The sequence below is a fragment of the Micromys minutus genome, assembly GCF_963924665.1.
Source record: "Micromys minutus genome assembly, chromosome: 5".
NCBI classification, from domain to species: Eukaryota; Metazoa; Chordata; class Mammalia; order Rodentia; family Muridae; genus Micromys; species Micromys minutus.
In genome coordinates, this window is record NC_137974.1 from 59,966,003 (window position 1) to 60,110,181 (window position 144,179).

At 43.2% G+C, this 144,179-nt stretch overlaps 1 protein-coding gene across 1 annotated transcript; it reads right to left on the minus strand.

Annotated features, from left to right (window-relative positions):
• Positions 1-23,625: 23,625 nt before the first annotated feature.
• Positions 23,626-117,949, minus strand: CLIC5 (chloride intracellular channel 5). Its single transcript, XM_080916641.1, has 6 exons — positions 117,583-117,949; positions 69,443-69,552; positions 66,442-66,567; positions 59,436-59,542; positions 35,651-35,832; positions 23,626-28,698 (listed from the first exon to the last, which is right to left on the minus strand). The coding sequence occupies exons 1-6, from the start codon at positions 117,643-117,645 to the stop codon at positions 28,531-28,533; spliced, it is 756 nt and encodes a 251-aa protein (XP_080772767.1). The 5' UTR covers positions 117,646-117,949; the 3' UTR covers positions 23,626-28,530.
• Positions 117,950-144,179: the final 26,230 nt, after the last annotated feature.

The window sequence follows — 144,179 nt, forward strand, 5'->3', positions numbered from 1 at the left end:
AAACAACCATGTGTTCCTGTTTAGGTGTGACTTGCTCCATTGTGCAAGTGTCACAGCTGGCATTGTTCCTCCTCTGCCTCTGGAATTCTAAGCACAATGTCTCTGACTCCTTTGCTCTGAACTTTATCAGGCAAGTTGAGAAAGGATAAGGGAGACGTGAATCATTAGTGAAGCCTTCTTGCTGATCTGGTGAGCTTTTCAAGTTCTCACAGCTGACTAGTGGCAGAGATAGGCCCAGATCTCAGCACAGCTGCATACCAGAGTGGAGCCAAGAAGTACCAGGGCCTTCTTATGCTTTCTCTAGAAAATATCAGTAGAGTGGTGGGGCTGACAAAAAATCACCTGGAACTGGTGATCTTTCAATCACCTATTATCTATCAATCAATCTATTTATCAATTATCTATCTATCAGGTACTATCTATCATCTATCATGTATCTCTCTATTTATCTTTACCTATCATTTATCAACTCTGTACCAAGTATCAACTATTTGTCTGTTATCTATCATCTATCTATCTAACATCACCCAATCTGTTATCTATCATGTAGTCTTTCCACCTATCTATCTATCCACCTATCTATCCACCTATCTATCCACCTATCTATCTATCTATCTATCTATCTATCTATCTATCTATCTATCTTTCTTTCTTTCTATCTATCTATCTATCTATCTATCTATCTATCTATCTATCTATCTACCATCTTCCCATCAATGCACCCACTCATGTATCTACTTATTCATCCAGTTATCATCTATTATCTATCTACGAAAATATATCCGTATGTATAAACATATATAAAATTGTATATTACATTCATAATAAATACTATGTCATCCATCCTTTGGACAGTTCCATGTGTTAAGGTATATTATATATAATACTCATGATATTCATGTTTCATATATGTTAGTTCCCTATTTATTCATCTACATATTGTATCCGTCCATTTATTTAATCCATAATAATTTCTACTAAGTCAGAGAAATCCTGAAGGTAGTTTCCAAGGATGGGTCAAAGGTTACTAACCCTCTAGGAATCTATCAATATATTTGATAGGTAACTATCCATATAGTCTGGTACAAAGTGGTTCTTTCTGGAATGTCTATGTTCATATATGTGATATAACAGATTTGTTCTTTTGTCTAGAGACATACTAAGTACCAGCATTGATTTAGTTCTCAGTGTGTTTAAAAGCATGTTGTGTTTGTACTGTGTCCCACAGTCCTCTCTCCAGTCCACAAACATGTGCCACTGTTATCTTATTACACTCCTATGAATGTCCCCATACATGTGTGTATATGTCTATGTAACTGTATGTATGTGTGCATTTTATATGTATATACATACAAGACATGTGCATAGCATGTATGGCATGTGTTCATAGTTACAGAGCCAACAGAGAACAAAATTAGCCAGTCCGTTTCAAACTGCTCAAGGATACCTTGATATTGTCATGAATCCCACAAATGCCTGGGCTTTTCATGAGCACACCCCCTCTGCTCTGTCCTTTGGTGAGGGGAGGTGGGCGTGTGCTAGAGGTGATGAGAATGGCAGGTGACCGTTTTGCTAGGTTGCTTGTCAAAGACCTGGAGGATCCTGGATCTTCTATGATGGTTCCTCTCCATGGCCAACTTAGCCAAATTTAGAATCACCAAGGAGACACATCTTTGGGCAGATGGGTAAGGGTGTTTCCAGAAAGGTTTGACTGAAGAGGGAATCCCCGTCCTGCCCCGACTGTGGATGGTACCTTTCCACAAACAGGGAAAGCGAGTGGAGCACCAATATTCAGCTCTCCCTGCTTTCTGACTGTTTTATTACACAGTATAATGCCATGGTATATGTAATCCAGTGTTATACTGCTTTGGTGGCTATGGCGGGGCCCTGAGGAATCACACGAAGTGACAAGTCTAGTATAAAGAAAGTTTGTTGGGGAAAGGAGGGGAGTAGGTACCTGGAAAAGGGGTAGAGACGGAGAAGGGGGAGGACAGAAAGAACGAGAGAAAGACATGAACACATGGGAAGAGATAGAGCGAAATGAGAAGAGAGAAGAGGAGAGGAGGGGAGGAGGAGGAAAGGGAGGGAAGGGAAGGGGAGGAGAGGAGGTGGGGTAGCAAGCTGTCTTTTGAAAGCTGTTGCTAAGTAGCTGTTGAGCGGGGCTTAGCAGAATTGTCCTTAAACCAACAATGACCAGCTGCACCTTCCTCCTATGGTGCATTGCATCTTCGAAATGTGGGGCCAAAGAGATGTTCCTTTAGTCAAATATTTCACAGCAGCAAAGAGAAATGCAAAATGCAGTGCATTGCAGGTGTCGCGGGCACCAGATCTTCAGCCTTGCTCCTGTCCCCACACCTCACTTTCAGTGTTTGTTTCATGTGGACACAGTTTGGCCTGAGTGTGAGTCCAGTGATTTGAAGGCTGATGGAAAGCCGCCTTCGCTGCAGCCTTTTCCCGGAGTCTCTGCCCAAAGCTATGTGGTGCGGCTGTTCCTTTTGACTCCCTTTGAATAGAAGCCTTCATTATGGAGGTAGGGCACGTCACACAGATCTTGACAACTTCAGATTTTCCAGCCTGGATGTCTATGGAGATGAGACCATTTGGCCCTGAGGGGTTGGGGAAGAGCGACTGTAAGGGCAACCTAGCCTGGTGGAGGCCAAAGGTGTCTGTGTTGCCTTTAACACCCGGGGATAGGTACTAGGCAGAGCAGAGGAACTGCTGTGTGGTGTCCCGTGCAGGGACAGCAGGGAGGATGCCCTCCCGTGGGTGGTTCACGAGTCTGGGCTCTGGTATTTCCATTCTTTCCTGATGAGGCGGAGGGAGCCTGGTCTTCCCAGGGCAACTCCAACACAGCTCATTTGTGCGTGTTTTACAATGGTGTTGATAAAATCCCTATGGAGCCCCAGAGCATGTGTGAGGAGTTCCCACCAGAAATCTAAACAACGCCCTGGCCTTGCTGACAGCTTAATAATGTGACAAAGTTCAGCCCCTTCAATGACAGGGACAGGAATGCAGCTGGGCTGGTCTGACCTAGAGCTTGGAAAATACCTCCTCCAACTCCAACCAGGCATTTGACAAATAACCTTTTCTTAGCCTTTTTGAAGGCACCAGACAGAATCAAGTGCCATGCATGGGCCACATGCCACCGCTAAAATGTTAAATGGAGTGGCAGAGGCCACCAGAGTCACTCGGGGCTGACATTTATCTTTATTATTATTATTAATAATAATGCATATATTGCTTTTTTGGTGCATTCCACGTTTTTCTCCTTTTTTGCCCTACTAAATCATGTGGCTGAACATCGGCAGACCCAATAAATCACCCTGTGAGCCCAAATTCAATGCAGCTGTCAGGCCAGATCTGAGGAGCAGGGCTCACTTAATTGAGCTGCAGCAGAGAACCAATGGGCGTTGCCCAGAAAAATCAGAATAATAGCAACGGAGCGGGTGACACTCAAGAGCAGGACTCAAGCTGCCAGCTTCAGCTTTAATGTTACAAGAGGAAAATGGATGTGGGGGGGGGGGCAGGGATAGGCGCAAAAAGAAATCCAGACTTCAACAAAATCTTAAACTCTTGGTTTCTTTCCTCTTTTCTTTCCTTTTTTCCTGCCCCTAAGCCCATACAGACAATGAGTTCCACATTTAAGAAGCCCAGCAGAAGAGTCTTGTTTTTATCTCCTCGTTGCCTTCCCTTTCCTTTGCTTCCCCTTGCTCCTTTCTTGGTGCCATGCACCCTCTTTTTCAACTAAAATAAAAGCTGTAAGTAAAAAAGCAACAGGATTTGAGTTGGAGCCAATTTAGTGGGCCAAGAGGTTACATATGGAGCCAACAAATCAAAGAACCATGAAGGATATTATTGATTTAAAGTTATGTATGTTAAAGCCCAAATCTTAACAGCATTCATAAAGCTAAAGGCAACTAATGGAGAAGTTTAACGGACAGAAATGGGCTCTCCCTCTGGCTGCCCAGCTAGCTCCCTTTGCAAAATCACAGAGCATTTGGGCTGAAGAGAGCCTTCCCACCACAGAAAGGAAGGCGCAGACCTGCTCACCAGGCAGAGATGAGCAGAGCTGGATTCCACACGTAGAAGATCAGCAGGTCTCTTTGACTCATGTCTGTCTGCACACATGGCATGTGTATGTATTTGTGCACACCAGTGCATATGGATGAATGTACACAAATGCATATGTACATGTATATGCACACAAATGCACATATGTAGGTGTGTGCACACAGGTGAGTGTGTGATTGTGCATGTGAATATGTATATGTGTGTATGAATATATGTGTGCACATGTAGCCATGAATATATGTAAATGTGTCTGCAACTACATATATAGGTGTGTGCATGTGTACACTTAAGTGTGTGCATGCACATGTGTTTGTGCACATGTGCATGTGAATATACAAGTGTATATTTATGTTTATGTTTGTGTTCATGTTTTTATTTGTGCACACATGTACATTTGTATGTGTGTATGTATGTGTGGTACATATTTAAGTGTACGTCTGTATTTATAGACATATACATATGTATGCATCTGTGTTTGCACAGTATAAGTATATATGTGTAAAACATTATCATGTATACATGTGGTTACTCATGCATGCATGTACATGTTTATTTGTGAGCACATATGCACACATGTTGTGTATTTATATATACATATACAAATATGTGTATATGTGTATGTGAAAGCACACACATCTCTATGTGTGTGAAAATGTGTGCATGAGTATAGGTATGTGTGACAGCTTTTATGCACATGTGTAAGTGTGCATGTAGTTGCATATTATATATATGTGTGTGTACAACATAATGTGTAGGTGTGTGCATATGCATATGTGTAGGTGCATGTGTACACATATGTATATGTATATTTACAAGTGTATGCACATATAGTAATGTAGATATATGTATGAATATCCATGCAAACATGCACAGGTGCATACTCAACATACATGTATACACACATATACATGTATATAATATGTACAGGTATTATATGCATGCACATAAACACTTGTCCACACAAAAACATGTGATTACACATACATATATGCATATATTTCCTTAAGTATGTACATGTGGGCAAACATAAACACACATTTATACCTGTATATATATATATATATATTCACATGTACATGTACACATGTACACACATGTGTACATATATACATACACATGAATACATATAAGCATCCACATGTATGTACACAATAATACATATACAGTGCAATACACATATACATGTAAAAATGTGCAGACATAAATATTCATGCATATATGTGCATACACAGTTACACATGCATGTATGTGCACTCATATACAAATGTGCATTCATAATTGTGTACAAACACACATATGAACATATGTATATATTTGTACATTCATATATTAATACACATGTGTACATGTGAGCATATGCATATACATATGCATACAAATATACAAACATATATACATATACATACATATATGTACACATATACTAAACATGTGCATATGTGCACTCGCATACATATGTACATTAATTCTTGTGTACAAAATACATATGCACATGTAAATGTACACTTGTGCACTTACACATATATGTACATACATATATACATACACATATCTGTGTGTGTACACACATCCACATGTGAACACATTATACAAATACACATGTATATCCACATGCTGATGGGTGTGTTGTTTATTTGATGTATGACATTACCAGAAAAAACTATTTCCATTCACCCCACAATTTGTATAACTGTATATAATTTCAAGGAAATTTGATCCATGTGTTTTGGATTCATTTGCACTTAATTGCAAAAATCTCTCTGGAAAGAGCTATTTTCTGACACAGAAAATGTTGCTGTCCTTTCTAACAAGCCTATTAAGAGCTCTGCTATTCCAAACCACTGTGCCTGGTGCAGATAATTGACTTGGCCAACAAAGTAAGGTGAAAGCCACCACCAGGGCAGGACACATTAGAAATGCTGGTCCTATAGACTTGAAATATATTCTAGACACAGGGGCTTATAAGAAAAAGAAAACTCTCCTTTAAAAGTAAATAAATGTGGGCTGGGGTGTCCTAGTGGGTAAAAACACTTGTGCAAGCATGAGGAACTGAATTCGGATCCCCAGAACATATAAAGGACTAATGTGATAAGCGTGCTCCTGTAATCCCAATACTCCTAAAACAGATAAGAAGTTTGCAGGCTAACCAGCTTTGCAGCATTGTCCAAGAAACCTTGTGTCAAACCAGGTAGAAGGTGAAGACCTTGATCCCAGCTTGTTCTCTGAACTCTATGTGTGGGCATGCATAGACATACACATACACACACACACACACACACACACACACACACACACACGCACACACACACACACACACACACACACACACACGCACACAATTAATTAAATAAATAAATACAATAAAATTGTGAATATGGCATGTTAATGATGGAATAGAGTATTTCCTGCACATCAAAGGAGTGTGAGCCCACAAGAAGTACTTTCTGGCCACCGCAGCAAAGGTTATTTAACCTCTGGTTCATAGGACCACTGTGTGCTCTTGCCTTCTCTCTGAGCTTCTTGGAGAAAATACCTTTTATCAAAAGACTCCAAATTACCCAAAGCCATCTTGGATGACTCCCAAAGGCCATGACATGGCAACAAGGCTATGTCCAGGACATAGATCTTCCCGTTCTCCATGGACAGCAACCCAACCACAGTAGGAAAGCCACAATGGTATTCCTTCAACCCAAAACAAACATGCCACTACCAATCTCAGATTAATTGATACCATTTGTGTGCCCTGCTTGGTAGGTTTAAGATGGAGGCTTCCCAACAGTAATGGCCGCCACCCTTGAAAACCTCAAGGCACTTACAAGTTTGGCCCTTGGCAGAAATTCCTCAGCTATTCTTTTGTAACCCTGTGGCTCCAAGTCTTTCTCCTTCCCCCTTCCTCTCCACTGTTCATAATTTTGAAGTGAGTTCCCAGTGGAAGGAGATTTTCTGGACCACCGAGTTTTGTTGTGAGTTCAGGACTTTGCTGTCTTTAATTAATTAAGATACACATTTGCCCTTTAAATTACAGTGTTTCTATAATTAATGAGAGGAAAGCATTGTAATGATGTCATGGAAAGCCTTGCACATTTTAGTGGTTCAAAAAAATAATGGGGTGTCCATTTGAGTCACCGGAAAGATATGATTACTTTTCAAAGCAACGTGATCACCTTTATTTTCTGCATTTATAAATTTTTCTATTTCTTCTTCATTCAACCACATAACCGGCTCTACACAGAGTGAGGGAAAGACTAGAACAGCGTTAAAATAGCTCCTTCCTTTTAGAAAGTTATAATTTAGTTCTAGACATAAGTGCATACATGACCCACCATGCAAAGTGCTAAATTAGTGGTGTGGGCAGAAAGTGGTGGAGAAGATCAAGATGGAGCCAGAGGGTGGATAGAGAAAGTCTGAGCCAGGGGTAGGCAGCCTGGCTACAGGCTTGTCTCTGTGATCCAAGGAGTCTATTCTGTTGAATGAGAAACTCATATGACAGCTGAGTATGTCTCAAAGAACCAAGTTCCAAACATACTTTGATAGAAGTGTTTATGGTATGGATGGTAAAGAACATACCCTACATACATTAGCATAAGATGAGCCCTATGGCTTCTATAGACAAGATTGTGTTAGCTTGTATTACTGAAACAAAATCCAGTAGCAATTCAATTAGGAAAAAAAATAACTGTCTTAGGTAAGTTTAGTTGTCAATTTGACAGAGCTAAGAGTCATCTGAGATGTGAGCAGCAACTGTGGAATTGTCTACGTCAGACTGGCCCGTAGACATGTCTGTTGGAACTGTCATGATTATTAATCTATGTAGGAAAGAGTCTTAGTTACAGTTACTATTGTTGTGATAAAACACTATGAGCAAAAGGAACTTGAGAAGGAAAGAGTTGATTTGGCTTAAACTTCCATATCAATATTTATCATTAAAAGAAATCAAGCCAGGAGCTGATGTAGAGGCCATGAAGGAATATTGCTTAATGGCTTAGTCCCCATGGAGCTCAGCTAGCTTTCCTTCAGCATCCACAATCACCAAGAGCAGTGGTCCCATTCACAATGAGCTGGCTGACCCACCAATAACTATCATTAATTTTAAAAATGCCCTAGATACTTGCCTATAGCTTTGTCTTATGGAGCCATTTTATCACCTGAGGTTTCTATATCTCAAGTGAGCCTAGCTGTGGCAAGTTGACAAAAAACTAGCCAGCACAGAGGGCTCAGCCCACTGTGGGTGGCGCCATTCTCTACAGAGGTGGTCCTGGACTATATAAGAAAGTAGTTAAACATTGGTCTGTAAATGAGCCAGCAAGCAGTATTTCCTGTAGTTTCTGCTTCAGGCTCCTACTTAAGTTCCTTTCCCAACTTCCCTCAGTGATGGTCTGTAATCTGTAAACTAAAATGAACTTATTCCTCCCCAAATGCCTTTTGGTCATGACATTTGTCACAGCAACAGAATAAAACTAGAACAAAGCCTTTTTTCCTCCTGTTTTTAAAAAGCTTCAGTTCATGGTCATCTGGTCCTATTTTTGAGCCTATATTGGCAAAATAAATTATGGTTATTCATATTTTGCTATATGTGTATGGTCCCATATATATGGTTATAATATTTATCAATATTATTCTGATTTCTCCTTCACGAGTATCTCCTTAAAGACTCAATTTCCTCTCAATAAGCCTTACCTTCTAGAGGGTCCCCTATCTCCCAATAGCACCCCAGGCTGAGACCATGCCATTAACCCATAGACTTTGGGAGGACATTTACCCAAAGACATTTAAATTTTTATTTAACTCGGTGATTCTCAAATGCATTTCTTTCCAGAATCCCTCATTTTACAGAGAGCTCATCACCATGATGAACCTGAAAACAATGTTACATTCTTTTCTGATTGTAACAGAGGGGACTTAGTGGAAGTGTAGAACTACAGCTCCCAGGATAAATTAGCTAAAGACTAGTGCAAGTTTATGTGCCATGCTTACAAGAAATGGGCTTCTAGCATGGTGGAGGGTGACATCACTGAGAGAAAGACTGTATTGATTGCTCAGTAAAGAAGTGCAAAGTGCCCACTGTGTCTCTTGGACTTATATGTGGAAATCTGATTTCCAGTGTCACCTAAAAGTGGAGAATATGAAAACATCCACCCAGCAAGATGTGCATCCAGCCTATGAAAGAGATATAAACAAATGCTCAGAGAAGACAAAGCCTGCCTAATAGGAAGATATGATATCTCCATGCATATATGCCATCAAAACTGTGTGGTATGTATGAATATACACCTGACTAGGACAAAAATGAATAACAGAACTCAAGGCAATGAGAGAGACTTAAGACAAATAGGCATTAGAATATAAGCAGCATATGGAGACTTGGGAACAACAGACGCTGTAATAAGGAGGAAACTGAGGCAGGCTTGCTGAGAGTAGACCATGAGCAATCTAGGTCAGCAAGTAACAACAGCAAGAACAGAGTCAATTATTTAGAGTCAGCATAGTTTGGAAGTGTCTAATAGAAGTCACTGAGACTGCTTTAGAATCTGAGTGATGTCTTCAGTGCTCTGGGATCCCTCCATCCCTCTGCTCGGCTGCTCCGTAACATTCTGAGCTTCTGTGATCTTGCTTTTGGCTTCATGTTGAAAGGTGGCTGCCATGGAACTGAGCGTATTTCTTTCTTTTATTTTATGTATGTGAGTACACTGTAGCTGTCTTCAGACACACAATAACAGGAGATCAGATCTTATTATAGATGACTGAGAGCCACCATGTAGGTGCTGGGAATTGAACTCAGGGTCTCTGGAAGAGCAGTCAGTGCTCTTAATCACTGAGCCATCTCTCCAACTAGGAGCATATTTCTTATTGATAATTTGTTATATTGTTATCCTAGCCACTTAGAGATATCCTATAGGTATAAAAAGCTGTGCCTAGTACCATATTCATATACACACACACACATATGTGTGTACAAGTGTATATGTGTGCATATATGTATATATAAGATACATAACATATATACATAATATATATACAACTTAACACATATATATGTATACATATATACATAAATCAGCTTATGTTTTAAAAGTAGCACATCCAGTGAAAGGTTTATTCAGCTTGACACTTGAGGCTCAGATCCCAGAAGCCTAAGTAGGCCTATTGGGCCTGTCTGAATGTTGGAAGGCCAACACCATAGGAGTTGCATAGCCAGGAGGCTGGGTGCCTCAACAGTCTCAATCTGATGTTGGAAGTCCAGAAGTTTCTACTGTGGATGCTTCCTCATTGTGGATGTAAATTTGACAGAAGAGAGATGGAGTTGTGGTCAACAAGAAAGTCTGGTTGAAGAGCTGACATCCTGGTAACTCAGAGAGAAAACAACTTTTCTATTGCAGAGAACCTGAAGCCTGTGGAAGTACCGGTCTTTTCTGGTATATCCAGTAGGTTCAGGAAGATATATATTCAAGCTGTTCACAGGAAAGTTCATTACAACCTCACAGTGGCAATCTTTGACTGTAAATATGGTCCAAAGGGGATAGTGAATGTTCCCAACTTTGAAAACATTGTAAAGACATGAGCTCTGAGAAGAAAGATCTCCCCTAAGCAACTGTTCTCATACCAAAAATGACTTGGGGAGGATAGGGTTTATTTCAGCTTACAGGTTATACAGACCACCATGCAGAAAAGTTCAGGCAGGAACTCAAGGCAGGAACCTGGCTATAGAAACTGAAGCAAGGACCCCAGAGAAACAGAACGTGCTGGCTTTCTACCCCTGGCTTGCTCAGCTAGATTCCTTCTATAGTCCAGGCCCAAGTGCCAGGAGATGGCACTGCCTAAAGTAGGCAGAGCCCTCCTCAATCAATTAGCAACTACAATATGACCTACAGGCATGTCCAGAGGGCAACCTGACCAAGACAATTCTTCAACTGAGGTCTCCTCTTCCAGGATGACTCTAGGATGTGTTGACAGTAAAACATATTAAGTATATAAATATGTATGACACTAGAGCTTCTGAAAATAATTTCCATGGGAGAGAGTAGGAAAACATACAAAATGATGGATATTAAAGAGTGCAAACAATTGGCTAGAAGAACATCTGATATTTTTAATGCTAAGGGAATGAAGCCTTTAAACACACAAAAGCTACTTTGCAAGGTGTCTACCAGAGAAGCCTACTTGGACATGGGTTTAGGCCAATAGAAAGTTCTTATTAACAGGCAAGAAAGTACACTGGAACCCGCCTTGGGTTTCTGCCCAAACTTTCCTGCATGATGTTCTGTAACCTGTAAACTGAAATAAACCCTTTCCTCCCCAAGTCATTTTTAGTATGGTGTTTATTATAGCAATAGAAACAAAATTAGAACAGTTCCTTAGGGGAGATCTTTCTCCTCAAGAAAGTACAGTCTTGAGCCTTCTCAGAATGAGCCTTTAAGTCCCCAAACCACATCCTGGGTTGACATACTTCAGTTAGCAACAACAGGTAGCCAGAAGTAGGACTACAGCTGGCAAAAAGCAAGAGGAGTCCATTTAGAGACTTTCACATAAGTCTTTATTCTTGTTTTGGCAAGTGTTTCTGCCTACATGCAGGGTACTTCCACTATGGTGTCAGTTGTGTTAAAGTCTGAAGCCTGATACATCAGCAGTGGGAGTGGTCTATTTGAGGCTCTGATAAGTGAAAAAGAGAAGCAGGAATCCTCAATACACACTACCGCTAACCACCTCCAGGACCATAACCACCATCACCACCATCACCACCATCACTACTACCATCACCTCTATCACCATGACTACCACTATTACCACAATGACCAACACCCCTAGTCCTGACATTAATTCCAGCTCTGACTCAACACACAGAGTACCAACCCAAAGTGAAGCACAGGACATCATTTATGTAGCTTCCATTATGGGGCATGTGTACTCTGGAAAGTTCCACTAAGAATGGATGCATCCTGCCCATAGCCACCTACATCACTTCTACATAGATCACTTTCATGAGCCCTGCTTCAAGGGACAATTTAAATCTTCCAAGGCCACCCACTGAAAAGTCACTCTACAGATTTTCTTTTATCAACAGCTCATGAGAAGTAGCTGGATACTGTAATTATGGGGCAGGAGAATAAAGTATTTTGCTTTATTTTCTTTGAGGATTAGCCAAGAACCCCACATCCAGTCTATAATTCCCCAAAAGGCAACATAACACGTTAAGTCCTACAGGTAGTTCAGGGAAAAAAGACAAAAAAGCTTAGGCTTTTTCTCTTTCCAGTTGCTGCAAAGCTTGAAGAATTGGGGTGGACAAAGCTGGAGGGTTGGATCCCCATGTGATGAGGTTAAGGGAAGCAAAAGAAGAAGACGTGTTTCTGAAAGGTGTGTAGGCAGGGCAACATGTGGGAAGCCTTCTGCATGTTAGGAATTATTTACAAATAAATGGAGTTGCATTTCCTCTCTCAGGAGCGTTCTCAGATTAGTCTCCATGCCTTCTTCAGTAGAGTGCATCAATGAATAGGACAGTCCCTTAGTCTCAGGTGTCAGGGCACTAGGTTAAAATTGCACCCTCATTAGAGCAAACATACTCCCTGAAGTTGCTTGAGCATGGTCTGCTCGGGCTGAGAATACATGAAACTAAGTGAGGAAAGGGGCATATGAAGGGGGTCTTAGAAATGAGTAGACACATGACTAGACAGGGTGTATTGGCTTCCAATAGCTGTCATAACACTGTGCCACTGTCCAGGCAGCCCAAGCACAAGGTTTGTCATTCACAGGTTTAGATGCTAGCAGTCCAGTACCAAGATATACAGCTATGATGTGTTCTTCTGTAGTTCTAAAGGGAGAATATCAGTCTCTTACAGGTTCTGTAGATCCAAACATTCCTTTCTAGTAGCATATCATCAGTCTCTTTGTCTTCACGTGGCCACCTGTGTCAACCTCAACTTTCTGTTGTTGGAGAACAGAAATCAACCAGTGATTTCAATCTGATTATATCTGCAAAGCTTTCTTTCTTCTGTCTATTCTCTTTTTTGTCCTCTTTCACCCCCCTGGTATTCCCTGTCTTTGTCTCTCCCTCCTCCTCCCTCCCTCCCTCCCTCCCTCCCTCCCTTTCTCCCTCCCTCCCTCCCTCCCTTTCTCCCTCCCTCCCTCCCTTTCTCCCTCCCTCCCTCCCTCCCTTTCTCCCTCCCTCCCTCCCTTTCTCCCTCTCTCTCTCCCTCTCTCTCTCCTCTCTCTCTCTCTCTCTCTCTCTCTCTCTCTCTCTCTCTCTCTCTCTCTCACTCCTCACCCCACAACAAGGCCTAGACTGCTTTGTAAGTTCTATCCTCCTCACTCAGCCCCACCAGGGCAATGAGTAAAGGTGTGTAGTAGCACATCTAGCTATAAATCCATTCAAAATAAAGCCAGATACAAAGGTATTAACGGTATTAGGCATAAAGATTCAAACAGTAATTGCAGGAAAGAATAATGAACCTATAATAGAGATATGTTGAAAAGCGAAGATAATTTTCTGATTTATCAAATGAATAGCTTGAATGCAGGAGAAGTTTGAGTACATTTTCATTCAAGCTTGGGGTTCATCCTCTGAAAGATGGTGGCATTCTGTTTATTTATTTTTTAACTTAAGACTCTGGTATGTCCTATATAACCTCTGTATAACCTGTCATAGTTAGTGTTGACTGACAGTTTCATAGCCTCTGGAATCATCTAGGAGATATACCTTCAGGCACATCTATAGTAGATTACTTAGATTCCTTTAGTCTCTGGGAGTGCCTGTGAGGGATGATCTTGCACAGAAGATAGCATTCTCTGGCATCAATGGGAGGAGAGGCCTTTAGTCCATCGAAGGCTCATTTTCCCAATGTAGGGGAACACCAAGATGCTGAGGTGAGAGAGGGTGGTTAGGAGAGGGAGCACCTTCATGGAGGCGATGGGAGGGAGAGGGGGAATAAGATTGGAGGAAAGGGGATAACATCTGATTTATAAATACAGAGAATATCCAATAAAAAAAGAAGAAAATTGGGGTCGGAGGCACACCTTAAAGTAGGTGGTACCATTTTGAGGGGCTTAGATCCTAAACTGCATGGAAGGGAGAAAGCTTTCTGACCATTAGCTAGCAATAGTTGCATTCTTTTTCTCAACTGCACAATGCAATATGACCAGCTGCCTCAAATGCCTACTTCTTTGTCTTCCCCAACATGATGGATTCTACCACTAAACTATGAAACAAAATAAACCTTTGCCTTATGTTGCTTTTATCCAAGCATCAAGAACAGTAACTAACACAAAAATGAATTCACAATTACAAAATTTTAGTATGGTTTTTCCAGTAATGGGAATTATGACATACAAATTCACCAGGAAGAAGTATGCAGATATAGCAATGGGGTGGTCTCCGTGTGCTTACGTGGAAGGAGATATATCTGAATATGTGGGCTATTATAATAAACTGACACAAGTTGGCTTATAAATGACAGAAAATTATTTCTCCAAGTCCTAGAGGCTGGGAAGTCTAAGATGAAGTTGAAAAGTCTTTTCTGTTAGCCTTTGTATTTTTGTGTTCGCCATAAGGAGGTTTGAGGATTTTTTTTCTTATGACTATTCTTCTTTTCTAAGCTTACATGTATAACTATTTCATCTGCATGCATAGCTGTAACTACATTCATGCTAGGTGTTCACAGAAGCTAGAAGAGGGCATTAGATTTCCTGGAACTGGAGTGATTGATGTCCATGGCTGTGAGATACCTTGTGGGTGCTAGGACTCAAACTCAGTTTCTTGGGAAGAGCATCCAGTACCCCTTACAATAGATCCATTCTTCCAGCATCCACTGGCTATTCTTATTATGATGCTGATACAATCTACAGATCACATTCTTCTACCAATGGTCAGATTTCTGTCACCAACATATATATTTGGGAACAACACATGACAAGTTCTCTCTTTCTCTCTCTCTCTCTCCACACATACACACACACACACACACACACACACACACACACACACACACACACACACACACAAACAATGTAAACAGCATGCACTTTTGTGCATGAAGGAGGTTCAGAGTATATATACACATTCTCATATCTGCATAAAAAAGAATCTGGAAGGATTCAGAAGACACAAAGAAAGTTATTGAACAAAATGGGAATTTGAACCTTCCCAATATTTACTTCATTACAGTAGTTTAATATTTGAACCATTCAAGTATATTTCTTATTTGAAATTGAAACAATAGTTGTTAACTAATGTACATCTTTGGGAACTTTCTAATCACCCTATAGGAACTTGTACTACGTATATTTTTTCACATGTATTCAGAGGTATTTAGAGGAGCATTGCTACAGCCCCTTCATGTTGCTACATGTACATTCCAACTAGATGTTACTCCAGTTCCAGGAAATCTAATGCCCTCTTATGGCCTCCATGAACCCCTAGCATGAGTATGCTTTCAGATATACATACAGATGAAGTACTTCAATAGTCAATCACCAGAAGCCACTTAAGTGTGTTTTAAGGGTAGACAGGTTCAGTGAAGTTTTATCCACAAATTTAAATATTAGAATATGTTACATAGAATATGAAATATGCATTAATATATAAAGTTCTCCTGTGTGTGCATGCGCACGCGTGCTGCAGGATATTTAATCACACTGTGAACTCTGAGATTGTGTTACTTACTGAAAGAGTTGTTTCTGGTTGTGATGTGGCTCAGCCTTAACACACACCTTTATTTCCCCTGGCTGGAATGAAGACTTGACCTAAATATTCATGATTAATTCTAAACAACAAAGGTAAAGCTAATTTGTAGAAAGAAGCACCTATGTTTTAGAAGAGACTTCCTATTGAGTGGCTGACAAAGGGACAAATCAGAGAAAGACTTGGCAGAATAGGATACAACCAATTCTCACAAGAAGAGAGGAAAGAAAAGCTATTTAAGGGGGGCAGTGCAGAGAGAGAAGGAAGAAGGCAGTTTTACTGGGGCAGTAGTCTAGGTTGTAGAGAAAGAACAAGCTAGACATAGGTGAAGACAGAAGAGAATGAGAAGCCAGAAGATTAGAACAGATTGACAGAGATAGTTTGAGGTCAAGAAGAACAATTCAGGAGAAGTCCAGAGAAGCTTTTTGAATCAGTTAGCATGGAAAGGAGTTTGAGCCAGAACAGCTGAGTTGAACCACCTGATCATAACTCAGAAAGAACTAGAAAGAGTGAGCGTACTTCACTGTAAGTCCCAAAGGCTGAAAACATTCTAATCCTAGATTAGATTGTATGGAAGCTAGAAGCTTCCAGAGCTTGGTCTGGGTTAGCAGACTGAGTCAGTAAGTCCCAGAGACAACAATTACACCAGAAGAATAAAAGTAATGTTTACATATATGTCAGATCAAAACATTATACTCTCATTTTTATGAGAAAGAAATATAATTTTTGTGTGCATGCTCAACCCTGTACCTTACTGTTCTTAAAAGATCCTGTAGCATATGTATGTGTTTTACAATTTTCTGTTATTTAAAATGTTTCATCTAGGAAGGAGGCTCATTAAGACACAAAGGAAACTCAGAAGTCTGGGAGAATTCCTGAAATTGACCAGATTCCCAATGTTCCTGCCTTACTGAGGCTATGTAAGCAGTAAAGATAGCTAAGGAGAAGAGACTTTCTAACCATTGAGCTGCCTATAAGTTGTGCAGAGACCTCTAGGGTTCCAGGTTTCATGAGTCATCATGCATGATGGAGCAATCTTTAGGTAATGTAGCTGTTTGGGGGGGGGGGGGAGTCAGTCATACATGTTCCTGAATATAACCCCTCTTTTATATCATTAGTTTACCAAGTGGGACATCCGTTGTTTTGTTAGCTTGGTCTGTTCACGTCTTCTAGGAATAGTGCTGACATTTAAAATCCTGAAAGTAAATAACCATGCACGGAATCATGAATACGCATGACCTTTGGAATGCAATGAGAGCATTTGGGGTAGGAAAGATGCCTGCTGTTCATTGTAATACTCTGGTCGAATGGATTTTCTGTTGCTTTGCTCATGTTTTCCTTTTTTGAATTAAAAATACATAAAGATCTGCTTGATACAAATTGCACATGGCAGCAAATGGAGCTGAGGAAGCTCCTTTGTACTTAGAACAGACTTTAAAGTATGTTGTAAAGTAATTTGTGCTGGAAACATTGTTTTTTGGTGCTGTGATAAAGTACTGAAAGCAACTCAAGGGAGATGCTATTTAGTTCCAGAGGGATATGACCCATCGTTAACAGTGAAGACATGGAAGCAGAGCAAGGACCAGCAAACCGACTGGTCACCTTGCACTCCTTCTGGAAAGCTCTACCTCCTAAAGGTTCTACAACCTTCCCAAACAGCCATCTGTGGACCGAAGACTCAAACACAAGAGTCTGTGGGGGGCATTTCACATTCAGAACACAAACGTTCACTTTCATCATGTTACCCGATTCCAATTCCTATTCTAGCTGATGGATTTAAATGCATCACATCTCCTTTTCTGCCTAGAGAGGGTTACTCTCCATTTCAGTTTCATGTTTGAGATTGTCTGGTCTTCAGTTTCACATTTAAGATTGCTATGCTGGTCTTCAGGTTGGAACCCTGGCTTTTTGCTGGCTTATAAACACTGTTAACTTGTGCAATTACTGTAAGCCTCAGATCCCATCTGTAAACAAAACAGAGAAAACACTACAAAAATATTTTAAGAATCTAGGGGAATATAAATATTATGGTTTTGCATCAGAGAGAGAATCCAAGGGAATGCATTCAACGGGGTGGATGGCATCTTTGTTAACCGTTCATGTCATCTGGCAGGCAGGATTTCAAATAGGAGTCATCTCATCTTGATTTTCCACCAGGTGAGGCCTGACTTGTGTATCACAGCCAAGCCAAAACTTTCCTGGGTTTCTTGGCCACAGTAGTGATAGGTAAGAGAGTCAAAGTGCCAACTAATAGGGAGAGCTCTGAACTCACTATTCTCTGGGTACAAACCGGTGTTCATCCCTGCCTGCATGGGGATTTCACTGTCCTTATTGAGAACACTTTCTTTGAAACCACGTGCTTTTGTTCTGTGTCACCCTCAGAAGTCTTGGAGCACATATGTTCTTTATAAAAGGAAGTGAAGTCATAGCTGTGTTGTCTTTCCTTGCCTTCACGGAGCTAAGATCTATGGTGACTATCCTTCATGTTCTTCCATCCCACCCCCTCCTCCAGTGTAACTCTGGGTCAAGTGGTCTCACTGTCTGGTTGGCTTTCTGCCTTGATGCATTTACAGGGTCTTTTATTATTGACTTCAGAGTTCCTTGTAAGGTGCTAAAAAAAAAGAACATTTTAAAATAGTCTCCGGTGGGCAGTTTAGGATTTAACTGCTCTTTTCATTATCCTCCTCAACACTCTTGTACAGTTCCTTTTTCTAGAATTAAATAACCACATGGTCGCTTTGGGGGTCTGTGTCTCTTTTGGATGTTAAACTTGGCCTGGTTTCAGTCTTTATTATGTAGTGGTTCAGTGAAATTCTTGTGATCCCTCACAGTTGTGACTTGGTTCTTAGTCTTTGTTTGTGGGCTTTTGTAGCATCTTGTTAAATTTAGGACCAAAATGTCATAGCATCTTGGCTTGTTTGAGAATCTGTAAAGATCACATGCTGTTGGCACAAGATACTCTTCATGGAATTCCAGGACTCATGATAACCTAATGGAGGATAGGGAGAGGCCATTTTCGGAAGTCCACCCATTTCAGTTATGTCTCCTTCCAGCACTGATTAAGGATTTCCTCAAATATTTGCTGTCTCTTGGCTCTTATTTAAGGGGCTACAATACCTTGGAGGTCCTAATCCAAGATACAGATTGCTTAGAGTTCAGGTCCACACTTTTATATGTCCTGAAGTAGAGCCAACCAACTTGCCAACTTTCTCTTAGCTGCTTCACGCTTAGCATCAGCCCCAAGAATGGACTTGATTCAACTCTATACTCCAAGAGACAAACAAAGACTAGGGGTTTCTGATATAATTTTTCCTAGGGTGATAAAATTTCTGCAAATCTAGTGTTTTCCCATGTACTGTATTCAACTGGGAAAGTCAGAAAACACACCCCCCCACACCTCCCCTAAACCTCACATACTGGTGGGGGAACACATAGACTTGATTTAGGGTGGCTTGGGTGTGGTCTAAAGTAAGTTTTGGAGATTTTTGTTGTTTGTTTGTTTTGTATATTTTCTCTTGTTTCAATAACAGAAGAAAATCTACACGGTGGTGTGTTTTAAAATGTCCTAGGAAGTATGAAGAAGAACAGTAGATGTCAAGAAAAGTAGTCCAGGCTTGCTTGTTGCAGAATGTGGCAGCTTCAAGATCTCTGACAGCTGGACTGTGAAGGAACAATGTGCACCCTTGCTTTAAGGGTGGGAAACCTAACAGTAAATACAAAGGAATCAATGTCTTTTGGAAAGCTTCTCAACCTATAGACGAACAAAGGTGTACCCATGAAAGTGTACTTCACAGGCCAACCAGAATAGAAGTGAGAAACAATGAGAACGCTTCCTGGCAACAATGTGAGCAAAAAGACACTCTCATGTTTCTGTTGAGAAGGAATCATGGCAGAATGTTTTGGAGGCAATTTTAGCAGCATATGCCTTACAGTACACATGTTTATTTACTTAGTTATGGCGCCCCTGATGTGAATCCCATGGAGAGACTTGGAGGTGGTAAACAATTTAGCTTGTGGATGTGTTTCTATAACACTGATTTTTAAGAGTAAAAAGTTAGAGAGACCACTCTTTGCTTTCAAGATGTGGTTGAAATTGTGGAAAGAGTGTCAAGGATTGACTAACATATGGAGACTCCATTCCAGGTAGATGACAAATGGTGGGAAATCAAGTTTTGCTCCCGAGGTGGAATGCTATTTGGTTTTACTCTGTTTCTACATTATCTCAACAATCTTAGGTGGTCAAGATCTGAAGCATATGTATGTTGGAAGCTAAGAAAGTTTGTAACATTGAGATAGTTAAGTTAAATGAGGACAAATAGAGGTAAATAGAGTAGTTTTTTTTTTTTCAACTACATTTACTTTGTTTCCATTTATATATGCAGGGGTGGGGGCAATATAATATGAGTGAAGGTGTTAGAATAGTCAGGAGGATGATCTCAGATCACTGCAAATGGAATATAGGGAGCTGTGAGCTGCCCAACTTATGCACTAGAAACTAGATGTAGACCCTCTGTGAGAGCAGTACCCATTCTTAGGCACTAAGCCATCTCTTAGGCCCCTTCATTCGTAGTCTTTATCTTCAAAGTTTTCAAACTTTGAATCTTATCTCCTTTAAGTGATAGCAACCTGAGGAGCTAGACAGTAGAGCCCTGGGGGTCATGTTTATTGCCTGGTGATGCAGATTTCATTGTGTGTAGGTGGAGCATAGAAGACACACGTATCATGTGAACTCTCTGAGCTAGACACCTGATGTTTACTTCAAGAACTCACTTAGACAAATACCAGTTATCCATTTGTTGACTGATCATCAGGTTCAGTCCACTAATGGAGTTCACAGAAAGCCTTCTTATGGACTGAATGTTTCAGTCTGTTGCAATATCATTTTGTTTAAAATAAGTTCTAGTTACCAATAAGTATTCTTCATCAGAGACTATACAATTTCCAGACATGGGAATCTGTAACTTCTTCAGAAAAAGAAGGTCCACAAAACAGTCCCTGCTCTAGATCACAGAATAATTTTATAACTTCCTCTTGGGTAGATTCAGCCTTAACTGCCTTCCCACAGTCTCTGTCTATTCAATATAGTACTTGAAGTCCTAGCTAGAGAAATTTGACAACAAAAGGAGGTAAAAGGGACAAAATTGGAAAGCAAAAAGTCAAAAAAAAATCTCTATTTGGAGATGACATGATAGTATACTTAAGTGACCCCAAAAATTCCACCAGAGACTTCCTACAGCTAATAAAAAACTTCAGCAAAGTGACTGGATATAAAATTAACTCAAACAAATCAGTAGCCTTCTTCTACTCAAAGGATAAACAGGATGAGAAAGAAATTAGAGAACCAACACCCTTCAAAATGGTCATAAATAATATAATACACCCTAGTGTGACTCTAACCAAGCAAGTGAAAGATCTGCAATACAAAATCTTCAAGTCTCTGAAGAAAGAAATTGAAGAAGATCTCAGAAGATGGAATGATCTCTCATGCTCATGGATTGGCAGGATTAATATTTTTAAAATGGACATCTTGCCAAAAGCAATCTACAGATTCAATGCAATCCCCATCAAAATTCCAACTCATTTCTTTATGGAGTTAGAAAGGGAAATTTACAAATTTATTTGGAATAAAAAAGACTCAGCATAACAAAAACTATTCTCAACAATCAAAAAACTTCTGGGGGAATCAAACCATTTGAACCAATCTCCAACAAATTGGAGCACTTTGCCACACAAGCATGAGGACCTGAGTTCAGATCCCAGCATCCACATAAAATCAGGTGTGGATATTTACATGCTGGTAACTCCAGAAGTGTATAGGGTGGAGACAGGAGGATCTCTGGGAATTTCTGGCCTTTAGCATAGCTTCAGGCTCAGTGAGAGACCCCCATTTCAAAATCAAACAAACAAAAAAAGTAGATAGTGATGGGGTAGGATACCTAATGTCCTCTTCCACACACATGAAAATATACCACATTCAAACACACACACTAATCAAAAGCAAAAGTAAAAGAGACATAGAACTCAGCATTTTTTGAGTATGATCTGCTTTCATTTCCGAGATCACTTCTTGGAGACTCTGTGCAATGGGACTCAGACCTCTTCAATACTGTGCACAGCCATTTTGAATTGTAGCAGTTCGTTAACTTACTGCTGGGACCAAATACCTGGCAAGAAGCAAATGAAGAGAGGAAGGATTTGTTTTGGCTTACAATTTAAGAAGAGACTTAGTCCATCATTGTGGGGAAGGCAAGGCATCTGTGACCCTAAGACAGTTGGTCACATTTCATCTGCTATCAGGAAGCAGAAGATGTGAACCTGGTCTATGAGCCTCAATACCGGACCACAGTATACTGCTTCTCCTACTGAGGCTCCATCTTCTAAAAGTTCCACAACCACCCAAACCCTATGAGCCAATTGCATGTATTTCAAATTCAAATCACAACAAACTCCTCTGCTTCCTAGCTTCTGCATGATTTAGTTAAGGAGAGATGCCCCTTGATCCAGTATGCTCTCTCCAGTTTACAGTGCTGCATTTGAGCAATGAAATATGGGATATCAGTCATCTAGTAACTATTAAGGGGGCCACTATAGGATACTTTGGGTCATGGGAGTGGGAGGATAAACAATCAAAACAAATCTGTAATAATCTGGGATGAGTTACAGTATAGAAAGTCTAGAGTTCGGGGTTCAAGGTCTTCTGACCTTTTCATGTTTCCTTCTGAGTGTTTTACATTGATTTGTGTTGCCTTGGCACTGGGGTTAGTTGCTTAGTTGCCTCATAACCCCTTTACGGAAAACACACACACACCAGGGGGTGGGGGGAAGAGCAAGCACACCCTGGAACAGTGATTTAAATAATTATCTTTCTTAAAGGAAAAGGACGTTTTCTCCTGAACTTCTTGGGCAGAGCTCCTGTCCCACTTTCCCTCACCATGAAGCCAACTGGCAGGTCATTGTTGATTTCCTGGCCACTGAGAATGAGATTATTTTCAATAGACTCACATGCTGGAAGGAAGGACAAGGAGGGGAGACTATTGCCTGACCCAATTGGAGCTCTGCCAAAACACAATGGGAGTGGTCACATCACCATTATAGCAGCACCCAATGCCTCTGCCCTGAGCCCCAGACACCTTCCTCAGCAGTTATTCAGGAACTTCTGAGACTCTCTCAGGCTGTTCTTACTGCGCTACAACTCTATAAGATGACCAGAACTAGAGTTCACAGGTGGCCTTATTGGAGGTTGTGTTGGCTTCAGAAACCCTGGTAACCGTGATGGGATGCTAAGGCTGGGATGGGGCTCATGAGAGACAGGAGAGGATTTGGGACACCAGTAGGTTGGTAGATTGGTAGATGGACAGACTCATGGTCTACCTCTGAGTATGACAATGCAAAGAGAAAATGGAAAGTATGGCTTGCAGGGCACAATGGTTTACTTTACCCATAGACCCTCATAGAGCTTATACTGCTCCTAATCAAACAAACAAACAAACAAACAAACAAACAAACAAACAAACTGGAATTGGGACAGTTACATCACAAGCCTTTTGACTTCCTGCTTCTCTCTTCCCAGTTCTTTCCCCTTATTTCCCTTTCCCTTCCCCCTTTCTCTTATCCTTTCTTTGTTGAATCCCTTTTCTTCCCTTCCTCCCTCCCTCTTCTCTCCCTCTCTCCCTCCATCCTTCCCTCTCTCCCTCCCTCCCTTCCTCCCTCTCTCCCTCCCTCCTTCTTCTTTCTTCTTTCTTCCTTTCTTTCTTTCTATTCATTTTCTCTTTCTTCCTGTTCTGAGAATCAAGTCTATGACACTTTGCCCAGCTCTCCCACAGAACCACACTCCAGTCCTACCTTTATATTTGTTTTTTATTTTAATTTTTTTAAATGGCCCTATTTCATGTGACATTAAATAACCTTTATTTGAAAAAGAGAAAGATTTTTGTATTGTCATCTAAAACAGTGTAACTCTTCTCCCAAAGAATCCCAGTGATCTCTTTTGTAATATTTGAAAATAAACCAACTTTATTTGAATCAGTCAATACCAACCAAGACCAGGAAATGCATTTACAGATGGCTAAAGGATATGAAAAAACAACAACAACAACAACTCAGTATGTATTCAAAGGCATGGTGTATTTAGTAAGGCTTGAAAGCAAGTTCTGTTCTCAACACAGTTAAAGGTCTCAAGAAATGTGAGTTAGCATCATTTGGAGTATCTCTACATACAGTGAATTAAAATTGCTAATCAATTAACTCCTCAGCTTATAAAATGGAAAAGCTAGGTGAATGGATGGAGGGAGCAGAAATTCAAATATCAGCTGACTATTTTACTTGTTTTTATTTGTCTTGAGGCAGGGTCTCATGTAGCTCAGACTGGCTTCCAGTGTGCTATGCAGCTCATCTTGATCTTCTTGCTTTCAGCTTCCTTGTGCCGAGATCTCCAGTGTTCGCTGCCATGCCTGGTTTAGGCAGTGCTGGAGGCCTGACCCAGACCTTCATGCATGCTAAGCAAACACTCTACAACCAAGGTAGATCCTAGCCTATAGGAGATGCTATAAATATATTCATAGTCGACGCTGGGACATCTCTAGATATATACAAAAACACTATGTCTTCAAAACTTTTTTTTTTTTTTTTTTTTTTTTTTTTTTTTTTTTTTTTTTTTTGCCAAATACCAGATCAATTTTTATAGAAAGTACGGTTTAAGTCAAACCTTTTTAAGGACTCTTTTGCTTATCTTTGCTGGTGCATATGGTGATAGTAGAGAACAGATCTATTTTTCTGAAATATTAAGTAAGATTGTGCAGTTTGATTTATACTCATTCATAAGAATGAGATGAAAATATCTTGAAACTAGGCTGGCAGAGAAAGGTTAGTAAAGGAAAAAGAATGTGTTTTTAACTCGAGCATAAGCTATTAGTTTGAATGATAAAAAGCCATGGATACAAAGTCACTGGCCTGTCTGTAGAAGGGCCCCAAGGCCAATGACAAGATCACAGATGTCCCAACAGCAGAGTCTGGTGCCTCAGAGGCACACTTCTCTCCTACATGCTTTCTAAAAGTTCTGTGTGATGTCATCTATAGATATAAAGTATATGAATATGGATGATATAACCATGAAGATCTCAAACCTTAATCATTGAGAATCACTGAACTTAATTTCAACCACGAGTTAGTGTTTCATATTTCCAAGCAAGGCTACATTAGTATTCTGCTTTGTCTTGCAGGTGAGCAGACTCCTGGACCATGGAGGAATGGAGGGAAGTTCCAGAAGTACTTCCCGACCAGACACTGCCTCTAGAAGGATTTAATTGTAGATGCAAATTCTTCTAGTGATGGTGAACTCTTAATAGATGGACACACAGCTTCTGCCTTAGCTTCTCTCATAGAACAATTTACCTGGGCCTGGCAGGTCCCCGGGACTTTGAGATGGTCAACATCTGTCTGTACCAGGCTTGCTTCATTCCATGACAGTCCTAAAAGGCCTGGGACTGTCTGTCTGCAGAATGTCCACCCGTCTAGACACAGGCAATGTCTTCCCTGTTGTTGCCTCACCTCGCAAGAACCAGAAGGTACCAGATGATTCTGCCCTAGACCTCACTTTAGGAGCAGCTTGCTTTTGAAGAAGAAAGCAAGATCCTGTCTGTTCCAACCAATACCAGAGGGGACCAGTGCCACCTACCAGGAAGGTGGAACTAGTTCAGGATCGACTGGCTAAATAAACTGACTGACAATTTTCTAGTTTGCAAAGGGTTCATTTGGTTCCAGGAGGCTACCTAGACTCCTTGTTTAAAAAGTGAGATAAACACATGACTGATCCTAAACATACCAGGAATTTTTTCTTTTTTTTTTTCAGGAGAATATGAAATTATATTCTGAAACAAGCTAAACATTCATTTCTTTTATCTTATTGTGAATAGTTACTAACATCCTAAGGAATGTCTTCTTTCTGGATCAACCTAAGAAGTGGGCCGTTTTAAATATGTAGGTACACTCAGCTCAGTAATTCTGAGTAGGACCCTGTCTGTCTTGCTTTGCACTTACGTTTCTCTATACAAGATCATCATGTGACAATCCAAGGTGAGAGAGGAATACAAAACAGCTCCCTTTTCTCTGCCACCCAAATGCTTCCTGGGGACTGGCATTTGCTGGAAGAGCTCTTATCCAGAATTTCTGCAGGTAGAGTCCACACTGCAAACCCTTCCAAACCATGTGAGATGGGACTTGTAACCTCACTGCAGGGTGGTTGTAGATGGTAGACCACATGCAGGACAAGGTTAAGACCAAGGTCCAGAGAAGATGGAGAATCCAGAGAAAAATCTCCTCGAAGAGGGTGGGGTGGGTAATCATTGACTTTATTGGTGTTTTTATATACCATGATAATTATGTCCTAAGACAATGGTCAGTCTAATTATGATTATCTGATAACATTAATGTTACTTCTGCATTAAACTACTGCCTCCATTCTACAATATTACCTCTCCTTAGAGGGGTTCTGATTGATCATACAGCATCCAACATTGCCTAAATATTGTGATTTACGTGAAACCAACTCAACCATAAGAGGACCATCTAGAAACAATATTTACTTGGCTTGTGGAGTTTGTTTTTAAAGACTTGCCAATTGCTGGGCTCAGAGCTTCACTTGAGGAGGGTTCTTCCCCTCCTCTGGAGCCCCTCTGTCCGTATGCTAGCTCTCATATCTTTACTGCCAGCCCACCTGTGGAGAATAGGGGTGTGAGCTGCCTGGGTTCACCCTGCCTGCTTATAAATTCTAGGAATGATCCCTGAGTCCAGTGTGGTTTTCTTTTAATTAAACAGCCTTCCAGATGGTTCCGGAAGTCCTCGTTCCCAGGGAGGCCCATTGAGAGCTCTTCCCTGAAGAAAAGGGGGGCTGTTCCCTCAGCAGTACTACACTTTTAAACATCCCCAGGGGCAGTTTACGGATAGCCTGTGGAAAGGTTCCTGTAGTGATGAAAATGAATCATTTTGCCTCTTCAAAGCCCATTCAGGTTCAGAAAATGCCCTAGCAGGCAGAGTCCTCTTCCCCAGTGGGCTAGGGAGACCTCCTGCTCTCTCTCTCCTTGGATCAATGGTCACTCTTTGCTTCGGAGATCCCTAGAGGCGGGCGGGTTCAGTGACTGCGTGGGTGAGACTATGTTGATATTTCTATAGAAAAGACCAGTGCTGCTCTACCCTCCAGAGCAGTGAGTCAGTCCAGGGCCTTGCAGCCCTAAGGAGCATTGTCTCCACTGTCAGGGACACAGAAGCAGAATTGTTGGAGTTGAGGCCCTGGGGATGAATTTCTTCTGGGCACTCACTAGTTCACTGGTAGATGAAGAGCTAACAATTGACTAGTTTGTCATAGTTTCTAATCAGCCTAGGGTGCCATGGTCAGGCCCTGTGAACTTTGTAGGTAAAAACTCACCGAGAATGACTCAGGGGAGAAATATTAGCTTATAAAAACTTCTTTAAAAAAGACGTCTCTTTCTTTAAAAATCTGATAGGTGATTCTGATGGTGGAAAAATGAACCCAGGTCAGTACAGATTTCTAGATTCAAGTTGTGGCTTCCCTGTCAGAAAGACCCAAGGCCTTTCTTCCTAAGGTAGCCTATGATCACACCATCTCGAAATAGACTTTCCCATCCCTCAGAGTTTGGGCTGAAGGACTTGGGAGCTTGAGCATAGCCAGGTGGCAACCCACATCTGCAAGTGACAAGGAAGGGCTGGAAGACATTTTTGGCTGATGTTACTCTGTTCTACAGTTAGTAGGTGTGCTATAACACCAGTCCAAGACAGAAGAGAAGATGCTCTAAACGTTTTCTAGCCTACATCAAACTCATATAGAACTATATGTCCTTCCATCCCAATCCATCCCCTTCCATCTCTTGCTCCAACCTGAAGCCACCCATTGAAGAACACACACACACACACACACACACACACACACACACACACACACACTTGAGTGATCTCCAGTGGATAACTACTCTCCAGTCAGTAAGCCCTGTGGCTGTAGACCCTGGTGGGCCTTTTGGCATCAACATTGTTTCCCAGAAGTCCCTCCTTCTCTGGGTCACCTCGGTTCAGAGTTATAGGTCAACTGCCTTTGTTGTAAAATGGAGACAGGAGGACAACTTGGGTCAGTGCTGGCCAGGACATAATCATATTGCACCAGTCCCAGAATTGCAGGAAATTGGGGTGTATTATGTGTATGGGGGTGGGGAGGGTGTTTCAATCTGGCTCACTGTCCAAAATAGTGAAGAGCTGGAACTGTTTTTCTAGATATCCAGGGCCACACTCAGATATCCAGAGCTACACCCAGCTCAGCCCCCCAACCACTGTCTCTCCAATCAAGGCCTAGATCTCTTTCTAACGATCACGTAATGACATTTGTCCATCACTTTGCAGTTGCTGAGGAAGGAGGGGCGAGAGAAGCTGGCATTTCAAGTTGTTAGAGCATCTGAGAAAGCATTATGACATTGGCAGAAGGGAACAGTGATAATCCCATGGGAGTTCTGCAAACTGACCCCAGACTCACTGACCCTAGACCAGACCAGCAGGGGGAAAATCTGTTACTGTGTCCTAACTGCTTGCCAGGCTCCTGCAGGGCAGAACAGAAAGATGGCACTGATCTTAGAAGGTAGAAGGCTGGAGTTGAGTTCAGGGGTGCCAGTATGATGTGGCCTAACTTTGTTGATGTTTTCCCCAAGGCAATGAGGAAGAAGAGTCCAGAGAGATGAAGACCGTTGGGAGAAATAGAATTCTTCTGCAGTAGAAATTGGGCCAGACAGCCAGGTTCAGGACCGGCTGAGGCGCCTTGCGACATCTGCGTAGGCCAGCTCGATCTCGCTGTCAGCTGCACAGGTATTGGTGAACTCGTCCCGTGCATAGGCATTCTTGAGGTACCGCCACAGGCCTGTCATCTCAGCTGGAATGTCATAGTTTCGGTACTTCTTAGCCACAATCTAAGCAAAGATGACAAAAGAGAGGTGCTATGAAGGCGGGAAAGAAATCATAGGAGATGTTCGAGCCATGGTTTCATGGGTGGCTAGGCATACCTAGTATATTTGCACATCTGGGAGAAGCTGGCTAGAAAGACAAGCCATATCAGCAAACTCTGGGTTTGATTGAGAAAGCCTGACTTAATGCATAAGGTGGAAGAGCAATTGAACCTCAGGCAATATCAACCTCAGGCCTCCACATGCATGCATATGTGCGTGTATATGATTGCAGGTTTGCAAACGCAAACATGCATATGAACACACTGCATAGACATACATTTTCATGTGCAGAATACATGAAAATGCAAAAGGTATGCTGTGAAGAAAACCACCATTCATAAGGGGAACTACTGAGATAGACATGATTGGTGCACAGTATAACATACTTCGAGAAATATTTATGACAACCACAAACATAGTCTCTGTATAGTATCTATGTTCGCAGAGCCCAAGTCAACCTCAAACTTTCTATGTAGCTGAGGGTGACCTTGAATTTCTAATCCTCCCATTTCCATTTCCCAAGTACAGTGATTGCAGGTACAGGATTCCTTGCTTGGCTCAATTTTTCTTCTTTGTTGGTCCCTATTCTGTTTTGCTTTTAGTAAGCATCTTTATTTGTGTATGTGGAGAGAGGCACAGAAAATTGAGTTAGGTATTAGATAGAATATATATCTAGAATCTGGATCTGGTATGGGAGCAGGCCGATAGTTATGTCTAATCTTTTCCTGGGTTTCTATCCTCATGGGCTATAGACCAGGACCTTTGCAGAAGTGGAGTTTGTGTCCATAGAAACAGCAGCATCATTGGTTAGAGCTCAGGCTTGGGGGGTCTCAGATAACTGGACTTGTCATCCTAACTCCATCTAATGGCTTTGACCAAGGACATGTTCTTGAGTCCTCTCTGATCACCTGAAGGTGATCATAGGCATTGCCTTGCAGAATGGGTTAGTGTCTCCTGAGAAAATGCTTAGGGGAGAGGAGAGCCGGGCGCATAGTAAACATTCAATGACCATAGTCTAATATGGTTCACATATTTTTCATGTATTTTCATAATTTCAAAATTCACATGATTTTCATGTATTTTCTTCTTTACTACATGGAGGCTGGTGGGATTTTTTTTAATGAAGTCTGTGTAGTCAGGACAACTTTCTGGACACATGACCTATGAGTTCTCCCAGGGTCTTGCACACAAAAGAAGCTTGCTCTTGTGTGTCAATATCAGTAAATTCTTCATATATTTTTAACAAAGGACCTTATTCACTGTTCACTGGGACCTGCCCATTAGTTAGTCTTGTCTGTAGCCCTCAGGGTCATGCAGGGGTAGCAGAGAGCAATATCCCTTCCAGGGTTATGCTTCTAACTTTCTCTTCTCTTGGGGGTGGCAGGAGCCACCAAACCCCAGAATCTAATATTCTCCTGCTCAGAAACTCCCAGCTCAGCCATGCAAGAATCTCTCCTTCCTTCCAGTACAGATGATGTGGAGTGCACAGTAAATTATGCCAAGAAGACAACAATGGGCTGCTGCACGGAAGCCTCATTAGAGTACACCTTCCCTGCAATCTCCCATCCACGTTCGGAGCTTCTGCTAAAACAGCAGCATACACTCTGTCCTGAGTCACAGGTATGATGGCCACATCCTTTTCTCCTTTCCAGCTCGTGAGCAACACTAGGGAAGGGAGGGACCATGGTCTTTGCATTTCCAGACCCTTCCCTCATCTTAACCACCACGTAGATGGTGGCAGTTGACAGCACTGGCACATGAACCCGGGTGCTGTGTTAAACTGCTGAGAACTGGCGGCAAAGCTACCTACATCTCTAAAGAATCCAACTATGCTCCTATTGGACAGAGAGAAAGCCGAGACATTCGATAATCATGTTTTGGTAAACAATTGAATTTAAGGTTTGGTATCTTCAGTTATTCCAATATCAGAAAAGGTGCATCTAGTTATATATAATGAAATCTCCCACCAAGGCATCATGCATGCTAGAGAAACCATCTCATTAAGTCATAGCCCCTGTCTTCCAAATCTTTTTGTTTTAAAGGTGGAAGCTCTTTAGCAGTGAGCAAACTCCAACAAATAAGGCTGTAAGACCTTGTAGAAGCTGAACGACTCTTTCACAGGGGTTACCTAAGGCCATTGGAAAACATAGATATTTGCATTATGATTCACAACAGTAGCAACATTACAGTTATTAAGTAGCCACAAAAACAATTATGAGGAACTGCATTAAAGGGTTATAGCATTAGGAAGGTTAGGAACCACTGAGGATAGGAACTACCATGAAATGCCTACCCATTGTACAGTTAGGAATATTAGTTATAGCTCCTCCTCTCCCCTCACTCTTCTTCCCACCCAGCCCTGTGCAAATGATGAAAAGTCACTGCAACTCAGATCCTGGGCCCCAACTGCCAGCTATTTACCTGTGACTTCTTACTGTCTACACTCATAGAATGACAACCTGGTGCTCCAACATCTGGAGAGATCCAAGAAACTGCCTTGGCTTCAAAATTCCTCTGACTTTGTCCTGATTCTCTGTGACAATTAGATAGAGGAGAATTGCCTCCTCTAGTACTTGAGAATGTCATTGTCTGTGTTGGAAAGGGAAACTGGATCCTATGCATACCTGCCCAGGGTTTGCTTAGGTGCTCGATCTTATGCAAACTCAAAATGATAGCATCTTAGAGGGGTTTTCTGTCCTTATGCCCATTCTCCCTCTAATATTCATCAAAGTAGCCTCAAAATTGTTGCATTATCTTCTGCCTCTTCCCTTTGAGAAAGGGCAGCACAGCTCATCTAGTCTAGTCTCTGGTCTCAGGTTTTATGCATGGCCCTATGTTCCTGTGTAGAAAATAATTTGTGGGCCCCGCCCTCTTTTCCATAGACTCTCTTTGCTAGTTAATGACTCAAAACCTGTGCTCATGTCTGCATCTGTCTCCAATTATCTGCTTGTTTGTTTGTTTGTTTTGTAATGTTGGAGTTGTGAACACTCTACTTGTGCCTCACCAGAAATGTCTGTCTGGCTCTGAAAACAAAATTACCCTGCAGTAAGGCTGGAATCCAGGGCAGGAGACATACACCCCTTCCAGTTAGTCTACAATTTATCTCTATAGCAGCCATTAAATCATGTGTCATTACACCTACACACATACACAACAGGGATTCAGCTGCAAAGATTGGCTCCCAACACAGCCAACTGTCCATCTCACCTTAGAAGCCCAGATTTTATCACTACTAGACCCACACCTGCAGGGCCCCCTGTCAACGGACAAATCTCCATAATTCTAGAAAGTTTTCTTGGGAAAGTAGGTGCATTAGCACTTGGGAACTTCCAGGAACATCTGCTCTTCCCAGTGTTCAAGATTCAGAACTTCTTGATATGAGATTATTCTCTTCTGATGATGAAAGCCAAAGAAGCCACCCAGAATGTTCTGTCCTGCATGAGTGTGACTGGCTTGGGTCAACTCAAACCACTAGTTGTCTTAAGAAGCTCCCTCTGGTCACTGCAATAGGAGGGACTTCTGGTTTGATCAGGGAATTTTGAGAAGAGATTGTCTTGGCTTGGAACAAATCTAGGCAGCTATGATGATCTGACCAAAGGAACTAGCTGAAACTAGCCAGGTAGGATAAAAATGGTGTACAGTAAAGCAAGTGAATTTACTAAGAGATGGTGTGCAAAGCTCAACCTGACAGCATGAACTTGTAATCCAAATCCTATGAGGCAGGAAGACCTCAAATTTGAAAACAATATTTAGACCTTGTATCAACCTATGAAGCAGGAGGACCTCAAATTTGAAATCAATATTTAGACCTTGTGTCAACTGATCTCAAAGAAACAGAGAAGGGGCTGATATTTTACACTCATATTATAAGCTCATATTTTGTTAATGCTAACATTTTAATGTGGGGGATCCTTTTCTTGTTCATTCATCTGGATTGGTATTGGGTTTCCAGCTTAGTGCTAAGTAAGAACCGTTCTGGTTAGTTTTTGTCAACTTTACTAACTAGAGCCATCTGGGAGAAGAAACTGTGTCAGGTTGCCCTGTGGATATGTCTATGAGGTCATTCTCTTGATTGTTAATTGATGTAAGAGAGCCCAGCCTACTGTGGGCGGTACCATCCATAGGCAACTGGGTCTGGACTGTATAATAAAGGCAATGAACACGTCAAGGGGAGCAAGCCAGTAAGAAGCGTTCCTCCCTGGTCTCTGATTCAATTCCTGCCTCTAGGTTCCTGCCTTGAGTTCCCTCCATGATGGGCTGTGATGTGAAAGCTCCAGGCCACTTCTGGCCACTGTTTTTATCAAAGCAACAAAAACGCAAACTAGAATATGTGTTCTGGGTTATCCTTATCAGCTTGAAAACAGTAGATATGGGATTAAAGAATCTATATTTGCAATTATATATGGATCTTCCTTCCAAGTTCCCTCACAGAAAAAATGCTCACTGTAGTGAGCCGGGAAAAGCCCATCCATAGACCAGGCTCTCAGTGTGTATGAACCATAGCCATTCAACATCCTAGAATGAGGATAGGCATGAAGGAAGGAAGGCAGGATAGAGGGTGCACAGAGCTCTGACATTCAGAGGAACTTCCATGTTCCTGCTCTGAATTTTCTGTTTCACATGAAAGCAGTTATCTCCCATGGCCCCAATTACAGTTTGGCATCGGAGGCCAAACTGCCTTGGCTCCCCTTCATGTTCTTTCTGCACTGCAAAGGTTTGCCAGGTCGCCAGATCTGATAAGCTGGATCAGCAGAAATCCAAGGAGACAGGAGTCCAGGCCCAGCCTTTGTTCCTTCTTAGGCTACCCTCTGTCTGATCCCCAGCATCCCAGAGCTAGAACCTGCTGAACTGTCTCCAAGAATGGGGGATAACTTAGTCATTTAGGGCTAGAAGGAGCTGAGACAGTCAGAGAATGAAATAGAACCTTGAGTGCCATGTGTTTGCCTACCTTGACAAAGGATGCCTAAGTGAATTGCCCATGCATGTTGGAGTAAAAAGGAGAGAAAGAAAGGGAAGAAAGCAGGAGGAGAGGAGGGCTGATCCACACCTCTTCTTTTAGGCAGAAGAAAAATGAAATCCTAAAAGATCAAATAGCTTGTTCTAGTCCGCCCAGCTAGTTGGTGGCAAATGATGAATTAGAACTTTGGTCTTCTGATCTTTCTGTTCCATCACTATGACACTGTGTGACTTAGCGGGCATCACACATCCCTAATGGTTCTGCCTACTCCTCAGGGAAAGGAGAAGAAAGCACAACTTGGTGGGTGGGGCCTGCAATAATTAACTTCAAAGTGACATACTTGGCTGGACCTACAAATGATCTTTAGCTTGGCTCTGAGCCCAAAATGTCTTCATGGTAAAGTATTATATTGGCCTGCCCTAGAAGCACATGATTCTCTCCCCAGTTTTAGCTCCAACCCAGGACAGTTGGACACTTATGCATAGACTAAGTGACATCACCACAAAGTGGTGTGTGCTCTGATTGGAGGAAAGTCTATGTCTCTATCTCAGTACTAAAGCTGAAAGTAATAGATCTACCCTGTTGCTGAGCAATGGGCTAGCCCTCTCCTCAGTGATAGGTAGAAAAAAAGATGAGAATCCTAAAAGACACATAGTAGCTGATCAGATTTCCCATAAATGAATGTTTATTAAAGGGTCGGTGTGCTTGGCAAAGACTATTGTTCTCACAGAGACATTGTCAAAATGAGATGGTAAGACATAGGCATGGTAAAAAAAAGCAGGTTGTAAGATCCTACTGCATGTTGTTCTAGATAGTGGGTGTCAAAAAAGAAGAGAGCCATGGAGAACTGAAGAGATGACTGAGCAAAATACTTCTGTTGCAAGCATGAGAACCTGAGTGCAGATCTCTAGTGTAATCCATACACAAAAACAACTGTGGTGATGTGCACTTCGAATCACTGTGCTGAGAGACAGAAACAGGAGGGTCCCTCGAGTTCACTGGCCAGCTAGTCTAACCAAATCAGTGAGCTCTGAGTTCAGAGAGACACTCTATCTTAGAAGAATAAGGTGGCGAAAGATTGAGGAAAACATACACTGTTAATGTCTATCCCCTCTCCACACACACGCAAGAGCACACATGTATATGGTGTATGTGCACACATGCTCCCCCCACACACATGGGGTAGGGAGATCTGTTTAGAGAACTCAGCGATCCAATTGCTGTCTACTGATACATAAAAGGGAACAGAGATGTTGTTGTGATAGGGAGTATCCTTGAGTTTCATATAAGGAACAATGCTATAATAATCAGAGCTATGTGAGACAGTAAGATAGAGGGCTTCCCATCACTAAGCAATGTGCTATCACACTGCACAAAAGGTGGTCACAGACATAAGAGGAGGCAGGCCAGGGTGAGTTTGGGAATTGTTTGAAATAACCCTATAATGTCTTCTTAAGAAGATTCATACTGTGCTGTTCGTGTACAGGGAAGAACTGTAGTCCATGATGCAGATGGTCAGTAGGTTCACTGAGAGCACTGGGGTGCTTCCCGCTTCACTCCTTAGCAACCTCCATTGCCCCGGCCAATAGAGAGGAATATTGATGGGCAGGTACCATATGGAGCTTCTACAAGGTCTGTGCATGGGGATGTATGAAGACCCATGAGAACCCATCTAACACAGGTATGAAAGCAAGGTGAAATAAATCCAAGAGGCTGTACACACAGTGACATTGTACTTACCATATATTTCTATTTCTATTAAAAATTGAGAAAATTCAATCATTCAATCTCAAGAAAGCCTTTCACCAAGCAAGAAGTGAAGGATGACATTGGGTCCCTGATAGAGCTGATTTCAGAGCCCAGATAATTTTTGGCTCCTGGGTTTTACTTACTCCCCTTGATTCATCCACCCGATTGGCTGGGCCTGAGATGAAGCCAGCATCCATGAACCTCTCTTACCTTGACCACATGCAGCTTGGGCAGTAGATTGCAGTCGGCCAGGGTCAGCTCATCTCCATCCAGGAACTTGCGCTGGGACCCCTTCTCATCCCCATGGGTGTTGGTATCAATTTCCTCTGGCAGAGGGGTGTTCAGGTAGTCATCCAGCTTCCTCAGTGCCTTTGTCAAGCCTCTCTCAAGGGCTGGCATAAAAGGGCAAAAGAAGGGTTAGCTCTCTTCTCAACAAATAGAGTCACAGGAACTTTGGAGTAGGCTATGTATGCTGAGTCACCCCTCACCCCTGCTCTTCCATTTCAACACATACAATTGAGTTCCTAGTGGCTGTTAGCATGATTTGATATAAAGGTACAAACCCAGGACCTAAAGGATGGCTTGGGGACGTCACTGCTATACCAACAACTGGAATCTGTTTCCCAAAACGCTTGTCAGGCAACTCACGGCCACCAGTAACTCCATCTCTAGAGAAGCTAACATCTTCTTTTGGCCTTTGTAGCCACACACACACACACACACACACACACACACACACACACACACACTAATTTTGTAGAAAGGGCTAGTTACCCAATTAAAATGGCACAGAAGTAGTCTTAAGATAGAGACCAGATTTTGGGGCATCATTAACTGACTAATTCAGCTGGAGAAGAGGAGGGGACCAGGCTTTCAGGAGACAGGACATAAGAATGAGAGAAGTCCTGTTCTAGGGGGATGTACAGAGATACAGTAAGTATCTGAGAGGCGCACTGGAGGTTCATCTAGAGCAGACAGCTCAAAGCTGTCCCAAATGATCAACTCAATTCCCCCAAAAGGAATGGTCACTAGCAATGTGCCACCGAGTCTGCTTGCATAGAGACCTGCCACAGATGCAACTCAAAGAAATAACACCTAAAGGAAGATGAGGTAGCAGAAGACCATAAAGTCTTGTGCTGATTAATTAACAGAACGTTCATTTAAACCCACAGGAGCATAGAACCTCTTAGTCACAGAGGGGTGACATAGAAACTTTACACCTGAATGTATAGGTTGCAAAATAGATGTCTGGTTGATCATTAATCAATGTGCCTGTGACCTTAGTCCTGCTCCTCAAATTTCCCAAAACTCTGTCTTACAATATGCTCCTGAGATCACGGGAGTCCCAGTTACTTCACATGGCAGCAGATACAAGAGGGACATTGGCATCCAGAGAAGCTTTGAGGCCTGTCAACCTTCATGTGGTTTCCCAGATGTGTCTTTCATTAATTAGCCACTCCCTTATAACCCACTTTTGTCTTTGCATAGCAGACCTTTTGTCTGAGACAATGGAGGGACCCCAGTCTGAGACAATGCCACTGAACACTTCCTGGAATGTTTGGAAACTGGCTAGAGGTTTTCTCAATACTTTCTTCTCCCTGGTGTGGCATTTGAACTCTTCTTCATCATCTGCTTTGTGTTTCCAGTTTTGGAGAACAGAGTGAGAAAGGCTGGAAAAAAATGCTTGAATTCCCTTCACTGATTGTCTAGACTGTGATGGGATTACCAGACTATTCAAGGGCTAAAGCAGAGGGTGGGTCCTAGACAATACTTATTATGCTTTTCTCCCCAGAGCAATTGCATTTTATGCTGGGTTTGTTTGCTTACTCAAATCCCTCTAGCCTTTTCAGCGATAGAGGGAGCAAAAACCTAATCACAGTGGGAAAAGAAAAAAATAACCCAGTATTTTAGGTTGATTTCTGTTGTCCTGTTAAGAAATCTCTATGGAAGACAATAGAGGGGTGAAGTTGTGATTATCTTTTTAGGGAGGTCACAGAAGCAAGAGCCCGAGACAACTGGTCATAGCATATCCACAGTCAAGAGTAGAGAGAAACAAATATACCCTATGCCTAGGGAATGGTGCCACCCACAGTAGACTAGATCTTTTCATATGAAAAAATCAGTATAATTTCTGGCCAACCTGATCTAAGTAAATCCTCAGTTGAAACTCACTTTCTAAGCAAATCTAAGTTGTGGCAATTTGGCATTTAAAAAAATGACCATTACACAGGATATACTTGTTAAAATTTGATCAGTTTGTATCATCCAAGGGATATAAAGGAGTATGCAAAGGGAAAGAAGACATTTCAAATCCTGAATTCAAATGCCTCTTTTAAGGCATTGAAAAACAAAGAAATTGGACAAAGATGCTTGAGGTAATAATGGAGACCTTAGAAGTGTAGGTCTGGATTCCTTTCAACTGTCTTTCAAATGAGCTCTAGAAATGGAAGGGCTAGAATTTAGTAACAAATCTAACTGTGTTCTCACATCATTACTTTAACACGGATCACAGCATGTACATTCTGAGCATGCTCACTGCTTGTCGATTACTTAATCTGCAGCTCTATATTCCTGGTCAGGAGCGTTGAGGTTGAAGTTGATGTTAATCATGGGAGAGGCATGAGATGTAAAGCAGGAAAGGAGCCATACGAACTCTCATTAGGATTTCCAGTGGAAAAGACCGACTGTTAAAGTTATAGCTTCAATATCTTTTAGCCGAAGGTCTCTCCAAGGGCTTGGGCATGATTATTTTCACTAACTTTTTTATGCTATTGTGTTAGTTTCCGGCACCATAAAAACCTCTATGCCTCTTGTCCTGGTACCTCTGCAGCTAGAGATTAGCGCCTCAACTTTATCGAATGACATTTCCCTCAAGTCAGTAATGGCAATGAGGAGCTCTAGATCACAGGTGGTCCCTTGTAGGCTCCCACAAGTCAGGCAGTGGAAGGGGAGTTGCCAACACAAGGGCCTGGGCTGTACCGGATGGTGATCGCTGTTATTTTGTGACCCTGTTCAACCCATACTCTCAAATCAGCGTATTCTTTAAACTTCCATGATACCACAGAGAATGGGAGATCTTGAGTAGCCTTAGTTCTGAAAGCAAATCTCTAAAGTCAGACTTTCTTTTCTTCCCTCCCTCATTTATATTTTTAAGCTGTTTGGGGGACTTTATACAATTCGTATAACTGGCCCAGCCTCAATAACTGGTCAAAGTTGGCCTTTGAATCCTCTTGATTTCATCCCCTTAGTGCTAAGGTTGCAGGCATGTTCCGCCATGTACTCCTCCTTGTATGTTTAATGCACCGTCATAACTAAGTCCTTTATGTTCCCTGGCTTCCTCCCCAGTGACAAGTCATGTAGAAAAGGATGGTCTGAGGGAAACAGACATGCCACACCCATATGCTGAAACGCACCCAGACAGACAAGGCAGCAGAGGCAGTCCCTGGACTTTCCTTTCCAGCTTTCTCCCTCCCTGCTAGCTCAGTCCTGAGGCCACAGAATTGAATGACCTCTTTTGGCTGATGGCATTCAGGTCATGAAACCACTCATGGTGATCTTTCTACTCTGGTAAGAGGGATAGGGAAAAGCCCAGAATGATGGGGCGAGGAAATATGAACTCCTTCATTGTGCGTGTTTGAAATCTTGCCTCCGAAAGACTTCCTTAGAGACCTTGGCTAGGGTAACTAACCTCAGACATACTATAGCACCCACTGACCCATGATGGCTAACGTCCCATGAACTTGATGGGTACCCATACTTTTAATTACTCTGGTCCCCTCTCTGCCTCTGCTCCCCATAAAGATTTATTTTGTAAGACACACAAATGCACTGGGTAAAATATGCAATGAGGAAAAAGGGGGAAAGAATTCATAAATATTCTGAGCCATATGAAAACAATCTCAATTTATTTTTTTCTCTCTCTCTCTTTTTTAAGAAGGAAAAAAAAAAAAAGTCCACCCATTCCATGATGGCTTCCAGATTCATTGAGGTTGCTATTACATAAGAGCCAATATTGTTTTCTTGTCATAGAGAAATAATGAGTTGGGAATGACAATTTGAGCTAAGAAAATAATATAGTCTTAGTATAGCACAGGGGAAGAATGAGAAATAGAAGCCATGATCCTAACCCAGCCTCTCCCAAGTTCCTCAAGCATGACCCAGCCGTGGCTTGCCAGCATCTGGGCAAGGCATGGGAACTGGTGAGCATCAGGCCAGAAGCACCTCTGGGTTCCAAAATCCACACAGAGAGGGCAGATGTCAAGGGTGGACTTTGGAAAGACAGAAAACAGGTCTGGGATCAGGAGCTTTGGAGGTTCTCCTGTGTATTTTTCCATGTCGTGTGTACTTCTCCAGGTACACATGTGTTACATACACACTCACAGACATATCCATATAAACATAAATAAAACAGAAATATTAAAAAAAATAAATTAGGGAAAGCGATGTCTCAGTGGTTAACAGCATTGGCCGCTCTTGCAGAGGACTTTGGATCCAGGTCTTGGCGCCTACACTGTGGCTAGCAAATGGCTAGAACTCCAGGTCAGGGGATTCAATGCTCTTCTCTGCTTTCTGCAGGCACTGTGTGAATCTAGTGCAGGCACACAGGCATGCAAAATATTCATACACATAAAATAAAATTGTGTTTAAAAACGGAATCAAGGCCCACTTCTGACGGAGGTCTGCAGCCTAGATGGGTGTGTGCCCAACTATTACTTGGAAAGAAGATCATGGCTGCTAGGTGCTGGCCCCAGGCTGTGTGCCTCTCCCCCTCTCTGCTCCATCCATTGCTCCTGTAAGGACAGTTCCCACAGCAGGAAGGAGACACGCTCTGCTTTCTAAAGAGACTTCAGAATGTTGGGTCTCTGTTGCTTAAATCCATGATGGGACAGAAGTTAGTATTTATTCATACTTAACATTTAAGGAAACTGAGTCACAGACACCCAAGGGACATCTGCTTGTACTAGTGTATACATAGACACCTTTTTGGAAGCATTTAAACTACTCCTGAAGTAGACATGAACATGTGCTCTGTTTAGTTTTTTTTTTTTAAATGCTTCCTCATGGGATCCTATGCCCGGAGCAATGGGAACATAATTTATTCTGGATTATAACCTAGTCTGATGTAATAGTCACTCTAGAGAATGCTCAGTCTCTTATGCATAGAAGTGTTCAGTTTCTCAGACAGACTGTCTCTCCCTTGTTCTCCATGAGTCAGTAGGGTTGGCGTAGGGGAAGATGCTCCTGTTACCTCGTGGCACTGGGTGGGTGTGGGAGCTAATGCAAGTCTTGACTTCTTTTTCGTGTGACCATGGAGATGCTGGCTCTAAAGGTGAGTTGCATATGGGCTACTTGTCTCTCCAACATGCTGTAAGGTGTCCCAAGTAAAGCATCACGTGGGTCTCTTAGATACATATCTAGGCAGCTGGCTTTCCTGTCCCAATTTTTCTCCATCCATGAATCCTCTAAGGCAATGTGGTTCTCAACCTTTCCTAAAGCTGTAACTCTTTAATACAGCTCTTCACATTGTGATGACACACACATAAAATTACTTTAGTTGCTGCTTCGTGACTGGAATTTTGCTGCTGTTATGAATGTTAATATGTAAATATCTGATGTGCAGATGGTCATAGGTGACTGTTGTAAAAACATAGTTCTACCCCCAAGGGGGTTGCGACCCACAGATTGAGAAACACTGCTCTAGGTCTTCCTTTCAGCTGTTCGATGCCAAGCAGTCTACCGACTTCACAGCAGCAAGTCTGTTTGCCTAAAATCATGAGCAGAAGGATTATCTGTGTTCCGTGAGCTCTTCAGATAGGGTTCTTAGTGGGTGAAAAATTAGAAGAAGGTCTAGAACCTAGAAAATCTCCAGCTGTATCCCAGAAGTTAAACACCAAATTGTTCTCTACCCTACCCCCTTTAAAATCTTATTTAAAATGAGACTGTGGGTATTGTGCTTGCCTTGAGTTTGACTCATCAATACCCATGCAAAACCCAGGCATGACGGCAGGCATGTATAACCCCAGCACAGCAGGGTAGAGATGGGAGGGGTCATCTCCTGAGACTGACCAGCTAGTTGAAAAGAGGCAGGAGGCCCAGGTTCATGGACAAGACTCTGTATTCAAAAACAATAGAAAAAAATTCCAAGGTTGACCTCTATTTCCCCCACAAACACACACACAGATACACACACACACACACATGTACACACAGAGAAAGAGAGAGAGAAAGAGAGAGAGACAGAGAGACACAGAGAGACAGAGACAGAGAGACACAAAGAGATTCTTCTTAAAATATACTAATCTCTAGAATTGAAATATATAGATATGTATAGCTTGAATTAGAGTCACATACTCAAAAATGTAAAGGGAAAATGTTTCATAAAATTAACCTCAATATACATACACATCAGGAGCAAAAACCTGGTGTTAAAATCTGAGACATTTGATCTCGGAACTCAAAGCTCCCCCACTCTGCAGGGCCCTGTCCCACTGGCCTCCTTTGTGTTCTATCGCAGGCTGCAGACTGCCCATACATCTCTATCTGATTGCAAACAGAGCATTATTCTTTATACCTGACCTTCCAACAAATTTGAGGCCACATTTGCATTCTGCTTTTCATGGGTGGGTTTAATTAGAATCTCCATGCTTCGAGTCATCCAGAATGCTCTAGAAGTAGCCAGTCAGTACAGAGCCAGGCAGAGTTCTCCACATCTTTTCCAAACAACAGAGGCTTTGCCTGTGCTGGGGGGTGAATGCTGTGTAAGAAAAAAGGGAAAACTCTACTTGGGTTTTCTCTATGAAAGAAGAAACATGTAGGAACTGGGACGTGCTTGGAGAACTGGCTAATAATGCCTACTTTTCATCAAAGCTCATGTGGATATAAAAGAAAGAGGTACCAAAGTTGGATATGGTTTGGGGAAGACTCAAGTGGGAATCTCTAGTCATCATATCATTGGAAACAGAGAAACAACTCCACACCTTGTTGACATCTAAGAGTTGAAAACATAAATGATATCATGTGATAGAGAATTTTTTAAAAATCCAACAAGAAGAATTTGACATCCCCTCTCTGTCACCTTTTGGAAGACACTTTTCTTTTTCTTGTGTCCTGCTATCACATAGGAGGAGAAGTAGAAAAGCTAAGTTTTCTGAACCAACCACTCAAGGAACTTGTGGCTGGGGCTGGACCAGTACATATCTATGCAGAGCAATGGACTCAGGAAATTGGAGGAGCCCAGCAAGTGGCATGCTAGTACTGTCACATTGAGGAAGTCAGAGATGCTGTAAGGAGAAGTTTTAGATGTTCATCTTTGTGATTGGCAGTGTGGTCCCTCCCTGCCTCCAGTATATGAAACCTCACATAAGGATTGTAGTCACTGTACAATTCTGGGGAATCAGCCTTAGTCAGGTTATCTGAGTAAGGGGTCAAATGTGAAACAGGTAAACTGTGGGGTTCAGCTGCCCACAGGAGAAGACCCAGCAGGTAAAGTGAGGGTGACTCTTAATGACCTCTTTGACTCACAAGGCATGAGGTCCTCAGAGTCACTGGGTCAGAGCTGAACAGGATTCTGGAAGAAAGGGGCTTATTTGAAGGTGTGGTAGCCTCCGTTGTTAAATCTGGGCCTCTGGCTATGTTCACACATCACTGTTGTCCACAGAGGGTGGTAAACCAGAGCCTGGGTCGGGGATGTTAGAACCAGAGCCTGGGTCAGGGGTGTTAGAACCAGGCCTGGGTCAGGGGTGTCAGAACCAGGCCTGGGTTAGGGGTGTCTGTCAGAACCAGGTGACAGGCAACAGGTGACAGGTAACAGGCTCCCTTTGCAGGACCAATACAACAGATGACAACGCTGCATGACACACCACTCACAAATAATTTGCTCTTGAATTCTGCTGTTAGCAACTGGTTGCTGTCGGAGCAACTTCCGCAGGGTCTAATGCAGAGTAGGGACCTAACAGGAGACCTAACTTATGATCATTTATATGACAAGAACTCAGCCTTATGCAAAGACTGTGCTAAGTGAACTGAAGGTCAACTCAAGGCAGATGGTTGGGTTTGGGAAGGAACTTCCTGGGCACGAGGGGGATCCTGGAGGATCTTGGAGGGTGACTGAGGCTTTCAGAGTAGAACTTGAAACTGTCTGGAATCATCCCTAAGGTCCTGTCTTATTCTCTCCTGTCAGTGTTCAATGTTCTTGGTCTGATCCCTTGAAGAATTTGTGCCCACAGCTGCCATCAGACCAGTCCCACTGGGCATGCCCAGTTGGCCAGTAAGGTAGGTGTCAACAAGTCAAGCACAGCTCTGGGAGAGCCAAGAACTCACCAATGGAAAGCAAAGCCTGGGCCTCTATTTCCAGACAGCGGCTTAAATACAAAGGGCAGGAAGACAAACTGCTTACACCAGGTTTTCTGCCGTGCCGGGGGGGGGGGGGGGGGGTCAGCAGGCTAAGGGGAGAGTCTACAGTTCCTACTGCCAGGGAACTGTTTGCTCTGGGAGGAAATCTTCCTTGGATGGAAGATCCCATACTCTACAAGCAGGATTCGAACCTTGTGAATTTAGGTATGACAGACACTTTGGGTTCCCTCAAAGATCCACAGCGCGAGCAGAACCCTCTCAGATGTGTCCCCGAGGAAGAAGGAAACTTTCCTTTAAGGAAAACACATTCTCTCTGAAGCCGTTCTCTGAGCTTTAGGAGAAATTGGTTCTTTGAAGAGAAGATCCTTTCAATTTAGCTTCTTAGGCCAACTTTTTATCAGCAGACATTGGCAGCACAGGCCAAACAGTACACGCATACTTTTTATTTAAAACACAGAGCCTTTGGTGATCGCTGCGTTTAAATCAGCACTGTGGTGAGATCCCAGCACAATTTGTATGCTGTTCATACAGTACAGCTTTTAAGGATATTATTGACGATATAGACAAGTTCCAGGTGCAGATCTTTTTGTAAATCTCCTCAGAACCACAGTATAGTGGAAGAGGGGGAAAATGCCATTTTTACTTCTTCAAATTTAGGGCTTCATACAATCTGTACTGTACAAACTCCCATGTTCTGTGTGTGTGTGAGAGAGAGAGAAAGAGAGGAGGGGAGAGAGGGAGGGAGGGAGGGAGGGAAAGATAGAGAGAGACAGAGAGAGACAGACAGAGACAGAGACAGAGACAGAGACTGACTAGATATGTTCCTGATTAGTGGCCAGCGCTGACTTCAGCCATGGGGCGGTGGTGTCCCCTTCTGGTCAGAAGCGGAGAGACTACTTTCCTCTTCAGTAGGAACCTGTGTGTGTTTCCTATTAGACTGCCAAGAAACTCATAAATGGCTGTAAAAATTCGTCATGCTAATCGGAGAAACGACATAAATGCTGACTGCAGCAGTCGGTGCCGCCAGTGTCATTCACAAGGCTGACTGAGTTGGGGCGAAATCTAGGAGATGTTTACAGTTATTTTACAAAAGGTGATTTTTAAGCGTGAGGACATAAATTAGGTTAACATGGATGTTCAAACTTAAGAGGTGAGCTGGTCAGAGAGACTCTAATTATGTAAGTTATGTGTCCCTGCACTGACCTGGGTCTTGCTCACCTGTCCCTCTCACCATGATCACTTACATTAAGGAATCCCATCCCCCATGGCTTACTTCATCCTCAAATGGCCACATCTTTTACATGAGAGACCTTAGCAGATGTAGAAACAGCTACCACCCTGTCACTGCCCCTGTCTGGTCTGAGCACTTCTGTGAATGCTCTCCACATTTTTTTCCCAATCGCCTGTGTTCAGTGTCCAGTGTGCACTGGGTTTGGTACTTCCTGTCCTCTTGTGGATGATGAAGTCTGAGTTCGTGGTGAAGCTGGGCCTGCTGAGTATATTAGGCGTGCACACATGGTAGTCATTCAGTGAGAACTTGCTGGCTTATGAACTGATTTAATCACAGTTTTCTAAGCACCCTCTTCTGGTTGGAAACTCAGTGCCACACGCATTCTGAAACAGTGGATACTATTAAACATAGAGCCCACTCAAGTCAGGAGCATGGCCCCTGGGGCCATCTGTTGGGTTGGGGACCCTGGCTCTGCCTCATACAGACAGGGTGAGCTGCGTTAAACACCTGTGCCTCAGCTTCCTCATCTCAAAGTGGGGGTGACAACTTGGTTGGTTGGGCACCTCATTTGGGTTAGTGGGCATTAGAATTGAGTCACTGACTGTAGGAGACAGTATCCGGCACACATCGCAGCATGTGACACTGTGTGTGACACAGAAGGGCTCTGGTGTCTAAGAATCAAGACAAACATAAAAGCTAATGAAAGATGCAAGACAAAACATAAATAGATAATTAATTAATTACATAACAGCCCTTCCTCTGGTTCTGTTGGGCAAATGCTCTGCTTGACTCATCTTCCTGGGAAGTCACCCGGACAAATCTAGTCCTTTCTTACACTTAGTAAATGATCACATAAATGGGGATTCTCATCTGGTCGTGTGTGTGTGTGTGTGTGTGTGTGTGTGTGTGTGTGTGTGTGTGAGTGTGTGTATGTGAGTGTGTGTGTGTGTAAGTGTGTGTGTATGTGTGAGTGTATGTGTGAGTGTGTGTGTATGTGTGAGTGTGTGTGTATAAGTTGAGTGTATGTGTGAGTATATGTGTATGTGAGTGTGTGTGTGTGAGTGAGTATGTGTGAGTGTGTGTGTGAGTGAGTGTGTGTGTGTGAGTGTGTGTGCATGTGTGTATGTGTGAGTGTGAGTGTATGTGAGTCTGTGTGTGAGTGTGTGTATGTGTGAGTGTGTGTGTATATGTGAGTGTGTGTGTATAAGTTGAGTGTATGTGTGAGTATATGTGTATGTGAGTGTGTGTGTGTGAGTGTGTGTGTGAGTGAGTATGTGTGATTGTGTGTGTATGTGTGAGTGTGTGTGTGTGTGTGTGTGTGCATGTATACAAATGGTTATGCCGACCAGATGTCAATGTTGGGAGTCTTCCTCAGTCAGTCATTTCCCACCTTTTAAAAACAGCATTTCTCCCTGAACCCAGAGCTAATCAATTTGGCTAGACTAGCTAGTCAGCAAGCTCTAGGGGTCTTCCTTCTCAGCAGTGAGAAATCACTCGCATTTTAAAAATGTAGGTGCTGGGTATCCAAGTTTGGGTTTTCATGTCTACACAGCAAGCACTTTGCCAATAGAACATCCCCCTCATTTTGACATTTTCTCTTTTTCCTTTCTTTCTTCCTTCTTCCCTCCCTCCTTCCATCCCTCCCTCCCTCCCTTCCCTTTCCTCACCGCCTCTCTTTCCCTTTTCAAGACAGGGTTTCCCTTCACAGCCAGACTGTCCTGGAACTCAGAGATCCACCTGCCTCTGCCTCCTGAGTGCTGAGATTAAAGGCATGTGCCACCACCCCCTGGCCTGATCTGTTATTTGTAACTCTTTAGACATAGTCTGGCCACAGTAAGCCTTCTTCCTACTCATCACCAGAAGGGGCAGCCTTGACACATACTGCCCCAGACGTTCTTGGATGCACTCAAACTACACTCAGCCTCCCAGCCCCACTCTGCTTGAAGTAATTCCCTTATACTTCATCTGCCCCCACAGTTTGAGCACTGCTTCTACCCACGGGCGTTTTATTTCCATGGCTCTTACAATAGGACAATGTGCCTTCTGAAGTTTGAGCTGAGCACACAGCTAATTCTAGCAGACTTTGCTAACCCAAGAGAGCATGGATATGATGCGTCTTCGTGGCATGGCTGGAGCATAGAGCTCGCCATCAGGGGAAGACCGGCAGACTGCCTTAACTTGAAAGATTACCTTCAAGGACCCGCTCTTCCCTTCTTTGTTACTGATAGAAAACAGAACCCATATCTTGCCCCCCCACCTAGGATAGCGGAGTGCCTGTTGACACAGTCCATCCTCCCAGACTGTCACCTTCTCAGGCAACTCTGGTTAATGAGACACAGTAGAGAGTGAACCCCGGGTTTCTGGAGAAGACAGGGCCACTGACAGTGCTGTAACCTCAGATGCAGTATAGAGTGGCTGATGATCTTGGAGAGATAAGAATAAAAAAAACATCCACTGGGGCCTGGAGAGATGGCTCAGGGATATAAGCACTAGGTCCTGAGTTCAAATCCCCAGCACCCATGTAAAATAAATAAATAAATAAATAAAGCCCATCTCAGCACAAGGCAGGGTTGGAGGTGGGGCAAAGATGGGTATATTCTGGAAGTTCAGAGGTAGGTAGCTCCCTCTGTGCCCTCTGTCTGAAAGGGTGAACATCTGGTTCTCCGAGAGACATGCTACTCTAGCTTTGTGTGAGTACAACGGCCACACCTGCACATTCACATACTCTACCACAGAGCATGCATACCAAAGGCAAACACACATGAGCATGCATGTAGACATGTGCATGCAAACACAGAGCCCCAGACTAGAGAGGGAGAACCAGGAGCTCTGAGGGCCTGAGTCCACTGTTTTCTTTAAGCCATCACGTTAGCCTGGAACATGCTGTTCTTTCAAGTTCTTGGTCTGTGAGAAAAGCAAACTCCTGCTAAGATGTGCTAATAAACGTGGAGAACACCCCGGACAGGGCCTGGTGCACAGAAAGGCGCTTCACAGGTCTTGCTGAGTCACAGAGAAGAAACATGTGCTTTAGCTCCTGTAGTCAGGTTTCTATTACACAAAGCAAAACATACCTTTCGTCGGTACATGGAGGCATTGGGATATTTGCTTGTTCTACCTTTATTCTAGCACGTTGTACAGCTCCCGGGATGGAATGGAGGGGGTGGGGTATGTCTATGTACGTGTGCACTTGTGGATCTCCTTGTGCGCACATGCAGAGGCCAGGAGGGGAGGTTAAAGGATTAGGTCAGTGGGATCCTCCTGTCTCCACTCCCCGGTGCTGCAGGTACATGCGCATGCAGCGATGCCTTGCTCTCTCACATGGGTGGCTGAGGCTACTAACTACGCACCGGCAAATGCTCTAACCTATGGGCCCAGCTTCTCACTTCCTTCTTAGGGAACCCTGATTGAACGTGTGCCCCAAGCCTGGGGCTGAGGTGGCCTTTGAGGTGATCGTGAACAAGACATGCCCTGCTCTGCCGTCAGGATGGATGTGATTACTTGAGAATCCTAACTCTTACTTCGGATCCATTGCTGTAATATCTCCTTTGTAGCTAGCCTAGTAGGGATGCTTGTGTTAAAGATGCCAAAGTCTCAGGCGATGCTGGAACTATTCCTGCCATCCCATCTCTGTTGAAAAGATGACCGTAGGTTCACCAAAATCAGGAAGCAGAGAACAAGGTTGGCCCCAGAACACACCGAGCAGGCTCACATTTGAGCTCACAGGAATGAAAGAGTTTAAGTAAGCAGGGTCTGCGCGCCATTATTGGCTAGAGATTCCAAACCACTTTGTGTCTCTCTAAAAATGCACTGTCCTCAAATGAAGTTGTTCTACAAGGTCACTCGAAGTCACTTTTAAGGTGGTTGAAAATAAACATAAGGACAACAGTGACAGGTGTGACAAAGGGGACAACAGAAGCCCAAGGGGCCTCAACCCTGCAGCAGCAAGAACTATAGGCAACTAAGGAATGCTAAAAAAAAAAACGAGCAAGAGAAATAGTCTTCTCCGAGGGAGGTCCCACCAAATGTGCTGGTGTCCTGGACACAAATGAATAGAAGTATATTTTTTTTCTCTGTTTATCTGAGATATATTTAAGGACATATGTGAGGTCTTTGCTGGTGTGTGTGTGTGTATGTGTGTGTGTGTGTGTGGAGAGAAAGAGAGAGAGAGAGAAAGAGAGAGAGAGGGGGAAGGAGGGAGGGAGGGAGGGAGGGAGGGAGGGAGGGAGGGAGAGAGAGAGAGAGAGATTGGGGGTGCTTATTTTTCCTTGCAGGCTGCACAAATTTAGATCTGTCACATACTGTGAAGAAACACTAGCCACAGGTAAAGGAACATACAAGTTTTGTGCAAATCACTCATCTAACGTTCCTTTATTCCCTCAGATGTTGATCTGAGGCCAGACTAGGCCAGCAGAACTCTTTCTGGTCAGACAGCCGGAAATTCCTCCACACGAATGGTGTTGGTGGTCTGCACGCTACCCTAGTCCAGGAGCCCACACAGCAAAATCTCACTAATGAATGAGCCCACCCACGCAGGACCCACCGCGCCTCCCCCTCCTCCCACCAGAGCCAACCCCATTCAACACCCTCACACCACCACCGACCACCTTCCTCACTACTACCCAAGGATTCATTTTGTTTCTGGAACAAACGTTGTTAAAATTAAAATCACCGAAGCCCCCTCAATAAGGAACCAAACTAAAGACCCTCTGGAGGAACCCCCTGGGCAGCTCCTGGGAGGTGCCACAGGAAGTTATGGCCCTTCTAGCTCTCGGCCTCAAAGACCCTCGTGGAAGAAAAGACTAAAGGTGTGGGGCCTGCCAAATCTTGGAGGTGGGTCCCACAGCGCTTGGGTTGTTTGTTTTTCCTTGCAAGAATGCGAATCAAAGCACAACTTTAACCTAACCAACCAACAAAATATCAGGAGCTGGCAAAGGCGGGAGGGGACCTAGGGACAGGCAACCCGGAGAGCTGCTTTTGTGGCCGATTCAGTTTTTGGAGGGAGAGCCTCGATGGCTTTCTATGGAAGGTCTGGCCACCCAGGAACCCAAAGATAACCACATGATGACAGTCTGCCCTCACCTCCAGTCAGGGCTACAGAATAAACATGGAGCCTCCAGACACAACCCTGCCTGATCCCGGCAAGGCCCCTCCGCTGATATTCCTGCTCTCTTGCTATGTCCTCTCTTTTATCTTTTCTCCAGACCCTGGAGGTTAGGGGGCTAATTGAGTCGGGGCTGGACACAGGTCCCAGAAGAGCCAGGCTTTCACACTGAGCCCAGGGTATGAGGGGATGCTGAGGAAGGGGAGGAGAGCAAGATAGGTATTGAGTGCCTTGTTTTTAGAGTACTGAAGACAAACATTATTTTTACTGTGGTTTATCACATCCTTGGGGGGAGGGCTGTGGGATGGGGGTACAGTCAAACTGGCTTCTGTCCCCAATAGCAGTGTGCATTCATGACACTCTGGGGCAGGCGCAGGCTCTTTCACAATGAGGGACTCATTAGTCCTAAACTAATGGCCCTCCCAGACTGCTCAAAACCTTTCCAACACTTCTCTGTTTTAGGCCGAGGACGTTTGTAAAGGTTCAGAGTAGTGATACTGGAAGTGGGAGAGAAAACGAGAAACAGACCGTGGGGTTCAGCTTGCCAGGTCCCTCTGAAGGTCTGTCAGGCCCAGTAGGTATATCTGTCCCTAAATATGGACGGTAGCTTAGAGACATGGCCTGTTTGGGAACTCCCAAGTCAAGATTGACTTTCTTAGGAAGTCTCCAAGACTGTTTTCTATTCCTACCAGCAGAGGGCAGCACACGCCTCCCTATCAGCAGGAAAGGCCAGCAGCAGGGCAGCCACAGCTGCCACAGTTAGGTGCTGGGAACTAAGAGCTCTGTGTGCAAGCAGGTATTTAGTTGGTGCAACAATGCTACAGGAGAAGCCATTGTTTCAGTCTCCTCATCTCAGACGGGAATGGATGCAGGGAAATCAAGAGAACATGCTACTGGAACCAGAGACTCCCTGAGACAGAAATGGACACGTTCTGGAGGGAGCTCACTGCTGTTCTAGGCTTTTTAAAATTTTTTTCGGATAGGTAATTGCAGGTTGGGGAGGGGGAGTGAAAAGAAAAGTATTTTGTAACATAGAAAAAGGGCATGCAGTTAATATTTCAGGATCCACAGATAACGTCTCATTGAGCATACATGTGTTCACGGATTGTCTGGAGTCCTCAGAGATCCCAAGGATCCTGCTAAGCAGAGCTGAGTGAGGGTTTGTACAGTTTGCCCAACCCACAATATTTCCTACCTGACCCTTAACAGGAAGATTGACTCAGCACTGACCTAAGACTAGATAGAGTACATGCAACCTGCACAGACACGTAGGGCCAGAAAAGGTGATGACTTGGGCCTGGGGCTGCAGCAAAGCTTCAGGGCCTTTGTCTTATTCCCATATATAAATAATATATGAAACAATAAGAGAAAGAAGCAGGTCCGGGTGGAGAGAGAACACAAGTAAACACAAGGGAGATGGGGGCCAGAGACAGGGCCTGCATGGAGATAGAACAGAGAAAATGTCAGCTAACCTGGCCTGGAGTCACTGGGTGGGAAGGCAAACACAGGAGGAAGAGCCAAGGAAACAGAAACAGCAGCCCCTTGATTGGTGTCTGCGGCTCAAAAGTCAAGAATGTTTGTTATTCTTAGGGGAGCTGGGCTTGTTTTTTATCTGCAGGGGGAACCAGGTTACACTGACCAGGAGCCTTATTTTTGCTTCGTCTGCTTGGAAGTTTTGAACCATGCTAGTGGTCCACCATGCCTGTCAGTCAGGCAGTCCTTGGTCCTGGTCCTGGTTTAGACATGCACACACACACACACACACACACACACACACACACACACACACAAACAGAGAGAGAGAGAGAGAGAGAGAGAAAGAGATCGAGAGAGAGGGTGATAGGGGGAGAGGGAGAGAGAGAGAGAGGAGGGAAGAAAAAGAGGAAGGGGATGGAGGGAGGGAGACAGAGATACACAGGCACACACACGCACGCACACACACACACACACACACACACACACACACACACCAATATACAAGCTCCTTTCAATACACCTCTTCTGTTTATTTTCTTTCTCACTTTTTTTCCAGTGGATTATGCTTTGCTTTGAGAAGCAAAAAGACCTTCTAGAACAAATGGAAAATTCATTTTAAATAGAAAAGAAGGTCCCCAAGACAGAAAGATGTGGGAGAAGAAATAAGAGAGAAGTGGAGACTGGAACAGAGACAAGAGGGGGGAATTCAAATTGGGAAAAACCACATTCAGCCCAGAGACGATGGTCAGAGAAAGCCAGTGGGATAAAGCCCTCAAACTGTAGTGATTTATGCAGTCCATACTCCGCGGCTATAACTAGAATTTTTCGCCCCATTGCAGGAAAAGAGAGCCCTCCCCATACCTGCATAAGTGGGATCTTTAGAGATCCCTGTACTCCCATCTTTGTGGCATATCCACAGAAACTGGGGACCAGAGACAGTGAGTGTAAACCGAGGGGAACAGAACGCCAGATCTTGGGCTTAGTCTGATGCATATGCCAGCTAGAAGAAAAAAACCACATGAGAATCTGACCCTCTTCCCCAAAACAGGGATTGTAATTCTGGGCAGGAATGTTAACCGTAGCTCAGGGGAACATGATAGGGTTGGAAGGAATAAAGAGGGACTCTCAAATGAGTTAATAATAAGAATACAGAATTAACCATGTGCATTCATTCCATCCCTTGCTAATTGCCTGGAATTTGCCATATGGTATGAGACATGAGATGCGCCCCGGGAACTGATAGGACTGAAGGGTAAGGAAAAGAGAGACTTCGAGGAACAGAAAACTGCAGCAGCCACGCCTAAGTTAAGGTGAGTCTCTAAAAGGAATCTGTGGAAGCCAAGTGATTTGGCAGCAAGTCTCGGCTCCTTTCTGCTAGCCTGCATTGTCTTTGGAGGTAGGAGGGGGCGGAGCAGAAATTTGCTGAAGTAGCGTGTAAGAGAAACCCCTCCAGGGAAGAAGGGAATCCACAGAGCCAAACTGAGGTCTCCAACAGAACGCATGCCTGCCCTTGCAGTGGGTACAGGCAGGGCTGCTGGGGCTGCCAAATCTCTGTCCTAGTGGCATCTCCTAGGAGGGAGCGGTGGTAAGAGGAAAGTGCTGTTCACAGCAGCATCCAAGACAGAGGTGACAGGAGTGAGGGAGGGTGGACCCCCCCTCCCATGCTGCAGCCAGACACAATGTAGAGGAGTATTCCAGATGACAGCCAACATGGCTCCCTACTGGGGACTTCCTAGATGGCACAGGATGTGCCAAGGAGAAAATAGGAGCTTGTGTGCTCCCCTGCGGGATTCTGGGGATTCCAATGCCAACCAAGTGGCGTAGCTCCTCCCTCAATGGAGGAGGGCATGTATGAGAGAAAGTGAGGAGCCCCTGCAGCCCACACAGCTACATCTAATGGACCCTTCTTTCTCATCTGAAAGGTGTCCTCTCCTGGCATCATGCTCTGGGTTTCTGACTCTATTCAATTACATCTCAGGATCTCCCCTACAAGACAGGGACATCCTGACTCTTCAATCAGCTGTGGTCACCCTGAGAAAGCAGTGACACCCACGGGAAACACAATTAAGAGAGACAAAGAATTCCAAAATTGTTCAGCATGCAAGACCCATGGTCTTGAGCACTATGCATTTCCCACAGATAACCCTGGGATTTTCTTTGTAAGCTTTCTGTCTTGCCCCATCACCGCTCCCTCCTTGTAGTCTGGTCTTTCTGAATAATCCCCCCTCCACACACACCCTCTACCCTTCCTCAAATAAGTTCCTTAGGTGCTGCTGACTTTAGTGTTCCTTTTACTCCAGGATGTAATCCCCAAATCATTTAATCCCTCGACCCAAGGTTCAGTTGTCAACCTTAGAAAGACAGCTCCACCGTAATGAGAACTCTTATTTCACAGGCACGAACAAGGGATGCAGACCCATTCTCATGACTTTACAGATGAAGGAACCAAGTCAATCCCCTGTGCCATGAGGCCAACCAGAGGCGAGGTTGGCATATGAACCCAAGCCAGAGGGAGGAGTTGAATATTACACAGCTCCTGGGCTCTGTGTTGTGTGAAATGGGGTGTGCTCAGGTGTGCAGGCACCGTGACATCATAACGGAGAATTGGATGGCACCGATGGGCCTTATGGTGTCACGATGTGGCACTGTCATGATATGATGGAGTATTTAGCTACTAGAATTCCTGTTGTGGTGGCACAGTGAAGTAATGTGATGCCACATGACTCCTGTCTCTCTTAAAGCAGGTAATGAGGGGATGTTGGTGGAGGGGAATGAGAGGTGACAGTGTCTTCAGTGTTAGGAAATGAAGCAGTATGTTCATGTGCACCTGGCTGAATGTAGAATCCCATGATCTATTCATGACAGAAATCCAGGCCACTTGTGAGGGACTTGAACAGAACCCTACGAAAGGATCGGGAGAAGCCAGGGGCAGAATCTGATCACAGAGAACCCAGGGAAATATGGGTGTGTGGATGACAAGGACAGTATGCAGTGTAGGAGCAAGATCACAAACAAAGCACAAAGCCATCAGGTGGCTGGGGGTGTAAGATCAGGACCCAGGACCGGGCTAGTGGCAGCCTGGGGTGCGGACACTTTGGAGAAACAGCAGCAACCTTCTCGGAGTGGGGGAAACAAGACAGCCTCGGAGATGGCTCGGATGTTAGGAGTCAGTTAAGAGCACTTCCAGTATTTTACAGAGGACCCAGGTTCTGTTCCCAGCCCCAAAGTGAAGTGAGTGCCTGTCATTCAAGCTCTGGGGATCACCCCCTCTGGTGTCTGGGGGAAACTGCACTCACTTGCACATACACACATAAAGACACATACACTGAAAATAGGTTTTTAAAGAATTTTAAAGAGGGAAACAAGGCTAGTGTGGTGTCTCAGTGAGCAGGTAAGGTCACTTACTTTGCCAGCCTGGGGACTTGAGTTCAATCCCCACACCCTACGCAAAGGCAAAAGTACCAACCCACAAAGCACTCCTCCACCCTCTACACTCACAGCACAGCATCTGTCCTGCCACCAGTGATAATTTTAAGAGTTAAAAAAGGGGGAGAAAATAAAGCAGAAAGGGACCGGTGGGTGGACACACAGGTTGGGGATGGACAGAAGGAAAAGCAGAGAGGAGACCCAGCTGGATCAGCTATAATCAGCTTTACTTGGGGGCTAAGGACTTGAACTTGGTTCCTTCTGCCTGTGGGGCAAGCATTCTCACCCACTGGGCCATTTCCCCAGGCCCCACAGAGTTTTGTTGAATGTCTAAATGAAATTAATGGCTGGTTCTCTGGAGTACTAGCTGGGACCATCTCAGGAAGATGGGATCTGGCTTTCAGCAGTTGGGAGGCTATGGGTCATAGCTATGTATTTGTGACATTGGGACAAGGTAAGGCTAGATTATGACCACTGACAGTGTGTCTAAGGAAGAAATAGAGTAGACTCTGCCCAAGAGAGAAGGGGTCGGTTCATGACAGCTCAGCTAGAGAAGTGGTTTCTGCATAATAATAAGGATCTGAGTTTGACTTCCCAATACTAGGCACAATGGTTTGAGGTGCCAAGACATCACTTAGAAGCCCAATAAATTCCTGGCACTTGTTGGCCAGCAAGCCTAGACAAATACATACATTTCAGGATAGCAAGAGATGTTGTCTCAACAACAGTTTCAAAACCAAGGGGAATATGATCTGAAAAATGACACTGGATTAATTTCTGGCCTCCACATACATGTGCACATTTGTGCACATGCAACGGCCTGCTGCCCACATATGTGTACCTTGACATTTCAGAAAATGAGTGGAGTGATGGATGTCAGAAAGCCTGGAGCTGTGAGCCTGGAACTCTAAGAATGTAAAGAGAGCCATGGCCTGTTTTAGTCAGGGTTTACTGCTGTGAACAGACACCATGACCAAGGCAACTCTTATAAAGCCAACATTTAACTGGGGCTGGCTTACAGGTTCAAAGGTTCAATCCATTATCATCAAGGATGCATGGCAGCATCCAGGCAGGCATGGTGCAGGCAGAGCTGAGGGTTCTACATTCTCATCTGAAGGCTGCTAGTGGAAGACTGACTTCCAGGCAGCTAGGACAAGGGTCTTAACAACACACCTACTCCTACAAGGCCACACATCCTAATAGTGCCACTCCTTGGGCCAAGCATATAGAAACATTACATGGCCTTCTTCTTGGACCATGTAGACCATAAGCATAAAGCTGAATTGGGATTGTGGTTCTGGTTTTCTTATAAGAGCAAGGCTGTCTCTCCAAGGAATGCCAGCTGCAGAAGCAAAGGCCCTTGCCTTGTGAACATAAGAACTTTAGGATTCTGTTCATCAAAATTAGATTTGAGAGAGAAAGAAAGGGAAATGAAAGGGGTTATAGAGCAGTGGTTAATTTCTAGTTACAAAGAAGGAGTGTAGACTATCTCAGTGTGTGGCTAAGAAAAACAGAGCATCAGAATATGCATGGGGCAGGGGGTTGGGTGGGGGAGATGGTCAGCTGTCGAGAAAGCAGACATGCCTGAGCTTTGTGCAAGTGAGTGAGGAAAAGGAGTCACAAGGGCAAAATCCCTTAAGGGGAAAACCAGGCTGAAACAGGAGATGAGAGACAGTGAAAATTGGAGAGGGTTGAGTTTACAGGAAACCGAGTCTTGGCATTCTGTGGAATCTGATGCTTTGAATTTGGGTACAACAGAACTATACATGTGGATACTATGTAAATACCGTTTATAATTTTAAAAGTCTGGGAGGTTCAAATAAGATAATCTCTCTGAGGGCACTCTGACAAGTATGGAGGAAGATATTTGTGGCTGAGATGAAAAGACACGGGATGGAGAGTCTGAAGAAACAGAGCTCCAGAGCTGGTGAGCACAGGAAAGGGAGAGAAATCCCCAGTCCTTTCCTTTGCCTCCGGGCCTTGGGCCAGCAAAGTGACAGTAACTGTTCTTTCCCAGGAAGTTCTGAGGGCCCTGATACTTAATAGTGATTGACAACTGGACTGAATTTAGAATTACCTAGGAGACAAAACTCTGGGTGTGTCTATGACGGGGTTTCCACAAAGGAAGGAAGCCCCACCCTAATGTGGGTGGCACCACCCCAAGGACTGGGGCCTGGATTCAATAAAATGGATAAAAGAAAAAGGAAGAGGAACTCACCTTGCTTCCTGACCACAGACACACTATGAACAGCTGCCTTGAGTCCCCACCCCAAGAGGGACGGTACTCTCAAATGGTGAGTCAAAATGAACCTTTTCTTTATTAAAAGTTGCTATCATTTGTCATTGCAGTCCAAAAATGCCTACATGGGTTGTGTTAGTCTCCTTGGATTTATAGCAATAAAAGGCCACAAATGGGTAACTTAAATTTATGGCATGCATCTCATAGTTCTGGAAGACGGATCATTCAAAAATGAAACCTTTCCTTCCATCGTCCTGTTTCTAGAAAACATTGGCTGTGGTTGAGACTGTGGCTATGCCTGTGGCTGTGGCTGAGACTGTGGCTATGCCTGTGGCTATGACTGTGGCTGTGGCTGTGGCATTGGTTGTGGCTGAGGTTACATGGCTCCACTTTCCTCTTCTATCCTCACATTGTTATTCATCCCACATCTTTGTGTCCTCTCACTTTTTGTCAGGAGAGCACTCTTTGGATTTGGGAAACACACCAAGAGCAAGATGATCTCACCTCGAGAGCCTGAGATAATCTCATCTACGAAGACCTCATTTCAAAATAAGATCATGTTCTGGGGGTCTTGAAGGGCAAGTGGATGTGGACATGACTTTTGAGGGGAAGGGCATCATTCAACCAATCACAACATCCAACCCAGAATGAAGTGAGATCACTAGTATGCTCAAAATATTTTCTACTTACTGTCTCCTGTCCTCCAAAGAGCTCTCTCTTCATTGGGCTTCTAATGTCCCTCTAGTAGCTACCATTGTCCAGGGAATAAAGTCAAAGACACACAGACTGGCGTTACAGGTTCTGGCTCCTTCTCTTGACTTCGGGCCTCAACCTTTTCCCATCTTCCCAACCTTCTACACACTGTGACCTTAGCTCTAGTTGAAATTTTCCTAGAAACATTCTCAGAGTATGAGCTCCACTTCAGGCACCTTCACAGAAGTTGCTTCTTCCTTTGCTGCCCCATGAACAGCTCTTTCCATTCCCTTTGGCTAACCCAGACTATGCCTCCTTTCCTCTGAACTGCCTGAGTGCCACGTGGAGCTCTCCTTCCTGCACTATCAGCACAGGACACTGTGTGCTCTTGATTTTCTGCCATGGTGGGCTGTGTCCTCAAACTGTGAGTGAATAAATCTTTGACTTCACTTCCTCCACCCCAAATTCTGTCAAGGATCCTTTTGAACCCTCACACTTTCACTCTACACTTAGCACAAATGGATACCTCACTAGCTGTGACAGGCACAGTCCCTTCCTACTAAAGTACTTTCTCTCTCTCTCTCTCTCTCTCTCTCTCTCTCTCTCTCTCTCTCTCTCTCTCTCTCTCTCTCTCTCTGTCTCTTTCTCAAATACCCAAAACCACCTCTTCTCTGAACTCCAAGAGTGCTTAATATCTTCCTCTAGTCCACTGTGGATTATCAACTGGTCCATTCATGACGACTCATGGGGCATTCCCTCTGTTTGGTTTGGTACCGGAGCCCAGGGATCTAGCCCATTCCCTCTCTCTATGGTCAAGGGAATACTCCCACACATACCCTCCCCTTTGAGGATCCCACAGCAGCTCTTCAGGTCCCACATGCTCCCCTTCAGATACCTCAGCAAATCTTTCGCAGGAGATGCTGCATGAGGGACTGAAATACCTGTGAGCTTAAATGTGGGGTGCTCAGACCCATCATAGGAGGAGCAGGCCCTAGGTCTACAGCTGATACCCGGAAGAAAGGGCCATGAAGAGGCAGGAGGCTTTTAGAAGTCCTTCCCTAACTCCCCACACTCATGGTGTAGAGAATACAGAGAGTTAGGTCCGTGACATTCACAAAATATGTCTGGAGAAAATGCCCAGCACCAAGAATCCTGCCAGGCCATGCCTTTTGCCGTGTGATAAGGCAGCTTTACGAAGCCATCTATGCCCTGCCTCTCAGTCATCAACAACACACTCATGTTTCTCCTACTCTACAGGCAGCAGGGTCTGGGCCCTCCCTTCTGAGTCAGGAGGATGAGAGGGGGTGAGAAAATAACAGGCACCATTCTGGAACAAGAAGAAGTTCCAGAAGCATCTGTGACCTGGTGCTCTGAAATGGCCATGGGCAAACCAGAGATGCACTACTTGGCAGGAGGCGGATCCTGCTTTCTCCCCATCCCCTCACCCCCGCCCCAACATCCCTAGATGGTCACTCACCAGCATTGTTCTGCTGTTTGGTGTTTTTGATGTAGGCTGAGAACTTGGAGAAGATGTCGATGCCCGCGGTGTTAGATGCCCTGTGTTTTGCAGCCAGTTTGGGGTACCTAGAAGGGAAGCCACAGTGTTTTATGAAGCTAGAACAGGACTCTTCCGTGGGGATGCCATCTGCATCCCAGGGTGCAGTATTCCCTTTTCTGGCTGGAGCTTCCATCTTGGGGATTTAACAGTCATCCCACAGGCAGGGTACACACGCAACCCTCAGTCATAATCAGGAAAATCAGAGGCCAGTGTGGGGCTGAGAGGCTTAACCAGAGTGATCCAGTCTGCTGGGCAAGGAACCTAGGCGCCACCCATAGCCCTCTTCCTGGAATAGCACACAAGACTTGGCAACACAGGGCTAGCCTCTGTGTCAGGTGGGGTTCCTGATACCTCCCTCAAATTTATGAAAATGCCTGTCTACCCACCACCAAAATCCTAGCTGCACAGGGCTAGTGCATGCCTGGGTCCTCAGCACCAAGGTCCTAAATCATTTCTCCAAGGGAAGAGTGTTCCCTGTGAGCTTCTAAAATGTCTCTCTGATGCGGATTACATGTGTGGGGCAAGAGTAACTTAACCCTGCTCCACCTGTAGGTCATGTGTTTTTTATCACTTGGATTTCCAAGTGTGGAGGGAGATTTACAATTGTCCAATTCCATCACTTGCACTGTTTTTCATTTTGAAGTGGGGGGAAAAAAAGCCCAGGGTTAGGGTCCTTGGTGTTGAAACTGAATTCCTTGAGTTTACTCGACACCATAATCACAAGAGTAGCTGTAATTATTAATTTAATAAAAGAATCCTTAATATTAATTTTAAAAACTAATTCTTTCCTGAGGCAGATGTGTGTGTGGATGGGGCAGATGATCAATTTGTCATTATTAACAAGTGTGGGACTTTGTGACCTGGAGAGGGTAGTTTTACTGTATGCACCTGGGTTGTTTTATCTATTAATCAAAAGTCCTTTGTTCAGATTTTATGTTTTTAACCATAACATCATTTTAAAATTTAAAAATCATGTGCTGTGGGGTTTGGGAGATAGTCCAGCCAGTAAAGATAGCGAGATAAGGTCTGAATTTGACTCCCGGAATCTTGCAGAAGGAGAGGCATGCCTAGAATCCCAGGGCAGAAGCAGTGGGATGGCCACCAGGAGTAGACTAATTCGTGAATATTAGGCTGACAAGAAAGGAGGTGACCCCTGAGGAATGCCATTCAGGTTGACCTCGGCCTCCATACACGCATGCTCACATGGGCACACACCTGCATGCATATACGAGCACAGAGATCATCTGCCATTATTCTTTTGTTTCTTTCTCCTCCAATGATTTTATCCGCTAGGACTGTCCCACTCCCAGAGCCATGGCAGGGTACTTGTTTTATTTTGTATTTGGTTGATTGATGATTGATTGATTTTTGTCACGACAGGTTTAATGTCAGAGATGTGGCCCTTGGAAAAGTCCTCAAGAGTATATTGGTCCCAACTCTCCACCACAGTGACTAATCAGGTACAGAAGGAACAACTGTCCCCCCCCCTTTTTTTTAGCAAAGGCTGTTGGAGGCCCAAGGTAAACAATCACTTAGGACCTAAGTATGGGATCAATAAGAAACTGGCATTGAGACTCTGAAGCAGTGAGTGTCCTTCCTACTTGGTGCTCTCATGATGGGAAAACGACCTTGCACCAAGTGATTACCATGTTCTAGGCACTGTCGAGCCTCGTGAGTAACTGTGTCTAATGTGTAGATAAGAACGGCCTTGATCTGGGGAGCTCCTGTCTCTGCTTCTTCAAACCTGACATTACAGGTGGCTGCCATACCTGCCTGGCTTTTAAGTGGGTTCTGATGCTCTGAGCTTTGGAACTCACACTTGTGTGGGTGTCTCTCCTTCTCCATAATTCCTGCTTCCTCGCGTCACCAGCCACTCAGCAAGAGGCAGATTAGTCAACGTTCAGATGACCCTGAGTCTCGAAGTCTGGCTTATTCACGAAACTCATCTCTCACAACTTGTGGTTTAAGACCTAAGGTCACTCGTTGTACTGAGGTTTGTACCCCAGACAGCCCCAGGACTGGTGGGAATTGTTTCTCACTATTTATCATGTAATGAGTCTTCTCTTTGTGAAGGAGCATCAGGCTGTGCAGTAGTTTAGTGTCTTCTACACTGGCCCCGTAAGATCAGCATTACAGTCAGAGGTCAGGGTGCATGGAGCCATTTCCTCAACCCCCCTCCCCCAAAATTTTCTTCCTGGAGTGGGAAGAAAATCTTGTAAGATTCCAGAAGCTTTGGAGGTTATACATCCCTATAGCTCCTCCCAAAGGTTAACTGGGCAAGAAATAATAAGCTCCTCAATGGAACTGGCTTCAAGTTATACTGGGGTTCCAGGATGCAGCGGTCACCCAAGATGGATTTTGTAAGTAGTAACCATGCTGGAATTGACTGTTGAGTTGCCCATGCCCCTATAAATAATTCCAATAATCTCATTGGTTTACCAAGCTTGACTTGGGTGGAATTGTTTCCTCGGCCTATTGTGGTGCCTGCCTGGGCAGAATAGACTTTTGTTCATGCTGCCTCACAAAATATCACATGGTCCTTGGGAGTCAAGATTAGAGAAGTGTTTTTCTGATTGTTTTGCTTTAAATTGTCCTGTAGTAGTGGCACCTGTTTACACCGACTGAATGTCTATGGGCTTCTCACATTACCCAGCCAGCCATACTGCAGTTGTGGGACTAGGTTCTAGCCAATGGAATGGGGTGTGCAAGCACATATGCATGTGCGTGTGATGTGACTGCTCTTGGATCTGGCCCTTGCAAGCACTGTGTGTGCCTCTTTGTGTTTTTCTCTGCTGAAGATGGGTTGGAGGTGCAGTATGCTCAGCTCCAAGGTGGTGGAGAGCCACACTATCCACCGAGACTCTGCTTAAGTGGCATATGCCCTTGCCGTGCCGTGCCAGGCTGCAGTGCCACATGGTACTACAGGAGAGCACCCCTGGCAGCAGAGACCTGAAGCCAAGGCATGGAGTCCAGAATCCAAATTCAACCAGCGCAGCATTACATGGGGATTTCTGAAACTGTCTCTACCTGTCAGAGGGGCAAGAGAACATAATTCTGCTCTACTGCTTTAAGAGATATGTATACACCATTTAAATGTAAAACAATGCGTTCTCAGCGCCTTGATTCTGAGCTTCATTAACCCTCAGTGTACGCCTGCCACCTGACTATGCCATGACACACCATGTAACCGGCTGGCTTTTGATTAGCCTCTAGGTTCCTGTTTCTTCTTCCTTCTATCGTTTGTGTATGTGGTGTGCTTATGTGCATGCATGTTTTTGCATGTGATGTGGGTAGAGGTGCGCGTGCATTAAGTGTGTGTGCACACTTGTATGGGGCTCTGAGGTTGATGTTTAGAATCATCCTCCATCAGACTGTACCTCCTTCTGATTGGCTGAGCCAGCATCTCCCAATCAAACCCAATGCTCCACAGTATGGCTAGCTTAGCTGGCCACCTTGCTCTGGGGGATACCCCTATTTCTGACTCCCAATAGCAACATTACAGGCAGGTACCCATGCCCATTAGGCAGTTAAATGAGTTTCTAAACCCTGTTCTTAATGTTTGCACGGCAAAAATTAAGTACTGAGCCATCTCACCCCACCTGAATTCTTAGTCTGACTTCTAAGCACTCGGATTATTTTATAACAGTCAGCTTATGCAAAGTCCTCTGTGAAACCCATGCTGTCCGAGATTTGGGGCTGAAAGGGATCTTGGAGAACACTGACTGGCACCCCTTTATTTTCAAGGTCAAACGAGAAGGGAAGGAGACTTGTCTAAAGTACAGTTGGTTTTGAGGTGACCATGCTTCTCTGTTCAGAATCCTAGCAACTCTGCTTATGGGATGGAGACCACAGGCAATGGGCCAGGCACACCTCAGAAAACAGCTCTCCGTGAGCTTTTATCTTTTCTCATGAGCACTAACTGGTCCAGTCCACAGAAAGGAGGGTCGTTAGTCTCATTTACAAACTTCTTGAGATGCTCTCTGGAACCGAATATAAATTTTAAGTGTTGGAATATTCGCATATGATTCCTTCTTCAGAAAACAAAGCTGAGGGAGAAAAAAATCTTGGCTCTTTGGAAGTTTTTACAAACAGCAACATGATAAGAAACACATGGTCTCGCGGCATCAGGAAAAGAGGGAGTTTTGCTGCCCTCTGGAGAAGCATAAGGGCTAAGAGTCGCTGTTCCATGAGCCTCTGGGTGTGAGGCAACCCTCCTTCCAGCAGAGTTAATGGAGGCATTGGCTAGGCTGGTGACTTGGGAGCATACTGGCAGGATTCTGAGCCTGGAGCCGAGACACTGGCTTGGTGCCATTTACTGGTCAGCAACTGGAGCACCTGCCCCCCACCTGATGTTCCCAGAGGCTTTAAGGACACTTCCTGAGCAATTAACAATCTCCTCACTGTAGGAGCCCTCTAAAGTCATTCATTTTGTGAGCTCGAGGATCTGCTACTTAAATTGTCAGGTCACCAACCTGGCAGGAATGGCCTCCATCACATCCCCTACACTTAACTGACGTCCAGAAGAGACCGAGACTGGAAGCAGTGTGCCCAGAACCAGTGGCATGATGGACTGAACAGGGTGGGAAATCTAGATTGGCCCTGTCCAACACCACTAGACCCTGTTCATACCAGGGGGACTTTACAAAGACAATTCAAAAGACAATGGGTCTGATAATGACCTCATTCAGGAAGAATGTCCACAAACTAAACTCTATAATCCCAGGGTCTTTATGTCCCTTTCATCTCATTGGAGACACCGAGATGAGGAGAGCTAGGGGGCTTGGTTAGCCTGGTATGAAGAAGTAGGGCAGGGAATGGTCCGGGAGCAGGGGCTGTTCTTTCACGGAGGAGGCCTGAAGCCAAGAGCTAAGACAGGAAGGGTTAAGATGACACGTGTGTCCTCTGGCAGTATGAGCAGTGCATCCTATCTATCGGCTTGGCAGAAGACCGTGTGAACTGCCCCACCCCTCCCTTCTGGTGCCTTCCTGCCCTCCTTGCCAGACTGGGTGGAAGTGGACATTCTGAAATGGGAGGATTTGTTCTAAAGATACAACATTAACCGGGCAGTGTCTGGACTCTGCCTGGGTTAGTGAAAATGAGTTTTCATGTGGGATTTGCAACTAGTACAAGCGACAAATAAGGTTGAGTCCTGGGAGAGCAAGAAGGGAGAAGTCAGCTCCTTCGGGACACATCCATCCAAGGAGCCGGCTAGAGTTCTGTTTGAAGACACATAGCTTCAGGCTGCAGCCTGTTGGGCGATGTGTGTGGCTGTGCTGATGATTGAATGAATTCCCTTACTGAAAGTCTATATATACCCAGCAGCTTCCAATGGGCTGCAGGCTGCTTCCCCCTCAGTGTGAAAATGACCTGTCCTAACACAATGGCAAAGGATGCTCTTAAGGGAGAAGCATCCTTGCTTAGGACTTCATCAAGGCAGCGGGGGATTAGTCATCTTCCAACAGTAAAGCATCAGTGGTTGCCATGGGCTATCCCACTGTGCCAGATTATAAAACAAGTATAAAAACAGCCCCTTCTCCCAGGTGCCGGGGCTGAGGAAAGGCTGATGTGCCTGACAGAGGAAAGGCTAATGTACCTGATACAACCTGGGGGCATTTGCTGCTGACAGGTAAATTACACTTTGAGATAAACACAGAAAGATGGCAGTACTCCAACTCTGCCTCCCTTCCCTCTCTCCTCACTCCTCTCCCTTGGCTGAGCCCTTCCTTCTGTCTTGTCCAAACTTCCCCCTGTTAGCTCCTCCTACCCGATGCTGAACCGATAGTATGTTTGCTATTGATGTTTTCTTTTAGAATAGTTCTCGTGTGCCCCAGGCTAGACAAAAACAAAACAAACAAACAGGAACAAAAAACAAAACTATCCCAGGCTAGTCTTAAATTTCCTGTGCTCCAAAGAGGAAGTTTAAATCTCCCTGACTCTACCTCCCAAGTTCTGAGAATGCAGGTGTGTACCCAAACACTCGGTTTATGAGTTGCTGGGGATGGAACTCAGGGCTTCTCACACGACAGATAAGCGCCTTGTCAACCCAGCCACATCCCAGCCCTTTACTCTGCTTCCTTTCTGGCAGCCAGGGAACATCTTACAGCTGGCCCTCCAGGTTGTTTGCTGAAGATCTTGCCCTGACCACCTTGTAGCACCAAGTTCATGCCTGACTCAATCTGCAATGCCAGGTTTTAGGTTTAACAGTGAGGAATTGTTGTTTTAATCTCTGACTACTGTATTCTTCAATAATGACCCCCCCCCAGACTCCACCATCTTTTAGACCTACATCTCTTACCTCCTCTTGTTTCAGTAGTAGCTAATCTGCCCCCGTGAGGACTCTCAGCTCCTGCCCCTGCCAGTCCCAGTCAGGGTTTGTATGTTTATCTGTGACTTGCTCTGATTTATGGTTCCTGGTGTGGTCTCAGGCACAAGCTGTCCCTTTCCTGGTTTGTCATCATTACATCAGCCTTTTGTTCCTCTCCTGAAGATGAAGAACTTTGCACCATTTCGAGTTTTTCTAAGTATAGTGAATTAAGTCAGGGAAACAAGGCTGGGGAGGGGGTGAGGGGGGCAGGGAGGGAGGAAGGGAGGGAGGGAGAGAGAGAGAACTAGATAGGTAGATGGAGAATGAGAGGAAGAGGGAGGGAGAAAGAGGGAGAAGAAGAGAGGAAGGGAGGTAAAGAGGGAGAGGGAGAGGAGGGGGGAGAGAGGGGAGGAGAGATCTTTCCAGGGCCCCTAATGTTGCTCTGTAGGAACTGACTGACAAGACCAATGGACAACTGGCCTTAGTGCACCCACTTTGAGATTGGAGTTTCATTTAACTAAAAACAGAGGTCCCTGCTTCAAGCTGAAGCAGCCCTGTCAGAAATCTGCCTTTCTACAGTTAACTCCCTTCCCGCAGCTCTGCAAAGAATCAGTTCATTACTTCTCGGGGGTTAAGGTCTCCTCCAGGAACTCCTCAATCTTGTTGACATCGGTCTTCACATCCCCATTGAAGGTCAGGAAGGGCGGGTGCGTGCCAGGAGCCAGGTTGTGTAGATCAGCTGGCTTTCTGTGGAAAGAGTGAGAGTCCAGTGTTGGTGTGAACCAGTGCCCCTCCTGGCCTGGGAAGCCTATGATTTTAACTCTTATCTAGGGTTAATCAACATGCCCCTAGCTTAATCAGATTTGTGGTACTAGGTGCAAGACAGTAGAAGCTGGAAAGAGCTCCGAGGGTCTGTCATATGACACAGAAAACTCATCCAGCAGAGGAGAATGGCAAGAGACCTCCCAAGATGAAGCTGAATACAACAGAAAAGTCTGGAGAGGATCATGGTGACTACCTAAAATAGCTCCCAGCCAAACTCAGCCCTTCAGAAGAGAGAAGACAGGTCACTTGTCCCAACTAGACAGGTGAGCTAAGACAGGAACATCAGAAGTTCAAGGTTAGCCTGGACTCCAGAGTGAACTCAGGTTTAGCCTCGGAAAGTTAGCAAAATCTGTATTAAAGCAGAAAATACAAAGAGAGAGTCAGAATATAGCAAGCATTCGTCTAGTATGGGTGAAGCCCTGGACTTGTCTCTGACTGCATACCAAAACATAAAGAAGAAAGAGTGTTTCTTGGTATCTTATCTTAAATCTAAGATAACTCAGTGTCAGGAACCTTACCACCTTTGCCACACACACCAGGGACATTGCACACACTAGGGATGGGGAGATGCTGAGGTTCCCTAATGATCCAGGAGGCCGGACATCAGGGACAGGGAGATGCTGAGGTACCCCATGATCCAGAGAAGCAGGGGAAGAATGCAGCATGTGAAGCACACATCCAATGAATGAGCAAGCAATCAGCCGAACTTTCTCAGCCCTTGGCAGTGCCCGGTGTGGTCCCTGTTGGTGTTGGATAGTTAGTATATTACCTGCCACCGGGGAGGTACACCCAGGGATAGCATCAAGAAAGACAGGTCTATTAGTGACAATGATGTGGCTTCTGAAATTCCTCCTGCCAGGATGTCAAATTTGAGAGCAAGGATCGATGAAGGAGGGGAAGGGACCAACAGGAAGTGGAGACTCAGAGGGTGGTACTGAAGAAAGAGGGAGGGGCTCAGAGCAGAAGTCTCAGGGCAGTCATGGGAGTTTTCATTCTGAGTTTGCAACATTCTTTGTGGCCATTGGAGCAGAGAATATGAGATTGGGAAACTGTAAAATGTCAACAAGAAGGGCAGAGGCTTCTGTGAGGACACAAATTCCTGGTCTAATCAGTTAGGGAGGGGACGAGAGGAATTTCAATGACAGTACTGCTCCCAAGTCACTCCCAACAAACAGGCTGCTCTCCAGCCTCATTCTGTGCGGCTCAGGAACTCAGACAACTGAGACTGCAAGTATTTTTAAGATCTAATTTACTTGGTGCCTTTGTTGACTCTGTGTGTGTCCCATAAAGAGAGGACATTCTTTGCCGGCTCCTCCTGTTTTGTAACTGAAGCTGGCCAGGAAGGAAGTCCTCACTGATCTTATTTTGGAGCAGTTACTGTGGCTTAAAGATACAGCGGTCTGTTGGTCTGTTGACAGGGCGGTGGCGTGGTTCCATTTCTCTAGTACTGGGGATACTTTGGCTGCTGGGTTCTGGCACCTTGGGGACATGCCATTTCTGGCTCCCAAAGCTTAGTTGGGTGGGCGTTGTCAAAAGCATGCTGGCCAGTCCCACCCCCTTCCTCTCTGTGTCCACCCCCAACCCAGCATTTGGAACTGAAGTTACAGAATTCCATATTTCCAGATTTGCCTCATCCTTTCTTTAGCTCCCTGACTTATAGTTCCATGAGGGCTGCTGGGCTTCAAGTTCACTCAACAAAGCCAAGTAGCTAAACATAAGCCATGGCCCACCTCCTTAAACCCCCCTAACATCATCAGACTGATGAAGACACTAAGGCTCAGGAAAGTTCCAAGTCTCTCAGCCAATCAATGGTGGTGCCAGAATAAGAGTTCAGTTTTTTTAGGGATTATTGTTTGTGTGTGTGTGGGGGGGGTAGTGCTGCAAACTAGGGTGAGGATACTCACCACGCCAGCCTTAGAGCGGTGTCAGCAGGACTGGTTCTGACAACGTGTGTGAGAGAAACAGAAGCATCCCTAAGGTGCTCGAGGGACTCGCCTGCCTGAGCTCCAGTTGGGAACTCTAGTGAGCTCTAGTGAGCGCCTACAGGCAAGAATCTAAAGACTCTGGTCTCTGTGGAAGGAAGCCTTGCCCAGGCTCGGAAACCCAGCCCTTTTTAGTCATTACAGACACTGGTTGCATGGCACATGCATGTTCCCTTAGCGTGATAAGACTACTAAGCACTTGAACAGCATGCAGGGGTTTCCAAGTTAGATCCTTAGGGCAATAGATAAACATGAATAAAATTGTACCCATGATCTCAAGTGAATAGGCATAGTCAAGCTATTCCCCCTCTTAAGACCTGTACTTGCAGTCCTCTGGTCCAAAACTCTCACACCAGGAGTTCTGAAAGCCACGGCAAATCCTCAGAAAGAGTCAGGATTTTAACTCCCTGAAAAATTCAGCTGTTAATTCTGAAGTCCCCACCACCCGTCCCCGCAAACCTCTATCATGTTTTTATATGCCTGTGTCCATCTTTGAGGCAGACACTTATTGCATGCCCTTGCCTTCTCTCTCTCTCTCTCTCTCTCTCTCTCTCTCTCTCTCTCTCTCTTTTCCTTCTTTCTAATCAAACCATGCCAACCAGGGCAGAGAAGCACAGCCTTGAGGTTGGTTCTGGTTTTTGTTTTTAGGGTTTTTTGTTTGTTTGTTTGTTTGTTTTTGTTTTTGTTTTTCAATCTCCTTTGCAAGCTGGGATGAGCTCTGAGAACAGTTCTGAGCAATGGGCTGGAATCCATCAGAGGTTTCCAGAGGATGGCACTGGATTTCTCTGTCTCCTCATGAACGCAGGGTCCTTCACCTTTTCAGATCCACGGTGGTGACATTGAACACGACTCCTTTCAGCCAGAGGATCATGAAGAGACGCTGGGAGAAAGGACAGTTGCCAATGCTCTCCCCATCGATGCCAGCCTAGAAAGGAAAGAAAGCAGAAGCCTGAGTCTGGGTCACAGAGGCACAGAAAGAAACATGGATGGGAAAGAACAAACTCTGGGCCTATAGCTACATCCCAGCCAACTTCAGAGACCCATTATGTTCTTCTCCATTCCCCTAACATTGGGGCAGAACAATGCCTTGTACCTTGTGTGGTCTTCATAAATGCTGAACTGGAGTTTCCAATGTGAGATGTTCTAGAACCATACTTTCTGAAACCTTCCGGGCCCTTTGAGACTATTGGCTCTCTAACTAAAGCAAGACTTAAAGATTCTGTTTCGAGCCCTGCAAGTGACAAGCAGCAAGGACACTGAGACTCTGGTCACACTTGCTCCATAAGGATGTCTCAGGACAGAACCCTGGGCTGTGATTCCACCTCCAGGGGCCAGGACAATCATCAAAGGCAGCATTTTTAACCAGTATGGCATTGTATTGATAACTGTTGGTGTTGATATATTACTTATTGGTGAAAACATCCTTTGTATTCAAGAAACCCATATTGATGATGAATGGTGTTTTGGAGCGCTGCAGGAAACTGCCCTAAAGAGTTTTAGTAAAAGGTACGTGTGTGTGTGTGTGTGTGTGTGTGTGTGTGTGTGTGTGTGTGTAGGTCTGAAAAGAGCATCAGATCCCTGCTACATAAGCTACAGACAGTTGTAGGCTGCCTGGTGTGGTTCTGGGAACTAAACTCAGTCCTTTGGAGAAGCAGTAAACAATCTTAATCACCGAGCAAGCTCTCTCTAACGCCCCATGAAGTTTTTTCTTTTTAATTGCAGGAGTTTTATTTATTCATTGCTATGTATTTGACTTATGTGTATGTGTATGCCTGGGTAGATGTGTCTATGTGAGTGTTTGCACACACACGTGCGCGCGCGCGCGCGCACACACACACACACACACACACACACACGTGTGTAAGTGTCTGTGAGATTTTAAATCAATTAATTATACTTCAACCCTTAGCTTCCCCTCCCTCCTCTCTTGCCAGTTCTACCCCACCTATCTTCCTCCCCATCCCCCACTTCTTCTCTGTTTCTCCTCAGAATAGGGGGAGGTTTGAAATGCATTCTCTCTGAGAGCCTGGGACTTTCAGCAGGGTGGGCCAGGGGGGTCTGCAGGTCTGTCATTTACAGTGACAACAAAGGTGAGTGCCTGCATATTTCTTATCCACTTGTCTCATATCCTTCTCAACACTGTCACCATCTGAAGGGTAAATTCTCTACCCTGAGCGAGCTGCAGAGCTGTGAGAATTTATTTCAAGCAAGCTTGAGAACAAACAAAAGACTGAAAAACCGGTTGCTGTGATTTATTTCCATCCAGTAGTTTCTTCTCCCTTCCCTACCATGGTACTTCGAGGAAGGAATATCCTACCCTCTCTGGTCTCTGATGTTGGTTTCCCTGGAGGCCTGGAGGTCACCTGGTAGCTAGGGACTCCACAGTCAGTGGAGACCCTAGGCTTTCTTTATCCCAATGCTGGAAACCAGACAAATAGCATCCAATAACAGGGAGTACTCAGGTTTTTCATGCATTTTGTGTGTGAGCATTCATGCACACATTTGTGTGTGTGTGTGTGTGTGTGTGTGTGTGTGTGTGTGTGTGTGTGTGTGTGTATGTGTGTGTGAGCATGTGTTTGTTTTTCACTTTGCATTTCTGGGGTACATGCATGTACATGTATGTGGAGAGTCAAGATTGATATCAGTTGGGAACTCACCAATATGGCTACATTTCCTTTTCCAGCAGCCCCTTGTTTGTCTTGGCCTTCCAGAGCTAGCCTTGCAAAGATACAAACCCCAGCAGAGACGCATGCATATCACAGGACACTGTGGCCTTTGACTGTGGTTGAGCTATGGTTGGGATTCAATGCTATGCAATGACCCTTATTTTGCCTTCTTCTTTACTACACATCACTATTCAGGTTCCACTTCCCCCCTTGCTGGAAACAGATTCATCCTCAGGACTCAAGAAAGGCTGAGCCTCCACCACTAGGAGGGATCACCTGGCAACAACACTAAAGGTCCCCACAACACACTCAGAGACCATTTTCTCTTTTCTCACCAGCACTGTGGTCCTGATAAGCCCTTTAAGAAATGGGTTCATTGTAGAAAGTTGATGGCAATGACTCAAAGCACCTACGAGGAAGAACCAGATAGGGTTCTGCACCTTTAAGTGTGAGGTCTTTGCTCCAAAGGGGATTCTTCGGGAAAGAGCATGTATGTGGTTTGCTGGGCTGAATACTGTTGCCAACAAATTATTAAACCTTAAATATGTATGACAGAAGTTCCCGGATGTTGAGAAAACATAAGACTTCTACTGACTTCATTATAAATAGCCAAGAATCTGACTCTGCTTGACCCTTCAGCTTCATCCATCCTGAGTTTCACGCTCTTCCCATGTTTGGCTTCTGGACTCCTTTTAGAAGGAGTTCTGGTCTACCTGGGACCTAAGAATGGGACTGATTGGGAAATAGACTGCAGACTTAACCAAGTTTAACATCAAATCCTCTTCCTCCTCCACCTCATCTTCTCTTTTCTTCCCCTTCCTCCTCTTTATCCTCCTTTTTCTCTCCTTTATGTTCAAATTTGGGACAGAAATATCTGATGTCTGCAGGTTTGTAATGTCACTAAGCAATGATATGAATGAAACATGGGATTCACTTTGTGGAGTTGCTGTCATTATGAGCACTTAGAAGAGATCCTTAGGTGTCTTTGTTTGTAAGATCTGAGGCCCTACTCAAGAGTTAGCAAGCCTCTGTGTCTTGGCACAAATGCTGAACAATGTGCTGTGCTCAGGAGTTTGTGGGTGGAGCTATACTACCAATCCAGAGGGCAAACACAGGAGGAGCCATAGCCAGAGTTCACTGGCCAGGGAAAAATGTCCCCAGGTAGCCCACTCTCATCACATTTCCCATGGAGGGAGGTGGGGGAAAGGGGCTAATGCCAGGTAATGATACATTTACAGGCAGGTATATGTCTGTTCTCTCTGAAGCCATCGTGTTGCTGTCCAGAGAAACATACTGTAACTTAAACACTTTTAAGAGGAGTCCAGAAGCCAAATATGGGAAGAGTGTGGAACTCGGGAAGATAGATGGATGAAGCTGAAGAGTCAAGCAGAGTCATATTCTTGGCTATTTATAGTGAAGTGCAGAAGAAGTCTTATGTTTTCTCAACATCAAGGAACTTCTGTCATAAATATTTAAGGGTCCCCTACGTTGTTCATTAAACCTGATTGTGTGTCTCAGTGCTTGGATCAGGACAGCTCGAACTGGAGTTCCTCAACCTCACAAAACCACCAAAGCACAGAAAACAAAAAAGTGATTAAAAAAATCTACATGTCCAAGCAGCTAGACCTCCTTTCTGTGTGAGCTTAATTTGAAGAAGTCTCCTCACTTGAGCATTCTGTGGCCATGAGGATCCTAACAGAAAGAGCCTGCTGTCCTCTGAATTAGAGCATGGTCAGATGTTTCACCATCCTCTCTTGACATACGTTTTGTTTTGATGTTGCAAAATGCTATTGAAATTAGTTCTGGATTTGGTCATGAATCTATTTCCCTTATACCCATGAACTGAATCTTTAATTCTCAGAATTTGCATACCAAATAAAGGCATCTTGACATGCAATGGTTTCTTCTGCTAATTTTGGCCTTTGAGCTCCTGGCGATCACTGAAAACGCAAATGAACAAAGAAATAAAAGTAACCACTGGAGCTGGGATCAGAGACCTTGGATCTGGAACGTGGGTGACCAGATGGACCAGGTACCATGGTGCTTAGACAGTGCTTCTCATTACTCATTTGTTAACTGCTTTCTCACACAACTACTCCCTTGAGTCTTGCCTTCTCCTGCCTCCCATTCAACTTCTGTGCTATTCTCCTTCACTTCCTGTTTAGTTATCATTCTGTTTCTCTGAAAAAACATCATGACCAAATCCATGTGGAGAAGCAGAAGTTTATTTGGGCTCATGGTAAGTTACAGTAACTCATGAAGAACAAATGTTATCTACCGTTCACAGTTTATACTTAACTGGGGATCCTTTTGAGTTGGTGTTGAAACTTGGCACAGAGGAAGGATGAGATATGTTGGCCAAGGGTATTGAAGGGGATTAGAGGCCCATGATGCTATGAAGAGGAGTCCCATCAGACATAAGACACAGAAGGTGGCAGTCAATTATCTGTGGTTTTGCTTGCATCTGGAGTAGGGTCCTCAGACTAGAGGAAGAGAACACTAGAGAATTCTCTGGTTCTCACACGATCACCTGCTTACAATTCTTGGCATGTACATACACACTGTGGGATGCAGTTTGGAGCCTGTGCTCATATTGTTGCTTCTTCCCAATGTCAATCTTACCTGCCACTATTTATGGGCAGCTTGTCCTCCAAGGTCCATATCAAGAACATGGCTATCCATAAACCCCCCTTATGGGTTCTTCCATGTTCCTACTCATGCCCTATTCTATAATCAGTTCACTGTGCTCAACCTTGTCCCTTGTCTGTTCTAGTTCCTCAAGAAAGTGGCATGTCATATCCATCACAGTACAGCCAGGGTTTGTTATCACACTGGTCCTGGGTATCAGTCTATTTAGATCCACCCAGATCCAAGTCCCAGTTTGATGCATGTGGTTGAAGACTTTTAGTATTTTGGATAGTTCATGGTACCAACAACAGGACTTTGTGGGAACCATTCATATTAGAGGAAGCCAAATTTTAAATTCTTGCTAAAGAAAATGCCACCGAGTATACAGGCCTACGGATAAACTGACCATAAGGGAGCCGTGCTTAGCAGCTGGGAATTTGGGTCTCATCACAGTTTTCTGTTAGTCTTCAGGATGACCACCACAACCACTAAGCAGCCATATTTCCACAGAGGTATAACTATAAAATTACCACCAGAAAATGAAGTGCTTTACATTGAATCTGGCTTGGGTTTCTCCAGCTATTGTCAAAATGTGCTCTCTGCTCCCAAAATGACTCAAAATAGTGTATTCCTTCCTCCACAGTCTGTGTAGGCATGGGGTGTGAGTGCTCTTAGCTGCTGAGCCATCTCCCCTACCCATCCGCTTGCTTTTCAGACTAAGCCAACTGAACCAACGGGCTTACATGACTCTTCTAAAGCCATGTACACATGGTAGGGGTAGACTTTGAGCTGAGTTGAAATCCCAGTCAGAATCAATGTCTAGGCTAAAGGAAGGATCACAGAAAGTCTGTGGCATGGTTGGAAAAGGTCTGTTCCCCAGTGGTTTGTATGTTAGAAGGTTGGCCATCAGTGTGGAGATATCAGGAAGCCACGGGACTTACAAATGGGAGAGTTCAGTAGGAGACCGTTGGAAAGGATTGTTGCTGGTCTTACACAGAGAGAAGGTTGTCCTCTCTAGAGGGTTGTTATATATGGCCATGAGCCTCTTGTCTTCCCTGTGATTTCCTCCAAAGTGGACTCCCAGCCCTGTAATGTTATCTGCCCAACTTCACCAGAGCCGAGTCACTTTCAGCACCAGCCTGGCACCACCCTTCCCTCCAAAGTAGAGAACTGTAGGCCAATAAACCCTTTGTTCCTAGCATTGTGACTTTTGTTAGAATAGGAAGCAGACTGGCTGAATTAGAACATGAAAACCAAATATATATATGAAATGTTTTGTTAGTCATACTTAAAGGTTTCCCATTAATCTTTGCTTATCTGTCCCTTTGATCATCTGAAATAACAAAATGCTAAAGATACTTGGAAAAATATGTGATATTGTCAGGTGAACTAAAGACAAGAAAATTGGATATGGCTACAGAGTCTTGGGGAGTGGGGTGGGGTGAAAGGAACTTCAGAGCCAAGTCGCCTCCTTTCTGCCTCCATCCTGCCCTGCACAGACCTCTTCCCTACGCCAACTGAGAAAATTTTAGGAAATGAGAGATGCATCATGGGGACAAGAGTAGCAGAGAGGAAGTCTTTAACACATGAGGGTCCATAGGCTCTTATCTCCTCCACTCAGTCTTCAACCAGCATGGAAAGTGCCCCATGTCTGGAGAAGGTCATTCTCTGCCACCATACAATAAAAAAATATTTCTACCAAGCAAGTGCCCTGTACTGGCTGGTTTTGTGTCAACTTGACACAAGCTGGAGTTATCACAGAGAAAACTCAGTTGAGAAAATGCCTCCATGAGAGCCAATTGAAAGGCATTTTCTCAACTAGAGATTGGGGCCAGGGGAGGGTGGGCAGGCTATTGTGGGTGCTGCCATCCCTGGGCTGGTAAACCTGGGTTCTATAAGAAAGCAAGCTGAGCAAGCCAGGGGAAGCAAGCCAGTAAGCAACATCCCTCCATGGCTTCTGCATTAGCTCTTGCTTCCTGACCTGCTTGGGTTTCAGTCCTTTGGTAATAAAAAGTGATGTGGAAGTGTAAGCTGAATAAATCTTTTCCTCCCCAACTTGCTTCTTGGTCATGATGTTCTGTGCAAGAATAGAAACCCTGATAAGACATGCCCCCATCCCAGGAGCCACTCCAGCTGATTCTGTCTGACATCTCAAAGACCTTACTATTACATGGTCGCACACTCCTGTAATCCCAACCTCCCAGAAGGCTAAATCTAACCGGTACTGAATAGTGAGGCTCTCAAAAGAAAGCCTTTTAAAAATGCCCTGGGCTCAGGGAGTGGGGTAAGGTAGGGTCTGAGGAGATGGCTCAGTGAGTAAACTGTTTTACACACTAATATGAGGTCTAGCATTCAGGCCACCCGGGCCCACATAGCCTTGTAGATATGAAAGCTACCTGCAAGTGATTTCAGCACTCAAGAAGCAGAGACAGGGACTCCCTGGGACAAGCTGGTTAGCTAACCTAGCTGGAATGCATGAGCTCCAGGTTCAGTTAGAGAGCCTGCCTTAATAAATGAAGTGAAAGCTACCCAACACTGATGTTAGCACGCACACATGCACATGTGTATACACACACACACACACACACACACACACACACACACACACACATGCATGCATGTCCCACTTGGGGAAGAGGCTGAGGATGTTACTCTAGGGCACATCATTTTCCTAGCACATAAAGCCCTAGGCTTAGTCCTCAGTACAACAACAACAACATAGATAGATATATAGATAGATAGATAGATAGATAGATAGATAGATAGATAGATAGATAGATATTTTTTAAAACCCCGAAACCAGAAGACTTGTTTTAAGTGATAGTATCTTCTGCTTTAGAAGGGGACTTTTATAAAACAGTCTTTTAGTTCTAGGCACTGCGGCAGAGTCAGGAATTAGCTCTAGGAGAGCTGGTTCCCTTTTGCTATTTTACCTTGAAACAAAAATTCACTCGAAACCTACGCATGACTGTATTACATAGTCAAGCTCCGTCTGAGCTGTGGTTGACCAGGAGTCTGCCTTTTGTTGCTGTCCAGGCTAAAGAAGAAAGAAGAACCTTTTCCAAGTGGCTGACTAAAGCAGGAAATGTCTTAGTCATTGTATTCCCATAAAATAAATAAATAAACTTACACCAAGAATCATGCAGCACATACAATCACCCAGGAAGACACACCCTAAGCGGAAGGGAGTCAGAGGAGGAAAGTTTTCCAAGACCCACCAGTATTTTTAAAAGCTCCCGGAAGTTATGAGACATACTCCTTCTGCTTTCTGATGGGTACATACTGGCCCTGCTTGTGCTGCAAGCTAAATGAACCCTTATGCAAGTTGTTGTTTCAGTCCGGCCTTGCACTTCCTTGCCTCTGAAACAAGGTCTCCATGATTAATGCCTGAGTCAAATTCTCCGATGCCCTCTACACTGGTCCATTTGCTGGAGTTGTTTGTTGTCCGTGAAGCAATTAGAAGGGAGCGAGTCTCATGAACAGTCCTGGTAAGTTCTCTACCTGAGGTCTCAGAATAAAAGCTGGAAGTAGCCACCATAAAAATTCAAAAGGGGCTGGGGAAATAGCTCCATAGGTAAAATCCTTGCCCAGTGAACAAGAGGACCTGAGCTCAAGTCTCACAATTCACATTTAAGAGGGCTGGGTGTGGAGGCATGCTCTTGGAGTTCCAGTATTGTGAAGTCTCACACAGATGGATATCTGGAGCTCACTGGCTAACTAGCCTAGCTTACTTAACATGTCTAGGCCAGTGAGACAGCCTGTTAAAAATTAAAAAAAAAAAAAAAAAAAGCAAGTGAGCAAACAAACAAGCAACCTCACCAACTAAGGTGGAAGGTGTCTGAGGAAAGACAACAAAAGCTCTCTTCTGACTTCCTCATACACACTAAAGCAAGCACACATGCAAGTGTGCATGTGCACAGGGGTGGGAGGAGAGGACGATACAGAAAGAGACAGAGTTGGGGAGAGACAGTGACAGAGGCAAACACAAAACAGCACCCATAGATTGACACCAAACTATGAAGGTACAGGACTGTTTCCTCCTTCTCTAGGTTCTTTCTGTAAGTCTGAAATTTTTCTGTTTGCTACTTCCAGCACACTCTATCTCACAAGTTCTATAAAACCTTATTCTGGTTCCTGCCTCTGGTCTAGTTTGCTTTCCTATTGCTGTGATAAACTGGCTAAAACTGACTTGGGGGAGGAGAGGGTTGACTTGGCTTATAGTTACAGTGTATCATCAAGGAAAGCCAGTGCAGGAACCTGAAGGCAGAAACTGAAGCAGAGAAGACAGAGAATGCTACTTACTGGCTTCCTTTCCATATCTCTCTTATATAATGTTGGCCTGCCTGCCTAGGGATGATGCCGCCCACAGTGGGCTGTTCCCATCCACATTAATCAACAACGAAGAAAATGTCCCATGCCCCACAGATATGCCTATGGGCCCATCTGATGGAAGTAATTCCTCAGCTGAGACTTCCTTTCCCTAGGTATGTGGAGGTTGGTGTCAAGTTGACAGTCTCCTGATAGACACATTCAGAGTGAATCCCTTCACAGGAGCCATCTGCATTGTTGGAAGATGTGAAAATGTATTTGCATCCCTATCAGAAAGCACACAGTTTCAAATGATTATCACCAAAGCAGATCACCTTGTATGTTTTCACCTTGTTTAAAAGGACCAAGTGTAGAAGAAAAAAAAAAAGAAAGAAAGAAAGAAAGAAAGAAAGAAAAAGAAAAAGTACATGTTTGTGTGAAACTGTATTACAGCCATCTGTTTAAGCCATCCTAAAAGCCTTCTGAGCTCTTGTAAGCCAGGACAAACCCAAATCCCTTTGACTTGAAAGAAAAGCTAAGGAAGGAAGCTTGCTATTGTTGGGCTATGTTTAGAACAGACGATACTGAGAAGGCCTTGCAGATTTCATAGCATGCAGATCCCATGTTTAAGATCAGCTCTTCTCAATTATATTTTGATAAAAGAACAACAGCAAAGGACATCCAGCCTGGGCCTCACCTCCCGACTGTTTGAAGAGGCTTCGGGAAGGATGATCTGAGGCACCACCCGGGGTCAGTAGGAAAGAAAGTGAGCAAGGCTTGGGTGATTACAAGTTTTATTAATAGCGTTGACCTTCCACGGAGTCTGTGCAGATGCTTCTACTCTGAAGGCGCTGCTGAAGAGTGAGGAGGGAATATGGGAGCAAACTCCAACAAAAGGCACCGTTTCTCCTTACAGCTTTCTAATTAGTCCTGAAGGATTCCTTTCTGCTACATAGTAAGACAGATCGTGTAAGGTTCTTTCTCATTTCTGTATGTGACATGCTTCAGGGCCAGGCATACCCTTTCTAGTTGTTCAAAAAGTAGCCAGCATGCAAAGACCAAAGCATCCAATAAATTGACAGGCTAACAAGAAGCTAGGCCCTGGGATTAAATTTAAGAGAGTGTATCCCAGGGTTTACTCCCTCACACTTGTAGTTAGGTCGTCTCTCTGACCTTTCACCTGCAAAGTATCCCTTTTTAAAGATGGTTTTAAATTGGCTTCAATGTTCCCTCCCTAATGGGTAATTAATTAGTAACGGGAACAGCTGTCCATGGTACCCCACGTTCTCTGAAAAGATAGTGTGATTGCCAATGTCCTAAAAGAATGAGCTACAATCATCAAAACTTACAACCCCCATAATTAGTATCCCTGTCAGCTGAGTGGAGTTGTAACTAGAATACAATGTCCCATAGCTTGGCAGTTCCCTTAGAAAAATGTACACAGACATCCCGCCCCTACTCACCTCACCCTGTCCTTCAGTTGACTCCCATTAACAGCTTTCTCTTTCTCCCCTGGAGCTTCCAGTACAGTACTTATTTGAGGGAATTCTCTGCCGAGTCTAGCCTTGCTACTCAAAGCATTTCCACATACTAGCAGTATCAGTTCCTGGGAGCTTCTTAGATACCTAGAGTCTCAAACCCACCATGTGCCTATAGACTCTGAGCATCTCTACCAAGGTCTCCAAGTGATGGATACCTATGAATGTTTAGGAAGACTGAAAAGCAGAAGTTCTGGAGACAAAGACCTCTTACAGTATTATCACAATGTCCTGGGCAAGTGATGGCAAACTTTGCTCTTTTATTTAAAAAGTAAATCTTTATATATTTCATATGTTTTCATATAGCTCCTGCTTGGGGGAAAATAAATCTCCACTCTTGTAGATAATAATCTGGCCTTGGTAGGTTCTCATAATGTCAGTGAATCTCAGCCAAATTTCCATACCTCCTGCAGGGGCGGAGCCTGCTTGGAAAAGACCATGGTGCCAGCAGCTGAAAGCAAACACTAAGTTGCAACTAGAGATCTGATTAAATTATTCATTGAAATTCCAGGACTTGGCCTATCTGGTAGCAGTCAGCCATGCTGAGAGTCATAGAGAGTGTTTATGGTAGACGGGCTCCATCCCAAACCCACCGAGCTCACCTGCCTCTTTACCTTTGGTGCCAGTCAGATGTTGAGCCCTTAATTGATGGATTAAATTGTGGAAATCTGACATGTACTGGCTTTTTAATGAAGCTCTATGAAGGGGTCACACTGAAAGTCCTCGCTGTCCAACATTTTGCAGTACAGTGGCTTGCTGAGCCTCTTGTATACAAGCCCCAGTACAGAGAGAGCCTATATACTGCGGAAAACACGAGTGCCTAAGTATTGCAGCTAACAGCTAACTCATTTTGTCTCAGGCATGCTTTGTCCTAAAATGTCTGCTTGTATAATGAAGACACCAACACCCATATCCATAAATATGATTAATTAAACCCTATAAATACATTTTCTTTATATTCTCACTTGTTCCTCAAGTGCCACATAGTATAAATATCTGCCTCTTTATAGCAGAATAGTGATTATGATTCATCAGAGAACTATGAGAGAATAACATATAGCTATTCAGTCAAAATGAGATATGTTTATTTTTTCTTACATATTGTTCTGGAGAAAGCTTCATGATCAGAGAAAAAGGTAAGCCACAGAAAACCACAAGTAGTATTATTACTTTTTTATTTTAATATAAGGCCTGACATAAGTGTGTGCATGGGGGAAACTAAGCAGTTTCATGTGTTGACAATATCCTCCTCCTTCCGCCTCCTCCTCCTCTTCTTCCTCCTCTTCCTCCTCTTCTTCCTTCTCCTCTTCCTCCTCCTCCTCCTCTGTCTCCTCCTCTTCTTCCTCCTCCTCTTCCTCCTCCTCCTCTTCCCCCTCCTCTTTCTCCTCTTCCTCTTTCTCTTCCTCCTTCTACTCTTCTTCCTCCTCTTTCTCCTCCTCCTCTTCCTCCTCCTCTTCCTCCTCTTCCTCCTTCTACTCTTCCTCCTCCTCTTCCTCCTTCTACTCTTCCTCCTCCTCTTCATCCTCCTCTTCCTCCTCCTCTCTTTTTTCCTCCTCTTCTTCCTGCTCTTCCTCCTACTCCTCTTCCTCCTTCTCTTCTTCCTCCTCCTCCACTCTGGTCCCTTCTTTTTCAGAGATAGATCATCATGTAGCCCAGACTCGCCTTGAATTCACTATGTATCCAACAATAACACTGAACTTCTGGTCCTCTTGTCTCCAGTTCCAAAGTGATGGAAGTAAAGACTTGTGTCTCCATGCCTTCTTCATCACGCTGAAGATCAAGTTCAAGGATTTTGTGCAAACACTTGCTAGTCAAGCACTCTCCCAACTGAGCTATAATTCAAGCCCCCACATCAGTATCATTAAGAGAGCAATTGCGTTCTGTGAAGGCAGACACTTGATTTTAGTTGCTGTCAGTATGGTTTTATGCAAGAAAATATCTGAATCCCTTGGGAGCAGATATATTTCAAAACCCCAAGTACTTCAGAGTGTAAAACATATATGAGGAATCTATGCCTGTATACATAGCCCTACCTCATTCTCAGCAGGTTAGAGGAATATTTTGATAAAATAGAAGAGCCTAGGGCATCATGAACTCTTGAAATGATGCCTTGTGGCTTCTGTTATTCTATATGATATAGAAACAAAGTGTTTCTGCCAAATTCAAGTGCAGGTTGTATGAGGTCACTAGGGAATGTCCAGAGTCTTATAAGATGGCAGCCATCGTGATGTTCCCAATGCCCTGTATATATTCAGTGGCATTCCTTGTGATGTTTTCAGAGGTTCTAAGATAGGTGACCATTCACTTTTGTCTAGGTCACTGTCAATTTTGAGTATGAACTTATGTGTGTATATATATGTCTATCTATAAACATATATGTACTTATGTGTATGTATATATATAATTATACTGGGTATCTTAAAAATATCTTTCAAGTTTCCTTGAATCTAATCATCTCAAATTACAAAAAGTAGGCCAGTATTTTAACTACCTGTCTCCTAGGCACAGTGTACCTGGTGTCACCTCATGTGGCACCGCCACCTCTCTCACTTTGACACACAGTCATAGTGCTCAGTGCCTGCCATCATTTGGAAAGTTGACAGTGAATCCAGAAAGTGTGCTGTATTGAGTCAGTACATGATGTGAGTTGTAAGTGGTCCATCTCTCTATGTTGTATGGGTGGAGAACCAGGCCCTGAGTTTCACAAAATAATTGAACACGCCAAGCCAAGAGTCAAAACGTAGGCTCTTTCTAGATATGAGAGCTGTTCATCTTTGGATGTGACATCTGCTTTGGCCATCATTATGAGTAACAGCAAGGCTCTAAATACCCATGGTAAGATGAGGATTTTAGTGATAATAATAACAGTAATAGATATGTTTTTCAGCCTAAGGTGGTTCGACTTAAATGAGGTTTTGGCTTTATGATGCTAAGATACACATGATATTGTGATCTTCACTTTCCTGCAGTACTCTGTACGTTGCAAGATATAGTTGACATTTACTGTGAAATAGGCTTTGTGTTAAATGATTTTGCTCAACCAAAGTTTCATATGAATTCTGGGTACACTGAAGGTAGGGTAAGCTAAGTTAAGCTTTTATTTGATGTTCAGTAGCTTAGATATATGCAATGCACTTTGACTTAAAATGGGTTTGTGGTTGTGATTTCAGGAGAGTGCAATCAGAAGCAACTGGGTGTCCCTGCATGTCCATGACAGTTTTGAAATTGGGTACGGCATGGGGAACTTGTCCTTCTGTTCTCACTATTGCTTTGGATTATTTTTCTCTGCATGTTTGTTTGTTACACATACAAGGTAACTTATTAGAGCACCCCAGAACTGGCTGGAGCTAGCACTTTCAAGGTTAAAACTGGGACAGTCTGGAAAACTGGAATAGGATGGATATCCTATGTGGTGGTTAATCTTTATTGTCTACTTGACTGCATTTAGAGTTACCTTGGAACCAGAGCTAGAGAGTGCCCATGATATAGTCAGTGGGGTAGAGTCCTGAGCTGAGTAATAATGATAGTAGTAGTAGTAGCAGTAGTAGTAGTAGTAGTACTTGGTGTGTGAACTAGCACCAGCATTCATCTCTCTGCTTCCTGAGTGATGGGGTAGGGGTGAACTTCTCACCTTGCCTTTCCTCTTTCTATCACCATGCCTTTCTAGCCAAGATGGACCATATCCTCCCAGAGCATAAGCTATAACAAACCCTTCCTTTCTTAAATTGTGTGGCCGGGTGTTTTATCACTGCCACAAAAAAATAAACTGCAGAGCCTATGTGTTTACACTTCTGCATTCACAAAGGACTCAAGGGGGAATTTTAAAAGGATGTTTACATTTATTAAGCTCCTCATGTGCTGCTCGCTCATGGGGCACAGTGCATTCTACCCAGAGCATCTTGGACACCCCAGACAACCCTTTACAAAAACCTTATAGCTCATCATACTACATAACTGTCTCTCATTGGATCAACTCCGGCCCCACTCGGTATTAATAATGACTCCAGACTCTTCAAATGTCTGCATGGCCAGCAGGCATTGCACTGGATCAGAACTTGGAGTTGTCTCCATATATTTAGAGTACATAAAAGACAACTTGTAGGAAACAGTGCTAAGAGTAACGGCAGCATGTTCTTGAGTCTTTTTAGGCCTGGATTGATGTATATGCTGTATGTACATCATAGTCCCATATTTATTTGACCTTTCATGGATAAACAATATATTTTAAATGCCCTGGCAACATATCAAAATTGATTCTATCTTCTTTCACAGTGGTGATTTTCAAAGAAACTGGTTGATGACTGATAATAAGTATTTATAACAAGTAAACATTTACTTTAAATAAATAGGTTGGGCATTTGTTTGAACCCCTGGATTAACAAGCATTATATAAATGTCTCTGTTCTTTGTATTGGCCTTCCTTCTTTCCTTTTACAGTACCCACAAGCTCCTACAGTGGGCCACCATTCTCATCCTGTCAAATGCCACAGATGTAGGCAATGGCAAGCAATGACTCTTTATCTTCCTTCATGGTGATGATACAAAAGTGGTATGTGGCTTTTTGGATGTCCCCAGAAGTGTAGATACCCCCAGAAGCCAGAAGAAGTTGTCAGAATTCTGGAGCTTGAGTTAATACGAGGTTGTGAGCCACTTGACATGGGTGCTGGAAACTGAACTCCAGACCACTGTGAAAGCAGCAAGAGCTCTTAACCAATGAGGCAGCCCTCCATCCTCATGACCTTTTAACAAAAGTTTCTTCTCTGCTTCCATCTCAGCAGCCCAGCACCTGGAGAGTGGTCGTGTAGCAAATTTCCTCTGTCATTTATAACATATCACATAACAAAGAGACATAGTAGAAAACCTGAGACAGTTCTTGAACTCTGTTCTGAGCTCAGAATCTTTCAATGACCTTCCACAGATACTAACATAAATTCAAACTCGTTAAGCTAACTCTTGGGTCTCCCCACAGTCTTTATCTATTTGTCTCCTAACCTTGTCTCTGACAGGACTTGGTCTACTGTCTGCTCATTCGACTACAGACACTCTCCTTTGGATTTTCTTTCCCTCTTTGCCTGTTCTCAAGCCTCCATTCAGACTCCACCTGTTCTGGAGAGCCTTGGCTGACCTCATGTTTGCATGAGAATTAGTCATAAGAAGTTACTAATAGTCACCATAGTTACCACATCATCACATAACTAATTTGCATGACAAATATTGATCATCAACAGTGCAAGAGGCTTGTTGTAGAAGCAAGGAATGCCTGCCAAGGTCCAGCTCAACGCATGCTCCATGGTCTTGCCACCACATTGATGTTTCTTCACCAAGGGCATAAGAAGGCAAGACAGTAATGGGTGCCTGTCTTTGCCTATTGTTGGCTTCTTGACCTGGGGCAGGTTCCCAGGCTTTATATTGCTCCGCTGTAAATTAGCAAGAAGATGTGACACCTATGCCATCAAGTTGGGGCCAGGATTAAGTGAGACAGCTCACGCCTAGCATTTGGTGATAACTGATAGTACAAAAATAAACACTAAAATGATTTCAGACCTGCTCTTCCATTCCTATCAGGTGTGTGTGTGTGTGTGTGTGTGTGTGTGTGTGTGTGTCATGTGTAAGAACACAGAGCTAGATCTGTACTGCTGGATGATCAAATAACCCTCCTCCCAGATTTATAGCTGGTTCATAATGGGTGATTTGAAAGCCTTCAGATAAAATTATGAAGTTCTCACATATTTTAGTGAAATGTATGAGAATTCTAGAAAGCATCCATTTATTAATATTTATTGATCCTTTTGTAAAGCCAGGCACAATGACACATGATTGTCACACCAGCACGACACCAGGGAGCAGAGATAGTTAAGTCCCTGAGACTAGCTGGATAACCAGACTACCAACTTGGTGAGTTCCAGGCCAGTGAAAGACTCAAAATATAACTGAGGAATGGTAGCCAAGGTATCCTGTGACCTCCATATGTGAGTGCACAAATGTGTGCATATGCCTGCACACATACATGAACACGTGCACATACTGAAAACTTTGGTAAGCCATGTTCAAGACCTTTTAAATACAAGTCTTGGGTAAAGCCCAAAAACTAGCATGCTTTTTAAATAAAAAAATTATTATAGCATGTTTTAGTTAAAAATTATTATAGCATGCTATTTAAATTAAATTTTTTTATTTATCAGAATCATCACTAAAGAGAGACAAAAGCAGAGAGGGAGAGGAAGAAAGAGATGGGGGAAGAGAAGCAGCAAGGGAGAGAGAGGAAGAGAGAGAAGCATGTTCAGAGGGTGGCATGTCTCAGCCCATGTGGAGGTCAGATGACAACTTTGTAGAATCTGTTATCGCCTATATATAAGTCTCAGGGATTGGACTCAGGTCACCTGGCTGTATAGCAAGCGCTTTTACCTACTGAGCCATATCATAGACAACAGAACTGACATTTCTAGCAGGCTCTGTGTGATGCTAATACAGAAGTCCTTTAAGGACCCCTGTCCTAGGTACCAGAGTTTGAGAAAAAGCTAAGGACTAGGAACCAGTCTTCTAAAAGGGCTCAGCAGTACTCTGACCTAAGGAAAATCCACAATAAAGTGGCATAAGCCCAGAGCCAGGTTAGGTCATTTAGATTCTAATCCTGGCTCTCTGCTCACTGAAATATGACCCTGAGCTTGCCACCCCCAACCCCCACCGAGCACTATCCTCCCTTGTGATTCATACTGCCAGAATACGAATAGTCATTTCATATCTGACTATGAGATAGGAGGACCCAAGATGAATGGAAAGTATCACATGTACGAACTGGAATTCAAGCTTCAAATAGAGGGCAGGGGACATTTCTTTTTCTTCTCATCCAAAGTAAGTCCTTGAATGGTAGAGAGATTCTCTAAGTAATTCACATTCTTCCCTCTCCTATATCGATGTTCATGTCTTAAAGGCTTGGCTAAAGGAGTAGAATCCCTGAGAAATTCAAGACCTTAAGGCAGCCTTTGATCCAGAGTCAGTCTCTGAGAAGTGCCATTTAGGGAAGTCTGCTATGGGCCACGTGGGACTACACACTGTTCTAGCCCCTGCCTTGGCCTGAATTACATGACATCCAATAGTCAAATGCTTCCACAAAGTAAGATTCCCACCAGTGAAAATCATGTGCTTTATGGTTTCCTTTTTTTTAAGTGTGTGTGTGTGAGTGTCTATGTCTGTGTCTATGTGTGGGGGTGTCTTCACATGAGCAGGGGTGTACACAAAGGCCAGAAGAAAGCCTGGATCCCCTGTGACTAAAGTTACAGATGGTTGTGAGTCACCACGTCCATGCTGGGAACTGAGCTCAAGCCCTCTGCAAGAGCATCAAATGTTATCAACTGCCGAGAAATCTTTCCAGCCCCAAACATCACATCATGTTTTAAAACAATTCACTGATGAGAAATTTTATGTCCTTAAAGAAATTAGACATCATCTACTCTGCAAATTCTGTAACTATTTGCTTTTTCATCCCGACTCCCTGCCCCGCTGTCTAAGAAACTCAAAATCATCCTTTAATAATTTTCAATAGCTTTCTTGAACCTCACCTGCAGTATGGTCACTGACATTTTAAAAGTTATTGCTATTTAAGAATGAAAGGAAGTAGAGAAAGAAAATGAAGTAATATATTTAACTATATAAACATTTATATCCATATTCATATAGATATATATGAATTGAGCTTCTAAGTATTTGAAAAAAGAAATGTACTTTCATGTTTAACAGGAAAAACTTAAGCACTAAGTAAGTATGATTCAATATTGATTAGAAGCCATAGGGTATGGCCTGTTTCTCTCCTGTAAATGGTCAGTCTTCAGTTAGGCACAGCATAGATTCCCTGATAATAAACTCTGTGGGGGCCAGGACCAAGGAAAGGTGAACTAATGCACTTTAATATGGCTATTCAGCTCTGGTGGGCATTAGCCATGGTGCTGGCAACAATGTGGTTCAGAAAAAAAGTTACGGTGGATGGGATACAAAGAGTCAAGGGTGATGCTGGATGGTTGATTAGTGTCAATGCCAAGATAGTCAATAGAGCATGGGAGAGCCTGGTAGTGGAGAAGGACGGGTATGAGACAAAATGATGGACAATCATACACCAGACAAGAAACCAGACAGAAGTTGTTATTATTGTCCTGACTCGAGTCTATCCATCAAGGTGACCTAGGACAAGGGTTATTTGCTCTTGCCTGCACTCAGAAAAGTGAGTTCTCAGGAATGGTCTAGTTCATCTCTACTGCATTTCTAGTTATCTTAATAAGTGAGTTTATAAAACACACACATATGTATATACATACATACACACATAAATAATATGTGAATAGAAAATATATTTATATATAAATTGATCCACATATATAAAGTGTATGTAACTACATAATATAATTAATAATATATATTATATATTATATATTATAGAACACCCATTGGTATACGATGTATATCTGCAACTCATGAAGCATATATCTCACAAGGAGCAAAAGCCTGGGTCAGCTCTGTCTCTATTCGCATAGCTGCATGCACGAATCATTAGTGATATCAAAATTAGCTTTTAGTGTTGACTGGCATCTTAACCTCTTTTTTGGGAACTGATCTAAATCATTTAGAACTTGTAAGCAGGGGAATGAATGTCAGACCCAAAACTGGAATAAGTTTTGGTGAAAGGTGAGAAATGGCTCAAACTCACCATAAATCACTGAGGCTGGATGCCTTTGTTTATGAGCTGCAAAGAGAAACAACCAAAACTCCTGGAAAATGCAATGCCAATAAAACCAGGAATCCTGGGCTCTTCCTAGCATTTACTCAATGAGACTTCATCATTCTCAACAGATCTGTGAAATCTTGACCTTGATGCAGAAGACTTTTCACAGTCTGGTCCCTAGAAATCTAAAACTTATGGATAAGCACAGAAAGTAAGGGGGTGTCTGGGTACAACATTGTTAATATTCTTACTAGGAAACCATAGGACAGCACACATTTCTGGGATCCCACACACATGGAGCTATGAAGACGCCATTGACAGACTAATATTCCTGGAAGTTCTATCAAGAGTGAAGTCCAAACAAGAGGGCAAATAGGGGCATCAGGCATGGAGAGAAAAAGCATGTGGGAAAGAGAAGTGAGCCTGGCTCCTCTGGAATCTGTGAGCTGTTTGCTCATTGTGGATGCCCCTTGCACAGTGAGGAAGGGAATGGAAAGATAGACCCAGCAAGGATGAGACCCGGCACTGAATGAAACCATGCATTCCGTCTAGAGCATAAACATCGCTGTTGTAATGCTCAGGTGAGAATTTACCATGGCTGTCACTGGAACAAGAGAACTAGAGATGAAAACACTTGGCATTCTTGTTAATGTCTTTATTAGCTTTCTGTAAACAACAGGTTCTCTCTGGGAAAGTTTCTGTAAGCCTTCTCCAGGGCAGTCATGGCTCCTTCCTAGCCAGTAGTGTGAGAGATTTTTGTCACTATGGGCTCCCTTCTCAGTTTCCACACACTCTGGACTCTAGGAGGCTGATGGTGGGGACAGCATCAAAGGAAGCCCTGCTTTGTGGCTTCAGAGGATGTGACAAGGCATCAGAGAAGAACCGGAACTATTATGAACATGAAGTTGAAGTATTTGTTTTTGTGGCTCCACACAACACTGTATTAGCTGCATCCATTGGCCAAAGGTCATGTCTATTCTCTCTGGGTATAATGAAATGGTTTAGGTCTAAGAAACCCTGCTATTGCTCTCCTGTGTAAATCTCTCTCTTTTCTGTGGTTGTTGCCTATGGATTCTCCATACCTTTGTCAATAATTTCTCTAGTAGGCTCTTATCCACATTTCCAGTTTGAAAGGTGAGTGACTCCCCCATTCAACCCAATTCTTTGGTGTAAGAGAAATATGAGATTGGAATCCTCAATGCTACCTCAAAAGCAAGAAACATGGGTCTGGAGAGTCCAGTATTGGTCCACGACTAGCAATATGGTCTCAGACATAAAAATTCTACATAGCATGAATATCCAGAATATAAAAATATGAATATCTACATACTCTTGATATCCATCTATAAATGATTAATATGGGCTGGAATTAAGATTCTGACTATGTTCTCTGGATCCCTAGTTTTCAATAGTGTCTTAGATAACACCTTTGTGTGTGGGGGAATCAATGATGAACAAAATGCCTTTTTTAAAAAAAACTTATTTATTTATTTATTTATGTTTTGTTTTATAATGATTATAATGGTTAATATTATTGATTATCAACTTGACAGAATCTAGAAACACCATGGAGATAAGCCTCTTGGTTTTGTGTCAACTTGACACAAGCTGGAGTTATCACAGAGAAAGGAGCCTCAGTTGAGAAAATGCCTCCATGAGATCCAGCTGTAAGGCATTTTCTCAACTAGTGATCAAGGGGGGAGGGCCCAGCCCATTGTGTATAGTGCCATCTCTGGGCTGGTAGACCTGGGTTCTATAAGAAAGCAAGCTGAGCAAGCCAGGGGAAACAAGCCAGTAAGTAACATCTCTCTATGGCCTCTGCATCAGCTCCTGCTTCCTGACCTGCTTGGGTTCCAGTCCTGACTTCCTTTGGGAATAAACAGTGATATGGAAGTATAAGCTGAATAAACCCATTCCTCCCCCAACTTGATTCCTGGTCATGATGTTTGTGCAGGAATAGAAATCCTGACTAAGACAGTGTGTCTATGAGGGACTATTTTAGATGGAGTCAACTGGGATGGAAAGACACCCTAAATATGGGTGACAACTTCCCATGTGCTGGGTTCCCAGGCTGAACAAAGAGGAGAAAACAAGCTGGTCAGGAGAAAAAAATCAAAACCAAACCAAAACAACAACAACAACAACAACAACAAAAAGTTCATCACTCTCTGCTTCCTGGATGTAGACACAACATTATCTGAAGGCCTCAAATGTCTGCACCATGCCTGCTGTGTGATAATGGACAGTACTTTCAAACTCTAAGGAGAAACAATACCTTAAGTTTGTACCTTAAGTCACTTTGGTTTGGTACTGTCACAATAAAAATAACTAATTGTGTGAGGTTCCTACTCCTTGAGAGTGTACCGGGATCAAGGAAGCTGTGGGGCTCTTTCTGACTCCTTCAGCTGCTCACTCACCAGGCACAGGACCAAGAAGATGTACTATCTGCTGTCATCCTCCATGGCCCAAGCCCCAGGAAATCACCTAGATAGTATGACCTAACTCAACATAGCCAAGCATCTGAAAGGAGAAATGACCGTGGAGCTAAACAGGTCATGCTAAACTCCAGAGCAGCTTTAGCCTGAGTCATTTTCCATGAACTGTTCATGTGCAGTATGAATAGGGTGTTATGTCTCCCTTGAAAGTCATTGTGGCTCTTCTGTTGCCCATGAAAGTAGAGATCTACTCCACCACTGGCAATTTAGGGGAGATGCTGAGAATAGTAACATGAGCCACACTGTAGTCTTTACCCAAGCATGTGATCCCATTAAGTAAGCTGGTGTGTGGGAATCTCTGTTAAACGCATTGGCTTCCTGAGACATTGGTTAATCTTGAGACTCTATTAAAACTTTTCATGATAGCTGCCCTGGCAGGAGCCATTGCTTCTCTTTTAGAACTCAACATGCAACACTATCTGCCACTGCCCTTGGCTGTTGATAGATACTCTCAGGCTCTACTTCTGCTAAGCTACTGGGTCTTCCAAGGAAAGGAACATGTTGTGCCCGCCTCTGCTTTCTCCTTGGTGACTTTATATATAGACCAAACTTATAAAAGTATTCAGATTTATTAATCATAAGAATCAATCTGAGAGGAATCTATAAGATGCATTTTTTGATATCACTATAATCACAGCACTTAAGGTCTTTTAAGGGACTGCCTTAGTCTGTCGAGATTGCTAGAAGAAAATAGCAGAGTGCTGTGACTTTAAAAACATTACTATTGTGTGAAAAATACTTTAATTCTATCCAATTGCTTCCCAAACTCTTAACTCATCATTGAATCCCAAAGTTTCTTGAAATTGCCACCTAAATCAGGTAAGCAGGTATCTGAAGTGTGGTTCTTCTTGAGGCTAAATTTCTTCCCAGCTATGAGCCTATGAGTCAGACAGATTATATGCTTTCAAAATATAATAGTGGAATATATTGTAGGTGCTTCAAGGGAGAGCAGGAAAAAAATAGAACACAACGAGTCTTGAAGAAATGTAAATTAAGACAGAAGGGGCCACACAGTATGAGAAAGGAAACCTCTCCTGTTCATCAGAATTCACAGCCAAACAGAAGGCAGTTAATCACCATTAACATTCATTGTATTAGTGGGCATATCTTGCCTGGGAGTCTGGCATTGCTGGATGCACGTTCAGTACTGACTTGGGAGTAGATATGTTGTAGGGAGCATTTGAAGAGATTGGAGGAGAAAACAGGCTTCTATAAGGCCATACTTCATTGTATAAGTATGTGAAGTTCTCAGTGGTAAGGAAAAAGTTAAGTTTTGAGTTTATGTTTTGATTTGATTCCCTTCTTTCTGAGGTCACTGGAGTTGTGGTCCTCATGGGTAAGTGGCCCATTCCAAATGTTCCGTTGGACCAAGGTCCTGGCTTCTTACCTTGGAATCTTCTTTCTCAACACTTCACAGGTTGACCCATCCCAAGAGCTCAGATCAGATGCCTGGTATATTGAACCCAAGACAATGGTTCCACTTTATGCAGTCACAATGCCCGTGTACCTTCTCCTAGCCTTCAGCATAAGTAATATGCTCTGTAAATATTCTAGTATTTAGCCACTGTGGGCTTTTGGCATAGCTTCTATAAAGAAGCCAGACAGTTTTGTATTTTTGTGAGAACACTAATTTTTAAAATACGGACAATAACAACAAAACCCTAGGTTTGGGTGTAGATCAATGGAAGTCAATCTCTACATTTACCACTGTACCCACCTCATTTTTTAGCCAATCTCTTGGGTACTGAACCTTTACAATACCAGTTAGTGTAATGTCAGCAAGTGTATCAGATAATAAAGTTTAATCTCTATGGGACAGTTTGTTATAAGCTATTCTACAAGGATTGTCTGATCTGCTTCTATTCTGAAAATGACGTAAGAGTGGACAGAGCCCAGGGTAAGCCACACCCACCTTTGCCTGGACTATTCCTGTTCCTCATTACCCACAGACTCCAGCTGATCCTACCTCACTGGCTCTGACTGTGAGTCCACTATGTGTCGCTTCGGTGGAGTACCTTGAACTCCTAAGGCAATAGCCAAAGCACTAGCCCCAAGCTAGTGGTTTGAGGAATAGCATGTGCAGGTGGATGGTGTTCGACTCCAGCGCTATATCATGGAGTATAAATGAGTCTAGGCTAAGATGCACTCAGAAGCCCTTGTTATGAGTTCTCTCCAGTGACATCTCTATCCACATACCTGTCTTCATCCATGGGAGAGGATTTTAGACTGGGACTTTGGAATTAAAGCTTCTCCTATGACTTGTAGCACCTTGAGAAAGAAGGTCCCCTCCCTGAAATGTTTCTCTGTCTGTGCAGGAGGTTCATGTGGACAGAAATGTCAAGAATTTAACTTATACAGTTGTCCAAACATTCTCCACAGGCTATAGTATGTTTTACAAATAGAGATCTGTTAAGATCAAACACAAGTGGGCCATTCACTGCACTCATCTGAAAACCTGGCCTGCAGTTTCATTGCAGGTGACACCAGTGTCCAGAAATTACTTTTTAAGTGATTTCCACTCATGTTGAAGTCACTAGTTTTCATTCCAGTAATGAGTCACCAAATTAAAGAGGCAGCAACAGACATATCCACTAAAAGCAAACAAAAGAAATCCTTCATCTTGACTTTCCTCCCCTTGTCCTCTAGACAAACATGACCAACAAGTCCCCAGTGAGCCGAACATGGTAGAAAATGATCCCAGCAACTACACTAGGCTCTCTATGCCTGCAGGTGAGTTTGGTTATAGCAACAGCAAAAAATGTTTAAAAATATTGATCCTTCCGAGTGGGCTATAAGTAAACATGCTAAAAAACTAGGCTCTGTTATATGTAAGAATGTTCATACTCTCTTAAGCCAGCAGGATAACTCAGAGAAAAGGGTGTTTTTCACCAAACATAATAACCTGTACTAATCCCTGCACCCCACCTGATAGAAGGAGAGAAGCAGCTCCTTCAGGTTTTTCTCTGACTAGTTGCTGTACTTGAAGAAGGATGCTGCTGTGGTGTGAACAGATCTCTATGGAGCAGAGTGGGGCATACCTACTTTAGAGCATCCTGGCCACCACAACGAAGGGACTCTGGGAGTTTCTCATTGATCTGAATTAAGAAGTTGATGGCAGACATGTGCCATTGCCTCTAGGCCCTGTCCCAGGATCTCAAAAATGTCAACTGTCATATAATTTGATTATTGTCTTTAATGATCAAATTGCCGAGTCTAGTTGTATTCTACCCCTGGGCACAGCCCAAGTGTCAGCTTCTCTAGGTCTCTCCCTACACCCTCGTTCTTATACCATCGTTCTGTTGTTCCCTCCAGTTGGACACCATACCTTCTCACTCTCCAGATACTCCTCCTGCTGGTTTGGGAACACTGAGTGCTGATGTCTGAATTCACTCTAATTTGCTAGAACAGAATACCTTGAGGCTGGGTAATTTATAAAGGAAGGAGTTTTATTTTCTCACATTCCTGAGGTCTGGGAGGATCAAAAATGCCAAGGTATTTGGGTGTTACCAAGATAGGGCTTGGTGCATTAGCTACTAAGCTGAAGGCAGAAGGGCTGAATTGAATCTTTATTGTTAGAGAAGTACCCTCAAGGACTGATACCTCTCAAGGATCTCCCTCCTCCTGCAACCACACAAGGAACATCTATGGATTTCTTAAAGATAAATTTTATTTTTAATTTTGTGTTTTGTGCGTGTGTGCAGGTGTGCATGTACAAATGTGCACATTAGTGCAGTGGAGGCCAGAAGACAAAGGCAGATTCCCTGGATTTGGAGTTACAAGTGGATGTGATCCACTTGGGTGGATGGGAACAGAACTGTAGTCCTCTGTAAGAGTATCAAGCACACTCAACCACTGAGTCACATCTCCAGTCTCCACCCTTGAAGCTTTGAGGGATACATCCAAGAAACAGCAGCTGGTAACCTCCCTCCCCTAAGTATCCCTTTCTCTGCCTTCCCAGTGAGTTTTAAGAGAATGTTCTTTACAAGACCAAGCTTAAATGCTAAAGGTATAGAGGCCCACTCAGAGTTCTTAGTGCTAAGAAACAGTGTCACCCATCCTGATTTTCAAAGGCTCCATCCCAAAGCCAGATATCTGATCCTGGTTAGCATTTTCTCCGCTTCAAATGGCAGCCTCCTGTCTGAAGTTTGCTCATTGGCCTTCATCTGGGCCCCTGCTGTGCCCTGCCTATCAGCAAGAGACTGGAGTGGAAGTCTGGTCTGGTCAAGGGCAGACGCTCTGATTCATTTTTCTCATGTCTGAGTCTAGCACAGCCACAGCCAGGGACATTGAAAATGCTCAAAGAATTTGTGTTGACTTAAGATAAGATGTTGAAGGGGGAGGGTGTGCCTATGTGAGCCTGTAACACCAGTGCTGAGCAGGTGGAGAGAGAATTCCTGCGACTTGCTGGACAGTCTAGACTCTGGGAGCTATAGGTTTCCTGAGAGAATCTGTTTCTAAAAGAAGGTGGGGAGTGACCAAAGAAAATACTCTCTGGCACACACACACACAAACACACACACACACACACACACACACACACACACACCAGCATATCTCTATATTTCTATGTCTGTCTGTCTATCTATCTATATCATATATATATATATACATATATATATATATATATATATATATATATATACACATATAGATACAGAGAGAGGTACAGGCAAACACTCAAACACACACACACACACACACACACACACACACACACACACATACACGATAAAATGCTGAGAAGTGTGTTTCTTCAAGGAATAAAGCAGAAAGACTGTAAGGGCCAGAATACCAGGAAGTCCGCTGCGAAGCAGTCACTCCTAGAACGGCTGCATAAACAGGACCTGAACTATGGCAGTGTCGATGGACACGCTAAAGTGGAAGGAGGAGATTTCTCAGGGGCCCAATTTTAACCAACAAACTACAGGCAACTAATGATCGCTGGGAGAATTAGCCCTTCCCTGAGCTTTTACACAGTAGCTGTACCATTCAAGTGGGGGGAAATGTGGGGTGTTCGTTCAGAAAGGTAGCATTGTAGACAAGCTTTCCACCAATGGAAACAGAAGACGCTGGAAAGAGAACGGACCAATCAAAAAGGGGCTTGTTTAAAGCAAAATCCTGAGATATTTTCTAATAAGAAAAAGGAAGAAGAGAAGGAAGAACTGCTTCCAAGTCAGGAACTAGTGTCTGGAAACCAGGGCTTTGGGCACACAAAGCTGGTTTGAAGGCAGCAGCCGATGAGGTTTTCTTTTCCACTCTGGGGTTCTTGAGATTCTGGGTTCGCTCAGTTCAGAGGCGCTTGTGATATGGTCTGCTCCCCAGCAGGCTATGATGTTCAGATGTCTGGAGACTCAGTGGCTTATGACATGAATGGCTGGTTTGAATGCTTTCAGAATCACAGTGCGGTTTGTAAGAAATACTAAAGCTCACACCCACCTCTATCCCAGACATCCTGATCTTACTGCTTCTGAGTCGAACCTGACATGCCATCAGCTAAAGTGTTAGGATACCCCAGAAGGCAGAATACTGTATCACAGTAACCAGAGACTGAGTATGTAGAAAACGGAAGAGGATAGTGGGACAAAGGATTCAGTACTTGCCAGGCAATTAGTAGAGATATTAATTGACGTTGTGGTTTCTTTTCGGAAAAATATCTTTAAAGATTACATTTTAATTTTGCATTATAGACTTCGTGTGATCAATTTCCAGAAAGGTTTTGAGAGTACTTAAACTGGGGTTCAAAAGTCGGCTCTGTGGTTAAGAGCAATGGTGGCTCTTTTCAGAGGACCTGGGTCCAATTCTCGAGAGTCCACATGGCCACTCACAGACTTCGTTAACTCCAGACTCAGGAACCAACGCCCTCTTCTGGCCTCCAAGGATACTGCATGCACATAGTGCATAGACTTACACACAGAGAAAATAATTAGATGCATAAAATAAAAGAAACTAAGGAATATTCAAGTGTAGAAATGCACCCCACTGCAAATATCTTTAATATTCTTAGGAACATTTTCTAGACCTCACAGTCAGTGTTAATAACACAACTTGAGGTTGCTTGATGCATAAATAAGATTGCTATTCTACTGTGTACTTGGCCTGTTTATTTAACCTGCCTTTAAAAGGCCAATTTAACAAATTTACGTCTCTTGAATTTTCCTAGGTAATCAGTCTTTACAATTTAAACAAATGCATAACTATAATGTTAAGTTATATACTCTCCCATACTCCTAACCAGGTCTATATGTCATGATAATAAATTCTGGAGAAAAAGCAAATACAGCTTGGAAATAATCTTACACAATGAAAATATGTGATAAATGTTGAAAGCAACATATAGATATTTATTAATCAACAATAACATTTGTAATACTGTTTGTTATCTGACCAGTTGGGATCAGCTGGAGTCAGTGACGTCATCCCTTGTGACAATCCTGGCAAAATATCCCAGACCTTCCCCCACATGATACTTTCTATGCATGTCAGTAGAACAGAGAGCAAAGCCCTTTGTTGGGGACATGCAGACACAGGGACAGACTCTTATGCCAGAGCTCAGTCAGGCACAGATCCACACACAAGCACACAGAAAACAATAGACGGCATGGGTAAAGAGAAAAGTGGAGAATTCAAATCCAGTTTCACTCTTAGTCAAATTACATCAAAGGGGTGCTTTGTACTTTCTGTTCCTTAATGAGACACTGAAAAGTTTTGAAACATTACAGTGTTCAAACTGACGTATTCAAACTCAAAATAAGGTAAGGTAAAGTCATAGCAAAAAGTTAATACAGAGAAAGATGGTCAAGAAAGTAGTAATATATCATGAATTTCAGAGGAAACATTGAAAGCCCTACTTGCCCTTTAGTTAAAGCCAACTCTTACCCTTCAATAGCACAAAAGTATACATCTCTCTATGGTTCATTCTTTCCTGGGATTCCCAGCCCAGTCACCCGAGTCACCATCTGTGAACACCATGGGGTCTACTATGAGAGCACACACAAAGGAAGTGCTTGGTTGATGTCTGCAGAGATAAAATATTGGCTGTGATCATTTCTAACAGTACAGACTGTACCTCAAGATTGTGTGAGACACGGATGTCTGTGAGTTAAAACGAGAAGAGCAGTTCACAGGTACGTGCAGAATCAGACGGTAAATAGGCGCTTGAGAGGGAAAGCAAGAGCTTCATGGGAAGTTCCAAGTGCAGACAAGTTTAGAAAGAATGCTAAAATCAGTCCTGAAAAGACACCAATTTAATTTTCCGGGTGAACCTAGCATAGCTAAAAACTACAGACATTTGGATGTGTTTTGTGTGTGTGCCCAAGTACATGAACCTGAATACGTCAGAATAGCTGTTCTAATACTCCACCAGCATTTTTCCATCACCAAATCTTTAAAATAACTTTTTAAGTCTTTCTTCTAACCTCTCTAATATGATTTAAGACCATAGATATACTATATATACACATTCGTGTTTGGGATGTATACTTGTAATTTCGATATAAAATAGTAAGTTTTTAATCTCACAAGAATAAGTTGTATTCATTACAGGGTAATCCTGTCTCTTTCTGAAAAGACATAGGCTCTCTATGCAGCTGTCCACATCTGTATGTGGCACAAAGAAGCCAGTTGGAAGGAGAAAATGGCATCTTGAAGGTGTCTCTACTACTAACAGTTGCTTTAGAGAGCTGCCCTGTTCACTGTTCCTAGCTTGAAACACATGGTAGCAACTGGAAGGCCAGAAGGTGCCAGCCAAGTTCTTCTGCCCAGTGGTCATGGCCTGCTTTCCTAATCTCAGGAGGCATTTTTACAAGGTCATGTGAATGGAAACCTTCTGACCATTTGAAAGAGGAAACTTTCAGTAATTCTAATTTTTACACTGTTATTGCTAACTATGAAGTGTGTACATTTTAATTTTTAATTAAAGACACTTTATTCATTATATTTTTATCATGTTCCCCCCCCCCCCATCTACAAGCAGAATCCATGTAGGATCACAGGCAATCACATGCATGTTTAACATTTTTAGCTCTCTTCATCAAGATAGGAAAGATTTCTGTCAATGAAATGATCCATCGTTGAGAAATTCTCCAAGCACCTCAAAAATATTTAGCTCTGCTCCAGCTTATGGGGGATGTGGCCAGAAATTTCAATGGCTCTGCCATTCCAGGTCTTTCAGCTTGTGACAGAAATCAGATAGTGGAAGACTTCAAATCCTGCATGAATTGCATCCATCACAAGATGCAGGCAAGAAGCCTCCCCCTTTATCCTTTGAGTGACTGTGGGTCTTCGAAAGCAGAACATTAGTTAAGCCTATTTCTAACCTTGACAAAACCAACACATAAGCCCATAAGTTTGTCTGTTCTACTACTTTACAGAGAAAACATAAACAAAGGGGAAGATTAATGTCCTGGATGTGTGGGAACTGATTTTCTAAAGAATTCGAGATACCTACCACATGCCAAGTCCTAGGTGCTGGGTCTAACAGCAAGGCCCTGTCTAACCACTGTTGACATATATTCACTAATGCATAGCTCTTTGCTTATCTAGTCTGTTAAAGTCTTCCAGAGAATTTACTGGAGTTATAAAATTACTTTTGGCTTTAAATATTCTAATGGGAGATTTTCATGTACTCAAAGGAGGAATTTGTAAATAATAGAACATGTAAGACATCAAAAATAGTTTATTTACACTTTTACCTTAAAGAAATAATGATCATGGATCCGTATTGCAAACCCTAGGTGGAACTCTAGATAATTAGAACAGAAAAGAAATGAGTTTAGACAGTTGATTCGTGGAGACACACTAGGCCTAAGATGTTGGTGGTGGTGATGGTGTGTGTGTGTGTGTAAATGGCTTCTGTGAATGTCAGTGTTTAAACTAGTTAAAAACATTCCCAAAATCCAGGCACATAAGTAATGGGTAAAACTGCATTTTATTATAATATGTTGACCCAAGAAAAACATTTTCTGTCAAACCATATCACACTACTAGAAAAAATACTTGACTATGAAGAAATGTTGTGTATACTGTCATATATCCATGTACAGTGGCTTGTAGAAACTTTAATCAGTGTAGAGAAACAAACTCCAATGACTTTAAGTGGATTCTTCAAATTTATATGATTTGAATGGAGGCCAGGGTGTTGCAGGGTGAGGAATGTGGTTCCATCTATTTCATAATTGAAAAATTCCCCAGAGGGGTCAAGTGTCTTAGTCAAGGATACATGGAAGTCAAGAGTAGAAAGCACCCCAACTGTTTACCATTAAAAAAAATGTGACCTCCTAGGACAACTTTGTCCTTTCTCAAGAAATTTGGCTTCTTGAACAGTTGTCTGAGGTTCTACAGATGGGCTTGGCTGTTTGGGTGGCTTGCTTGTTTCATCCAGGATTCTGTGATGGTCTCAGGGTGAGAGTTTTACACTGTAGTATCTGTGGGTGAGCATGTTACATCTTCTCTTTGCTGGGTGGCTATGTCCTAGCACATATGTGCTAACCAGACACACAGCATAGGTCAGCAACATGTGGCTAAAGGGATTATCTGACAAAAATGATGTCAGGACAAATGTAGGGAAGGGAGGTGTTAGTCGTGGTAGGATCCCAGAATGAGTGGACCACTCACAATCAACTATATTCAGACTACTACCTCAGAATCCTTATTGTCCTGGCAACAAAGTCTCATACCTCATGTCAATCACACCACATGAAAAATGAGGGAGGGGTATTGACAACCTGGATTCACACAAAAACATTTCTAAGGAATTCTGAATAATCCATTGCATTATTGACTTTGAGTTTGCCTAGTCGGTTTTGAGGTTTCTATGAAAAAGTGACAGGTGTGTCTAGACACCTCCACTGAAAGCATTAATTGTCTTGCAGTTTGACAGCAAAGAGCATGCCCACAGCTCCAGCCACCACATCATGCTCAATGCAAATTCAGTTGTGTATATTCTACAGGATTCCAGTTGGGTAACCAAGTTAGAGGTTAGGTCATAGTGACATGATAATAAAGTATTATTAGAATACAGGTGTGCCTGCTAATTTGCATGTTGTCTGTGGCTCTCCTATGCTGAAGTGACAGAACTGGGTACCTTATGCCTGTGATGGAGACAGTGGTATCCTATAAAGCCTGAAATATTTACCTTGGCCCTCATATAAAGGAACACTTGCTGACTCTGACTTGTGCCATAAGAGCTCAACCCCTTCAGCAAATATCTTGTAAATCCTTTTGGAATCTCTCACCAGGCCCTTGTTGATATCCAGTACACTGGAGAATATAAGGATTAAGTTATCAGAGCTATTAAGTTATCAGACAGCAATTCATTCAATTTCTTTAATTTAGAGATAAAAACACACACGCTACTAGCTCCAACCAACAACATGGCAGGAAACAAAACCCCTCCTCACTAAAAGAGGTTTCCTGATCACCATTGTCTTGCCTCATTGCTCAAATATTTGTGAAATATGTGAGATGCAGAGATACACATGCAAAGGTATGATAGCAATACCGGTTATTGTGCAAAGGATGTGTTCCAAATACTATGAAGATGTAGGCTATCAAGTCTTAGGCCCTCAAATTTCAAGAGAACAGTATATACTCTAGAATTGTTATCTGGACACAAACTAGCATTTCCTGGGAAGTGAGTCTTAATGAATGTCTACAATGGGTTAGCCTATAGAAGACTGTGTCAATTAAGTTAATTGATGTGGGATGACTCAGCCCACTATGGGAAACACCATTCCCTAGGTAGAGGGTCTGAAATTTTGTAAGTGCAGAGAGACTGAGCTGGGTACAAGTAAATGAGGAGGCATATATACTTATGAGTGTGGATGTGATATGACTAGCTGTTTGGAGTTCCTGCCTTGATCTCCCCAGAGTGATGTGCTGTAACCCAGAATTGGAAGCTGAAACAAAGCCCCTTTCCTCCGGAGTAGCTTTTGGCCAGTGCATTTTTATCACAGCAACAGAAATCAAACGAGAATACTCAAATAAAATGTACATGTGGATCCTACATAGCATGAGTCTATATGAAATGAACACACATGTAATATATATGCAATAATGGAATGATGGTATGTATACTCCTTTGAAGGAAATAGGCAACATGAGAAAAGAATCTACCCAAATGAGGTGCTGAGGTCACCATTTTAAAGAATTAATGTTCTACTTGCTTAAACCCAAGTGACGAGAAGCTGTAGCAAGCACAGAGGAAGGACAGCAGCAATCTTTGTCCCATCTCATTTCTACCTCAAGTGAGCCAGGCCTTCCATACATCCTGAGCCTTTCATTAAGTAGAGGACTCTGCTCAGCCCCTCTTTCTCCGCATCTACTTTATTCTATACACACGTTTTCTGACCCAAAGTGCTTTTCACCTAAAAGCCATTTGTCCTCCACTTTGGAAAGAAAGGTGTCTCATCTGTGTTGGAGTTTTTCTTGGTAGACATATAATGCTTCTCAGAAGTGCAGGCCTATATGAACTTCATATTGTCCTCTATAGGGACCCAAGGTAGAAGGGGCCTCCAAGGGCTGGGCCACGGGTTTTTTTTCTAGCATCATTCTTGTGAGAGGAAAGAGTGCTAGAAGTTTCTAGGACTGTGACAGGGGTGGAGATGCTGATGTCATTTCTTTATCAACCCTGGAAGCAGGTCTGTGGTGTAAGAACTGCCTGTGAGTCACATGGGGTGTTCCAAAGATACAGTTTCTGTGAGTTGCCAGCAAACCCTTTAGCTTTTCTCAGCCTCATGCAAATCCTGCCAGGTCAATCAGATCCTTGGAGGTGTGACTCAGTTGCCGGTATACTTGCCTAACATGCACAGCCTCTCACCTCTTGATACCCAGCACCCCATAACCAGGCATAGTCCTATATGTGTATAATTGCAGCACTCAGCAAATAAAGGCAGGAAGATCCAGAGTTTAAGGTCATCCTTAGCTTATGGAAAGTTTGACACCAACCTGGGTTAGCTGGTCTCAAAATAAGCACATGTAAAATAACAATAAAAGCATAAAGTATGACACAAGGAAGAGTCCCGAGACTCCCCACATGACTGTTCTCTCCCAGAGCATTCTTCCTACAGGAAAAAATCTCTGATGGATGCCTTTGAGACAACCAGCAACAGACTGATGCCTCCTTTAGTTACTGGGGCAAATCCCAAAGACAATGTGGCTCTGGACTTTTCTGTTCTGACTAGCATGTCTGCAGACTGCTCCTTCGTTTTTGCCTGTGGTGTTCTCAGGGCCTTTACTCACTGACAGTGTTAGGAAGCACTGCTGTACACCTGGGAGAGAGGATGTAACACAAACAATATATCTCCATGGCAACCTCCCAAATTGGCTTCTTAAGAGACAGTAACTGGACAAGGGCTTTCCACCCTCTTGTTCCAGGTAATGGGCTCTCTGCCAGGCACTGCTCAACACAGATTTTCCCTTCTCCACCCTTTGTGTTATTTCTATAGTTGAACTATTGGTTCATTCTCCCTCATTGCTGACTAATTATGGGTAGAAGTGGAAAACATTACTGTAAGGTCCATAGAGTTCAGGGAAACCAACTACACCAAACGTAGGTGGCCACAGCAGCGACGCTACAGGAACCTCCCTGTGCTGGTGCCTTTTCAGATGCATCAAGTGCTGGCAAACCAGATACTTAAGCATGGCTCTCTCAGAATGTCTCAACTGCCAGAGATGCCTTGTGACTTGCAAGGTGATGACCTGGTTCCCCTCAAATTCAAATGTTGAAACTTTGTCTTGAAGGTGATAGCATTAGGAGATAAGAATTTGGGGGAAAAGCTAAGTCAGGAGAGAGCTACTAGGGATGGCCCATCCCATCAGTTGAGGACACAACCCAAAGCTATTGATTATTAACCAGAAAGGGCCCTCACTAGGCATCTAATCTGCCAGTGCCTTTACCTTGGACTTCCAAACCCCAGTTCTAACCAATACAGTTCTCTTGTTTATAAGCTCTGTAGTCCATAATCTGTGTTAGAGCCCTTACTTACAACAAAACAGCAGCCTTTTCTCCCTTTTATCCACACAGCACATACTCCAAAATCTCTGACTGGGACTGTCTGATCAGAGCAGGACACACTAGAGGACTTTTAGACATTAGTACAAAGAGATACAAAGATACAGCTTTATGGGTGCTGATCCCATTGGATAGATGAGCAATGCAGTAGAGCAGAACCAGAATCCAGATCTTCTGACCATGACTTTGTTACCATCCTAATGCATCACATGACATGGTGGATAAGCCTTTCTAACCATGGACCATGGGCACACACTTCAAGTGACTTCCATTGCCTACAAGGGAGCACTGTCAAACATGATCCCCTCATCTTGTTTTTTATGGCTTATCTCCAATAGCAGCCATCATCTTGCAGGTCCCATTCCTGGCAGACAGCCTGGTACAACCCTGGATGCTGAACTGCTTCACCTGGCTTGCCTATCCCAGCCACCTGAGAGACCTGAATTGTGATCATGCCTCAACATTCATCAATGCTGGTCTCAGCTGCTCTCAGATTACTTTCAGGGCCCCTGATGGGGCCACCCCATCCTTCCTTCTGCACCCCTCAACTTACATCCTGTCACATCCTATGATGTGTTTGCATTGTAGCTCCCTTACTGCATGTTCCTCCCAGGCTGCTGTGATCACCTTTGTTTTGAACCTCTCCCTTAATTCCCTTCTGCTTTCAGAGTCTGGCACAGGGTGGTGCTTCACAAACTTCTTTGCCAACTGTTTAATTCATCATCTAAAATGCCTCGATGGCCTAACTTCTCAAACTCTACATCTAACTAATATCTCCCACTTTTCTGGCTTTTAAAATTGCTTGTCACTTTCATACTGCTAAGAGAAATTACAAGAGAAGAAGAGCAAATGGGGGGTGGGGTGGAGGATAGCCAAAGGTTTCCTCTCTTTCCTCTTTTAGCTGAGGCCAAAATGGGATTCCTATTAATGAGCATGTTTGCCCTTGTCTCCTCCATCCCATGAAATGCAGGCTTCAGCAGGGGTTGGCTTTCATGTTGCTCTTTTGATCTCCCATGGGCTTATTTTGTCATTTTAGGCCAAGCTTGAGCCAGGGGTTCTTTATCCTTGTTGAACTACAAAATGACCTCAGGGTAGATAACTTTGCAAAGATAGATATAGTTGCCTCGGCATCTTCTCAATCTCCCTAAATCTACGTTTATAGGGAAAAGGACTGAAGATCATATAGGGAAAATCTACAGGAGTGTCTATGCCTCCAGGACTACAGAGGTAAGTAAATCCAGCCTCTTCCTCTGTCAGCAGTGCTAGAGGGTGCTTGTAGAACTCTCTCTCTCTCTCTCTCAATAAAGATCATATAGAAAAATCTTATTCTTTCTTAAATAACTTCACGTCTTGAAACTCAAATCCTCTTTTAAGGAAAAATATACCTTTCTAACTTCCCTAGAGTCTGGCAGAGACATTGAATTCTTCAATATGCAGAACAGGCTTCTTCTGAATTCCTGGATGGTGAGAGACCTTTTACATACCCACACCTTTGGAAAGCTCATGTCTGTTTTCTCCAAGAGCCTCTACACTTATCTATAAGGAGCTTGGAAGTGGGGTAGGAAAATCTGAAGAGTAAACCAGGAGAGCTCCAGAAACCAAGTGCCTAGACTCCAAGGTCTTCTTTCTCACTCCAAAGAGTCAAAGTTACAGACAATTCTCAAGTGAGGCTGGGAGACTCTTCCCAAGGCCCAGGGACAGCAAACAAGAAATGGAGCAGAGCCTAAAATCCCATCCTTATTGGAAGCAGCCATGTGGAAACTCTGTTGAGTGAAGGAGTAACTTCCAGGAAGAATCAACTCTGAGAATCAATGATACCTACTGTAGTGACACCAACTCACACCCTTTAGACAATGGCCTCTAGTTGGTGAACTGTCAGTCCAGTCAGAGGACCGGGATCTAGGAATGGCTACCCTGAGGGCCCAGATGCTTGGTCTGTGTCACAGCTCCATCAATGAGACAAGGTGGTGAGTAGGAGTCAGCTATGACTTCTTGTACCATCCAAGGGAAGGAACCGCAAAAGCTTTGTCTTTGATGTTTGTCCTTCCACAGAGTTTGCATAGGAAGCCCTAGTTATTCACCCAAATTTATACACAGAAGAACAAACCCATAAAATGTGCATTGCTGTTATTAGCACCACACTGATTAAAAGGGGGGAAAGAAGGAAGGAAGGAAGGAAGGAAGGAAGGAAGGAAGGAAGGAAGGAAGGGAAGAAAACTATGGTCTAGGGTGTCTATCAACTTGTTATATAACCCATGTAGCTAGAAAACCATAGCCTGACACCTGCCACACTTTTCTATGACTATAGGTTTAACACCTGACCTTTCAAAGAGAAGCAAGAATAAAAAGCTTTTAGTCTAACTTTATTGGCTCTGACCTAGCTGGACTGAGCCAAGTAGATACCCAAGGACAGAATGCAGGTTGGTAGGGAGGCAGGATCTGATGCCACTGCTGCAGAATTCCTGTCTCTGAGGACCAATGGTCACCCTACACTCTGCCATAGCATCTGAGAAGGGCATAATTCCAGCTTTGGCTACCTGGAAAGAAAACCCTGATGGTGCACACAGATGTTAAGTATTGGAATATGGAGAGTAAATCCTGACACCCACCAGAAAAACCAGCTAGGTTGCCCAAAGACTTTCTTCTCCTTCTTTCAATATTCCAATAGAGCAAATCCTGAAGTTTCACCCCTAGTGCTGCAATAGATTATCAGATGCAGTCCCATTTACCTTTTCTCACATCACCTGTGGATCCCAGAATACACCAGAATGTATTCCCTGTAAAGACACCAGCAGAGCAGGCAAGTAAAAAAAAAAAATAAATAAAAAAAGACAACATACAGACATCACAGTTTCTGAAAATTCAGAGAGAAAATAGAAGCCAAGGGATAAAGCACTTACCCAACAAAGACAAACCCAGAAATAAGTACCTAGACCTATAATCAACCCAAACCTAGATGCCTATATTCCAGTGCAAAATACACAAAAATAACAACCAGGGCAATACGTCTCCACTAGAACCCTGCTACCCTGCTACCTTATAACATCAGGCCATGAATATTCCAACACAGCTGAAATACAAGGAAAAGACCTTAAAACTAACTATATGACGATTAAAGAGGAAATGAATAAATGCCATAAAGAAAGCCAGGAAGACACAAACACATAGGGGATATGAACAAATCCCTTTAAAAAAGCCAAGAAAATACAAACAAACAGTTGAAGGAAACCCATAAAACTGTTCAAGACTTAAAAATGAAAATAGAAGCAATAAAAGAAACACAAACCCAGGAAATTCAGGAAATAAAAAGTTTAGAAATTTGAACAGGAACTACAGAAAAAAAGCTTCATCAACAGAATATAAGAGATGAAAAAGAAAATCTAAAGAATTAAAAATATGATAGAAGAAATAGATACATCAGTCAAATAAAGTATTAAATCTAAAAATTCACGAGACAAAGCATTCAAGAAATCTGGGACACCATGAAAAGACCAAACCTAAGAATAATAGGAATAGAGGAGATGGTGGAGAAGGAGAAAGAGAAGAAGAAGGGGGAGAAAGAGGAGGAAAGGGGGAGAAAGAGGAGGAGGAGGCCAACTCAAAGGACAGGAAAATATATTCAACAAAATTATACAAGAAAATGTCCTTAACCTAAAGAAGAAGATGCTTTATGAGATTTAAAATACATATAGATCACAAAATAGTTTGAACCAGAAAAGAAAGTTCCCTTTCCATATAATAATCAAAACAACAAACACATTGAACAAGGATATTAAAAGCTACAAGGAAAAAGTACAAGTAGCATACATACAAAGGCAGACCTATTAGAATTACACACAGCTTCTCAGTGGAGATTCTAAAAGTCAGAAGAACCTGGACAGATGTGCTCCAGAACCTAAGAGACCACAGATGCCAAGTCATATTACTAACCTAGCAAAATTGTCATTCATTCATAAATAAAAAATAAGTTATTCTGTGAAAAAAATCAAATTTAAACAATATCTCCCTACAAATTCAACCCTACAGAAAGAGCTAGAAAGAAAATTCCAACCTTAGGAGGTTAACTAAATCCATGAAAACACAGTAAATAAATAAAATCAGCAAACCAAAAGAAAAGAAGCACACATATATACACACAAACACACTGCCACCAACACCACCACCAATAAAATAAGAGGAATTAATAGCCATTGATCCTTGACATCTCTCAACATCAATGAACTCAATTCTGAAATAAAAAGACAGAGACTGACAGAGTGAACATGGAAACAGGATCTATTCTGCCATAAATAGGAAACATGCCTCAACATCAAGGATAGACATTACCTCAGGATCAAGGGTTGAAAAAAAGAAACAACCTAGTAGTTATTTTAATATATAACAGACTTCAAACCATAACTAGTCAAAAAAGATGAGGAAGGACACTATATATTTAGCAAAAGAGAAATGAACCCAAATGACATTTTAATTCTTAATATCTGTGTCTCAAAGATAAAGGCACAAAGTTTGTAAAAGAAATATTGCTACAGTTTAAATTACATATTGATTCTTACACACTGGGAGTAGGAGACCTTAATATCAAACTCTTACCAATGGAGAGGTATCCCAAAACTAAACCTAAATAGAGAAATACTCGAGCTAGCAAACATTATAAACAAAGTAGACCAAACATATTTATGGAATCTCTCTCTCTCTCTCTCTCTCTCTCTCTCTCTCTCTCTCACACACACACACACACACACACACACACACACACACACACGCACACATATAATCTTTCATCTCAACACCTCATAAAAATTTCTCCAAAATTGAGCACATACACATACACAAGCCAAATCGCAACAGATACAAAAATACTGAAATAACACTATGCATCCTATCCCTATCAGACGTCTACAGATTAAAGTTGGATATCAACAACAACAGAAAAAAATACAAAGTTTAAAATCTTGTGGAAACTGAACAACTTCTTAGTTAAGGAAAGATAGATTAAGAATAAAGAAAGAAAGGATGAAAGGAAGGAAGGAAGGAAGAACGAAAGAAAGAAATTAAAGACTTTCTAGAATTCAATGAAAATGAAGGCATAAATAACATAACCAAACACAAGACACAATAAAAGTGGTGCTAAGAGGAAAGTTCATAGCACTAAGTACCTACATAAAAAGACTGGTGAGATCTCATATGAGCAACTTCACCACATACCTGAAAGCTCTAGAATAAAAAGAAGTAAACACACCCAAGAGGAGAATGCATCAAGAAAAAAAAAAAAAAAAAAAAAATTAAACTTCAGAGTTGAAATAAATAAAGTGAAAACTAAAAACAAAGAGAACAATATGAAAAGTCCATGAAACAGAGTTGGTTCTGTTAGTAAAGCAACAAGAGAGACAAGCTCTTGTTCAAATTAGCTAAAGGACATAGAGAGTGTATCTAAAGTAATAAAATCAGAAACAGAGAGGGAGATATAACAGCAGACACTGAGGAAATCATAAAGAAATACTTTAAAATACCTGTACTCCATCAAAGTGAAAAATCTAAAGGAAATGAATGATTTTCTCAATAGACATTATTAATCAAAGTTAAATAAAGATCAAATAAGTAATTCAAATAAATGTATAACCCTTAGTATAATAAAGCTGTCATTAAAAGTCTTCCAACAACAACTATCTCAGAGTCAGAAGGTTTAACACAGAACTTCACCAGACTTTCAAAGAAGAGTTAATGCCAAAAGTCCTCAAATTATTTCACAACAGAAAAAAAGGAACATTACCAAATTCATTTTATGAAGCCACAATTACTCTGATACTGAAACCACATGAAGACTTAACAAAGAGAATAACAGACCAATTTTCTTCATAAACAAAGAAGCATGAATACTGAATAAAATACTTGGAAACAATCAAATCCAAGAACATAATGAAAACAATCATTCATCATGACCAAGTGGACTTCATATCAGAGATGCAGGGATGTTTTAACATATGGAAACCAGTAATATAATCCACCATATAAATAAACTAAAAGGAATAAAACCTCACTCAATCATCTTATAAAATACACAAGAAATTTTCTTAACAGAATCCCCACCCCTTCATGATAAAAATCCTGGAGAAATTAGGAAAACAAGGGACATACCTAAACATAATAAAGGTAATTTACAGCAAACTTATAACTGACATCAACTTAAATGGAGAGAAACTCAAAGCAATTCCACTAAAATTAGAAACAATATAAGGCTTCTACTATATTCAATATAGTACTAGAAGTTCTAGCTAGAGCAACAAGACAGAGAAAGGGGATACAGATTGGAAAGGGAATAGTCTAAGTATCACTATTTTTAGATAATGTGATAGTATACATAGTGGTCTTCAAAATTCTACCAGAGAATTCCTACCACTGATAAACACCTTCAGCAAAGTGGCTGGATACAAGATTAACCTTTAAAAAAGCAGTAGCTCTCCTATATATAAATGACACACATACTAAGAAAGAAATCAGGAAAACAACACCTTTTACAATAGTCTTAACTAGTGTAACATATCTTGGGGTAACACTAACTAAGCAAGTGAAATATGGGGTGATAAAAATGCCAAGTCTTTAAAGAAAGAAATCAAAGGAGATATCAGAAGATGCAAATATCTACCATATTCATAAGTAGGAAAAATTAACATAGTCAAAATGGCTGTCCTACCCAAGGCAATCTACAGATTCAATTTAACCCCATCAAAAGTCCAACATAATTTTTTACAGACCTAGAAAGAACAATACAAAACTTTATGTGGAAAAACAAAAAACCCAAGATGGCTAATACAATACTGTACAATAAAAGAACGTCTGGAAGTATCAACACCGCTGATTTCCATGTGTACTACAGAGCTATATTGATTTAAAAAAAATCATGGCATTGGCAAAAAAAAAAAAAAAAAAAAAAAAAAAAAAAAAAAAAAACCGGCTTGTTGAACAATGGAATTGAATTGAAGACGAGGGCATAAATCCTAATACATATGGACCTGTGATTTTTCTATTATAACGAAATACACACTGGAAAAAGAGAATTTTCAACAAATAGTGCTGGTCTAAGTGGACTTGATAGGAGAAAACGTGGAGAATACCCTTTAAACACATTGGCACGGGAGACAACTTTCTGAACAGCACACTAACAGCACAGGTACTAAGATCAACAATTATGACCTTGTGAAACTAAAAAGTTTCTAAGGCAAAGTGGCAGCCTACTGAATAAGAAGCGATTTTCACCAACTCCACATATGAAAGAGGACTAATATCCAAATGAAATAAAGAATTACAAAAAAAAACTAGACATCAAAAAACTGAATAATCTAATTTTTAAAATGGATTTTTAAATCTAAACCAAATATTCTCAATGGTGGAATCTCAAATGCCTGAGAAACACTTAGTTGTCAGAATGTCTAAGATCAGTAACATCAGAGTCAGCTCATGCTAGAGAGAGTGAAGCCCAAGGGAAACACTACTTCATTGCTGATGGGAGTGCAAACTTGTACAGCCACTGCGGAAATCAATATGGTGATTTCTAAAAAAAAAAAAAAAAAAAAAAAAAAAAAAAAAAAAAAAAATGGTGAATTAATCTACCTTCAGACACAGCTATACCATTCTTGGGTATATACTCAAAGGACATTTCATCCTACAGTAAAGATACTTGCTCAACCATGTTCACTGTGGCTTTATTAGTAACCGAAACTTAAAACAGAAACTTAAAATACCTTGCCCTTCAATGGAAGAATGGATAAAAAAATATGGTGGTAAATTTACATGGCAGAGTATTGCTCAGATTTTTTAAATGACACTATAAAAATAGATAGAACTTGAAAAAAATAAGCAACACAAGTGAGGTAACCCAGAAAGACAAACACAACACCTATTCACTTGAAATAGGTATTAGCTGTTAAGTAAATGACAACCAAGCCACAACACATAAGAGGTTAGGTAACAAGGAGGTCTCTAGGGAGATGCATAGATCTTCCTGGGAAGGCGAAATGGTAGAGATTTTACAGGTGGACTGGGGTTGGTGGGGACAGAATCAGGTACAAGCAGGTTGTGGGGAGAGATGTGAAGAAGGGAGAGACAGATGGTACTGGGGGTATTTGAAGGCTGCTGTGGAAACCTAGTGAAGTGGAAACTTCCTGGAATTTATGAAGGGGGCTCTAATGAGGGCTCTTAGTAATGAAGACTGGAGTCTCAGCTGGCCATCTCTTGTAGCCAGGCAAGACTTCCAGCGGATGGCCTGGGTTACATTCAGTTGACTTGTTGGCCAAATAGTTCCCACAGAAATCTCCAAACAGCTCAGGCAGATGCTAAGATACAGGGTTGCTTAGCAACCTGAAAACTGACAGCAGTACCCCATCACTAAAGACTACATCTCACTGAACATAGAGAGGCTGAGCTGGTGCCTACATGGAACCTTCACTCCTTTGTTCTTCCCCTATGTGCAGGAATGTAGTCTACAGGCTGCCAGAAGAGAAACACGGACACCAATTCAAGTCACAGAACTTTTGACCTACAGTCTTTCCTGCCTGCAAAATATGCTAGGGCAATGGTGGCATAGAACTTGTGGGAGAAGCCAACCAATGTCTGATTTAACTGTGGCCTACTCTACAAAAAAAAAAGGAACCCTTACCTGACACTGCTTGGGTAACCAAGAATCAGAGACTAGATAGCCCTGAGACCTGGGGTAAAACCAAACACAACCCATCTTTTAAAAAGAAAAATCAATGAAATGATTGCTAATGATATTCTACAATACTCATAGACCAGTGCCTTATTGCTAATGATATTATACAATACTCATAGACCAGTGCCTTATTCAGTCATCATCAGAGAAGCTTCCTTGAGAGAAGAAATAAGAGACCATAACCCTGGCCTATGAAGAAGGAGAAACCAATAGCGAGTGAGGTGAAGGGAGGAGTAAAAGCTGAAAGGAGGCTGAGGAGACGGTTCAGTTGGTAAATGCCTGCACCATGTAAACTTGAGGGCGTGAATTGAGAGCCCCAGGCATCCAGGTAAAAGCCTGATATGGTGCTTATCTGAAACCCCATGCTGGTGGGGACAGGGGCAAGCAGATTCCTGGAGTTGACTGGGTGATCTCCAGGCTCACTGAAAGACCCTTTCTCAAAGGATAAAGTAGAAAATGGTCAAATAAGTCACCTCTGACTTTCACATGCATGTACATACATACACATATTCACCAACATACATGCATGCACATTTCCACACAAACATATACCTATAGGTACACACACACACACACACACACACACACACACACACACACACACACACAACACACCTCATGAAACAGCTCACACTCATGTGAACTGCCCAAAGGGACCAGGCATCAGAGCAACACAGCAGCTGATGGTTATTCAGGAACAGCAGGAGGTTTCATCCTGCCTGTTCTGGAAACCAGAAGAGCACACTCCTGACTTGCCTGGTGCCCTGCTTCTCTGTCAGAGCTTTCAGGGCGCCTGGGGAAGAGAACAACTAGTCGCTTCCACGGGACAATCACAAGGATTGCTTTATTCTCTCAGAACACGCACATGCTGGGGATAACTGTGTGACTAGTCATGTCCACACATGGACTGTTCTAGAGTTCTGTGGAGAGATTTCCTAACCAGCCCATCAGCGAGTGCTAATTTAGTTGAGCTTTCTATCCACGGTCCTGACCACTACACCCTAAGTTTACTAGACAGTCAGGATTTTAGCACACACCATCTCATCCATAGCAGAAGCTGCCTGCTCTGCACCCCCTGGCTGTTTGGAAGGCCTGGACACTGGACTCACCTCAGGGTGCTGATGAAAAGACTGCTCTGGGCTCTGCCCAAGGGGACTGATGTCACTGGGGCATGTCCTAAGTGACTTGCTCATGCCAGCCTCCAATTTGAAAATCCATGCTTCCAGCCCCAAGAAATGACTGTTAGGGGACAAGTTCACCATGATGTCTTCTCTTTGGTACCCTTCTGGATCTGGGATGTAGGGTGGGGCTCAGAGTGGAGGGAGATTCTGATCTAGCCTGCTCAGAACATCCTGTGAGTGTTCCCTCCCTCAAATTGTTTTCTGTTTTACTTTCACTCTCTTCTCGCTCTATTCTTTCCCTCACCAAACCGCAGCCACTTCCTCCTCTAACCTGGTGCCCTCCCTTTTATGATCAAAGTCCAAGCTACAGATGATCTCACCCATTCTGAAAATATCCCTGCAAGAGAGGAGGGAGCCAAGCCTCCGCTCTCCAAGGGAAATCAGGGACACACAGACCCAACCGAGCCTCTGTGTGCCAAACACCACTAACAGGAAGATGGAAGATAAGACATCTGTAGGCGTCTTCAATGCACAGCACGTTTACCCGTATGTCCCAGCTGAACTTGCACAGCAAGTTGGTGGTGACTCCATCTGCCTAACCAGAGCACCGAACATCCACACAACCCCTTCACATCTGTTCTTTCAAGATGAGCACCAGAAATGGTTCCCTTCGCTCTCCAAGTGTCCTGGCTTGGACGATGAATCCAAGTGTTGTTGTTGCTTCCAAACATGTTTTGGCTAAAGGAGATTAGGGAAGCTGAGTGATTCATTCAGAGTCATCGAGCTCACAGAAGCAGTGAGATGAGTTGGGTACAGGTTTTGTGTAACATCTGAGAGCCTAACTTAAAAAAAAAAAAAAAAAAAAAAAACAAAACAAAACAGACAAAAGGCTTATGATGGGACTCAGCTGGTGGAGTGCTCGCCTAGCAAGCATGAAATCCTTGATTTGACCTTCGGTGTATTGAACATGGTGACACATTATTAGCATTTTGGATTAGGAAAGATTAGGAGATCAAGGTCATTTGGGGAGTTCAAGGCTAGCCTGGGCTCCATGATATGCCAGTAAATGAAGAGAAAATGGACTGGTATCTTAGCTTTTGGGGAAGGATGAGATATTTAGCACATGAGGTGCCAGAGTGGAGGCTGGAATCTGAATGGTGTTCCCCATCTACTTCAGGGCATTTCCCACACCCTCTTTGAGCACAGGCTTGCTCAGTGACATCAGGACTCTAATCCCTTTTGTTTCCCTGAGTTACTGGAAGGGAGTAGACCTCAGTTCATCTAGGGCTGTGACTTCAAGTATTGGGAGATCCTGTGGGTCCTAATGAACTGTTTTCTTCATCTTATATAGGAGTGAAATGGTCTTCATGAATAAAGCTGGGGCGCTCCAGTGAGATAAGCCCCCCTCCCCATACTTCACATGACCTACAGTGCTGTCCTGTCTCACAGCTGTGACAGTTAGTATCACTGCAGTAAACTCAGATGAGGACAGCACAGCAGGGGAGCACAGTCTTTGAAACTTACAGGACAGTAGTTTAGGGGGGACCCAGTGTTGTGCTGAATTGAGGAGGGGTAGTCTTTAACCCGCTGCTGAAAATGACCCACAGCATGGCTCCAGGTTTCTTTATGGGGACCAAACAACCCTCCCCTTCAGAAAGCACCTCTGCTACCCAATTCCAGATGCCAAGAGATTTTCTTCCAGGGAGAATCCAGAATGTAGACACTAGATTTGGGAACAACAGTCTGATTTCTGCAAGCCGGGCAGAATCCTGCTTCCCTAAAATGGCACCGTTGGAGGCTCAGAGAAGCATCCTCGCTTTACACACAGGTATTCGTTTTTGTTATTCTAGACAGTGTTTCTCAGTGTAGCCCTTGAGACTGGCCTCTGCCTACGGGGTGCTGGGATTAAAGGCATTGTCCACCGCCCAGCTGACCCAGCTTTTATGTATACCTTGTGATCATAACAGCCACCAGAAGCTCAAAAACTTGAGGATGGGTATAAAACATGTCTCTGTCATCAATCTGGTCTCAGAGTCACAAAGGCCTGCTGGCTCTTACTACCTGCCTTTCCTTAAGAAATCAGGTAGGTGACCGCACAGACATTCTAGAATTCTTTGGGGGCCACCGGAGCTGGGGAGTAAGTGTTTTTTTGGTTTTTTTTTTGTTTTTTTTTTTTTTTATTTATTTAAGTAGACAAAATCTCCAAATGCTGCCAACATGAAATTCCAAAGATACAGGTAGAATTGGTCTCCGTGCTCAGTGAGGGGCAAAGGGCTCCTTTGGCTCCAGAGAAGCAATTTGTGTTTGAAATATCTCTCAGGGAACCTGACACTTGAAGTTTCTACTCCCGGGGAATCTGAGTAAGTCAAAGACTGGCTCTCTTAAGGAAAGCTGCAAGGTTTTGTGAACCCTGTGGCCATTCACCCTCCCTGCTATGGGCCTGGGGCCCCCATGGCCCCATCCTGCCCAGCCTGGGAGGTTCCTTTCCTAAGTCTGCCAGTGCGGGAAAACTGCTGTTTGGAGAGTATCAACATCGCTTTGTAGACATGAAATAAGTTACAACAGATTATATATTAAAAATTCAATATTTATATTGAAGTGTGTGTGTGTGTATTAGTGTGTGCGTGTGTGTGTGTGTGTGTGCATGCGCGCACGTGCACGCGTGTTTGAGAGGTGTCAAAGATTGTTACTCAGCTTTACACAAACCTAAACCTTTCTGCTGAAGTCTATTCAATTGGTTTGGAAACAGGTGATTTAAGCAAATTAACACTTTTCTGCTTCCAAGTGATGTGCATGCCCTTTAGAGCAGCAGGGTGTTCTCAGAGCTAGGCTCCGCACTCTGTTCTTGGAAAACTGCTCTTGAAGATTTTCTTCCCCTTTGTGACAGCGCTAGGTAATCAGGCAGTAGAGCTCTCCCCTCCCCCAAAGTCCTGGCGACTCTGCAGCCCAGCCTAGAGGCTGCCTCGGGTTTCCCGTTTCTGCTTCTGCAGTGTCCCGGCAAGGAGGGCTGATCAAATGTTTCTGCCTACACCTGCGGGGCGGGCCTCCCTCCTCCCGCAACTTGCAAAAATAAAAATAAAAATAAAAACTACAGCTGCTGTCTGGTGCCTGCTGCTGCCCACGGAGCTCCCAAGAAGCAGGGGGGCTTAGTTTGGTTCTTCGAGAAGCTGCTGCTTTGAAGCTCAAGTCCGGTTGACTGGCAGGTCCCCTGGTTACCTGAGACTGCCCTGCAGAGTCATAATGACAGCGGTAATAACAGCAGGGAACTGGGTGTTCAGTTTTTTTCTTTCTTTTTTCTTTCTTTCTCCTCTACAAGTTACAAAGCAATAAAATAGCATTGTGGACTTCGCTTTTATTTTAGTGCTTCTGGATAAAAGAAGAGGAGGGTACTAGGAAATGCTTTTTTTCCCTCCTTCCCTACCCCTGCCATTGAAAAAAAGTCCAGCCAGATTGCCCTGGCCCTGTATCTGGAGACAAACTTCTACCTAGCCAACATCCCTTCCCTTGGATCACAGGATTCCTGCTTCTCTTGGAGCTCAGGATGCGGGGCAGCGACCTGTCCTACAATGTCTGCTGCTGAACTCTTCAAGAAGACAGCCACCTACCAGGTCGATGCTCACTCCGTTCTAGTGGAAAGGTCACCCACAGGACCATGAGGGCGCTGGACTGCGCTCCCTAGGGAGGGTCTCAAGTCCCAGAGGGATCTGCGTCCTGATACTTGAGATCTAGCCACCTCCAGCCCAGGAGGAGGCCCGCGAATGCCGACCTACCTTTACGAAGAGCTCGATCTCCGGGTCCCTGTCGTCCCCATTAGCTGTCGCGGAGTCCATCATGCCTTCGGTGCCCCGGACCACGGTCCCGGGCCTGAGAGGCGCCACCTCTGCAGCGCTTTAGGCTCTTTCTCACAGCGAGGAGTGCTCCCTTCTGCACGGTGTTTATTATTATTATTTTTTTCCTTTTAAGACTACCAGTTTTTCATCAGTTTCTCCAAACAAGGACAGCTATGTCTGAGAGATCGGGGTCCCAGGTGTCACACTGAAAGAGCAGACTCTAAGAGCCAGCAGGGGGCTAAAAGGAAAAGATAGCTAAGGGGTTGACAACAGGTCCCGAGAGCAACAAGTGCCTGCTGCTGGGAGGTGTCACAGGATCCGTGACTGTCAGCGATCCCGCGCCGCCTCGGGTGCGCCCAAAATAGACCGCGGCCGTGGGGCGGGGTCAGTCGGGGCGGGGACGGAGTGGGGGGGGACACTGTGGGAGCTCAGCATCCGCTGGACCCCTTACTACTGCTACTCATCTTGAGACCCCTTACTACTGCTGCTCATTCAGAGCTGGCCAAGGTAGTCAGTCTCCAAAGGCCAAGAGTATGCCCTGCAGGGCATAAAGTGGGGGCACAGAAGATGATTTTTAATTTTTTTAATTTTTGTTTTTTAATGAAGAAGTTCAGCTAGCCCACGTTTTCTACTACCAAAACCACCTTCGCAGAGCTTGCCACTTTTGCTCTGCAAATAGAGGAGCTTGGGGGGGGAGCCTGGGAAAGGCAGAGGGGTGAGCCGGCAGGGTCAGGTGCATGGAGCCAGAGATCTGCAGCTTTCAACTTTATGGGGTTTTCTGTTCCCTTGTTTGGTTTTATTTTCCTCTGCTTTCTTATTCTCTCCCTCCCTCCCTCTTTCCTCTCACCTCCACCTCCTCTTGTTTGTTCTCCTAATTCTCTGTCTCTCTGTCTCTCCATACACACGAAAACACACACACACACACACACACACACACACACACACACACATGCGCGCACCTCATGTTGTCCAGGCTGGCTTTAGCCTTGAACTCACTACTGAGAGTAACTGAAACTGGTTTGGAATTCCTCATCTGCCTACCTCTAACCTTCCAAGTGCTTACAGGTTTATGTCACCACACCCAGCTCCTCTCTCTCTCTCTCTCTCTCTCTCTCTCTCTCTCTCTCTCTCTCCCTCCTGAACTATGATACAGAGGGAGAAATGCTCACATCCTGCAAGTATATCTCAATGTATTTTCACCAGCTGCTACCAGCATTAGATGAAGGAAGAAAATACTAGCTACACCAGCAGAGGTTCCTGCTCTTTCTATTTCTTCTGCTTTTGCCCTGCCCGGGATAACCCTTACCCAGACTTGAAATAGTCTAAGGTGAGAGGTAAGGTTAGTAGGTTGAGGCTAGTAACCCTGGTTTCTTTCAACCATAATAACATTGGACACAATTAACTTTGAAATGTTTCCCTTAGTTATATACTTAGGAATGGTGCTGCTAAATCACAGAATATGAGATGTTCGTGATAAATATTCTCTTATGGTTTTCTGAAGTTCTCCCTACCTCTTGTTTCTTTTTAATGTGTGAGGTACATGCTCGGCAAGCTAGAGGTCTTGAGTTGGGCAAGCTCAGTGGCCTGGCTCTGCTCCCGGGTGTCTGGAGGTGGAGACTAAGCGGACTCTGGGTTCCGATGAAAGACATTGTGTCAATATACAATAGAGAAAGCAATCAAAGATGTCTTATTTGTTATAAATGGTGTTGTTAGCCTGATTTTATAAAAGTGCAGAAACTGAGGAATGGAGTACGTAAAAAACTTGACTCTAGTTTTCAACCTAGGAAATGGTGAAGTCAGAATTTTAATACAGATAAACTGAAACTACTCAGATAGCTGCTTTTATTATTTTTATTTTTTTCATTTTATGAACAAACACTACACTGAGGGAAATGCAGGTCTAGTCCTAATCATAGAAATTAAAATCCATTTCAGTGAAGCAGTAACAGAAAGGAACAGGAGGGTGTCACATGAATAAGGCAGATGGAGGATACAGGTCTGAGTTTAGGTCTGAACTGTCTCTAAGCTGCCCATGTCCTAAAGACTTGGTTCCATCCATGACACCACTGGAACCTCTAAGAAGTGAGACCTAGCAGTAGATGGCAGTTGGGTCACTGGAGCCATTGTATCAAAGGGAATTGCCTTAGTTATTTTTCTATTGATGTAAGGAGACACAAGGACCAAGGCAACTTATTTTAAAAAGCATTTAATTAGGCTCTTGCTAACAGTTTCACAGGGAGAGTCCGTGACATCATGGCAGGAAGTATAATGCTGAGGAAGTAGTTAACAGCTTACGTCTTATCCACAAATTTTAGGTGGAGATAAATGGAGACTGGGCCTGGCATAGGCTTCTGAAACCTCAAATCCCACCCCCAGGGACAGACCACATTTCATATTTTAAGGCCACACCTCCTGCAACAAGGCCACGTCTCCTAGCCCTTGCCCAAACAGTTCTACTAACTTAGAGCCAAGCATTTAAACATAAGAGCTTATGGAAGCCTTTCTCATTTGAACTCCTACAGGAGTTAAGAAGCAGTGTCTGTTCGTCTCTTTTTACTATCTAAGAGGTAAATACCTCTCTCCACACAAGTTCCTGCCATTGTGTATAGTATAACTACAGGCCCTAAGCAGTGAGCCCACTTGATCATGGACTGTAGAACTTCCAAAACTGAGCCCAAACAAACCTTTCTTCTTTTTAAGGTGATCGTCTCAGGTATTTTGTCATGGCAGAAAAAGTGGACTAGCACAGAGGTGCTCCATGGGATGGCGTGCAAAAGGACTGCTTAACACAGTTGGGATGAGAAGAAGAAAAGGCTACACTGACCAAGTTGATTTGGAAGGAACTCCATGGCCCTGTATCTGATAGGTAGGTGGAAAAGAAGACAAGGTGTAGCCACCATTCACAGACTCCAAGCTCAAGAATCTCATTCTAACTTGTAAAACATCACCATGGCAGCATGCAACCCTTTGGGCATCTTAGCACTTAATCAAAGTGGGATCAGTTCCTCAGCTCCTCCTTGACTTCAGGCTCACATCAGCTGAGCCTTTAAACAGGCAGTCACCCTCACAGCTGAAACTCTGCAGCAGTGGTTACACACTCTAGGAAAGGACCAAGGCTACAAAGGAGTCCTGGGCCTTCACTGCATGATCATGGCTTCCATGCACTGGAATGTAGAGAATATTTTTAGCATCACTGTAGTAAATGCAAACAGAATCATAGGACCAAAAAGCAGAATTATAGGAACAAAAGCCTTGGGAGGTTCTTTTCATTAAAAGCCTTTTCCTGAAACTTTAGATTATTTTCTTGCCTTGGATATAAAGAATGTGTGAGATAACCTTCTTTCCTAGACCTCAAACATGCTAATATATTAAGCACAGCTAACCTGCATTTTATTTTCTTGACATATCGGAAAATAGGAAGTCTCTGTTTACTAGCATTTCTAGAAATCATCACATTTGATATCCCTACAAAGAACTCATAGTTTAAATGCAATAAACAATGTGTGTGTGTGTGTGTGTGTGTGTGTGAGAGAGAGAGAGAGAGAGAGAGAGAGAGAGAGAGAGAGAGAGGGAGAGAGGGAAGGAGGGAGAGAGAGACTGAGATAGAGACAGAGAGACAGAGAGATGGGGTAGGGGAGACTTGAGTGTAGTACACACAGAGATGGAGTTACATAAGATTCTAAACCGTTTGGCATGAGTGCTCCAAGGTCCTCTGCAAGAGCAGAAAATGCTCGTAACTGCTAAGTCATCTCTCCAGGCGCATATGTACTTCACTAGTCCCTACCTTGCACTAGCTTTGGCCATCAATTATTTTTCAAACAGTTTTAGTATTAGATCCTCAGTATGACTGATGTAAAGGTTTTATTTTTATATCTAATGAAGCAAAGCCAAGTTGCTTAGAATTGAGTATAGCTCTGACCAGCAGAAACACTTTAATTCTCATATTAACCCTAAGCTTCCTAAACACAGTATAAATTCTAGATTAATCTTTATCAGTAAAGAACTGCAAAAAAATGCTTTTAGTATTCAACTTGACAGCCACTCATACTAAAATTGGAACCAGAGAGAGGAGATTAGCATGAGCCAGAGAAGACTGATATGAAGGTCTGTGTAATACCTGTATTCTTATATGATTATTGAAGGGTAAAATACAACACATCTAATAGAAAGGTTATATTTAAGTTTATTAATATGAAAATATAACATAAGGAACAAAAAGTAAAAGAATTTGTGTAATTGTGTAGCTTATATAATTCAACTGAAATGCTAAAGTATTCGTTATAAGTATAAGAAAAGTTAGGTTTACCTATTGTAAGCCCCAAATAACATCCTGCATTTTATACAAAGGTATGAAGTAGCAAATTGTAGATTGCCCTGAAGCTGTTTGTATTTTAGTGTCAATTCCACTTCCCCAAGGAGGGCTGCCCAGTCACATACTCAAGAGGTGACTTCATCTGAACCTTTCCATTTTAATTAGTGACTGGGCAGGGTAAGGGAGGTGGAGAGAAGAGAGGTCTGAGAGGTTCCCAAGGACCAGCTAGACGCAGGTGGAATTGATTAGTATTAAATAGCTACGAACATTAATGATTTTATAGGTCCAGTATCTCATATACAAGGGCAGTTTGTATCTTTGTCTATTTGATGCAATCTTGTCATGTAGAGAATTTGTGGATTGAGAGTTGAATATATAAACCTATATGGAAAACTATTAGGCTGTAGAGTTGTATTTATGTGGGATTTTGGGGTAGAGAAACACGCTGGGACAGAGGCAGAGAACAGGTGGTAGAAAACTGCCAGGGAAGGAAGTTGTGTGAAAGGAGTGAGATCTGGGTGGAGGCTTGGACCAGGTGACAGAGGTACGTACGGCTCCGAACTAAAACCAGACCTGAGGAGTGAGTGAGACCTTGGGGCCGATGAAGAGATAAGCAAATTACACACACACACACACACACACACACACACACACACACACATATATATATATATTGCAACAGCAAAGCACTCTGGGCGTGGAGAGATGGCTCAGCAGTTAAGCTTGCATACTGTTTCTCCAGAAAACCCACCCATGTTCGACTCCTACTACCCACATCCTGTGGCTCACAGCCCACTGTGACTGCAGCTCTGGAAACCCTGATACATTTGGCCTCGGGGGTAACTGCATTCATGTGCACAATATCCACCAATGGACGTACACATAATTTAAAATGAATCTTTAAGAAACATTCAGACACAGAAACTGGAGAAATAGTTTGGAAGTTTAGAGAATTCGCTCTAGCAGGGATCTGGGCACTCACATGGTGGCTCATAACTATTCATAACTCCTAGGCATCTACAAAATGTGCATTCAAACCCATAGAATCAGATGGAGACTAATAGTAACTTACATACCTACATCCAGAAGTACTTAAAATAACCGTAAGTGGGTCTAATTACAGTAACTAAGAGATAGAAATTTGGGGGATTAAATTAAATGACCATGATAAATAAAGTCTCAATTATATACAGTTATAGAGCCCACTTCAAGCATAGTGATATTAATAAATTAAAACTACAAAGATGGGGAATATAAGCCTACCATCCAAATATTGATAAGAAGAAAGTGCTATTACTCTCAACCAAGAATACAAAGCAAAGGAACTGTCCGAGATAATAAAGATAATGTGACAAGTTTACACTGTTAACATACATGAACAATGCTAGGAAATCAAGAGAATACACATCATTCTCAAGTTTGCAAGGAAAATTCACCAAAAGAACGTATTCTAGTCACAGAAAAAAAGAAATTTGATTTAACTGAAAATGAAAGCATTGAAAAGACACAGAGAGAAATAATAGGACCTGCTTTAAAACAAGAGTTTGTAAAATAAAATAGATAAATAAACAAACAAATAAATAAATAAATAAATAAAAAGAAAGAAAGAAAAGGAAAAGAGAGAAAAAGAAGATAAAGAAAAGTTGATTGCTCATATCCATCTGGAATTTTGCCAAGAACAAGAAAGAAGGTATGTTACTAAAATCAGATATAAAAAAATGGGGCCATCCAACCAGTGACCCAGCCCAACGTGGGATCCATCCCCTGGGTGGACACCAAACCCTGACACTAGTACTGATGCCCTGTTGTGCTTGCAGACAGGGGCCTAGCATGACTGTCCTCTGAAGGGCTCTACCAGTAACCGACTGAGACAGATGCAAACACTTAACAGCCAAACATCAGACTGAGGTCAGGATCCCTATGGAAGAGTTGAGGAAAGGATTGAAGCTGCTGAAGAAAATGGCAACTCCATAGAAAGACCAATAGTCTTAACTAACCAGGACCCCTGGGAGCTCCCAGAGACTAAGCCACCAAAGGGCACAGAAGGGATGGTCTGACATTCCCCTCTCCCCTCCCCCAGCACATATATAACAGAGAACTAACTAACTGGTCTGGCCTCTAAGGGAGAGTATGTGCCTAATCCTATAGAGACTTCATGCCCCAGGGAAGGAGGATGGAAGGGCATACTAGCAGAGGTGAAGGGGAGGTGGGAGGGGCTGAAGAACTCTGGGAGTGGGGACTGGAAGGGAGGCAAAAATTAAAGTATGTAATGATCAAAAAAGGAAGAAAGGAAGAAAGAAAGAGAGAGAGAGAGAGAGAGAGAGAGAGAGAGAGAGAAAGAAAGAAAGAAAAAAGAAAGAAAGAAAGAAAGAAAAGGAGAGAAAAGGAAAAAAAAGAAAAATGGGCCCATCATTTTCATAGGTGTGAGACCACAAAAATGATGCAAGAGGCTGCACCTAAGTTCTATCACTTCCACAAAATGGATGAAGTCTTGAAAGACAAAAACTCACTCAAGAAAACGAGGATCATCTGACAGGTAGATCCTCTATTAAATGTATTTTGTTCTTACTCAAGAACCCTACAATAAGCCAGCAGCCAAAGACCTTGAGGCCCAGGTGTTTCATCAACAAATTCTACCAAACATCGAAGACAGAGTGACACCCATTCTGTACAATCTCAGTAGAAGTTGAAGAGGAAGGAAAAGAAGAGTCTTCTGGATCCATAAGGAATTTTTACAACTCAAGGTCTGTTGAGCAACTCATGCTTAAACAAACAAACAAACAAACAAACAACAATAACAACAAAACACATAAGAGACAAAAGATATGAATGGAAAGATTACCAGATAAATTCGAAAGTACCCTTATTCCTTAGAGATGTAGGGGTTAGAAGAGAGATGTTACAATGTGCCTGTAAGAAACCCTGGCACAGGCACTTAGAAACCTCCTGTGCTATCAAGGTGGTAGTTACTTCTCGACTTTCAGCGCCTTTCTGAGGAGCAGTTTAGAAATGTTACATGATGTTAAGTCCATGCTTTCTGGGTCTTCCCACTTCTTGGGCATGATCCTAGAGAAATGCAAATCCCTGTTGACCTAGAACCTTAAACATGAATGTTTCCATGGCCTTATTTATAATGACCCCAAGCTGGAACAATGGCTAAATGAATCAACTGATTGTCAAACACATAAACAATGGCAGTAGGGAAAATAAGCTAGTAAGAGGTGTGCACATGCATAAACACGCATAAATCTTAAGTGTACAGTGCTAAGTGGAAGAGGGCTGGTTTCCAAAGGCTACACATTGTACAGCTTCATTTGCATAACATTCTAGAGAAGAAAAAAAAAAAACGTAGAGTTGGAGAAAATCAGCAGCAGGCCACAGTTGGGTGAGGGAGGGATCGCTTGCAAAAAGATTCCAGGAAAGAGCTTTCTGAGGTGCTAAAACTGATATCCTGTCTGTTCTGGTGGTTACAAACATCTCTGTGTGTGTTAAATACAGAACCGCATGCCCACCAAAATGTATTTTCTGTGGGTTAAGTTAAAAATTATCAAGGTTCTTAAATAATTGCAAGAACTATGAAGACAGGGCTGGGAAGACAGTTTGGTCAGTCACGTGTTTGCCATCCAAGCGGGAGGACCTGAGCTTGGTTTTTACAACACATGCAATGTTTAAAAAAGCCAGGCATGGTGCCATGTGCTGGAAATCCCAGCTCTTGCTTAAGTTGCTGCAAACAAACAAAAGTTACTCAAAGTAGAAGTCTCCTGAGGAACAGCACCCAACTTGACCTGTGAGCCTACACTCACCATGCACGCACACACGCACACACATACACTCAAGCAGGCATATGAAGCCGCCATTTTGTTTCTGTATCTTTCTTTCCATGCACCCTTTCCCAAATCTTATCACACCATTAACAGTGGAAATGCAAACAAACTCCTGAAACAGAAATTAAAACCAGATAAACTGAAAGGTGGCTCTTAGCTCTGAGTCCTTATTATAGTTTTTTTTTTATGTTAAAAAGAATATACATATTTTCAACATACTTAGGCATAGTCAAATTCTCCTTCTCTAAAGCAAGAGTGGGTGTAGAAGAGAGGAGAGATGGGACCCAGACAAAAGCAAAATGCAAGGAAAATGTTAAATTTAGTAACTCCATGTCTTGTCTCTGGGGCATGTGGTACCATGGTGTATACTCAGGACCAGACACAGCCAGAAAACCAGTGCCACAGCTTCAGTGATAAACTGCTTGAGATGTCCTCCAGCAGACTAACACAACACTTCCTTAAACTATCCTTCCCCAGAACTTCAGGGAACACAGCATAGACAAGTCTTCCATTTCAACATAATAGGAATGGCCTCTCGGCCAGCCCTCTGGAGTTGCCACTCCCCTCTCAGATCTCGTGAGCTCAGTCTTAACTGTCTAGCTTTCCATTCACCCTTCTGGCTTTCAGAGCTTATTCCAGAATCACTCACAGAGCTTTGTTTACAGCATCACTCAGTTTCACAGAGCGATATGCTCAACTTTACCACATTCTTTCTACAGACCAGTTCCAAAGCCCTCGGAACCAATGCTCAGGCATAGTCAACAGCTAGGACACCATCTCTCTAGCTTTCTTTCATATCACACTGACTGACAAATCACCTATGGGAAACAACTCAAGGTAGGAAGAATTTATTTATTCACTTACTATGTATGTTTTTATGTATGTATGTACATATGTATGTATTTAAAGACAAAGTCTCATGTGCCCCAGCTGACCTCAGACTTATTGTTAAACTGAGGCTGGAGTTGAATTACTGACCCTCCTGCTTTGGCCTTCCAAAGGCTGAATCACAAGCATTTTTTTTTTTTGGCTTTTGGTTCTTGAGATTGCAGTTTTTCATGGTGTGTGTATGATCAATAAATACATCAATATTAGAGGAATCAATCAATCAATCAATCAGAGCTGGAATCTCTTTCATCCACAGCTTCTCCCTCTCTTTAGGTTCATCAGCAAAATGAACATTACACTATGGCATTTTTTTCAAATCCTAATTTAAACTAAAACAAAAAAAAAAAGGTTTACATAATAAAAAAAATAAAACCTGACAGTTAACATTTACTAAGATTCTGCCATGCACTGGGAGTTCTGAATCCCTTATTAGCTTCATCATCTCTGTAATAGCCCAATGACGGGGTGTTATTGGTCCCACTTCACAGATGAGGAAGCCAAGTCTTAAAGAGGCTGGATAACTTGTCTGAAATTGTCTACAAAGCAGAGCTGATCCCCCAGCCGGCTATCTCCATGAGAATGGAAGCCAATGCCTATCTGTCATGTAAGTGTATGCCCATGGACACACAGGTAAATGGCCCAAAGGGACAGGGTCTCTGGTTTCCTTGGTTACTCACTCCTCCTCCATCCACTGCCCATTAGGTTCCTGGGGAATTTCGGGAATGAGTGAGTGGCTCCTGGGGCCAGCTCTGGGACTTTCATCAGGAATGTGTTTGACAGCATTTTTCCTTCTGTTGGCCTAAGAACAAGTAGAGCGGGACATGAAAACGGTGACTCCATCTCATTCCCACAAAGCCAGACTGACTGAAAGCGATGTTGACAGAAAACAAGGGCTGAGATGTGAGGTCACAAGAAAGGTGGGGAGCCCGCATGTTCCTGTGCTGTTGGAGGGACTGAAACCTGAAATCTCTAGAGTCTCCTTGCCTAGAGATCAGTATGTTTCTTTTCTTGCTCAGACAACCTCACATTTCCTGATGCTCACAGCTTGAGATTTACCTCAGCGTCAGAGCTGAGGTAGAACAAAGAGGACATTGGCGTGAGAAGGTCCCCATGATTATAAGGGACCTCTCCATGGGAGCACTGTTATCAAGTAGGCATGAGTCAGCACATTGATCCACTTAAAAAGGCCTGCGTTAGGGTGTTTAAAAGTAATATTTTTCAAAGTTCCACATTATCAGAGAAATGACATGTCTTTGGAAGCTCATAAAAAGCAAAATGCAAGTGAAAAATGTGTTCAGAAACTGCCAGAATTCCAGAAAGGTGCCGTACTTGGAGCTATGGTGATGGCAGGTAGTTGAAGAATAGAATAATAGAGATATAAAATAATATCTTATGAGTTGATTATTTTTAAGCACACAGCATCTTTCAATATAATAAAAAGGTCAAAAAACTGGGATCCAGAAATGCCAAAGACATTAGAGACCTGGAGTGTGCCCATCCATGTTATGAGCCTCAGTTTCCTTATCTATAAAATGGGGATAAGAGACCAGAGTAGGCAATTTCCAACACAACCCACCCTAAAGATATGAGCAACAGTATCAGTGTCTTCCCGAGGACTTCTAGGAACACCAGTACATTTAACTTTTTTCTCCCTACTTATTTTTCTATAGAAATTTAGACATGTAGACATTTCTATTTAGGTTCCCTTAAAAAGGGAATAAAACTTCTGTATGTGCCATTCCCTTTTGGCAGTGAGGTAAACACTAGGCAAATGCAATAGTATGTGAAAGAGGTAAGACTGTAGAAGGTTCTGGTCCATCCCTCCCTGGGGAGATATCTTTGATTCTATTCTGTCATCATTTTTATCCACGTGTGCAGTTCTGAACTGAATTGCCTGGAAGCTTAGTCATACCCTGGGAGATCAGAGCAGACCACCTTGAATTACTTCCATCTCCCTTTTCCAGGGAGAAGGTATAAAATGTCCCAAATCTCTTAGTTGGGTTTGAAATTCAAAACTTTCTGTGCTCAAATGCTGGGGCTCAACTTGTAGGAATATCAAAGTTCTGCCAGCAATGAGCTCACACACATCCCCAGAGCATTTGGCATGATGCCCCCTGCACTCCATGGCTAGCCATGTTGATGTGATGTGTTTTCGGAGGATACAGAAAAGAATCCATGGTATGGAGGGAGAAGCTCATTTGTTATCTTTTTCCACCACGGGGAGATGTGGGAGTGATTGGATGCTGAGCAGCCTTCTCACAAACAGATCCACATGCACTGAGGTGTCAACCCTGACATTATCATATCCACAGGCGCCTATTGTTGGATCCAATTGACAATGTGGAGAACATGTTGGAAAGGAAGCAGCTGTGGCTAGCCCGTGCATGGTGAGGCCTGACCATCTCAGTTGTGGGAGACATGACTTGCACAAAAACAAAGCAAGTTATATGTAAGTATGAGGTGTGTTAAACCCTAGCGAGGAACTTCAGGGGCAGGTCATCATGAGAGAAAAGAAGGCAGCTCCTGGGAAAAGACACAAAACAGAGGAGAAGCCAGTCCTTTGAAGACTGCATGGAAAAGAGGTGGGAAGCAAATGTATGAAGGAACTGGGTGAGAGAGAATATTTCACAGTGGAGCAACTGATGGGTCTGCTTTAATATCTTCATTGTCTCCCTATGGGTTTTACATAGCGGGGTCCCACTATTCCCTTTCCTGTGTAACTGCATCATATACAGCCTGTGTGATTTCAACTCATCTTTGGTTATTAACTGTCTGAAATTTTCATCCTGTGGGACAGTTCTAGCATAACCAAATGTGATGTTCATGATGAATATATGTTGACGTTCAAAATGCTTTTTCAGTCAAATACACCTTGTCAAGGAAGACTGATTACCTAAGCTTGAATCCCAAGAACTCTTGTGAAAAAAAAAATCAACTCTGGTAGTTTGTATCTGTATTCCAGAGATCCTGCGATGACGTGGAAGGCAGAGACAGAAGGATCATGCAGAAACTTGCAGACCAGCCAGCCTGGAAGATATGACAGAGGAGCAGACAAAAGAGCCCTCCTCAAATCAAGGTAGAAAGCAAAGATGGAATAGACAGACAGACAGACAGACAGACAGACACAGAGAGTAATTGTTTATAAATTTAAAATTTTGTGCAGGCACAAACTTAAAGTTTAAGCTTGCAATTCAACACTCATTACAGAATTCTTCTGTGACAGCTTTGCTGTACAACTTTTTAATCTAAAGATCCTTCATACTTGGTTCTGATCAACAGCTGCATGGACACCATTGGTTCGAACTTATGGAGAACCAGAATCCCCCATGGGAGACTGATGTTGGATCTAAGTGATGTCATGTTATCTAAAAGTTTCATTGACATCAACTTGAACTTAACTCCTTCCCTCCACCCTCACTCTCTTACCACCTCATTATCTACTCACTGGAGCTCTTTTCCCATCTCAGAAACAGAGGTTAGGCAATTACGGCCGTGGACACAAGACATTTTGCCCTCAGTAAAGCTTGAGGCGCTAAGGACCACAGGGTCAAATGATGTCACAGGTCTTGCCTCACTCACAGGCATCTGCTTCTTGGGTGGAGGCACAAATTGAAGGTCAGAGGGGTACAAAACAGCCACGCCAAAGTGGTCTGCTTGAAGTCACCAGTCAACACTAGCTCCTCCCTTGCTCCTTGCCAGCTGACCATAGAGGTGCTGTGTGCCTGGCCAGTGTGAAGGCCAACAATACACACCTCCGGCTCCTTCCTGGGAGGCTGAGGATGGTCTGTACCAGTCTCCATTTGATGGCCATTTATACCATGGTGAATGAAGACTAAGGTGGTTTTACCGATCAACAGACAGAACTGGGGCTGGAAAGATGGCTTAGTGGTTAGGAGCACTTGATGCTCTTAAGTTAGATTCTCGGCTCTCACATGGTAGCTCACTTATAATTCCAGATTCAAGGCATTCAGTGCCCTCTTCTGCCCTTTGTGGAAACCCGTCTTTCACACAAGTCAGACACACATAATTGAAAATAAAATAAATCTTAAAGCAAGCAAGCATACACACAAGCCCAGTATTGACCCACTGCCTGAAGATAATAAACAGGGGGATGCTAGAAATGGAAGTGCTTGCCCATTGCATATGCTTGCCTGGCTGTTCCTACCCCCATTTATTGCTACTTAAAGATCTTTCCCATTTCTCTTTCCTCTGGCTAGAGATGAGTACCTCTAAGGTATATACACCTTTGGTTTTTTAATACTCTGTATATTCTTAGGTTGGCAGAAAATTTGAACAGAAGCAACTGAGTTCTCATATCCCATCTGCACACCCACCCCTCCCACACCCCCAGCCTCTTCAAGAACTATGCATTGTATCTGCAATGAGAACCTGCCCTCTTATGGAGCAGCCACCAAAAATCTATAGTTCCCATGGCACTGTTCTTCATCTGAGGATTTCTTGCTGACTTTTATTTTATTCACATGCATAGCTGGTGATTTGAAAGAGATATGGCCCCCTTAGCCTAAGGTTTTTGAACACTTAGTTCCCAGTTGGTGGCACTGTTGGGGAGGCTCCCTGGAAAGTACAGCCTTCCTGAGGAGGTGCATCACTGGAGGTTGGCTTACAAAATCCACAGCCTGGTTCCATAGCCTCTTCCCTCTGTCTGCTTCATGCACTGGAAGTGCAATGTCTCAGCTCCTGCTCCTGCTCCTCTGCCTGCCCTTCGCTGCCATGTCTCCCTGCAGTAACGGGATCCTAGTCATCTGGTGTTTTAACACAGCAACAGAAAAGTAACTAACGCGACATTATTTGCATCTTTTGAGTGTGTGGGTTCCCGTGCCTCCACAGAAAAAAGGCACTGAACTCCCTGGAGCTGGAGTTACAAGTGGTTGTGATCCGCCCAGAGTGGGTGTGAAAACCGAACATAGACCCTGTGTCATCCCTACGTCAGCTAGATGTGGTTCATCTCCCAAGCACCTTTGAATAACAATACTGTTTGCATCCGGCTTCTGGTACTGTCATCCCAACAGCTGGCCTGAAGGGTGTGTGGACAGATGCTATTCTCATTCTACCCATCTGAGCAATGGGAAGACCCACACTCACAGATACAAAGTAATCGGTCCAAGCTCCTCGCACTAGAAGGATGCAGAGGTTGTCCCATGATGCTCACTGTGCCTTATTTGTTTTGCCTTCGCAAAAAACTGGGACTCACTTGGTTGCTAGATATTCAAGGAAACGTGAATTCATGCTCACACGGGACAGGTGAGGGCTGACAGAGGCCCTCTTTCAGATCTTGCAAGGCCAGTATGTGACTATCTCTGTGTGCCCAGCCTGTACCAACAGGTCCCACTACAGGCAATCCTCTGCTAGAGGAATAACTGGTTTGTGTCCAAGGAAGAAAACTTGAGCACTGTGTCACATCGGTAATTCAGTGGTACACATGGAGCTCCTGGGCTCCCCCAGCTCCTGTCGTGAATTCTAAGGCCATTGGCGGTCCAGGCTGAATTTCATTTGAGATACGCACTTTCATGGACAGAGGTTCTACTACAGGAGCTGTGGCTGCTTGTGGGTGAACTTGGAAGAAAGATAATGCAAGTTCTGTCTGAAACTCAATACCTCCTGGATTCGTCTGTTTGTTTCAAAAGTTTGGTTCTCACCCTTTACTGGGGACCTGGTGTTAATGATAATGCTGTCTGCTGAGTTGGTCTCTTTGGAGTTCCAGGTTCCTCAAAGCCAACACACCCACAGTTCTGTTCTCGTAGCTGTCCTGCTGAAATCTTCTTCTTGACCTGAATTTTTCTTCCCAGCTAGTGACATCTCCGCATATTTCATCATTCACACTAGAAGCAGAGATTATGGTTTATAAAAGCCACCTGTTAACTCCGCCTTCCAAGTTGCTGTTAAAAATCTGTCCATTCTAGATGCCCACCCCAAGTTTCTGTTTTTCAGTGAGGCTCCCCACCCCACAACCCCATGTCCTCCTCATACTCCAGTGTCCCTCAATGGACTTTTCTTATGTTCCATAGTAAGTGGTAAACTCCAAGAGAGATTCACTAAAATCACACTCACATTCTAAGGTAGCAATGACTTTATAGCATTATATACTTTGTGGATAGAATGATGAAATGCCACCAGACTTCTCAGTCATAACTCAAACTAAATGAGAAAATATTATGAAAGCATAAGACTTTATAGGGAGGAAAAATATTCCGAATTAAAGGTAAATAATAGTCATCACTTAAGGAAGTCAAATGTCCTTAAGATAAGCCATCTGTTCGTATGAGCACAATTAAACCCCATAAGGTCTAGCCTTTAAGAAAAATCACAAGCATGGGTCTTAAGACGCTTCTAGAAAAACACGGGAAAGGAATCAGGAATCTATCTAGAATTTGTGTTTTAAACTGTAAACACACAACAGTGGTGGACATCAAATACTGGAATCAAAACAGAAAAAAAAAAAAAGATAGAATAGATGAGTTATTTAAAACGTAGGTTCAAACTGTAACAAAACCTTCCAACCTTCGAAGGGTTATACAAAAGCAAGAAGCAATTATGTGGATGAGCAAAGAGCTTAGTAAGGAGCTTGCAGCACACAGTGACGTGAGTTTGAATCCCAGCAACAATGTGAAAAGCCTTTATAATAATTATAAAGCATTTATAATCCCAGGCTTGGGGGAGGTCAGAGAAAGAGGATCTGGGGCTTGCTGGCCTGCCAACCTAACCTAACCAGCAAGCTCCAAACCAATGGGAAAGCCCCATCTCCAAAACAAAATGTAAGGGCTGGAGAGGCCGCTCAACAAATAGGAACCACTAGTCTTTCTGAGTTCAATTCCCAGTATCCATGTCAGGTGTCACGTTGCTCATGATCACCAGTGCCCTCTTCTGGACTCCATGAGTAACTGCACTCACATGTGCACATATCACATATAGAAACATTTTAAAAAGAAAATGAATCCTTAAAAAATAAAAAAAAATTAAAAAATCAAGGTGGATGGCTTATAAAAAACAGTGCTCAAGATTACCCTCCAGTCTACACACACATGCCCAACAAATGTTTACACACACACACACACACACACACACACACACGAATATATACCCATATGCATACATAAAAATGATAATTACTGTGTGGTCCTTGAGGACATCAGTTCACATTACAGGAACTGAACTGAATCCATACTGTAATAAAAGTTAGTCAAAGCCAGAATGATCATTATAAAAAGAAATCTATTGGAGAATCAACAGATCATTTTCAAGAAGGAAGAAAACAAACAGTTCTGATTCCCTAACAGACGGTTAAACACAAATGCATGTTAGAAGGCCACTGAGACTGCTCAGCAGTAAAGCTGCCAGATCTAATGATCTGAGGTGGATCCTTGGGCCCCAGTGGTAGAGCGACTGACTCCATCAAGTTGTCCTCTGACCTACATATACATGGCATGGTATACATCTACACATGCATATGCACACACACACATACTCATGCATTAGATACATAAATACACACAAATAACATAAAACTGTTTTGAATACATGTTAGAATATAAGCAACTGAAAGAGCTTTAAAAGACAATATAAGGAAGTTGGAAGATCACGTGTTGGGAACATTTTAAAGATAGCCCTAGTTTTAACAAGCAGAACACTGACCCAGTTATCTAAGGTTAAGAGTCAACTCATTCAAAATGAGATTGTAGGAAATCTGTGGCCAGTGTGCACACAAGGAAATGTAGACAATAAATCCCCACGAGGAAAAGTGCTCAGTCTCATTAAGTAGCAAAACCGAAAATAAGAAAGCTTTCGATGCTACCACTTACCAATCACACGTCAGTGTTAAAACTCTGTACTGCTCTTCCAGAGGACACAGTTCAACCCTCAGATCCCATACCAGGCAGCTTACAACTGCCTGTAACTCGCCCTCCAGGGACATTTGATGCCTCTGGTCTCCATGAGCACATAAGTTCATGCACACAGACCCACATATACACAGAATTAAAAACAAAAATAAATCTAATCTTAGAAGATTAACATAGTCTAAGGGATTGGAGAGGAAGCCCTGGGCTTGTTATCCAGCATCTTGTAAACAGTGATCCTGTAAGCAGTGATTCCGTCCGCAGTTACAGAGACAGGCAGATCAAGTTTAAGGTTGGGTTGGAGAAAGAACTGCTATGCAGACATGAAGTCCTGGGTTCAGATTCCTAACACTCATGTTAAAAGCTGGGTGGGGCAGAGAGCACTTGTGACCCTACAAATCTGGGGACAGTCTAGCCAGATCATCCAGCTCTTGGTTTTGTTAGAAACCCAATCTCACTGAACCAAAGTGAGCAGAGGAGGAACTCGGAAGGTCCCGGATCCTTGCTAAGGAGCTATTGCCAATTGTCGGCCGCTGCCAGAAAGAAAGTTACTTCCCTTTGGGTTGTAACTATTGAAAGGTGCCAGCATCCTATTGGACAATCGTATGGGCACGTATTCATGATAGCATTAGTTGGAGTCACAGCTAAAATTAGATACTTTGGTGAAGAGGGTCCGGTAGTCAGAGAGAGAGAGAGAGAATAGAGGGACAGATATATTACATTGTATTATCTCTATGAAAGTTTCAAATATTAAATACACTTTAATTTTCACAAAAACCATGGAGGACATGAAATTGAGAATGATATTTGATACTGACCACTGGCCTCTGCATGTACATACACAAAATAATGGTGGTGGTGACGGTGATGATAATGGATAGATTTTGGAGTAAATAGGGAAAACCGTGCTAAAAATCTGATAGATACTACTGATCACCCAATTTGTTCTTTCTAGAATGTGGGCCTAGCAAAACACAGCAGCAGATATAACATGTCACACACATTTGACCCAGATATTAAACTCTGGGGGAATGTAGATCAGGAAAGCTGCCTCCAAATTTAGAATGGTCTGGAAATAATATACAAGTCCTATTTTTAACAGGGAACAATCCAAAGCCACAACAATAGGGAAATGACTAAGAAAATTACAATTGGTCAAGATGATGGACTACTCCATGCTTCAGTGGTACCACAGAAACAGATGCTGATGGGGCGTGTTTCTGCCCTTTGGCTGGAGAACAGAGACTATAACGTAAACATATAGAGCCTAACATGTTGCTTCCCAACAGCTGGGTTCTTCTTTGGCACATACGTGCACAGAGGACCCATCAGGTCAGGGAACATCATGGCTGCACTTTGAAGTACACCTCCACTCAGATTTGTCCCCCAGCTGGCCGGTACTGAAAGGGGCCAGCACCCACTCTGTCCCTGGAATCCATTACCACTCAGTCTTTATGTTCCAACCCAGTTCTTTGCTCCTTGTTTTTCTACGCTGTGGATAGAAAGAATGTTCAAAAACAACTGATTAGTTATTCTGCTGCTGCTGCTGATGATGAGGAGGATGATGATGAGGATGATGATGATAAGCAAACAACCATAAATACCCCATGGCATCAGTTCCAGTATAAAACAGTCTATATCCAAATGTGAGTCAGTGCTTGGGTGTCTAATAAGAAGGTCACTGGTATTGCTAGGTTTTGAACTTGGTGCTGTTCCAAAACCTAAAATGGTCTCTTGAGAAGTTAAACACATTAAAATATCGAGAAGAATAATACTAGTTTACCTTGCTTAAATGTTCTGAACGTTGAGGTGGATGTTTCTGGATATTCCATGTGATACAGACTCATATGGTGTTTTGCTGAGGCAAGACCGGTGGGAGGACATGGGATGTTTGGAGAGAGTATAGATAGGAGCCAACAGACAGTGAAGCACGCTTGCATAGTCAGCCTTGCAATGCTTTGCTGGTCTCCGGTCTTCACTGAGCTTCACTTTGTTGTGAGAGGCATGGCAAAGAATGACCCCCTGGCATCCCAGCTGGCTCTGATTGCTCCTGCTGACCCATGCCAATTTGATGGAGGTCTGGTGGTTGCTGCTGGATCATACCATCTCTACTGATTCGCGTTTGGTACCCTGACACTCCTGAACTGAACCACTAGTATCCTGACAAATATCCCAGTGGAACACTAAAAGGTTGTATTTCTTGAGGCTAGAGGGATGCTCGGTGGCTCAGAGCCATTGGTTTTCTTGTGGAGAACTTGTGTTCAGTTTCCAGCATCCATATGGTGGCTTACATCTGCCCTCTTATAACTCTAGCTCCAGGGAATCTGACACCCTCCCTCCTCAGACTATGGCCACCAGGCACACACCCACATGTAGTACACAAACACAAATGCTAGCATTCACATATACATAAAATAAATAAATGTTTTCCAAAAAGCTGTTCTTCTGCAAAATGTGGTACACAACTTTGAAATGAGTAATGGATGTTCTATTCTACCACGTAGGATTTAGTTTTTATCCAATAATTTCCAGCATAACCAGATTTCTAAACTTGTATAATTTTATAGGGCTATTGTTTTGGTGGTACTTTCTCATGGTATTTTCATTTGTTTCAAGAGAAACTCATTTAAATTCCCGTTTAGTTAGAGCAAATCTTTAGCCTCTGCCTTAGGATCTAACAGGAAGCTCTGCAGAATTCATTTCTCATCCTTAGTACAGTCATACCTTTGAAAAACACTAGGGGGCGTGATTTTCTTGATATGGCTTCTGCTCTGCCATCCCAGTAGAAAAGATGGAAAGAAACAGAAAAGGGGAAGTAGATGTGCCATAAACAAGCCAGTCTATGAGTTTTAAGAAAATCGAGACCGTGTTCCTGAGCCTAAGGTGGACAAGAGTTGAGCCTAGGTTTCTAATTGCCAGATAGGAATGCGGAAGTCCCTTGCTTGTGGTCACTCTGTACACATGATTTATAAGGACTCAGGTACCCAGCCCTCTCTGCTCCCCCACCTGCCTGTGTGACGCCTGAAACATGAAACCACCAAGCTGGAAAGCCAAGGCACTACACACCTTTCCGGAAGTACATTTTCTACCGCTCATAGCAAGTGGGAAGGAAATGGGAGGGGTGGGTGTTTATGTATGCAAATGAGCATGCACATGTGGAGACCAAGGGTTGACTTTCAGTGTCTTCCTCAATTGCTCGCCTTCTTCTTTTCTTTCTTTCTTGGTTTCTTTCTTTCTTGGTTTCTTTCTTTCTTTCTTTCTTTCTTTCTTTCTTTCTTTCTTTCTTTCTTTCTTTCTTTCTTTCTTTCTTTCTTTCTTTTGAGAAAGAGTTTTCTTACTGAATCAGGTGTTCATCGATTCAGCTAGGGAGGCTGTCCAGTGAACCCCAGGGATTCACCCGTCTCCCCTCCTTCTCCCTTTCCCCTAGTGTTGTTATTTCAGGTGCGCGCTTCCACACTTAGCTCTTGTGTGATTCTGGGGTTCTGAACATAAGCATTTGTCTAAATCATCTCACCAGCCTCCATACTTGATTTTGTCTCTAAGAATAAAAAAATATGCTTGACAAACAGAAGTACATTTTAAAACTGTGTATAACACAGAATTTATCCCCTGACTCTACCCGGGTCCCATATAAATCAATTCATGTCTCTGTCTCAGTATCAATGGAATTGGTCGCTTCTACTCAATACAGTGGTGATGGCCATGACCACTGAGTGCCTCATATGCCCTTATGTCATGATTTCATTTAAAATCTATAACAATAACCTCATAAGGTAGGTAGCAGCTTACCCACATTGGTAGATGAGAAAAGTAAAGATTTGAAGTTTTCAGATTTCTCAGGTTCACACATCCAGTAACTTGTTTGTAAAACCAGATTGATGTCTTTATATTCGATTCACCACATTCTCAAAAACCTCTGATCTACAACAGATAGGCTAAATATGTATACATGCATGTATACATGTAATCATGAGTGCCTGTCTGGGGCCTGGAGGGGTCTCTATCTACCGATTTCTATCCCTTTTTTTTTATTTTTTAAATTTAAATTTTTTGAGAATTTAGTGTGTGGGCACTGTATTTACATAATATGCACCTCTCCCGTTCCCTGTTCCAACTTCCTATTCCATGTCTCCCCAAATTCATAATCTCTTTTTAATAATATATAAATATATATAGACTGATATGTAAATATAGCCACTGAGTCCATTTAGTGTTGCTCACATGTATATAGCCTTAGATCTGACAGCTTATCACTTCCAAGTGGTTTCTCACTGAACCTGGAGCTTGAGTCCTGTAGGTGAGCCTAGATTCCATCATTGCGTTGACAAAGCACTAACCACCATACTAGCTATGAGTGCAAGGCGACCAGTGACTTCCTACACTTGTCCTTGTCTTCTTCGCCACAATGGACTATAGCTCCTCAGATTTGGAACCACAATGAATCCTTACCCCCTTACACGGTTTCATACCAGAGATTTGGTTTCAAGCACCAAGGGAACAGTGTGGTGGACAAATCTAAACGTATCGTCCTCTTCAATACGCTTCTGTGGGAGAAAAGACTCCAGCAGCAGCAGTGCTGGGAGCGAATGCATGTGTGTGTTATCAGTATGGCTGTCATCCCAGAGGGGTGCTTAACGGTCTTTTCCTTGTAAAATAAATTTACTGGAGCTTAAGGTTGGACAAAGGTTCCTTGGGGGCTGTTGAAGGCTTTTGGAAACACTCCAGAAAATAACAGCTTCAGAGCATGTATATACGCATGCTACCAAGGTCTTATAGTAGCTGCCTTTGCAGAAGCAGGCTCAGCAGCGCAGGGAGAGGAGAGAAAGGGAAGAGATAGCAGGAAGTCTGGTGAGAGTTCCTATGGCTTCTGGGGAACTTATATTAGACCTCCTAACAAGTTTAGGAACAAGCTGGTCCTGAAAAGCTCATAGGCCTTGGGGCATTTCCTGATGTGTATTTAGATTCTTTTGCTTTTATCGTTGTGAGCTTTCAGCACATCTGTTAGCAGCTTGGGAAAAACATTATCTGACAATAGAAACCAAATTCAGATCCCCTAAGTGCTCAGAAGCTACTTGGGATCCATGAGCTGCTCCTGAGGACTCCACAGAGCATCCCCCTCCCCCATTCCTTCCCACCCCCTCACATTTGCTGACCCAGAGCAGTCAGGGAGGGTGGGGGGGGCTGCCCCGCTCTCCTCTGAGCGTCAAATGCCCTGTTACATTTTTAATGCCACCCCCAAGACTGTGTCAAGTTTCCAGGAAGTTTGCCAGGGTTAGCTGCTTCCTGCTCATAGGCAGTTCCAAAACTCAGAAAATAAACACATGCTGCTCAAAATACTGCGTCTTGTATTTTTAGAGGAGACTGACACCTAGAAGTGTGCCTCCTGGTCCAGCATTCTGAAATTCCCTTGTTTTGGCCATGATCACAACTACATTATTATTCTTTTTCTTCCTTCCTTCCTTCCTTGCCTTCCCTTCCTTCTTCTGGGGGATGTGGGAAGCCCCCTGCACTGGGAAACATGACTCATCAGACTATCCAGAGTGACAGAGACCTCAGGAGGTACCCACAGAGGCCAGAGCCACCAGCCCATCCTGTATGACGTTGAAGATCAAGAAGCCCCTGGCCGCTGGATCACTCTGAAATTGCTCTCAATTTTGGTTTTTTTCTTTCTTTCTTTCTGTCTTCCTTTCTTCCTTCCTTTCTTTCTTTCTTTTCTGAAGTTTGTGTAGTGCCGTTGAGTGTGGTCCCTTCTAACTAAAGGAGGTGCCTAAATTGAAAGCCTTAAAGCCAAATGACAATATATGTGTCACTAAAGTTCAAGGTGACTTTATCTTTCTTTAAAAAAAAATACAAACTTTCATCTACTCATTAAAATCAGAAAATAATTATTAATTGAATCACAACTTAATATATAAGGAGATCAGAAAAAGAATGACCAGCACCTGGAAGACCAACTCACAAATATTACCCCTGCTTACATACAGTCTGATATTTCATTCCTTATATGTATTTTCCACAGGGTGTTGTTTTGTTATTTCCTATATTTAAAAAAATGTACCTTGTATTACCAAACCGTTTGGTGTATGTGAATGCATGTATGTGGGCATGCGTGTGTACACACACAGGCACCTGTGTCTGTAGAGGTCAGAGGTGTTTTGTGAACATCTCTTCACCTTACTTCTTGTGGTAGGATCTCTCACTGAATTGGAGCCCGCTGACTGCCTAGACTAGCTGACCAGCAAAATCCAGGAATTTTCTCTCTGTCTGTCAGCACCAGGATGACGGCCACAGCCCCCTTGCCTTGCTTTTTAAAATTTTTTTTTAAAGATTTTTTTTTGTGGGGGTGGAGGTGGGGGAGACGTCAGTGCCCTGTCCTGTGCAGTGAAAACCTTCTCCAAGGTTTATTTCTCTTCCCATAACTGTAATGCCTCTCATTTAAAATTGTAGGCCCCGTAGCGCACAGGTGATACATTTACGAGTAAGCAGCTACCAGCCTTGCGCATGTGCACGTGGGTGTTCCTATAGGTGGGGAAGCTGGAGGTTAAAGTCGCTGTCAATCTTCATCAGTCTCTACCTAATACTTTTGTGAAACAAGTTCTCTCAGTGCAGTGATTTGAATTAAAATGGCACCACAGGCCAATAGGGCCCTATAAAAGAGTGGTTTGTTTTGACTTTTTAAATTCCAAATGCATAATCATCTCAGGGGTTAATTTTGTGTTCCAAATTCTTCTCTTGTTTGCTAAGCAGGACTTCTGGATTGCATGGACTTCAGGTCCCTCAGACCTGAGCCTGCCACAGCTGCCCTCTTAACTTGGCAATGGGCAAGTCCTGGCCCTTCCAGTTCCACCTTCCCTCTGCCTGCCCTCTGGCCTCTCCTGCCCTTGCCTCCAGTAAATGGACCCCTGTGCTCCCAATCTTGTTGGTCTCTGCCACTTTGCATCATGCAGCCATGCTCCCCTACTTCCCACTCCCACTCCCCCCACCTCCTACTCCCTGTAGGCCCCTGCTCATCTCTTGTCCTGTTTTCCAGGGTCCCACTTTTGACCCTGAGGCCTTACTGGGGCTGTGAACTTCCGCCTGATTGGGAGGCAGACCTAAGCTATGGGAACCATCCAGAACCGGTTCCCCAATGGGAAGCTGGTGATTAGATCAGGTGCTACTTGTCTCCAGGAGGAGAAAATTGGCTGAGAGCCTGAGGGTTGGGTCATTCTGATGTGCTATTGGTGGCTTGGCATCAGAAGGCATGGTCCAGGCCCTGGGGACATAAGGGGAAATGGATTCTGCTTGATAGGCAATCATGCTAAAGGTCATTCTGAATCTAATTTGAGAATTCAAATTTGAGAATATGAAAACTAAAATGGTCAGAGGAAAAGAAAGGGAACAAAGTCTTTGGCTGTTTGGGACAAATGGCTTCTCATCTGAATTGTCCCAGGCTTCCTAGGAGGGGAGAGAATGGCAAAGACTCTGTGTCACTGGGGTTGCTTTGCTTTGCAAACAGCTATGAGTAGACCTCAGCTCCCCTGGGAAGCCTTCAGGGGGAAATGCCTGGCCTGGCCTAAAGCCACCCCTTCTCCCATCCTTAGGAGCTGAATGGCTTTTCTCCCTTAACAGTTTTAGGTTATGTCAAGACATCTCCCCCGTGTTTTAGAATGCAAGAGGATGAAGGGTAAAGAGACAAAAATCACAAATGGCTGGACAAATGAACCCCTGGGAGTCTTCCTGTGGTTGTACAGGAAGTCAACCCTCCCTCCCACCATTCCTCTTCCCTCCACCATCCCCCCCTCTTCTTTATGTACTTTTAACAGGCAGAGAAGTGCACATCATGAGAGATGCTGAGGGTCGCCAATCACTGACTTGTCCCACAGAGAAGTTTAATTGCGTTCCCAGGAAGCAAAGTGACTCGTAGGTAAGACTATGGGCTTTAGAGACCAGCATAGCCAGGGACGGGCCCCAGTTTGCACACAGCCTTAGGATTCAGGCAGGAGCTGTAGGAATCTCACTGCAGGATTCTGCAAAATTTATTTCAGCAACTGATCAAACATTAAGTCACTGAAGCCATCCCAGGGAAAGATACAGACTTATTCGGACAAGAATTTTCACTCTTCTTCGGTGTTAGCAGGCTATGCCAATAGCTACCAGCAGAAACCTTAGGATATACAAATTGTGGTGTGGTGTGTTAACCTTAGTGCTTCCAAATAAGACATTCTGAGTCAAAGAAAGTTCCAGGTTTCTTGAGAGTTCTGTGATCCTTTTATAGGTTATTATATTCCATGAGTCTCTAAGAAATGCAAACAGATAATGTTTTTGATTGTTTTTATGTGTAGAACTATGTGTGTGTCTGTCTTTCTGTGACTCTGTTTGTAGGTATAGTATCTCAAGTGATCTGTCCTTGGCACATTGCACTTTTATATATCCATTGACCCCAGCATATAGGAGAATGCACCAGGCCAACTGCCCTTTTGTGTTCACAGTGGCGAGCATTTAGGACCACTTGAATGCCTTTGGGATGCTTACTAAATACCAATGGTCTCGCTGTTCTTTTGGTGTTGCTCTGAGTCTTTGGCGCTATGCCTTTCCACAGGACCATCAAAGTCACCCTGCTCAGAGGACCGCTGTCACTTCTGGAGCTGAGGACAGGACACTGCATGGTGGTATACTCTCAGCTATGACCATGCCTTGGGCTTTGGTTCTGGCTCTTTGGCTCAACTGGATTCTCCAATATAAATAAAAGGGGAAGGGCTTTTTAAAAAGACCCTTTAATGGGAAATCAAAGTAATATACCATTTGTCCAAACAGAATAAATGAGGCCTCCCGAGATGTTCGGCAATGTCATCATTGCTGCTAATGGGGAACCAGGCCCACTAATTACCCAAAGAAATTATCCCACATCAGGGCTGAGTTGCTAATGGATGCCAAGCCAATTTGCTGCTCTATAAAAGTGAGTTTCTAAAGCACTGATAGGTTCCCTGGCCACCCAAACAAACATATTATTTCAATACCAAGTGAAAATCGTTGCCAGGAAAATGGATGTTTTCTCCTCTGGTCTCTTGCCACAAAAAGACTGTCCATTGGCTTGAGGCCTGGTGACAAATATGCAACAGACCCTTTTATATCCTGGACTTTCTTGTTGTTGCTCCATTTGGTTTTTGAGACAGGGCCTCACTATATACTTGTGCTATACTGGGCCTTGCTGGCCTTAGGTTAACAGAGACCTGCACTCCCCTGTTTCCCTGGAGTGCTGAGATTAAAGTGTCTGGTGAGGCCCTGAAAGTTTAAGGTCAGGAAATGGCCTCCAGGGCTGGGGAAATGGCCCAGTCAATAAAATGCTTGCTATTCAAGTTCGAGGTCCTGAATTCAGGGTCTTAGAACTCACAAAAAGAGCTGAACACAGAAGCAGGCAGCTCTGATCCCAGAGATAGGATAGAAGGGTTGAGATGGGTGGAACCAGGAGTTCTCTGGTCTATTAACCTGGCTGGCTGGCTGAGCTCTGGATTTAGTAAGAGATCCTAAGTCAGAACACACACACACACACACACACACACACACACACACACGCGCACGCACACGCACACGCACACTCGCACACACACACACAGGGAAAGAATCAGCCTTTGACATTCTTAACAGATTCTTCACCTTGCAATTAGGTATGAATCATCT

What these genes read in the sequence shown, in the direction of transcription:
- CLIC5 (XM_080916641.1), bottom strand. Translation starts at nt 117,645, where the DNA reads ATGATGGACTCCGCGACAGCTAATGGGGACGACAGGGACCCGGAGATC. An exon ending in ACCACCGTGGATCTGAAAAG is followed by an intron (nt 66,568 to 69,442) that starts GTGAAGGACCCT and finishes CTCTTTCCACAG; the next exon opens with AAAGCCAGCTGATCTACACA. An exon ending in CAAACAGCAGAACAATGCTG is followed by an intron (nt 35,833 to 59,435) that starts GTGAGTGACCAT and finishes CTTTTATGCCAG; the next exon opens with CCCTTGAGAGAGGCTTGACA.